This window comes from Oncorhynchus mykiss, chromosome 2 (genome assembly GCF_057628025.1).
Source record: "Oncorhynchus mykiss isolate SJ-2025 chromosome 2, ASM5762802v1, whole genome shotgun sequence".
Taxonomy (NCBI): domain Eukaryota; kingdom Metazoa; phylum Chordata; class Actinopteri; order Salmoniformes; family Salmonidae; genus Oncorhynchus; species Oncorhynchus mykiss.
Window position 1 is genome coordinate 94,105,634 of NC_143023.1, and position 135,733 is coordinate 94,241,366.

General features: G+C 43.8%; 7 protein-coding genes across 23 annotated transcripts in view; 2 read left to right on the forward strand and 5 right to left on the reverse strand.

The window, feature by feature from the left end:
- Positions 1 to 10,545: 10,545 nt before the first annotated feature.
- Positions 10,546 to 47,791, reverse strand: LOC110500006 (calcium-independent phospholipase A2-gamma). Of its 3 annotated transcripts, none has more exons than XM_090212900.1 (10): positions 47,662 to 47,791; positions 44,774 to 46,280; positions 41,405 to 41,554; positions 39,108 to 39,259; positions 38,764 to 38,858; positions 35,139 to 35,310; positions 34,844 to 34,901; positions 33,933 to 34,127; positions 15,948 to 16,143; positions 10,546 to 10,976 (listed from the first exon to the last, which is right to left on the reverse strand). In XM_090212900.1, exons 2-10 carry the CDS (start codon positions 46,229 to 46,231, stop codon positions 10,699 to 10,701), a joined length of 2,754 nt encoding a protein of 917 aa, XP_090069026.1. In that variant the 5' UTR covers positions 46,232 to 46,280; positions 47,662 to 47,791; the 3' UTR covers positions 10,546 to 10,698. The 3 variants fall into 3 exon arrangements, with proteins under 3 accessions (XP_090069026.1, XP_036815302.2, XP_036815307.2); XM_036959407.2 differs by lacking the exon at positions 47,662 to 47,791 and adding an exon at positions 46,717 to 47,146; XM_036959412.2 differs by lacking the exons at positions 41,405 to 41,554; positions 47,662 to 47,791 and adding an exon at positions 46,717 to 47,113.
- A 6,451-nt stretch (positions 47,792 to 54,242) lies between these two features.
- Positions 54,243 to 58,106, forward strand: LOC110500011 (dnaJ homolog subfamily B member 9). Of its 2 annotated transcripts, none has more exons than XM_021577124.3 (3): positions 54,243 to 54,375; positions 55,076 to 55,306; positions 56,012 to 58,106. In XM_021577124.3, exons 2-3 carry the CDS (start codon positions 55,090 to 55,092, stop codon positions 56,458 to 56,460), a joined length of 666 nt encoding a protein of 221 aa, XP_021432799.2. In that variant the 5' UTR covers positions 54,243 to 54,375; positions 55,076 to 55,089; the 3' UTR covers positions 56,461 to 58,106. The 2 variants fall into 2 exon arrangements, with proteins under 2 accessions (XP_021432799.2, XP_036815365.1); XM_036959470.2 differs by having other exon boundaries at positions 54,367 to 54,650.
- A 900-nt stretch (positions 58,107 to 59,006) lies between these two features.
- LOC110500027 (dynamin 1L) lies at positions 59,007 to 76,488 on the forward strand. 3 transcript variants are annotated; one of them, XM_036959421.2, is made up of 20 exons: positions 59,032 to 59,461; positions 60,588 to 60,732; positions 61,685 to 61,720; positions 62,714 to 62,760; positions 64,991 to 65,062; positions 65,604 to 65,690; positions 65,921 to 66,083; positions 67,179 to 67,299; positions 67,567 to 67,698; positions 67,904 to 68,110; positions 69,104 to 69,224; positions 69,495 to 69,650; positions 72,130 to 72,219; positions 72,364 to 72,456; positions 72,557 to 72,610; positions 73,320 to 73,391; positions 73,977 to 74,138; positions 74,336 to 74,445; positions 75,201 to 75,360; positions 75,963 to 76,488. In XM_036959421.2, the coding sequence occupies exons 1-20, from the start codon at positions 59,360 to 59,362 to the stop codon at positions 76,017 to 76,019; spliced, it is 2,187 nt and encodes a 728-aa protein (XP_036815316.1). In that variant the 5' UTR covers positions 59,032 to 59,359; the 3' UTR covers positions 76,020 to 76,488. The 3 variants fall into 3 exon arrangements, with proteins under 3 accessions (XP_036815331.1, XP_036815316.1, XP_036815325.1); XM_036959430.2 differs by lacking the exon at positions 73,320 to 73,391; XM_036959436.2 differs by lacking the exons at positions 61,685 to 61,720; positions 73,320 to 73,391 and having other exon boundaries at positions 59,007 to 59,461.
- Positions 76,489 to 76,998: 510 nt separating this feature from the next.
- Positions 76,999 to 84,615, reverse strand: LOC110500013 (troponin T, cardiac muscle). The gene is made up of 10 exons (XM_090212977.1): positions 84,397 to 84,615; positions 81,460 to 81,912; positions 80,945 to 81,002; positions 80,433 to 80,549; positions 80,248 to 80,325; positions 79,374 to 79,487; positions 79,093 to 79,205; positions 78,793 to 78,883; positions 77,952 to 77,989; positions 76,999 to 77,181 (listed from the first exon to the last, which is right to left on the reverse strand). Exons 2-10 carry the CDS (start codon positions 81,525 to 81,527, stop codon positions 77,142 to 77,144), a joined length of 717 nt encoding a protein of 238 aa, XP_090069103.1. The 5' UTR covers positions 81,528 to 81,912; positions 84,397 to 84,615; the 3' UTR covers positions 76,999 to 77,141.
- A 6,041-nt stretch (positions 84,616 to 90,656) lies between these two features.
- Positions 90,657 to 118,209, reverse strand: LOC110500043 (bisphosphoglycerate mutase). 12 transcript variants are annotated; one of them, XR_016489483.1, is made up of 8 exons: positions 118,037 to 118,209; positions 116,659 to 117,291; positions 115,802 to 115,954; positions 96,551 to 96,651; positions 95,129 to 95,215; positions 94,797 to 94,866; positions 92,965 to 93,001; positions 90,657 to 91,203 (listed from the first exon to the last, which is right to left on the reverse strand). XR_016489483.1 is itself a non-coding variant. In XM_090212957.1 (6 exons), the coding sequence occupies exons 2-6, from the start codon at positions 117,257 to 117,259 to the stop codon at positions 91,190 to 91,192; spliced, it is 906 nt and encodes a 301-aa protein (XP_090069083.1). In that variant the 5' UTR covers positions 117,260 to 117,291; positions 118,037 to 118,209; the 3' UTR covers positions 90,657 to 91,189. The 12 variants fall into 12 exon arrangements, 7 of the variants coding, with proteins under 7 accessions (XP_090069083.1, XP_090069079.1, XP_036815392.2 ...); XR_016489476.1 differs by having other exon boundaries at positions 116,659 to 117,286; positions 118,037 to 118,166; XR_016489480.1 differs by having other exon boundaries at positions 117,505 to 118,122.
- A 224-nt stretch (positions 118,210 to 118,433) lies between these two features.
- Positions 118,434 to 121,531, reverse strand: LOC110500065 (troponin I, slow skeletal muscle). The gene is made up of 5 exons (XM_021577212.3): positions 121,410 to 121,531; positions 121,091 to 121,222; positions 120,357 to 120,446; positions 119,831 to 120,001; positions 118,434 to 119,716 (listed from the first exon to the last, which is right to left on the reverse strand). Exons 2-5 carry the CDS (start codon positions 121,199 to 121,201, stop codon positions 119,633 to 119,635), a joined length of 456 nt encoding a protein of 151 aa, XP_021432887.2. The 5' UTR covers positions 121,202 to 121,222; positions 121,410 to 121,531; the 3' UTR covers positions 118,434 to 119,632.
- Positions 121,532 to 129,926: 8,395 nt separating this feature from the next.
- Positions 129,927 to 135,733, reverse strand: part of LOC110500060 (troponin I, cardiac muscle) — an 11,349-nt gene continuing 5,542 nt past the window's right edge. The window contains exons 3-8 of the mRNA XM_021577199.3: positions 134,568 to 134,622; positions 133,757 to 133,888; positions 133,511 to 133,600; positions 132,415 to 132,588; positions 132,130 to 132,213; positions 129,927 to 130,486 (exon numbers count right to left, since the gene is read on the reverse strand). Of these exons, the coding sequence (XP_021432874.1) occupies positions 132,133 to 132,213; positions 132,415 to 132,588; positions 133,511 to 133,600; positions 133,757 to 133,888; positions 134,568 to 134,622 (532 nt within the window). The 3' untranslated portion in view covers positions 129,927 to 130,486; positions 132,130 to 132,132. The remainder of the gene's footprint in view (positions 130,487 to 132,129; positions 132,214 to 132,414; positions 132,589 to 133,510; positions 133,601 to 133,756; positions 133,889 to 134,567; positions 134,623 to 135,733) is intronic.

The following is a 135,733-nucleotide window of genomic DNA, read 5'->3' on the forward strand; positions in this document are numbered from 1 at the left end:
AGACACCATCTGCTTCCTACTGCTCAGAGGAAGACACCATCTGCTTCCTACTGCTCAGAGAAAGACACCATCTGCTTCCTACTGCTCAGAGAAAGACACCATCTGCTTCCTACTGCTCAGAGAAAGACACCATCTGCTTCCTACTGCTCAGAGAAAGACACCATCTGCTTCCTACTGCTCAGAGAAAGACACCATCTGCTTCCTACTGCTCAGAGAAAGACACCATCTGCTTCCTACTGCTCAGAGAAAGACACCATCTGCTTCCTACTGCTCAGAGAAAGACACCATCTGCTTCCTACTGCTCAGAGAAATACACCATCTGCTTCCTACTGCTCAGAGAAAGACACCATCTGCTTCCTACTGCTCAGAGAAAGACTCCATCTGCTTCTACTGCTCAGAGAAAGACACCATCTGCTTCCTACTGCTCAGAGAAAGACACCATCTGCTTCCTACTGCTCAGAGAAAGACTCCATCTGCTTCTACTGCTCAGATAAATACACCATCTGCTTCCTACTGCTCAGAGAAAGACACCATCTGCTTCCTACTGCTCAGAGAAAGACACCATCTGCTTCCTACTGCTCAGAGAAAGACACCATCTGCTTCCTACTGCTCAGAGAAAGACACCATCTGCTTCCTACTGCTCAGAGAAAGACACCATCTGCTTCCTACTGCTCAGAGAAAGACACCATCTGCTTCCTACTGCTCAGAGAAAGACACCATCTGCTTCCTACTGCTCAGAGAAAGACACCATCTGCTTCCTACTGCTCAGAGAAAGACACCATCTGCTTCCTACTGCTCAGAGAAAGACACCATCTGCTTCCTACTGCTTAGAGAAAGACACCATCTGTTTCTTAAAAAAAAAAATCTAACTTTAAATCTTATCTTCTAACTTCTTAACCTGTTTTTAAACGTCAAATCCATATCAATCCGAATGCCTAAGTGTTTATATGCGGGAACACGTTTGGTTGGAGAACCATCTACTGAGTTAACATGTAGTTCATCTGAAACATTCTTACAAGAGTTTGAAAACAACATGTACAGTGCCTTGCGAAAGTATTCTGCCCCCTTGAACTTTGCGACCTTTTGCCACATTTTAGGCTTCAAACATAAAGATATAAAACTGTATTTTTTTGTGAAGAATCAACAACAAGTGGGACACAATCATGAAGTGGAACGACATTTATTGGATATTTCAAACTTTTTTAACAAATCAAAAACTGAAAAATTGGGCGTGCAAAATTATTCAGCCCCCTTAAGTTAATACTTTGTAGCGCCACCTTTTGCTGCGATTACAGCTGTAAGTCGCTTGGGGTATGTCTCTATCAGTTTTGCACATCGAGAGACTGACATTTTTTCCCATTCCTCCTTGCAAAACAGCTCGAGCTCAGTGAGGTTGGATGGAGAGCATTTGTGAACAGCAGTTTTCAGTTCTTTCCACAGATTCTCGATTGGATTCAGGTCTGGACTTTGACTTGGCCATTCTAACACCTGGATATGTTTATTTTTTAACCATTCCATTGTAGATTTTGCTTTATGTTTTGGATCATTGTCTTGTTGGAAGACAAATCTCCGTCCCAGTCTCAGGTCTTTTGCAGACTCCATCAGGTTTTCTTCCAGAATGGTCCTGTATTTGGCTCCATCCATCTTCCCATCAATTTTAACCATGTTCCCTGTCCCTGCTGAAGAAAAGCAGGCCCAAACCATGATGCTGCCACCACCATGTTTGACAGTGGGGATGGTGTGTTCAGCTGTGTTGCTTTTACGCCAAACATAACGTTTTGCATTGTTGCCAAAAAGTTCAATTTTGGTTTCATCTGACCAGAGCACCTTCTTCCACATGTTTGGTGTGTCTCCCAGGTGGCTTGTGGCAAACTTTAAACAACACTTTTTATGGATATCTTTAAGAAATGGCTTTCTTCTTGCCACTCTTCCATAAAGGCCAGATTTGTGCAATATACGACTGATTGTTGTCCTATGGACAGAGTCTCCCACCTCAGCTGTAGATCTCTGCAGTTCATCCAGAGTGATCATGGGCCTCTTGGCTGCATCTCTGATCAGTCTTCTCCTTGTATGAGCTGAAAGTTTAGAGGGACGGCCAGGTCTTGGTAGATTTGCAGTGGTCTGATACTCCTTCCATTTCAATATTATCGCTTGCACAGTGCTCCTTGGGATGTTTAAAGCTTGGGAAATCTTTTTGTATCCAAATCCGGCTTTAAACTTCTTCACAACAGTATTTCTCTCTGCGCTTTTAACGGACCTCTGAGACTATCACAGTGCAGGTGCATTTATACGGAGACTTGATTACACACAGGTGGATTGTATTTATCATCATTAGTCATTTAGGTCAACATTGGATCATTCAGAGATCCTCACTGAACTTCTGGAGAGAGTTTGCTGCACTGAAAGTAAAGGGGCTGAATAATTTTGCACGCCCAATTTTTCAGTTTTTGATTTGTTAAAAAAGTTTGAAATATCCAATAAATGTCGTTCCACTTCATGATTGTGTCCCACTTGTTGTTGATTCTTGACAAAAAAATACAGTTTTATATCTTTATGTTTGAAGCCTGAAATGTGGCAAAAGGTCGCAAAGTTCAAGGGGGCCGAATACTTTCGCAAGGCACTGTATTTCATTTAGCCCGTATTAAGCACAAGGGATTCCTGCATAGCTAAAACATCTGACTGTAGTTTAGGCACAGCCAGATCAACAGTCAGGGTAATAGCATACATAATAGTAGCATAGATTAAGTTTACAATTTTGTACAGATGGTGTTTATATAAACTCAGCAAAAAAAGATAATTCGTAAAAATCCAAATAACTTCACAGATCTTCATTGTAAAGGGTTTAAACACTGTTTTCCATGCTTGTTCAATGAACCATAAACAATTAATGAACATGCACCACTAACAGCTTACAGACGGTAGGCAATTAAGGTCACAGTTATGAAAATTTAGGACACTAAAGAGGCCTTTCTACTGACTCTGAAAAACACCAAAAGAAAGATGCCCAGGGTCCCTGCTCACCTGTGTGAACGTGCCTTAGGCATGCTGCAAGGAGGCATGAGGACAGCAGATGTGGCCAGGGCAATAAATTGCAATGTCCATACTGTGAGACGCCTAAGACAGCGCCTCAGGGAGACAGGACGGACAGCTGATCGTTCTCGCAGTGGCAGACCACATGTAACAGCACATAGCAGCACCCACTCGTAGCACGCACTCCAGCATATATTTCTCACTGGTCACCCCCAAAGCCAATTCCTCCTTTGGTCATCTTTCCTTCCAGTTCTCTGCTGCCAATGACTGGAACGAACTGCAAAAATCTCTGAAGCTGGAGACTCACATCTCCCTCACTAGCTTTAAGCAGCAGCTGTCAGAGCAGCTCGCAGATCACTGCACCTGTACACAGCCCATCTACTAAAGTTGTGGCTGTAATAGCGCTGTGCTCAGGACTAAACCCTGATTTGATTTACCTTCTAAATACAAAAAAAAAGAGCAAAGTTGTACATTTACCAAGGATTCAAGAATGTTAGCTAGACAAGAAAGCCTTGAAATGGGTGGATGAGGACTAAGATGACCCCTGTCCCCCTCTCTTATGGAGCGGCAGCGCAAGCACTGATTTTCAGCATTTTGGAATATTTCCTGATAACAATGTTAAATAAAAAATGTGGAGCGTTTTGACATGATTAACCACAATGAGAAAGGTGGGGGACACACACACCACCCTACTGCTTAAAGCCAGAACTGCAGTCACTTACACACAACTGTCTGACAGGTAACTCTCTTCTTTATGTTTATGACACGTCGTAAAAAAGATAAGCCTCGTCCAACCTATTTACTGTCGTCCGCTGTTTCAACATTGTCAAGCCGTACAATATACAGTGTACAAATTCCTATGGGACCAATGAGGGTGTATATAAATACGTACGTCTAGGTCTGTGTATGGGACTAGGGTATAGAGAGGCAAGGGCTGATATAGCCTAATGTATAATCGCCATCATCTAAACCTGTGTTTCCCAAACTCGGTCCTGGGGCCCCTCCTGGGTGCACGTCTTGGTTTTTGCGCAGGACCGAGTTTGGGAAACACGGATCGAAACAACTCATCCCCCCCATTCATCATCATCTATCTAAACAACTCATCCCCCCTATTCACCATGATCTATCTAAACAACTCATCCCCCCTATTCACCATGATCTATCTAAACAACTCATCCCCCCATTCACCATCATCTATCTAAACAACTCATCCCCCCTATTCACCATGATCTACCTAAATAACTCATCCCCCCCATTCACCATCATCTATCTAAACAACTCATCCCCCCCCATTCATCATCATCTATCTAAACAACTCATCCCCCCCCATTCACCATCATCTATCTAAACAACTCATCCCCCCCTATTCACCATGATCTATCTAAACAACTCATCCCCCCATTCACCATCATCTATCTAAACAACTCATCCCCCCCCTATTCACCATGATCTACCTAAATAACTCATCCCCCTCTATTCACCATCATCTATCTAAACAACTCATCCCCCCCCCCCCCCTATTCATCATAATCTATCTAAACAACTCATCCCCTATCCAATATTGACTTCAAAACAAATGAAAAACTATCGTGTGAGGATATTCATTGGGCTAAATCCCGGGCATAATTGAATAGCAGTGACACCCCAAGCGTAAACATCAACAGCACATAAGTGTTCAGATGGAAGGGAGGCAACAACACAACACATCTAAACCGCAAGATGTGTTCTCAAAATCTGCACAGTCAGAGTTTATTTGAGAGGCGTCATTGAAATGCAATCACAGGTAGCTAGCCCTAGAGGCTTGATACTATGCCCAAACGGTGCAAAGAAATCAAATCACTAATGCGATTATTGCGTTGAAACAAGTCCACCAGTCGATTCAGCTTACATCTCAGAGGAGGATGCATTCCCTCAGATCCGTGATTGCATTACTTACCTCTACGCTGAGCGCAAACAGCCTCTACAGTCGGCCTAACTATGTTTACACACAGGGGGGGCAAAGACCTGACCTGAGTGTACTTAAAACACACACACACACACACACACACACACACACACACACACACACACACACACACACACACACACACACACACACACACACACACACTCACACACACACACACACACACACACACTGTCATTACGAGCTGTGCCAGGCATCTAGGCTGCACCAATAGAAACATAATTACTAGATTGGACATGGACAGTAATTTCATTTACATGACGGCATCACCTGGCATTAACGTCTGGCATGTCTGTAAATATTATCTTAATGAGTGTGATCACGTCTAAACCCAATTACTGAGGGCTGTAACTACCATAGTGGCTTGTGTTTGTGGAGCAATCTAGCTGTAGCCTATGGGCCAGGTATGTAGCTGTTTCTCACTACATGGAACTATTACTGTTTATAAGACATTATGGTGTCATTTCCTGTAGCTGTTTCTCACTACATGGAACGATTACTGTTTATAAGACATTATGATGTCATTTCCTGTAGCTGTTTCTCACTACATGGAACTATTACTGTTTATAAGACATTATGGTGTCATTTCCTGTAGCTGTTTCTCACTATATGGAACGATTACTGTATATAAGACATTATGATGTCATTTCCTGTAGCTGTTTCTCACTATATGGAACTATTACTGTTTATAAGACATTATGGTGTCATTTCCTGTAGCTGTTTCTCACTATATGGAACTATTACTGTTTATAAGACATTATGGTGTCATTTCCTGTAGCTGTTTCTCACTATATGGAACTATTACTGTTTATAAGACATTATGGTGTCATTTCCTGTAGCTGTTTCTCACTATATGGAACTATTACTGTTTATAAGACATTATGGTGTCATTTCCTGTAGCTGTTTCTCACTATATGGAACTATTACTGTTTATAAGACATTATGGTGTCATTTCCTGTAGCTGTTTCTCACTACATGGAACGATTACTGTATATAAGACATTATGTCATTTCCTGTAGCCGTTTCTCACTATATGGAATGATTATTGTATATAAGACATTATGGTGGTGGGGCGGTTGTGGGGCCTTCCCTGTGCCTCCATGCATGTAAGCAGCAAGAATCGAGGACAGAGCGGTCTGTGGCCGCCCGGTGTTTATGCTCTAGGGATGGGGGGGCGGGGATGTGATCCATCACCGGGTAGCAGCTGTCTCGGTTACCCAGGTGCCTGAGCACAGCCTTGCACAGTCATCCCACCTTCTCCTTTGAGTCGCATATGTGGCACAGCTGGGTAGGGTAAACAGCTTCAAATTACCTTCAAACTCTCACTCACCAGCTGGTGTTTCCTCAGGTGCATCTGTAGTATGAATATATACACACAGTCTGAATCCTACATAAGATCAGTGGAAGCCCAGTAAATTTAACCACCAGGGTAAAAGTGCAATCAGCATGTATTTACATGGCAGTGAGAAAACATTAGGAACACCTGTCCTTTCCGTGACAGACTGACCAGGTACAAGCTATGATCCCATATTGATGTCACCTGTTAAATTCAGTTAAATCAGTGTAGATGAAGGGGAGGAGAGAAGTTAAAGAAGGATTTTTAAGCCTCGAGACAATTGAGTTTCAGTGTCAAGAACTGCAATGTTGCTGGGTTTTTCACGCTCAACAATTTCCCGTGTGTATCAAGAATGTTCTACCACCCAAAGGACATGCGGCCAACTTGACACAACTGAGGGGAGCATTGGAGTCCACATGGGCCAGCATCCCTGTGGAAATGCTTTGGACACCTTGTAGAGTCCACATGGGCCAGCATCCCTGTGGAAATGCTTTGGACACCTTGTAGAGTCCACATGGACCAGAATCCCTGTGGAAATGCTTTGGACACCTTGTAGAGTCCACATGGGCCAGCATCCCTGTGGAAATGCTTTGGACACCTTGTAAAGTTCATGACCCGACGAATCAAGGCCGTTCTGAGATCAAAAAAGGTGCAAGTCCATATTATGAAGGTGTTCCTCATGTTTTGTACACTCAGTTTATGTAAGTGGTGCCGTGTGCATGTGCTGTATCACCCAGGTAAAAAAACATGATTTAAAAAACATACAAGAAAACATCAAGGATGTACACTTCATGCTTTATCAACAAGTTGTCTGTTAATGGGGGGAAAAAAACATCAGTACTCAGATAATTATATAATATCCATAATAAAACGATGCAAGAAGTGTCAGAGTGTTTCAGTGATGCATTTTAATTACACAATATACATGTTCAACACACACTGCTTACATGGGATCAATAGGAGAACGGTATTTAAAACAAATCAAGTCAATATCTCTGTCCATCTTGGTCTTCATCACTCCGGAGGGACCGAAGACATCATCCTGACTACACAGTCATCAACCTGGGACCCTATTTAAAACATCTCAGAGTAGCATACTGCCCTACCAAGCAAAAAAGGCAGTAACTGCTCATAGCGTGGAACTGAGAAAAACAGCTTGAATTTACCTTGGTTTCACAGTAACTTTATGAAGTTACTGCTAACATGACCCCCCCATTTCCTCCAAAACACAGAGACAGGATACTTGTCCACATCATTAAGCACGTATTTAACATAGCAAAAATGACAAACTAATTTACTGCCTTCTTGCTTGGTAGGGAACTATAGACTACTGATCAGCGTTTGACTTTTTTGACCGTAATTAATTAGATTATCTGGAGAGAGGACCTGATCCTAGACCAGCACTCCTAATCTGAGATGCTTGATGAATACGGGACTCGGGTTTGACAGTTGAAATGAGTCTATGCTGTGTAAGATCTTTAAGCTATGTCATCATCGTTCACTTGCCACAGGCACTACTGTGACAGTTCCCGAGCAACAGTATCAGTGCAGTAAGCAGCAGCCGATAATAGAATACAGTCCCTCTGCTACACCGGCATGATTCAAACTAGCAGTAATAATAACACAACATGGTAGACTATAGCATAGCACAGGAGAACCAGCACTTCAGGGTAGCTAGGATGGAGATAACAGACCTGGGTTCAATTACTATTGGAAATCTTTCAAATACGGTGAGCATTTGCTTTAGCCTTCCTGGAGTGTGGGTGGGCGGGGCTTGCCATTTTGGGACTATCCTATTGGTTCTATTATGCCATGCAAGCTGAATCAAGCACAGCTTTAAAAAAATGCGTTATACAAAGGTTTTGTGTAATTTCAGCCAGTAGTTTTGAAAGTAGCGCTCGCGTGTACAACAACGGCACCCGTTTCGTAGAATATGTAACGAAAGCCAATTCGTAAAATATGTCCTGAATTCGTATGTGCTGAAGATCCCGATCAAGTGTTTTAAATAGTACTTGAACCCATGTCTGGAAAACAGCAAATTGGAGAAAGGAAAGTGTTCACAACCTGTTATTAGTGGATGCAGAACATCAGCATCGCTCATGCAAATAAATTAGAGAAGGATAAAAATTACTCTAAGCTAAAAAATAAAATCAGCATGGATTTAAAAGTAAATAATACAGAGGCAGAAGACTTCATTCAGGAGCATTTTAAATATTAATGCATTTCAAACTATAGCTACAATTTCACAATAGTAATACAGTAAAACAGTCAAGTCATTGTTCTGTAACGCATTCTTAAAATCAAACTAGTGAGGAGTGAACATTTAGCATCTTACAGCCATGGATCCTGATTAGGACTCTACTCTGTGATCTAAAGCAGCTGTATGTGTGAACTAACCAGGTCAGTGGCTAACATCTTCCTCTAAATACATTGGTACATTTTTTTGAACGATTTATACAGTATATGTCCAAAAAATCTGCACCCTGATGAATGTACCAATATCACCGTCACCATTAAAACAATCAAATGAAAGACCACTAGCTGCATTGGTGTTAAAAAGTACAAGAAACAGAAATGTCAAGTGACCAGCCATTATTCTATCTCTGAGGCATACATTCAAGTAAAACATTGATAACCAACCACTGAACATGACAAGATGGTTATCCCCCGCCCCCCCCCCCCCCCAAAAAAAAATGGTATATGTTTGTTTATGGTCCTAACCTTTAAAAATCAGTTATTGGTGGCAGATTCGGTTCAAGTCAAAGTTAAAACAAACTAAAAACGATTTAAATCCAAAATATATCCCAGATATATCTCTTATACAGTGTCAGGATATACATGGTTGTGATCTTTTTAGAAAGGTGAAAAAGTGCTTCATTGGAGAACAGTCAGTCCACAGTTATGTTCCAAATGGCACCTCATCTCCTACATAATGCACCACTTCTAACCAGAGCCTTATATAGATATATTAGTGGGCTATTGGTAAGTTATCTACTCTGGCTTACAGAGTATGATAATAAGCAACATTATGTTGGTGATGTTGCCAGACCTCCCTCTCTCCCCCTCCCCTCCAAGTGTTGCCAAACCTCCCTCTCTCCCCCTCCCCTCCAAGTGTTGCCAGACCTCCCTCTCTCCCCCTCCCCTCCAAGTGTTGCCAGACCTCTCCCCCCCTCCCCTAAGTGTTGCCAGACCTCTCCCCCCCTCCCCTAAGTGTTGACAGACCTCTCCCCCCTCCCCTAAGTGTTGCCAGACCCCCCCCTCCCCTAAGTGTTGACAGACCTCTCCCCCCTCCCCTAAGTGTTGCCAGACCTCTCCCCCCCTCCCCTAAGTGTTGCCAGACCCCTCTCTCTCCCCCTCCCCTCCAAGTGTTGCCAGACCCCTCTCTCCCCCTCCCCTCCAAGTGTTGCCAGACCCCTCTCTCTCCCCCTCCCCTCCAAGTGTTGCCAGACCCCTCTCTCTCACCCTCCCCTCCAAGTGTTGCCAGACCCCTCTCTCTCCCCCTCCACTCCAAGTGTTGCCAGACCTCTCTCTCCTCCTCCCCTCCAAGTGTTGCCAGACCCCTCTCTCTCACCCTCCCCTCCAAGTGTTGCCAGACCTCTCTCTCTCCCCCTCCCCCCCAAGTGTTGCCAGACCTCTCTCTCCCCCTCCACTCCAAGTGTTGCCAGACCCCTCTCTCTCCCCCTCCCCTCCAAGTGTTGCCAGACCCCTCTCTCTCACCCTCCCCTCCAAGTGTTGCCAGACCCCTCTCTCTCCCCCTCCACTCCAAGTGTTGCCAGACCTCTCTCTCCTCCTCCCCTCCAAGTGTTGCCAGACCCCTCTCTCTCACCCTCCCCTCCAAGTGTTGCCAGACCTCTCTCTCTCCCCCTCCCCCCCAAGTGTTGCCAGACCTCTCTCTCCCCCTCCACTCCAAGTGTTGCCAGACCCCTCTCTCTCCAAGTGCTGCCAGAGCATGCAAACAGTCACTGTCAAATGGGTGCAGTAACACGTAAATGGGTGCAGTAACACGCAAATGGGTGCAGTAACACGCAAATGGGTGCAGTAACACGCAAATGGGTGCAGTAACACGCAAATGGGTGCAGTAACACGCAAATGGGTGCAGTAACACGCAAATGGGTGCAGTAACACGTAAATAGGTGCAGTAACACGTAAATGGGTGCAGTAACACGTAAATGGGTGCAGTAACACGTAAATGGGTGCAGTAAAAACACAACAGTAAACGTATTCTACCAATTTAAAATACACCGTCTACAACCACAGAGACTAACATATACAGTCTATTACTCTATGAATGGATTCAGTGTTAGGAGAGAGTCCAGTTTTAGGTGAAGTTAGTGTTGTGTGGTGGTGGAGCCTGGGACCTACTCCCCTACAGCTTGGAGTTGAAGATGGGAATACCATCGTACATGTCACGTTTGAGCTTGGCCCACTCAGTCAGCCTCTGGACGGTGGTCTTGTCCCTGGTGAGTATCCGGGCAGCTTTCTGCAGCTTCTCCTGGTTCCGGTCCAGATAGCGCAGGCCCTCGGCCTGCAGCAGGTTCAGCTTCTCACCACGGCTCTCATCCAGGGCGATGTCCTCGTTTATATAAGGGTTGAAGCGGAAGTACGAGTCAGGTGGAAGGAGGGCATCGAGCATGATGTGGACTTCTGATTGGGAGAATAGGGAGGGGGTGTGAAGGTTACACAAAAACACGAACGGGTCAAAATGGCACAAATACATCATCGTTGAATAACTATTTCTTAAAAATATCTTCCTCCAAGGGACAAGGTTAAGTCAAGTCCCAAAAACGTAAAGATAAATTGTGGGCTACAATGGAGTATCCCAAAACACAGAGTATACACACATAAATAAACAGTCTGTAGTTTGAGAGAGAGTCATGAGGGCAGAAACAGTCTAGATGTACCTGAAGGGACTTGTCCAATAGGAAACAGCGGGTCAGAGACATGAAAGTGAGGTTGAGGTTAGTGTTAGTTCAGGAGCTAAAACACTGGTTCTATTAACACTATTGTCAAACTACACACCTGGAGACTAAATTCTCACTACTTGTCTCAATAAGAACCCATTAAGTCTGTGGTTATAGTTAACACTGCAGCAGCTGTTCCCGACAATGTTACCTCACTCACGTCTCTGTGGGAATATGAGTCTCAGTTCGGGAGACGTCTGCCATTATAGTACATAACGGATTGAGTTGGACTCTGTTCAACACACTTTTCAGATGACATATCTGGAGGCTGTGTGGTGGATTCTGGGTCCCAACCAATGCTCTATATAATATCATTATCACCATTGTTGGAGGGATTGTTTTTAGTGTTCTCATTACAAAAAAACACTCCACCCTAGAGATATAGATCAAATAAAACTGCATTCACTCTGTTGTATCAGTGGTGAAACAGATGAGTGCTGTGTCTCTCTGTGTTGTATCAGTGGTGAAACAGATGAGTACTGTGTCTGTGTTGTATCAGTGGTGAAACAGATGAGTGCTGTGTCTCTGTGTTGTATCAGTGGTGAAACAGATGAGTGCTGTGTCTCTCTGTGTTGTATCAGTGGTGAAACAGATGAGTACTGTGTCTGTGTTGTATCAGTGGTGAAACAGATGAGTGCTGTGTCTCTGTGTTGTATCAGTGGTGAAACAGATGAGTGCTGTGTCTCTGTGTTGTATCAGTGGTGAAACAGATGAGTGCTGTGTCTCACAGATGAGTACTGTGTCTCTGTGTTGTATCAGTGGTGAAACAGATGAGTACTGTGTCTCTGTGTTGTATCAGTGGTGAAACAGATGAGTGCTGTGTCTGTGTTGTATCAGCAGTGAAACAGATGAGTACTGTGTCTCTGTGTTGTATCAGTGGTGAAACAGATGAGTACTGTGTCTGTGTTGTATCAGTGGTGAAACAGATGAGTGCTGTGTCTCTCTGTGTTGTATCAGTGGTGAAACAGATGAGTACTGTGTCTGTGTGTTGTATCAGTGGTGAAACAGATGATGTGTGTTGTATCAGTGGTGAAACAGATGAGTGCTGTGTCTCTCTGGGTTGTATCAGTAGTGAAACAGATGAGTGCTGTGTCTCTCTGTGTTGTATCAGTAGTGAAACAGATGAGTGCTGTGTCTCTCTGGGTTGTATCAGTAGTGTAACAGATGAGTGCTGTGTCTGTGTTGTATCAGCAGTGAAACAGATGAGTACTGTGTCTCTCTGTGTTGTATCAGTGGTGAAACAGATGAGTGCTGTGTCTCTCTGGGTTGTATCAGTAGTGTAACAGAGGAGTGCTGTGTCTGTGTTGTATCAGCAGTGAAACAGATGAGTACTGTGTCTGTGTGTTGTATCAGTGGTGTAACAGATGAGTGCTGTGTCTCTCTGTGTTGTATCAGTGGTGAAACAGATGAGTGCTGTGTCTCTGTGTGTTGTATCAGTGGTGAAACAGATGAGTGCTGTGTCTCTCTGTTGTAGTAGTGAAACAGATGAGTGCTGTGTCTCTCTGTGTTGTATCAGTGGTGAAACAGATGAGTGCTGTGTCTCTCTGTGTTGTATCAGTGGTGAAACAGATGAGTGCTGTGTCTCTGTGTGTGGTATCAGTAGTGTAACAGATGAGTGCTGTGTCTCTCTGTGTTGTATCAGTGGTGAAACAGATGAGTGCTGTGTCTCTGTGTGTTGTATCAGTGGTGTAACAGATGAGTGCTGTGTCTCTGTGTTGTATCAGTGGTGAAACAGATGAGTGCTGTGTCTCACAGATGAGTGCTGTGTCTCTCTGTGTTGTATCAGTGGTGTAACAGATGAGTGCTGTCTCTCTGTGTTGTATCAGTGGTGAAACAGATGAGTGCTGTGTCTGTGTTGTATCAGCAGTGAAACAGATGAGTACTGTGTCTCTCTGTGTTGTATCAGTGGTGAAACAGATGAGTGCTGTGTCTCACAGATGAGTGCTGTGTCTCTCTGTGTTGTATCAGTAGTGTAACAGATGAGTGCTGTGTCTCTCTGTGTTGTATCAGCAGTGAAACAGATGAGTACTGTGTCTCTCTGTGTTGTATCAGTAGTGTAACAGATGAGTGCTGTGTCTCTCTGTGTTGTATCAGTAGTGTAACAGATGAGTGCTGTGTCTCTCTGTGTTGTATCAGCAGTGAAACAGATGAGTACTGTGTCTCTCTGTGTTGTATCAGTAGTGTAACAGATGAGTGCTGTGTCTCTCTGGGTTGTATCAGTAGTGTAACAGAGGAGTGCTGTGTCTGTGTTGTATCAGCAGTGAAACAGATGAGTACTGTGTCTGTGTGTTGTATCAGTGGTGAAACAGATGAGTGCTGTGTCTCTCTGTGTTGTATCAGTGGTGAAACAGATGAGTGCTGTGTCTCTGTGTGTTGTATCAGTGGTGAAACAGATGAGTGCTGTGTCTGTGTGTTGTATCAGTGGTGAAACAGATGAGTGCTGTGTCTCTCTGTGTTGTATCAGTGGTGAAACAGATGAGTGCTGTGTCTCTGTGTGTTGTATCAGTGGTGAAACAGATGAGTGCTGTGTCTCTCTGTGTTGTATCAGTGGTGAAACAGATGAGTGCTGTGTCTCTGTGTTGTATCAGTGGTGAAACAGATGAGTGCTGTGTATCTCTGTTGTAGTAGTGAAACAGATGAGTGCTGTGTCTCTCTGTGTTGTATCAGTGGTGAAACAGATGAGTGCTGTGTCTCTCTGTTGTAGTAGTGAAACAGATGAGTGCTGTGTCACTCTGTGTTGTATCAGTAGTGTAACAGATGAGTGCTGTGTCTCTCTGTGTTGTATCAGTGGTGAAACAGATGAGTGCTGTGTCTCTCTGTGTTGTATCAGTGGTGAAACAGATGAGTGCTGTGTCTCTGTGTGTTGTATCAGTGGTGAAACAGATGAGTGCTGTGTCTCTCTGTTGTAGTAGTGAAACAGATGAGTGCTGTGTCTCTCTGTGTTGTATCAGTGGTGAAACAGATGAGTGCTGTGTCTCTCTGTTGTAGTAGTGAAACAGATGAGTGCTGTGTCACTCTGTGTTGTATCAGTAGTGTAACAGATGAGTGCTGTGTCTCTCTGTGTTGTATCAGTGGTGAAACAGTTGAGTGCTGTGTCTCTGTGTGTTGTATCAGTGGTGAAACAGATGAGTGCTGTGTCTCTCTGTGTTGTATCAGTGGTGAAACAGATGAGTGCTGTGTCTCTGTGTGTTGTATCAGTGGTGAAACAGATGAGTGCTGTGTCTCTCTGTTGTAGTAGTGAAACAGATGAGTGCTGTGTCTCTCTGTGTTGTATCAGTGGTGAAACAGATGAGTGCTGTGTCTCTCTGTGTTGTATCAGTGGTGAAACAGATGAGTGCTGTGTCTCTCTGTGTTGTATCAGTGGTGAAACAGATGAGTACTGTGTCTCTGTGTTGTATCAGTGGTGAAACAGATGAGTGCTGTGTCTCTGTGTGTGGTATCAGTAGTGTAACAGATGAGTGCTGTCTCTCTGTGTTGTATCAGTGGTGAAACAGATGAGTGCTGTGTCTCTGTGTTGTATCAGTGGTGAAACAGATGAGTGCTGTGTCTCACAGATGAGTGCTGTGTCTCTCTGTGTTGTATCAGTGGTGTAACAGATGAGTGCTGTCTCTCTGTGTTGTATCAGTGGTGAAACAGATGAGTGCTGTGTCTCTCTGTGTTGTATCAGTGGTGAAACAGATGAGTGCTGTGTCTCTGTGTTGTATCAGTGGTGAAACAGATGAGTGCTGTGTCTCTCTGTGTTGTATCAGTGGTGAAACAGATGAGTGCTGTGTCTCTGTGTTGTATCAGTGGTGAAACAGATGAGTGCTGTGTCTCTGTGTGTGGTGCTCCTGTAGTTTGGGATGAATCTTTCCCTCTCTACACCCATCTCCCCTTTCAGAGGGGTTATTTATAACCAGCAGATTGACACGCTTAAAAGCCTGTTTTCCTCTTCAAAAACACTCTCCCCTATAGCACCACGACACTCACTGAGACCACCTCACCCCTCTCAGTGTGTAACAGTGTAGCTTTCAGGCTGTGTTGGTGTGTACAGAGATAAGGTGTGTACATAGATAAGGTGTGTACAGAGATAAGGTGTGTACAGAGATAAGGTGTGTACAGAGATAAGGTGTGTACAGAGATAAGGTGTGTACAGAGATAAGGTGTGTACACTTGATGTGAAGTAGACCTGAAGTCATGCAGGGGCTGTGTGGGCATGCCTGTTTTACTGGGCCCCCCCGAGTGGCGCAGTGGTCTAAAGGCACTGCATCTCATTGCAAGAGGTGTCACTACAGTCCCTGGTTCGAATCCAGGCTGTATCACATCCGGCCGTGATTGGGAGTCCCATGGCCCAGCGTCGTCCCGGGTTTGACCGTCAATGTAAATAAGAATTTGTTCTTAACTGACTTGCCTGGTTAAATAAAATACCTTCATCTCATCCTTACTAGGAAATGTGTTGAGATTAGAACATTATTGTTATTTTACAGCTGCTTGTTACTTTATTATTTTTCCTATTTTACATTTTTAAACTTAATTGTTGGTTAGGGGCTTGTAAGTCAGCATTTCACATTTCACATTTCACTGTTGTATTCGGTGCATGTGACTTATAGAATTTGTATTGCTGAAGTGATGCAGAGATGTATATCAGAGGGTACATGGACCCACCCAGACGTACCCTCTGTGTCGGTGGCAGAGCTGATGACGTTGGTGAGCTTGGTCTTGAGGCTGGTGTACGTGGTGTTGTTTTTGCCAGCTGTCTCCACGCGGCCCGTACCCAGTGACACCACACACTGGACCGGCGTATTGGGCCACAGGCATTTACACTCATGGATGGCCAACGCTGTGGGGTTGTTGATGAGGAGACCTCCATCCTGGAGACAGAGAGAGAACGAACTATTATGATCCTGCTATTGCTATGCCCATTTGGGGCTCCCGAGTGGCACAGTGGTCTAAGGCACTGCATCTCAGTGCTTGAGGCATCACTACAGACACCCTGGTTCGAATCCAGGCTGTATCACAACCGGCCGTGATTGGGAGTCCCATAGGGCGGCGCACAATTGGCCCAACGTCGTCTGGGTTTGGCCGCCATTGTAAATAAGAATTTGTTCTTAACTGACTTGACTAGTTAAATAAAAGTTAAAACATTTAAATAATAATAATAATACACAATATAGATTTTAAAAACAGTTATGTATCATTTAGTATTTAAAAGATTTCTTTGCTTGTTGCAGTTTGGAAAGTAGGAAAAGCCAAAACGTCAGCTGTTAAATCATTTATGAAAATCTGTGGAAAGAATGATGTAGTTTCACACGTACAGGACACAGACACGCGTACAGGACACAGACACGCGTACAGGACACAGACACGCGTACAGGACACAGACACACGTACAGGACACAGACACACGGCTGTATCTTTTCTCTTCCCTTCTGTCTGACTGGCTTTGATATCAAACAGCCACCCAGGAGCAATGGGAGTGTATGGTCTGAGGGGTGTTGAATATGCATGAGGCTGTGGGGCCTCGGGTTGGCTACAGGATCAAACACAGAGGGGCCAGCCCTCATTAGGGAGGCCAGGCTGGGGGGTGGGAGCTCTGGGGCCCGGAGTGTCTAGCTAGAAAGTCTCTGGGGGAAGATTTTAGTGTGTGTGCGCATGGGGAGGGGCAGTCAGACTGTCCGGGTGGGGGAGGGGCCCTCTCCCATCACTATATCCCTCCTGTACATGAGATATTTCTGAACTTCATTTTCAATAAATACCTAATCGTTTGCAAAAACATGTTTCACTGTAATTTTGGGGTATTGTGTATAGGTAGATGGGTGAGAAAATTATGTATTTAATACATTTTGAATTCAGGTTTAACAAGACAATGTGGAATAAATCCAAGGGATGTGAATACTTTTTGAAAGCAGTGCAAGTTTCAACTAGAAGATTAATAAGTGTATTCCTACGAAGAAGATCACTTAAACATTGTGAAAATAAGGCAAGCCTTCCTGGACTATAATACCAGTCAAAAGTTTGGACACACCTACTCATTCAAGGGTTATTTTCAACATTGTAGAATAATAGTGAAGACATCAAAACTATTAACACATATGGAATCATCTATTAAGCAAAAGTGTTAAATATATTTGAGGTTCTTCAAAGTAGCCACCCTTTGCCTTGATGACAGCTTTGAAAACTCTTGGCACTCTTTCAACCAGCTTCACCTGGAATGCTTTTCCAACATTCTTGGAGGAGCTCCCACATATGCTGAGCACCTGTTGGCTGCTTTTCCTTCACTCTGCGGTCCATGTCATCCCAAACCATCTCAATTGGGTTGAGGCCAGGTGATTGTGGAGGCCAGGTCATCTGATGCAGCACTCCATTCTCCTTCTTGGTCAAATAGCCCTTACACAGCCTGGCAGTGTACTGGGTCATTGTCCTGTTGAAAAACAAAAGATAGTGGGACTAAGTGCAAACCAGATGGGATGGCATATGGCTGCAGAATGCTGTGGTAGCCATGCTGGTTAAGTGTGCCTTGAATTCTAAATAAAATCCCTGACAGTGTCACCAGCAAAGCACCCCCACACCTCCGACTCCATGCTTCACGGTGGGAACCGCACGAGCAGAGATCCTCTGTTGACCCACACTACGTCTCACAAAGACAAGTGGTTGGAACCAAAAATAAATGATTATTTTTTAACATTTTGACTCATCAGACCAAAAGGACAGATTTCCACCAGTCTAATGTCCATTGCTTGTGTTTCTTGGCCCAAGCAAGTTTGTTATTATTATTGGGGTCCTTTAGTAGTGGTTTCTTTGAAGCAATTCAACCATGAAGGCCTGATTCAAACAGTCTCCTCTGAACAGTTGATGTTGAGATGTGTCTATTTCTTGAACTCCGAAGCATTTATTTGGGCTGCAATTTCTGAGGCTGGTAACTCTAATGAACTTATCCTCCGCAGCAGAGGTAACTCTGGGTCTTCCATTCCTGTGGCGGTCCTCATGAAAACCAGGGCTTGATGGTTTTTGCAACTGCACTTGAATAAGTTCTTTCACTTTCAAAGTTCTTGAAATGTTCTTCATTGACTGACCTTCATGTCTTAAAGTAATGATGGACTGTCGTTTCTCTTTGCTTATTTGAGCTATTCTTGCCATAATATAGACTTGGTCTTTTACCAAATAGGGCAATCTTCTGTATACCATCCCTACCTTGTCACAACAAAACTGATTGGCTCAAATGGATTAAGGAAAGAAATTCCAAAAATTAACTTAACATGTCACACCTGTTAATTGAAATGCATTCCGGGTGACTACCTCATGAAGCTGGTTGAGAGAATGCCAAGAGTGTGCAAAACTCAAAGCAAAGTGCGGCTACATTGTGTCACGGTCGTCCTCCTCTTCGTCTGAAGAGGAGAGGCGAGATGGATCAGAGGACCAATATGCGGCGTGGTAAGTGTCCATGGTAAATCTTTAATAACGAAAGACTGAACACTATACAAGAGAGTAACAAAAACAATAACCCAAATTCGACCGTGAAGCTACAAAATGAGACCTGTGCTAAAACAAGCCATCAACATAGACAATCACCCACAAACAAACAGTGCAACCCAGGCTACCTAAGTATGATTCTCAATCAGAGACAACTAATGACACCTGCCTCTGATTGAGAACCATACTAGGCCGAAAACATAGAACTGCCCCAAAACATAGAAAAACAAACATAGACTGCCCACCCAACTCACGCCCTGACCACACTACATAAATACAAAACAGAAATAAAGGTCAGAACGTGACAGTACCCCCCCCCAAAGGTGCGGACTCCGGCCGCAAAACCTTGACCTATAGGGGAGGGTCTGGGTGGGCGTCTGTCCGCGGTGGCGGCTCTGGCGCGGGACGCGGACCCCACCTCATCATTGTCTTAGTCCGCCTTATTGTCCGCCTCCGTGGCTTTCTCAGCATGACCACCCCTCTCAATGACCCCACTGGACAGAGGGACAGCTGCTCGGGACAGAGGGACAGCTGCTCGGGACAGAGAGACAGCTGCTCGGGACAGAGAGACAGCTGCTCGGGACAGAGAGACAGCTGCTCGGGACAGAGAGACAGCTGCTCGGGACAGAGAGACAGCTGCTCGGGACAGAGAGACAGCTGCTCGGGACAGAGAGACAGCTGCTCTGGGCAGAGGGGCTCCGGCAGCGGCGCCGGACAGGCGGGAGGCTCCGGCAGAGGCGCCGGACAGGCGGGAGGCTCCGGCAGCGGCGCCGGACAGGCGGGAGGCTCCGGCAGCGGCGCCGGACAGGCGGGAGGCTCCGGCAGCGGCGCCGGACAGGCGGGAGGCTCCGGCAGCGGCGCCGGACAGGCGGGAGGCTCCGGCAGCGGCGCCGGACAGGCGGGAGGCTCCGGCAGCGGCGCCGGACAGGCGGGAGGCTCCGGCAGCGGCGCCGGACAGGCGGGAGGCTCCGGCAGCGGCGCCGGACAGGCGGGAGGCTCCGGCAGCGGCGCCGGACAGGCGGGAGACTCCGGCAGCGGCGCCGGACAGGCGGGAGACTCCGGCAGCGGCGCCGGACAGGCGGGAGACTCCGGCAGCGGCGCCGGACAGGCGGGAGACTCCGGCAGCGGCGCCGGACAGGCGGGAGACTCCGGCAGCGGCGCCGGACAGGCGGGAGACTCCGGCAGCGGCGCCGGACAGGCGGGAGACTCCGGCAGCGGCGCCGGACAGGCGGGAGACTCCGGCAGCGGCGCCGGACAGGCGGGAGACTCCGGCAGCGGCGCCGGACAGGCGGGAGACTCCGGCAGCGGCGCCGGACAGGCGGGAGACTCCGGCAGCGGCGCCGGACAGGCGGGAGACTCCGGCAGCGGCGCCGGACAGGCGGGAGACTCCGGCAGCGGCGCCGGACAGGCGGGAGACTCCGGCAGCGGCGCCGGACAGGCGGGAGACTCCGGCAGCGGCGCCGGACAGGCGGGAGACTCCGGCAGCGGCGCCGGACAGGCGGGAGACTCCGGCAGCGGCGCCGGACAGGCGGGAGACTCCGGCAGCGGCGCCGGACAGGCGGGAGACTCCGGCAGCGGCGCCGGACAGGCGGGAGACTCCGGCAGCGGCGCCGGACAGGCGGGAGACTCCGGCAGCGGCGCCGGACAGGCGGGAGACTCCGGCAGCGGCGCCGGACAGGCGGGAGACTCCGGCAGCGGCGCCGGACAGGCGGGAGACTCCGGCAGCGGCGCCGGACAGGCGGGAGACTCCGGCAGCGGCGCCGGACAGGCGGGAGACTCCGGCAGCGGCGCCGGACAGGCGGGAGACTCCGGCAGCGGCGCCGGACAGGCGGGAGACTCCGGCAGCGGCGCCGGACAGGCGGGAGACTCCGGCAGCGGCGCCGGACAGGCGGGAGACTCCGGCAGCGGCGCCGGACAGGCGGGAGACTCCGGCAGCGGCGCCGGACAGGCGGGAGACTCCGGCAGCGGCGCCGGACAGGCGGGAGACTCCGGCAGCGGCGCCGGACAGGCGGGAGACTCCGGCAGGGAGGAGACAGAGAGACAGCCTGGTGCGTGGGGCTGCCACAGGTACCACCAGGCTGGGGAGCCCTTCAGGAGGCTTGGGGTTAGGAGGAGGCACCTGAAGGACCGGGCTGTGGGGGAGCACTGGAGCTCTGGTGCGCAACCTTGGCACCACCTCCCCAGGCTGGATAACCACTCTAGCCCGGACCGTCCAGAGTGCAGGCACAGGTTGAACCGGGCTGTGGGTAAGCACGGGAGATCTAGTGCTTACTACACGCACCTCTCCCTTCGGCTCCATTCCCACATTCGCCCGGCACGAGCGGAGCGCAGGCAGAGGACGCACTGCACCCTCCCAGCGCCCCGGAGACACAGCACGCAGAGCCGGCGCAGGATACCCTGGACCAAAACTGCGTACCGGCGACCAGACCCGCTGAGCAGGCACCATACGCCCTGGCTCGATGCCCGCACTCACATGACACTCTCGGGGGGCTGTCCTATAGCGCACCGGGCTATGGACACGTACTGGCGACACCGTGCGCTTAACCGCATAACACGGTGCCTGCCCAGTATCGCGCTGCTTATAATAAGCACGAGGGGTGAGCGCAGGTCTGCTACCTGGCTTAGCTCCACCCCTCGTGTGCCCCCCCCCAAAAAAAATTTGGGGCTGTCTCTCGTACCTGTCGCACTGCCGTGCTGCCTCCTCATATCGCCGCCGCTCAGCTTTCGCTGCCTCCAGCTCTGCTTTGGGGCGGCGATATTCCCCAGCCTGTGCCCAGGGTCCCTCTCCGTTCAGTATCTCCTCCCATGTCCAGGAGTCCCGTGATACCGGCCGCTGTTGTTGTTGCTGCTGCTGCTGCTGTCGTCGCTGTTTTCTACCACGCCGCTTGGTCCTTGGTTGGTGGGTGATTCTGTCACGGTCGTCCTCCTCTTCGTCTGAAGAGGAGAGGCGAGATGGATCAGAGGACCAATATGCGGCGTGGTAAGTGTCCATGGTAAATCTTTAATAACGAAAGACTGAACACTATACAAGAGAGTAACAAAAACAATAACCCAAATTCGACCGTGAAGCTACAAAATGAGACCTGTGCTAAAACAAGCCATCAACATAGACAATCACCCACAAACAAACAGTGCAACCCAGGCTACCTAAGTATGATTCTCAATCAGAGACAACTAATGACACCTGCCTCTGATTGAGAACCATACTAGGCCGAAAACATAGAACTGCCCCAAAACATAGAAAAACAAACATAGACTGCCCACCCAACTCACGCCCTGACCACACTACATAAATACAAAACAGAAATAAAGGTCAGAACGTGACACATTGAAGGATCTCAAATATAAAAAAATAAAAAAAATATATATATATATATATATATATATTTTTTTTTACACATGATTTCATAGTTTTGATGTCTTCACTATTATTCTACAATGTAGAACGTAGTAATAAAGAAAAACCCTTGAATGAGGAGGTGTGTCCAAACTTTTGACTGGTGCTGTATATGGAAACACTTCCATTAGGGTTGGTGGATGTGGGCTTGCAGATCGATGTGTGTGCACGCTAGATGTACTCTTAAATGGGAGGAAATCAGGCTGCAGACAGAAGCACTAGACAAAGTCCACTGACCAACCGGACAAAACAACTCAGTGCTTTTATCATCACGTGACCCACTGAGTAACTCCATTGTCTTTAATTATGGTAGTGGCTTAGATGTGCCATGGCAGCTTCTTTTCCTTGATAGCTGGAGTGCCCAGATTTCAAATAGCACCGAGCACAATGCCTTCCACTCATAACCAGTGTGACACACAGTCTCCCAGTCAGCCGAGAGTAGAATCATCCTGAATGCCACAACGTGTCTCAATGACTCGCCACCTGTTAGGGGCATTTATAGACAAGAGTCGGCTCATTGAAGCACAGGCTGCATCCCGAATGAAAGCATATTCACTACATAGTTCACTCCTTTTGACCAGGGCCCAATAGGCCCTAGTCAAAAGTAGTGCACTATGTAGGGAAGTCTGTTTTTAAACACTGAAGAAGAGACTCCATGGTATTATTATTATTATTATTATTATTATTATTATACTGGATCTGGGTAGAAGACTGTTTCCAAAGACTGGTTTTGTTCACTGTGGGTGGCAGGTAGACTGGCAGGTAGGAGCGTTGGGCCAGTAGCCAAAAGGTTGCTGGATTGAATCCCAGAGCTGACAAGGTAAAAAAATAAAATAATAATCTGTCATTCTGACCCGGAGCAAGGCAGTTAAACCCACTGTTCCCTGAAGACGTGGATGTCAATTACAGTGTCAGACTTCTGATGCCATTGTATGCTTTGCAGCGCTGCTTGGAGTCTTTTCAGCTGTACACTCACGGTTTTTCTTTCCCAACTGATGCCAGTGCCACACCGAAGCGCTGCTTGAGATCTTTAGGGGGGGACTTTTCATCTGAGAACCATACTGGTAGGTCTTATACACTTGGACTGTTGCCATGTTCTCACAGAAAGGGTTTCTTCAGACCCGGGTGTATAATTTGGACGGGAGGGTTAAAGTTAGAAACAATTATTTACTTAGGGGCCAAACTGTGGCAAATGAGCTGGGCACACAGAAAGAGGCAACAGAAGCTGCCTGTCAAACTCAGCATGACGCAGGTCAAGGGTCACTTCCCTTCAGAGGGATTTAGAGCTGTAATGCAAGTCTCATTTTAATACCTCTATTCCGTAGCCAATGTCTGTATAGAAAGCAGCTCTTCCCACAGGTCAAAATGTCCTCCTTTGGGTGAAGGGTACAGCCCCTCTCTATTGAGGTGATTTGACAGAGTGTAACCCCGGTGCCAAAGGCTAAACTGCAATTGAAATATTGGAGAAAGGTTCAGGACGGCAGCTTAGCACCCCTTCAAAGTAGAACCCCCAGAATCAAAGGCAGAACAAGACAGAAAGGTGAAGCATGATGCAGAACTGCAAGCCAAAACATACTTACACTACATGACCAAAAGTATGTGGACACCTGCTTGAACATCTCGTTCCAAAATCATGGGCATTAATATGCAGTTGGTCCCCTTTGCTGCTATAACAGCCTCCTCTCTTCTGGGAAGGCTTTCCACTAGATGTTGGAACATTGCTGCTATAAACAGCCCCCACTCTTCTGGGAAGGCGTTCCACTAGATGTTGGAACATTTCTGCTATAACAGCCTCCACTCTTCTGGGAAAGCTTTCCACTAGATGTTGGAACATTTCTGCAGGGACTTGCTTCCATTCAGACACTGATGTTGGGCGATTAGGCCTGGCTCACAGTCGGCGTTGAAATTCTTCCCAAATGTGTTTGATGGGGTTGAGGTCAGGTTTTGTGCAGGCCAGTCAAGTTCTTCCACACTGATCGAGACAAACCATTTCTGTATGGACCTCGCTTTGAGCATTGGGGCATTGTCATGCTAAAACAGGAAAAGGCCTTCCCCAAACTATTGCCACACATTTGGAAGCACATAATCATCTAGAATGTTATTGTATGGGGTAGCATTTAGATTTAGCGTCACTGGAACTAAGGGGTCCACACCAAACTTCACAGTGGACATTATGTAGTGGGGAAGGTAGCGTTCCCCTGGCTTCCGCCAAACCCAGACTAGTCAGTCGAACTGCCAGATGGTGAAGCGTGATTCATCACTTCAGAGAACGCGTTTCCACTGCTCCAGAGTCCAATGGCGGCAAGCTTTACACCACTCCAGCCGATGCTTGGCATTGCACATGTTGATCTTAGGCTTGTGTGCGGCTGCTTGGCCATGGAAACCCATTTCATTAAGTTCCCAACGAACTGTTAATGTGCTGATGTTGCTTCCAGAGGCAGCTTGGAACTCGGTAGTGAGTGTTTCACTGAGGACAGACACACTACAGCACTCTGCGGTCCTGTTCTGTGAGATTGTGTGGTCTACCACTTTGTGGCTGAGCCATTGTTGCTCCTAGACGTTTCCACTTCACAATAATAGCACTTACAGTTGATCGGGGCAGCTCTAGCAGGAAAGAAATATGACAAACTGACTTGTTGGAAAGATGGCATCCTATGACGGTGCTAATGTTTGTCTATGGAGATTGCATGGCTGTGTGCTCGATTTTATACACCGGTCAGCAACGGGTGTGACTGAAATAGCCGATTCCAATCATTTGAATTCAATAATAAACATGGTTTTGTATATACAGTGTAATATGTATGCTGGTCTGGTGTTAAAAGATAGAGCTGTCCTCATTCTCCTCCTGGGGAAACATTCCTCCCCTGGGGTTGTTCCCTCTCCTTCAGCCAGTAATGGTTGATACACAAATCAGACTTGTTTTAGTCAGGCCACAATATTCCTACTAGCTAATAAGGCACTGCCTGCACCTGTGGGAGCATGTTTCACTGCTAAAATATTGGCGAATTAAACAGAATTAGCGTGTAAAAGAAGAAGTAGCAGAAATACGTTCCATTAAGAACACGAGACGGGATGAAAGGATAACTAAAATAAAATAAATAGCTACAATTTAAGGGACGGTTAGTTCCTACTTCCAATTAATTCTGCTGCCATTACTGCCAAGACTTGTTGGCTTATCTGCATTGTTCCACTAAGCCATTTTTAGGGGGGTGTGATTTAGATAGAACCCCATTCCCATCTAGCGTTGTGATCAGTAAAAGTCATTTCACGCATCAGCGTTTGTCAGCTCCTATTAGCAACTTCCTCCTCACAATCTCTCTCCATCCCTCCCTCCCTCTCTCTCTCCATCCCTCCCTCTCTCTCTCTCCATCCCTCCCTCTCTCTCTCTCCATCCCTCCCTCTCTCTCGCTCCATCCCTCCCTCTCGCTCCATCCCTCCCTCTCTCTCCATCCCTCCCTCTCTCTCGCTCCATCCCTCCCTCCCTCTCGCTCCATCCCTCCCTCTCTCTCCATCCCTCCCTCTCTCTCTCTCCATCCCTCCCTCTCTCTCTCTCCCTATCCCTCCCTCTCTCTCCCTATCCCTCCCCCTCTCTCTCTATCCCTCCCCCTCTCTCTCTCTATCCCTCCCCCTCTATCCCTCCCCCTCCCCATCCCTCTCTCCCTCCCTCTCTCTCTATCCCTCTCTCTCTATCCCTCCCTCTCTCTCTATCCCTCTCTCTATCCCTATCCCTCCCCCTCTCTCTCTCCCTATCCCTCCCTCTCTCTCTCCCTATCCCTCCCCCTCTCTCTCTCCCCCTATCCCTATCTCTCTCCCCCTCTAACTATCCCTCCCCCTATCTCTCTCTCAGCTATGCGCCAATAGCCCGTTGGGTGAGGGCCAAGATGAGTGGTCACAACACATGGGAAACTCTGGTCCAAAGAGCCGGGTCCAGTACATGTGTTCCATGCTGCATACACTCTCTTTTCAGCTGTTCTGGTCATTAGGAGCTGCTCTTAGAACGTCTGGTTGCGTCCCATAGGGCACTCTATTCCCTATATAGTGCCCTACATTTGACAAGGCTTGGCCAAGGGGTCGAAGGGGCTTTAGGCCGAGCTGGAGCCCAGTGCTGCTGCCTGGATTTACCCATAAGGCCTTTGGCACTGAAGCTTAAACACGGTTTAATTAGGGAGAGGTTACATAAATCATTATGGACCATTTGATGGATGCTACCCAGTGTGTGTTACAATAGCAGCTCTGTTTTCAGGAGCAGATCCTTCAGCCTCCATGGTCATATTCAGCTAGGCCCTCACGGATATACTGAATAAGGTTCAGCATGAGTCTTCCTGTTCAACTCAGGATGTTAAGCTCAAAACAGGTATAAAATCATGTTTACTATGCAATCAAGTGAATGAATCTGTCTGTTCTATTGATTAATTGTCCAGATAAAACCAGCTCTTAGCTATGTAATCACGTGTATATTGAACAAGGTTTGCTAAATCAAGGGTGTTTGTTGAAGCAGATGCACAACCTTAAATAATATCTATCCATCTGATCTCAAGTGAATAAAATCGGTCTGTTCAATGAATCAATTGTCCAGATAACAACTAATCCTTAGTCCCTTTCACCAACGAGGATGAGACAGACATACAATGGTGTTAGTGTGATGTCACCATCATCATCATCATCATCTAGGAATGAGTGGCCAAGTCAAACCAAAAAGGTCTCCATGCCACATTATGTAATTACGCAGCCTGGTTCTCCTATTTGACCTTTGACCTGAGAGAACAGAAGGGTCAGAATGAGGTCCAAGTCGTCATCCCACGAAGAAAATGGAGAGGGATGAAGTATTCATCTGTGTGAGACAGACACGGAGTGACAAATATGCCCTCAGGTTAGGAAAAGCAATCGAGTCTCTCTCCCACCCACCCACCCACCCGCCCGAGAGCACTGAATTATCCTCTCCTCCTGCTGTGACCTGACATGTGACAGCATCCTCTTAGGCAATAGGTCATATTTGGCTACCTCATATTCATATGGCACATTTTCACAGTCCATCATAATAAATAAAACAAAGTGATTTCCCAAGTCCATTAATCAGAAATGTCCAAGGGGAGATCAGTGGAAATACAGATCTAAGTGACTGAACTCACATATGAATGCATTAATACGTGATTGACGGACAGCCCACTTTACAACAGCGGGCTTCAATGCAGAGATTTCTATGAGCAAATCTCATTTCAGCCACTCCAGAGAGATGGCTGGTGCAGAGGTAGTACTGTGAGGGATAAGGGGGTTAGGGATGCAGAGAGTGATGGAGGGAGGCAGTACTGTGAGGGATAAGGGTTTAGGGATACAGAGAGTGATGGAGGGAGGCAGTACTGTGAGGGATAAGAGTTTAAGGATAGAGAGAGTGATGGAGGGAGGCAGTACTGTGAGGGATAAGGGTTTAGGGATACAGAGAGTGATGGAGGGAGGCAGTACTGTGAGGGATAAGGGTTTAAGGATAGAGAGAGTGATGGAGGGAGGCAGTACTGTGAGGGATAAGGGGGTTAGGGATACAGAGAGTGATTGCGGGAGACAGTACTGTGAGGGATAAGGGGGTTAGGGATACAGAGCGTGATGGAGGGAGGCAGTACTGTGAGGGATAAGGGTTTAGGGATACAGAGAGTGATGGAGGGAGGCAGTACTATGAGGGATAAGGGGGTTAGGGATATAGAGAGTGATGGAGGGAGGCAGGTTCTCACACAGCAGCCAGTCGATGTAGATCAGTAGACTGGCCTAATGCCTAAAGAAGTGTGCTAGCACAACCAGGTGGGTGGCGTAGTGTGTGTGTATCAGTGGAGGCTGCTGAGGGGAGGACGGCTCATTATAACGGCTGGAAAGGAGCTAATGGAATGGCACCAACACACAGAACCCATGAGTTTGATGTATTTGATACAATTCCACTTACTCCGCTCCATCCATTACCACGAGCCTGTCCTCCCCAGTTACGGTACCACCCACCTCCTGCAGTGTGTCTGAGACAGAGGAGACAGATGGGGAGAGAGTGGAATGTGTGCCTGTAGTAACAGAGTGACTGTGTGTCTGTAGTAACAGAGTGACTGTGTGTCTGTAGTAACAGAGGGACTGTGTGCCTGTAGTAAGAGAGTGACTGTGTGCCTGTAGTAACAGAGTGACTGTGTGTCTGTAGTAACAGAGTGACTGTGTGTCTGTAGTAACAGAGTGACTGTGTGTCTGTAGTAACAGAGTGACTGTGTGTCTGTAGTAACAGAGTGACTGTGTGCCTGTGTGTCTGTAGTAACAGAGTGACTGTGTGCCTGTGTGTCTGTAGTAACATAGTGAATGTGTGTCTGTAGTAACAGAGTGAATGGGTGTCTGTTAACAGAGTGACTGTGTGTCTGTTAACAGAGTGACTGTGTGTCTGTAGTAACAGAGTGACTGTGTGTCTGTAGTAACAGAGTGACTGTGTGTCTGTAGTAACAGAGTTACTGTGTGCCTGTGTGTCTGTAGTAACAGAGTGACTGTGTGTCTGTAGTAACAGAGTGACTGTGTCTGTAGTAACAGAGTGACTATGTGTCTGTAGTAACAGAGTGACTGTGTGTCTGTAGTAACAGAGTGACTGTGTGTCTGTAGTAACAGAGTGACTGTGTGTCTGTAGTAACAGAGTGACTGTGTGTCTGTAGTAACAGTGTGACTGTGTCTGTAGTAACAGAGTGACTGTGTGTCTGTAGTAACAGAGTGACTGTGTGTCTGTAGTAACAGAGTGACTGTGTGTCTGTAGTAACAGAGTGACTGTGTGTCTGTAGTAACAGAGTGACTGTGTGTCTGTAGTAACAGAGTGACTGTGTGTCTGTAGTAACAGAGTGACTGTGTGTCTGTAGTAACAGAGTGACTGTGTGTCTGTAGTAACAGAGTGACTGTGTGTCTGTAGTAACAGAGTGAATGTGTGTCTGTAGTAACAGAGTGAATGTGTGTCTGTAGTAACAGAGTGAATGTGTGTCTGTAGTAACAGAGTGACTGTGTGTCTGTAGTAACAGAGTGACTGTGTGTCTGTAGTAACAGAGTGACTGTGTGTCTGTAGTAACAGAGTGACTGTGTCTGTAGTAACAGAGTGATTGTGTGTCTGTAGTAACAGAGTGACTGTGTGTCTGTAGTAACAGAGTGACTGTGTGTCTGTAGTAACAGAGTGAATGTGTGTCTGTAGTAACAGAGTGAATGTGTGTCTGTAGTAACAGAGTGAATGTGTGTCTGTAGTAACAGAGTGAATGTGTGTCTGTAGTAACAGAGTGACTGTGTGTCTGTAGTAACAGAGTGACTGTGTGTCTGTAGTAACAGAGTGAATGTGTGAATACCAGGGAGACGGTGTCTCCAAGGGAATAGAGGGGTACAGGAGTTGGACAGTAGCCTGGTGGAAAAGCTCCATGTTCCTCCAGGGTTTAACACAGGAGGAGAGCTGGCCCTGAGGAGGAGAGGAGCAGACAGAGGCCAAAGCACTTATTTATCCTCAATCCCTCCTCCACTCCTCCCCTATCCCTCCTCCCCTCCTCCCCTATCCCTCCTCCCCTCCTCCTCTATTCCTCCCCTATCCCTCCTCCCCTATCCCTCCTCCACTCCTCCCCTATCCCTCTCCACTCCTCCCCTATCCCTCCTCCACTCCAACCCTATCCCTCCTCCACTCCAACCCTATCCCTCCTCCACTCCAACCCTATCCCTCCTCCCCTATCCCTCCTCCCCTATCCCTCCTCCACTCCAACCCTATCCCTCCTCCCCTATCCCTCCTCCCCTATCCCTCCTCCACTCCAACCCTATCCCTCCTCCCCTATCCCTCCTCCCCTATCCCTCCTCCCTGCCTGCCTGCCTCATCTATGGAGGCAGTACTGCAGTACAAGGCTGATAATAGCATCTCTTCTGGCCAATGACAACACAGAAAGAAAAAAACTACCAGGTTTACTAGCAATACTAGATAATAGCCTACATCTTCATCAATATTTCAGTAGTTCACTGGTACTTGAAGCAGGTGAAACCACATACTCAAAATATCTCTATCTTAAAGGGTTTTAACTGGACGTTTTCTAGCGCTTCCCTTAAACGCTTCATTCTTAGTTCTCATCCTCTCCTTTCCCATCCATGTGAGTGACAGTGGATGTATAGGCTAGAAGTGTTCATTCTGCCAGGCCGGTGAAGAGTCTTTCTGTTTAGGACAGCACCATGTGGGAGAGGAGATTGCCACACAAAAATGCCCCATAAAAATGCCCCATTCCTGCCCACCGACAAGGGAGATGTCATGGCTGATCATTCTTCAGTTCTCCATGCATGGCCTTCCCTGGCTGGCATCCTGGTATCCTTTGTCAACTTCTGAAGTCTTCTAGTTCTGTGGTCTTTCGCGGGATAATGGCAGCTTCAATGTGGCATGGCTCCTCCTTTCTTCTCTTCCTCCACCGGAGAGGCATTCTCTCTATGGCTGTAGTGTGTTGTGATGTAATAGCGCCGTAGCCACTGTTGTTTACCACAGTTCTAAAATCAGAATCCTGTCAGTTAGAGCTTAAAATGTCCACCATTCCAGGGCTGCGGAATCTGGATAGAAATTACAGCGCATTCAAAACAATCACGAAACGGTTGCTTGAGAATTCTAGAATTTCCCGGCGTTCATTCAGCACATGGCTGTTTTATGGCACTTTCGACACAAGGCGGCGATTGTTTCGGGGTTGAGAGGTAACGGAAGGGCGACCTATGACTCCCTCACTGGGGAATTCTGACATCACACACACACAGACGCCATGTTGTGCAGACTCTTCGACTTCAGAAAAACATCCACTCGACCAAAAGAAGGGTATCGGACTGCTGGTGGGCTTCTAAATATTGCTTATTGGACTGGAGAAATTATGAAAGATGATGGAATTGAGAAAATGTCATGATTTAATCTTACTCCAATGTAAATACACAACCTAATAACTTCACAACCACATGTATAACGGCAATGTTGGCTAATGTAATTAATCAAATTCACAGCTTAAACAATTTAAACATGTTAGATTTCAGTTTTTCTTCACAGCAGAAGTAGTGGAACGGATAACAAGACCTTGTTGAAACCCAGGTGTCGTTTTTACATTTTAAGGTGTCCCACTTTCCCAGCGAGCGGTGAGAGCTTTCCTCAGTTAGAAAGCACCTAGCAGAGACTTGACAAACATCTATAATGGAGGTTGTCTGCTTGCTTCTCCATTTTAACGAGGCTGATGTAGCAGTCAGACAGTGTGGGATGAGGACTATGTATATGTAGTGTGTGTGTGTGTCTCTGGGAAAGATGAGACCAGGAAGTAGCGAGGTCATCAACCATTCTATTTCATATCCCAGCCAGAGAGTTCCCCACTCACCTAGAGAACTTACAGTAATTCCAATTAAGAGTGTGGAAGCACGGGATTCCACCTTTGATGTAAAATGTGTGTGTGTGTGTTTCCTAAGCCAAAATGGGAGGATATTGCCAGGATTACATTATGAGATGTCAAGCCCAGGCAGACATGAAACCCCACACGTCATTCACCTGGGGTTGAAGAGAGACATGATCTGATGTCTCTAGGAGCCAGCCAGATGGGCTTACTGATGAATAAGCCCCATCCAGCACTGTGTGTGTGGGCGGAAGAGGGGATATAATATTATTGATCAGTAAAATAGCTGAGAGGAGTCAGGATGTAGGTATTTGCTGTTGCAGTGCTCTTCTCCTGTCTAATGGCATCCGTCTTTAGATGCCTATTTAGAATGGATATTGACGTTAAGTATCTCAGGCAGGCTTGCGTCTCAAACACCACCCTATTTCCTATGCACTACACTAATAGGACTCCGGTCAAAAGTAGTGCACTATTTAGGGGATAGGGTACCAAACCCTTAGTTTGACCGACTCTTCCTGCTCTCCATCTAAATGGACCTGTCTGGAAACGAACAAACACTGACGGGAGAGGGGTGGAGCTCCTCCATTTTACCGCGCTGATGGTTTCCACATTAAACCAGAACTCCTGAAGTGTGTTGAGGAGATTGGGATGATCCAGGATAATGTGAAGTAGAAACACACTGGAGGAAGGACATAAAAACACCCCAGTCATTTAAATACAGGCTGCTGCTGTGAAGGACACATCCTGACGTATTCTACCATGAATAATCCTGTTACAACGCCTACATCAACCCCCGTCCATACTGACCGTGTTAGAGCCTTGGTCCTGTATGACTCAGTTGGTGTGGGGGTAGCAACACCAAGGTTCTGGTGCAAATCACATTCACTATAAAACATTTATGCAGAAAACTTGCTGTGCTGTAGGCCTATGTCACTTTGCATTAAGTGGTATACATTATTTAAGTGGTAATGCCCGAGAAGCAGGTTTGGAGGATATATTGGCACAGGTGTTAGGCCCGAAACAAAGTCGAGCGCCGGCAAACCGTGACAGTACATCCTCCAAACACCGGCTGAGGGCATTATGACTTTTATACAATGGTTACCATATTGAAATAATGACTTCCATATTTTCATTAAAAACATTATTTTGGGGCCTCCCGGGTAACGCAGTGGACCAAGGCACGATGCAGTGCTAGCTGTGCCACCAGAGACTCTGGGTTCGAGCCCAACAACACAGCTAACACAACCCCTTCAAACTGAAGCTGGTAAGACTGAGAACTAGCTGCACTTCGTTTCACCGGTTTTCTTTGTGTGTTTCCATAAAAATTATGCTGATTCATGGTTTCGACTGGCTGAGTAAAGCTGTCTGCCATGTCCTGACTCCCAACATGTTCATTACTCTGGGACAGCTGGAGATCCAATTTCAATACTGAAACAATGTTGCAAATGTCGGAGAGACAGACAGCAAGGTTTATACAAATCTCCGCTGTTGAAGACTGTTGGTCTAACAGAAATGTGAGATAATGTCTAGATGTTTTTTATAGTGGACAACAACTAGTCTAAGAGAAATGCCAGATAATGTCTAGATGTATTTTATAGTGGAGATCAAGTTCATGAATTGCTTGGCTGGGCTGATGAGACAGTGGATTGCTCAGTCAGATGGAACAGAGTAAATAGGCATTTTAACATCATAGATTTAGCTGATGGTAACTTGTAGAATAGACACCGGCTGGAATGTGGTTTACAACCAATCAGCATTCAGGATTAGAACCACCCCTTGTATAATATATTAACACTAAGTAGTAAACTACACAGGCCGTCAGAGAGCTAAGTGCTGGATCCCTCTAACAGGCCGTCAGAGAGCTAAGTGCTGGATCCCTCTAACAGGCCGTCAGAGAGCTAAGTGCTGGATCCCTCTAACAGGCCGTCAGAGAGCTAAGTGCTGGATCCCTCTAACAGGCCGTCAGAGAGCTAAGTGCTGGATCCCTCTAACAGGCCGTCAGAGAGCTAAGTGCTGGATCCCTCTAACAGGCCGTCAGAGAACTAAGTGCTGGATCCCTCTAACAGGCCGTCAGAGAGCTAAGTGCTGGATCCCTCTAACAGGCCGTCAGAGAGCTAAGTGCTGGATCCCTCTAACAGGCCGTCAGAGAGCTAAGTGCTGGATCCCTCTAACAGGCCGTCAGAGAGCTAAGTGCTGGATCCCTCTAACAGGCCGTCAGAGAGCTAAGTGCTGGATCCCTCTAACAGGCCGTCAGAGAGCTAAGTGCTGGATCCCTCTAACTGGAGAGGATTAGTGAAAAGGATGTGGAATAGGGAAGGCAGACAGGAGAGAGAGAGAAAGCGAGGCCAGGGAAGATATGGAGTATTGGTGGCAGCTGTAGTGTAGAGCATTGTGAGGGGCAAAGCATTAGGGTTTCTAAAACTCGTCTTACCTGGTGAAGGTCGTGTCCCAGGGCAAACTCCTGGAAGTACCCTGGGGCAGCGGAGGACGCTCTGACGGCCTGCCACAGCTTGTGTTCACAGCCCCCCAGGTAGTGGGAGCGCACCCCTGGCTGAAGGTTATAGTTCCTGAACACATAGGCCTTCAGAGGAGTGCCCCTGTTCACGATGGTACTCACTGCTGCCATCTGGTGGTAAGAGGATACATGAGATAAAAAATATTTTTTTAAAAATCGCACTTGGCCCCATTTGATAAACTGCTGGTGATTTAAAAGGTCAATGTACATAACCATGAATTGAAGAAGAGTGGCATTAATAGACTGTGTTGCTGTATCCACTTAATCCCCACAAGAGATACAGGAAGGATGTCATATACATTAAATATGACAATAACATTAAAAACAGAACACATGTGACATGTAGTGACAACATTTAGAGCCATAAAGATACCTTAGAACACAGTAATGCTCTGAGGAGCCATTTAAATAGAATCTATACAACTGTTAGTCGTTACACAATCACATGTTATAAAAGCCTAATAACACCACAGACAAGCACGTATTCTGACACATACAGTGTAATCCTTACCAAACACCTCATCATTATTTCACTGCCTAGCCTCAGCCTGGCTGTCGTACATGGAACTAGTGAATGTGTGGATTCTGTGTCAGCCTAGCCACCGGAGCTGCAGCAGTGGGTGTGTGTGTGTGTGTGTGTGTGTGTGTGTGGTAGAAATGGTTCCAGCCAGCCAGTGAGACGATGGCCAGAGGCTTTCTCATTGACCTCATTATTAAGAGACGGAGGGACTTCCTTTTCAATGCTCCTCCCTCAGCAACCGTGAGGGTGTGTCTGTGTGTGTTTGCCAGCTCCACACTGTTAGTCACGCCATGTTAGAAAAACTCACCTTTGGGCATTTGGGGTTTCTTGATGTTTCCACCATCAGATCAGAGCCCATTTTTTCTCTGTGGGAGAAAATGAAAGGAGAGCTTAGTCTGGGGCTGTGTCTGTGTCTGAACAAGTTACTAGCCTTAAAATCCTTGCTTCCTCTACTGGTTTCCTCCATTCCCCTCAAAGCTCATTGGAGGAAGTCAGAGGAAAGGACCTTTGTTCATCTCCACCAATGAGCTTTGAGAGGAATTGATCTGCTGTGCTGTTCTTAATTCATGAAGTTAATCTATTCCATTATATTAAATACTAACTTGAGAATGTTCTCCCAGGTCTCGGAGTCGTAGAAGGCGTGGCTCCAGCCCATCTTGACGGTTCCCACGATGACGTTCTGCTTGAAGACGTCAGAACCCAGCTTCCTGTAGAGCACCTCACACTCATTTAGAGGGATCTGGAACACACCCAGCATGAAGCCCAGGATGGAACCTGACAGAGCGAGAACAGGAGGATATTCAGCCACACACGGAGGATGAAGAATGTACACTTTAAAAATTATTATTTGTTTGTTTGTTAGTCCAATAACACCAACATATTTTCATATTGAGACCTGAGGATAGACATGGAAAAACCCTACCCCCCGTTATAGACTATAAAACAACCCCTACCTTTTTTGTGAAGAATCAACAACAAGTGGGACACAATCATGAAGTGGAACGACATTTATTGGATATTTCAAACTTTTTTAACAAATCAAAAACTGAAAAATTGGGCGTGCAAAATTATTCAGCCCCTTTACTTTCAGTGCAGCAAACTCTCTCCAGAAGTTCAGTGAGGATCTCTGAATGATCCAATGTTGACCTAAATGACTAATGATGATAAATACAATCCACCTGTGTGTAATCAAGTCTCTGTATAAATGCACCTGCACTGTGATAGTCTCAGAGGTCCGTTAAAAGCACAGAGAGCATCATGAAGAACAAGGAACACACCAGGCACACATCTCAAATGTGGTGGCTGATTTGTTAAAGTTTGAAATATCCAATAAATGTCGTTCCACTTCATGATTGTGTCCCACTTGTTGTTGATTCTTCACTAAAAAATACAGTTTTATATCTTTATGTTTGAAGCCTGAAATGTGGCAAAAGGTCGCAAAGTTCAAGGGGGCCGAATACTTTCGCAAGGCACTGTATATATACACATATGGGATACAATGTTCCCAGCTCTGCAGATTTTGTAGCGAGGAGGCAGAGTCATTAGATAATTTCTTTTGGTACTGTCCATATGTAGCTTGTTTTTGGTCACAGGTCCAGAAAGAAGAATTGCAACATTTACCTAGAACTAACACTGCAGATAGCAATACTGGGTGATTTGAAAAGTCAAGCGATCAATAATATAATAATTATGAGAATAGAAAGGTTCAGTACTTTTGCGAAGCATCACAGCACAGTTGAAAAATATATGGCTGCTAGAAATCCTAAATGGATGGTGTTGAGAATCCCTGAACAAGGTTTCAGAGCTGCTGTCTGACAAAGGGAGGCCACAACGTAAATCTCATTCTTCCAGTCGTCCCTGGACCAGGGGCAGACCTGGGTTCAAATAGTAATTAAAAATTATCTCAACTACAGCTGTGATGAACTGAGCTTACCAGGCTTAACTGTCCAACAGAATAGTCCCAAAACAGAAAACCACCCACATCTGGCAGCCCAGGCACACTAGAGGAAACACTCAAAGTATTTGAAAGAGTATTTTAAATAGTATCAGGGTCTGGGGCTTACGGAGCAAGAGATAGGATAGGAGGCTAAGTGCCTGTAGGATCATCCGTTATGGGTATCATTACCCAGGGATGATCCATCCACAGACACTGGCTGGGATTAAAATGGCCGCCAATGAACCAACCACAGTGACAAGCAGATCACTGCTAGCGTCCACAGGACCACAGCCATATAATGACACTAGCTATGACCATATAGTGATGTACATGACAAGACAGTCTCCTGCCCTGTAGACAAGACAGTCTCCTGCCCTGTAGAGACTTCCGCTAACAGCCAAACCACAAACCCCATCTCTCGCTGTTTCTCCAGTAGCATTTCCCACACCCATCACCAGTCACCTGACCCAGGCCGCATGCTAGCAGCGCCACAACACCAACCTATCTACTAACAGCAGCTCCATCCTAACCCAACACACAACCCAAATATGTACCTGCCTTCCTGCTGAACTCTCTCTGGGGCCCAAACCCTGCCTGGGGAGAGGATGTCCCCCACCCACCCCCCAGCATTGGGGCAGTTGCTGCCAGCCACTATCCAAGAAGACAGGTCCCTGTCCCAAAACTGGCATGGCAGGGTGAACCCAGGGTGTGCCAGCCAGCCATATCATCGTGCCCAGAGCGAGATGGGCAGCCAACTCCAAATGTGGTGGCTGTCCTTAATGTTAAAGTTATCCTTAATGTTAAAGTAATCCTTAATGTTAAAGTAATCCTTAAATGTTAAAGTATGCACATTACTTAGCTTATGAGGTGGAGGGGGATTACCTTGACTAACACACTGGCCAGCCGTCTCACACACACAGAAACACACAGACCTTCAGAGAGCCCAGGGCTAGGCTGGCTTCCAACGGGAAAGGATCAGGGACAATGGATACGGAGAGGGGGAGACAGACAGTCAGACAGAGACAGACAGACAGACAGACAGACAGAGAGCATGGCCGGGGAAGATAGAGGTTTGGTGGCAGCTGTAGGGTAGCGCTTTGTGAGAGGGAAAGCATTAGGCTTCCTAAAATGAGAGAAATGGTCAGGCCATGACGGACCTTGAGAGGAGGAGCAGGGGGTTATGGTAAATGGCACCACCATGTGGTGGTTGAGAGTACTACAATATTATATTGGGGCTCCCGAGTGGCGCAGAGGTCTAAGGCACTGCATCGGAATGCTTGAGGCGTCACTACAGACACCCTGGTTCGAATCCAGGCTGTATCACAACCGGACGTAATTGGGAGTCCCATAGGGCGGCGCACAATTGGTCCAGCGTAATCCGGGTTTGGCCGTCATTGTAATTAAGAATGTGTTCTTAACAGACTTGCCTAGTTAAATAAACTAGGCAAGGCAAACTGTTACATATATATATTTATAAATAGACATGACAACTGCCAGTAGATTATGTAGGTTTGATAAGGTATAGTCAAATCATTCAATAGCTGTTCTATTTTTTATGTAAGGTTTAATCTTCTTTTTCCGCTACTGGGAATAAATAAACAAGGAAAAAACTATACACAATTATGAAAAATGGTGTTTTCCTTCTCTGGCACTCAAAATACTCTAGTCATCTACCTTCCAGTATTATATAAACTGGAGACCATTAATCAAGTCTGAAATAAGAGAGGAGATCTGCTGAATTAAGAGCTTGCCCACGACAGTACAAAAGAAAATGACAACAAGACTAAAGATTTGACATCCATTTACCCCCCCCTAATGTTCCATAATGCCTGTGTCCTGGCATGCAGTGCAGGGTTGTGGACTGAGAGGACTGAGCAGAGCAGGAACCTGAGTCAGCCACGGGACTGAGCAGAGCAGGAACCTGAGTCAGCCACGGGACTGAGCAGAGCAGGAACCTGAGTCAGCCATGGGGACTGAGCAGAGCAGGAACCTGAGTCAGCCATGAGGACTGAGCAGAGCAGGAATCTGAGTCAGCCATGGGGACTGAGCAGAGCAGGAATCGGAGTCAGCCATGGGGACTGAGCAGAGCAGGAACCTGAGTCAGCCATGGGACTGTTTTTTGTGTGTTTTTTTTCAGCCATGGGACTGAGATGGGTTCAGTCCCAGTACAGAACTGACTGGGAGGAGCAGTGAGCACTGCTCTGTTTAGAATGATCCACCCTGCAAGATGCCCTCACAAACACACACTATTAGCCAGAGATAAAGTAGGTTAGGAGGACAATGCAACATACCTGTGCTGACACCACAGATGTAATCAAACAGTTGGTAGATGGGTTTTCCTGTCAGGGCTTCCAGTTTCTGCAGAGTCTGAAGGGCAATCAGTCCCCTGGACAGTAGAAAACACACACATCATGAAGAGCACTAATATAGATTGTCTACGGGATGTAAAAGTGAGTGGAGACGAAGTAATAACACTGATAATAACGCCAGTGCCACACACATTCAAATGGAGAACATTGGATAAACTTGAACGCGATGGCAAAACAGTCTTCCTAACGCTCTTACTAGGTCTCTTATGTTCCTTTTCCCCCCTCAAATGCTACCCTCTTTCCTTCACACACACACACTACTGTACCTGGTTCCCCCTCCGTCGATGGACAGGACCCTGATTCCTCGGCCCTTGACAGGGTTGGTGTATCCCACCAGCGTGAGGGCCTCCCTGACTGCTGCCTTCAGAGACGGGTCCTCAGCCTGGCGGAGACGCAGTAGGCACGGGATCGCCTTCTCCTGAGGGCCACACACACACACAGCAAGATATAACGATATATAGTTAATGTCACTGACACCCATACGGTCAGTTCTAGAACTAATGAAAGTGATTTTCAAATCAGTCAATTCAGGAACTACGCTGAAATTGCACATTCTTCTCAGATAAGCGTGGCAGAGAATTGGAATAAGTTTACTTCATGAATTTACTAAGTGAAAATGTTAAAAGTGTACCCCAAACCTGCCCCCAAGGAAGAAGGAACCATAGCTTGCCAGTCCCTGGTACTAAAAAAGGTCGGCAAACACAAATTTAGCAACAGAGTACAGAGAGTGGCATGCATACAGTAGGGTACGCATTTTAGTACATATGACCCCTGTGGAACAGACGTCATGCCTCCAGCATACACACACATTGACCTTAATACAAACAACACCTTAGAGGTCAGAGGAAATGGCATGCAACATCTGTGACCAGTGGATTGACATAACTATACTGTAACTGAACAGACTTTAAAAACACTCTTCTGTATCCTCACTTGATCACTGTTGACGAGGTTAACCAATGTTTCCTCAGGCCAGAAACAATGGTATTGGGTTAAGTTGTCCAATGGGACAGTCCCTACAGATACGGGTATGTGTAATGTAAATAACCTGCATGATGATAAGGGAACATACACCGAGTGTACAAAACATTAGGAACACCTGTTCTTTCCGTGACAGACTGACCAGGTAAAAGCTATGATCGCATATTGACGTCACCTGTTAAATTCAGTTCAATCAGTGTAGATGAAGGGGAGGAGACAGGTTAAAGATGAAGGGGAGGAGACAGGTTAAAGATGAAGGGGAAGAGACAGGTTAAAGATGATGGGGAAGAGACAGGTTAAAGATGAAGGGGAAGAGACAGGTTAAAGATGAAGGGGAGGAGACAGGTTAAAGGAGGATGTTTAAGTCTTGAGAGGTATTCTGTATGTGTGCCATTCAGAAGGTGAACGGACAAGACAAAATAACTAAGTGCCTTAGAGCAGGGTATGATAGTAGGTACCAGGCGCACCGGTTTGAGTGCGTCAAGAACTGCCACGCTGCCGGGTTTTTCAAGCTCAACAGCTTCCTGTGTGTATAAAGCATGTTCCACCACCCAAAGGACATCGAGTCAAGTTGACACAACTGAGGGAAACATTGGAGTCAACATGGGCCAGCATCCCTGTGGAAGGCTTTCTACACTAGAGAGTCCATGCCCGGAGGAATTGAGGCTGTTCTGAGGTCGAACTCAATATTAGGAAGGTGTTCCTAATGTTTTGTCACTGAGTGTATAGGCCCACATACAAACCTGGGGCGGCAGGGTGGCCTAGTGGTGAGAGCATTGGACTAGTAACCGGAAGGTTGCAAGTTCAAACCCCCGAGCTGACAAGGTACAAATCTGTCGTTCTGCCCCTGAACAAGGCAGTTAACCCACTGTTACTAGGCCGTCATTGTGTAGTTAAATAAATGTAAAAAATAAAATAAAAATATAGGAACACAGTTCTCTCAATTAATTAATTTTATACAAGCTAAGCTGTTGTCATAGCAAAAGTTGGAAAAGGAGAGCCGGACACTCTAGGAGCTCAGATTCAGTCATTTCAATAACCTAATAACCAATGTTTCATCAGCGTCGAAACGTTGGTTATTAGGTTATTTAATGAGTGCATCGGAGCTCCTAGAGTATGTTGCTCCTTTCCACGTGTTCTACTCTGCTAGCCAGCACCTCGCCTACACAGGTGTGTGTTTCTTTCGCCTCTAGCCATAGCAACAGTTGACATTTAGCAAGTCAGAGAGCTTAAGGACGTGCCCTGGTCAAACGTAGGACACTATATAGAGAATACGGTACCATTTGGACAGAACCCCAAAGAGTAAGACAAACAGAACAGCCGCCCCAGATATTCTCACCAGACAACATGATTATGTATGCAGAGAAACCCTGCTGTACTGCATACTGCTCTGAGGGGAAAGATTAAGGTGAAGAATTGATCAGGTGTGTGTGTGTGTGTGCGCGCATGTTTCCAAACTACTGATCAGCAGTAAATAATGCCATTTTTTCACCCTTCCATTAAATTCAAATCCACATTACTGAAACATTGACTTTATGACAACGCTGAAACGATGGGCCTTTACAGCAGTGAGCCAGCCCACCTTGACAGCCACCCCGCGGGTCTCTGGAAACTCCAGTAGATGAAAGCTGAGCTCCTCCACTCTGTTGATGTAGACCCTGACATCAGACGCTCGGTTTAACGCCTTGACCAGGGACCGGGTCCGGTTGTCCACGCTCACCCTAGCTATGATCTATAGGAACAGATCACACACACAGGTTAGACACTTTCTCAATCACCACAACAACAGTTAAGTCTGGCTTATCTAATACCTCATGTATTATTGACTGATTTAGCCATGATGTCAATAACTCAGACACAACCTACCTACATTTGCACTTGACATGTATTATGGGGTGTTTGCTCTAAAATGACCAGTCTATAGGCCTGAAACAGTTTATTTTGTAAGAAGAACCATAAACCATCTAAATGTCTAGAATGTTAAGAGGATTTCTTCTCCTACCACAGGAGGTCGCTGGAATTTTAAGAGGGGAGGACGGGCTCCTGGTAACGACTGGAGCAGAATAAGTAGGGAGGACGGGCTCCTGGTAACGACACAACAGTGGTAGGCTTGATTACCAACAACGACGAGACGGCCTACAGGGAGGAGGTGAGGGCCCTCGGAGTGTGGTGTCAGGAAAATAACCTCACACTCAACGTCAACAAAACTAAGGAGATGATTGTGGACTTCAGGAAACAGCAGAGGGAACACCCCCCTATCCACATCGATGGAACAGTAGTGGAGAGGGTAGCAAGTTTTAAGTTCCTCGGCATACACATCACAGACAAACTGAATTGGTCCACTCACACAGACAGCATCGTGAAGAAGGCGCAGCAGCGCCTCTTCAACCTCAGGAGGCTGAAGAGATTCGGCTTGTCACCAAAAGCACTCACAAACTTCTACAGATGCACAATCGAGAGCATCCTGGCGGGCTGTATCACCGCCTGGTACGGCAACTGCTCCGCCCACAACCGTAAGGCTTTCCAGAGGGTAGTGAGGTCTGCACAACGCATCACCGGGGGCAAACTACCTGCCCTCCAGGACACCTACACCACCCGATATCACAGGAAGGCCATAAAGATCATCAAGGACAACAACCACCCGAGCCACTGCCTGTTCACCCCGCTATCATCCAGAAGGCGAGGTCAGTACAGGTGCATCAAAGCTGGGACCGAGAGACTGAAAAACAGCTTCTATCTCAAGGCCATCAACTGTTAAGCAGCCACCACTAACATTGAGTGGCTGCTGCCAACACACTGACACGGACTCAACTCCAGCCACTTTAATAATGGAATTGATGGGAAATGATGTAAATATATCACTAGCCACTTTAAACAATGCTACCTTATATAATGTTACTTACCCTACATTATTCATCTCAAATGCATACGTATATACTGTACTCTATATCATCGACTGTATCCTTATGTAATACATGTATCACTAGCCACTTTAACTATGCCACTTTGTTTACATAGTCATCTCATATGTATATACTGTACTCGATACCATCTACTGTATCTTGCCTATGCTGCTCTGTACCATCACTCATTCATATATCCTTATGTACATATTCTTTATCCCCTTACACTGTGTATAAGACAGTAGTTTTGGAATTGTTAGTTAGATTACTTGTTGGTTATTACTGCATTGTCGGAACTAGAGGCACAAGCATTTCGCTACACTCGCATTAACATCTGCTAACCATGTGTATGTGACAAATACAATTTGATTTGATTTGATGATTTGATTTGACTGGAGCAGAATAAGTAGGGAGGACGGGCTCCTGGTAACGACTGGAGCAGAATAAGTAGGGAGGACGGGCTCATGGTAACGACTGGAGCAGAATAAGTAGGGAGGACGGGCTCATGGTAACGACTGGAGCAGAATAAGAGAGGAGGACGGGCTCATGGTACGACTGGAGCAGAATAAGAGAGGAGGACGGGCTCATGGTACGACTGGAGCAGAATAAGAGAGGACGGGCTCCTGGTAACGACTGGAGCAGAATAAGAGAGGAGGACGGGCTCATGGTAACGACTGGAGCAGAATAAGAGAGGAGGACGGGCTCCTGGTAACGACTGGAGTAGAATAAGAGAGGAGGACGGGCTCATGGTAACGACTGGAGCAGAATAAGAGAGGAGGACGGGCTCATGGTAACGACTGGAGCAGAATAAGAGAGGAGGACGGGCTCCTGGTAACGACTGGAGCAGAATAAGAGAGGAGGACGGGCTCATGGTACGACTGGAGTAGAATAAGTAGGGAGGACGGGCTCATGGTACGACTGGAGTAGAAAAAGTAGGGAGGACGGGCTCATGGTAACGACGGGCTCATGGTAACGACTGGAGTAGAATAAGAGAGGAGGACGGGCTCATGGTACGACTGGAGTAGAATAAGTAGGGAGGACGGGCTCATGGTACGACTGGAGTAGAATAAGTAGGGAGGACGGGCTCACGGTAACGACTGGAGCAGAATTAGAGAGGAGGACGGGCTCCTGGTAACGACTGGAGCAGAATAAGTAGGGAGGACGGGCTCATGGTAACGACTGGAGCAGAATAAGTAGGGAGGACGGGCTCCTGGTAACGACTGGAGCAGAATAAGTAGGGAGGACGGGCTCCTGGTAACGACTGGAGCAGAATAAGAGAGGAGGACGGGCTCCTGGTAACGACTGGAGCAGAATAAGAGAGGAGGACGGGCTCCTGGTAACGACTGGAGCAGAATAAGTGGTGGATCAAATACATTAAACACATGGTTTCCATGTGTTTGATGCCATTCCATTCGCTCTGTTCCAGACATTATTATGAGTCGTCCTCCCCTCAGCAGCCTCCATTGATGCCTACATGACATAGTTGTATATGGAGTGTATAGCCTGTGGTGGAACGTTGCCAGGACTCATATGTCCCACCAGTTGTGACTCCAACGTATGATGTGACAGTGGCACGATGTGCTAGATAGAGGGGTTCCTAGAATCCCTCTTCAAAAATAACCCTGTGAGCTTTCTGGAATCGACAACCTAGTAAACAGGTGTACTTTGCCTGTGTATGTTGTTGTATTGATATGAAAACAACAGGCCACGGTAGTGACAAAAAACTAGTTGTTGACAAACCGGTGCGCTTTGCACTTACTACCATACCCCGTTCAAAGGCACTTAATCTTTTGTCTCGCCCATTCACCCTCTGAATGGCACACACAGACAATCCATGTCTCAATTTTGTCAAGGCTTAAAAAAACCTTCTTTAACCTGCCTCCTCCCCTTCATCTACACTGATTGAAGTGGATTTAAAAAGTGACATCAATAAGGGATCCCAGCTTCACCTGGATTCACCTGGTCTGTCATGCTTCAACAGGTTACATTCCTTTTCAACATGATTCCTAACAGTCAGACCCTTGACAGACGCTATAATGTAGGCCTACCTTCTCTCTTTGGAGCAGCAGTCTCTTGGCCCTCTCCTCAGCAGCCTTCTGTTCCGTATTCACCGCCACCTCTCCTTGCCATGGCTTTGCCCCGGCCTCTTCTGCCTTCAGCCTCTTCTGCTCTACAGCAGCACTCTTGGGTTCAGCCGCTGCCCTGCTAAACCTGGGGACCAGGGGAGCAATGTAGCTCCCTACAAAGGCCTGTACAGTGTCACCAGAGTAGGATAGGTAACGGCCGATACCCTTTTTAGAAGATGGGGAACTTACGGGTGCAGCAGACCCTGGGGACGTTTTGTCTGACAACGGCAGGAGGTCAGTGGAACCACGGTCTGTGTTATGCTCTTTCTCCTCATCAGACTTTGTTATGCTGCTGAAGTACGAGTTCACGTGGTGGGACAGGTAGTTGTAGGTCTCATCCAGGTTAACTGAGAAGGAGCTGGGATGGAAGAGTTGTGTTGTGGTCTGTTGGGAGACTGTGGTGGTGGCTCTCTCAGGTGCACTACTATGTGTTGGTAGTGGTGATCTGACCTGCTCCAGCCTTTTGGTGGTCCCGTTGGTGGTCCCGTTGGTGGCCACAGTGGTTGGGACAATGGATGCTGTGGCTGCACGCTGCACCCTCCTCTGTCTGACTTCCTGGAAACTGGGGCCTGAGACGGCAGCATTTGCCCTGGCAATGTTGGGGCGAGGGGTGGCAATGGGAGGGGCGCTGGCGGTAATGCCAGGAGTAGGGCCAGGTGTAAGATATGGAGTAGGTGTAAGTGTTGGAGATAGAGTAGGTGTGGGTGTAGAAGCAGTGGCTGTAGTAGGTGGAGGACTAGGGGCAGACACCGAGACAGGGATTGGAGAAGGTGCATTAGCATTAACAGTGGTGTTAGCGGAGGTATAGGCAGGAACTGGGGCTGGGGTTAGAGCTGGGTCTGGGGTTAGAGCTGGGGCTGGGGTTAGAGCTGGGTACCCTACAGTACCATGACCCTGTGGTGTTAGCCCCATCTCCGGGCTGGCTTCCAACACTTTGCCAGCCTCAATGGCTTTCTGTTTGGGTTTGGCTTTGAGCCGGGCTATCTTGGAGAGGAGCTCAGTGTGTGACCCGCTCACCGCCTTGGAGACGGAGTCCAGGGTGCTCCTGAAGCGCGACATGGTGTGGCTGAGACCAGTGGACCAGCGTGAGGTGGATGTATTTAAGTAGTAGACGCTGGTGTGGAGGCCAAGCCTGTGTCTTATCTGACTAGCTCTGGAGAGCCATATCTTATTGCGAATTCTACTTTTTGTGCTGTGGGTATACTTCCAGGTGAGAAAGCCAACTTTGTGGCTCAGGCCTGCTCGGACATCAAACCTACAAAGAGGATGTTGCTGAGAAGACAATGGAAGTGATGCTGCTCGTTGACCTTGTGTATGCCAGAAGTTCGCTGCTCTGCTTACTTTGAACACACAAGAATCTGGAACACATCTCAGAGACATCCCTCTTGGTCTTGGAAGGCAGCTTTCATTTGTTTATTCCTTCATGAAGCTGGTGAACAATAAAAAAAAATAAGCATGACTAAAGAGGTACTGTGTAGTTTAAAACATATTGGAGATGTATGTACCTATCTGGTAAGGCCAGCTCTGGGATAGGCGGCTGTTATCCGGACGGCTTACTAGTGGCGCTAGCCTGTCGATTGCATAACTGCAAATGCACCCAATGACCAATGTGTGCTAGCTAGCCGCAGCTAATATACGTTATACCACCATGTTGTAGATGTGTTATCCCATTGGATTACAATCATATCTATAGCACTTTTTTGATTCATGCTGGGGAAGTAGGCAATCTATGCATGAACATTAGCTAGTTTACAACAACAGCTACTTAGCTAGAATTGCTAGCTACCGGTATTCCAGAAACAGCCACTAAACGGGTAACGTTAGCTATCTAAATGTAACAGTCTAGCCAGGTTATGATAACATACCAGTTTCTTGATGACGGTTGGTGGAAATCTGAAGAATTCATTGACTCTCGTAACAGCGAAATCAAACGAACATGTAAACACGGTTCACAACAAGCTTCTCGGTATGTGTTGGGGTCATTCGACTCGACAGTTTTAATCCACGGACAACAACAAAAAAACAGAGGAAAACAATGATCACGCGGTCTTTGAACTGACCTACAATTGGCTATTTATCACCTGCCACTATCAGCCCACTGAGGGGAATTGGATTAATGGCCCGGGTGAACCGGGTTAGTTGTTTGCATTAGATTTTGCCTAACGGGCGTGAGCTAGGAGTCTATTATACTGACAAGATAGTCTCGTCTAGTGACTGCGCTAACAAATGGGTGGATTCGATTATGCTGAGCCGCGGGACACCGGTCTATGGCTCGTGACGTGACCGTGCAAAAGCGGAGAGGGAGGAGCGCCCTTCTCAAATCAAACAGTAATCTGCGCTGCTCGGTCGTGTTGCCATCACGGCAGCATTGTGCATCATCCGGAAACCTACATCTATTTTTTTAAATAGATATACACTACCCGTAAAAAGTTTTAGAACACCTACTCATTCAAGGGTTTCTTTATTTTTCCTATTTTCTACATTGCAGAATAATAGTGTACACATCAACAGTATGAAAAAACACAGAGAATTATGTAGTAACCAAAAAAAGTGTTAAACAAATCTAAATATGTTTTATATTTGAGATTCTTCAAATAGCCACACTTTGCCTTGATGACAGCTATGCATCAAAGTAGACATCAAGCAAGACTCTTGCATGTCATCTCTATCTGACAAATTTGCTAACAGGTATTGTGTCAATTTAGAACTTGCACAAGACAGTTCACAGAATTGTCAATTGAAAGAAATGTAACCAATTTAATAATTACAAAATGTAGCTAACATTAGATCGTTAATCCAGTGATTCTTACCTTTGCCTCGATTCGGCAATTTCGTCCACATCGTCATGGAATTTTTAGTTCTTTATAATAACCACATTAGCAGCTAATTAGCCTTTCATTTTGGGGAGGGGGGGGGGGGGGTAAATACAGGTGAATTAATATATTTATAAAAGTTATCTTGTCCTAGAGAGATTTACACGGATAACAAAATGTGACCCAAGGGTAAACCTACACGAAATAAAGCCCTTATTTTAAGCGTTTCAAAAATCCCCTAAGGGCAAAATGAATGATGGAAAAACGATTGGAACCATTTCCTTGTTTCACCGCTAGGTTTTATGGGTATTATGACTCATACTGCGGTACTCTATGAACGTAGAAAACAAGGTCTGACGTTAACACAGGTTTAGGAGATCTTATACTGTATGTTTTGTTCTATGAGATAATAGCAGTCAGTTAACATGACCTTTATGAGTTATGAAGCCTTTATGTGATTTGTGTTTTTTTTTATTAAATAATTTCTTAAAATTCACAAAAAGTGACATTAGCTGATGAAGATGATCTAATAGAACAATATGTATAAGGTCTCCTAAGCCTGTTTACCACAGACCTTATTGTCAGTGTTTATCCAAAAACTCTAGAAAAACACCATTCTTTTTCCTCATAGTCTTTCTCTAACGAACAATGGCGGAGTTAGTGCCTACAAAAAGACACCATTACCATTTCTCTCTATTATAGCCTCTGCCCAGTCCCTATCAACCGGACATCCGTTTTTGGGGGGAAATGGAAAGAGAACCTGTGATGGGACCTCCGCTTTTGGATGTTAACAAGGCGGCCATCTTAACTTCTCCTCCACATTTACTGGACTGGTTGAACAGTGCAGACGAGAACCTCCCCAGACAGTTTTTTTTTCTTCTCGTCAAGACCAGTTTGTAGGGAATCTAGTTTCAGGCATTTATTTTACGCCTGCTACATTAGGTTAGTGCAATTATTGTGTCTGTGACAGCATTGGCAGCGCCATTGAGGCTATCTCCATTTTAAAGTAGTCGATTTTCTTCTTCTTCTTCATTTGGCTGATTGCTTCCAACTCATAGGAATCCCCACCCAGTTGACTACTTTAAAATTGTGGAAGCCCTCAATGGCAATGTCCATGCTAAACTAGTTTTTATCAAAGTTGCCGAAATGCCAAATGCATCCACATATATCAGTGCATTCGTAACAACCTACCTAACCATTACGTAACTTCTACTTAATCAAATAAGCCTCACGTAGCAAATTAGCAATTACATTTTTTGTTGACCAAATTCGACACTCATTGACCTCCATACAAAAAAATATTCACTTTGCAGGCTTATTTTCAACAACAGATTTTGGGGCAGTGCAAAACCTCTCGCTTTGCCTCTACCTCTCTGGCCAGGTGCCCCTTCTGGCCAGGTTCTGGCCAACGGCGTTGGCTCAAAAAGTTGGCTCAAATAAAAATGTAGATTAAGCACGAGGATCTGTGTTTTCACATGCAAACACTTTATCTGCCTTCCCAATGAAACTAGTTAGAAAATTCAAACATATATTTTATGGAAAATAGATGTTGTATGTTTCTGAACGATACACCATGCTGCGTTGTTGACAATATGACAGAGCAACGCAGATTACCGTTCAAACAGATGAACTGGTGGAGGGGATAGAAGAAGAAGAAGAAGAAGAAGAATAAGAAGAAGAAGAAGAAGAAGAAGAAGAAGAAGAAGAAGAAGAAGAAGGGTTATTTGTCTTCAGCTCCGTGTGATTATTTTTAATGGTGAGCATGGAGAGGCCATAGATCGCCATACTAGTAAATTTGGCTAAGGAACAGAAGTTGGGTATTGAAGACAATACAGGGGATGAAGGCGCGACAAGAGCGTGGTGAACAGATATATATTGTTATGGACAGCGAGAAAGAAGGAGAAGAGCTGATGCAGAGGGAATATGTGTATTGAGGAAGAATGGCGCCTGAAGCAGAAGAGTTACAGGGTGTGTTGAAGGAAATAGTCCCGTCCTCCCAGGCCATTGGACCGGTGTAGGGTCAAAGTTGTGGGATGGGATAGTGGTATATAGGTGTATTAGTGGTATATCGGTGGAGGGTTAGTTGGTGGTTCAATTTTATCCTTTGCCCCTTCCTTTTTATTTTTGTATCAAAACATGTAAAGTGATCGACAGCACATTCCTGCACAGTAGATGGCAGCATACACAAACAAACTGTGCGAACGCCATGACACCAAAAAAGAAGAAGAAGAGGACAAATCACTAATCATGTCTGGAATTACAAACTGAGAATTGGCAAACAAACTGGCAGCACCAACCCTGCTACAGGAGCCACACCAAGGCCTCCTGTGCACACACAGAATGGTGCATTGGCAGCCACTCTGATCCCCTGCAGCAGCTCCACTCCTTTGGAGGGTGCTTCATCAGTGTGGACTGAGCTCTGCCAACACTGCTCTCCCAGGTCCCCCCAGCCACTGAATCCTGCGACTTGAGGGAGGTCTTTGTCAGTCTGCTCTGCTCTCACATGGTTGGCCAGGGACCTTGGCAAAGTCTCAGCTCACTCAACAAATAGCTGCAGATGACTCTGTGCCTCTTAGCTCCAGTGGTGGAAAAAGAACCCAATTGTCATACTTGGTAAAAGTATAGATACCTTCATAGAAAGTTACAAGTAAAGGTGAAAGTCAGCCAGTAAAATACTGCTTGAGTAAAAGTGTTAAAGTATTTGGTTTTACATAAATAGCAAGAAATGAAATGGTTAAAATATACTTAAGTATCAAAAGTAAAAGTATAAATAATTTAAAATTCCTTATCTTAAGCAAAGCAGACGGCATCATTTTCTTGTTTTTAAAATGTATGGATAGCCAGGGGCATACTCCAACACTCAGACATTATTTACAAAAGATGCATGTGTTTAGTGAGTCCACCAGGCCAGAGGCAGTAGGGATGACCAGGTGTTCTCTTGATAAGTGCTTGAATTTAACACATTCAAAATGTAAGGAGTACTGTTGGTTGTCAGGGTAACAAGTACAATATTTTCTTTAGGAATGTAGTGAAGTAAAAATCAAAGTTGTTAAAAATATAAATAGTAAAGTACAGATACCCCAAAAAACTACTTAAGTAGTACTTAAGAACAAATTCTTATTTACAATGACGACCTACACCGGCCAAACCCAGACGACGCTGGGCCAATTGTGCGCCGCCCTATGGGACTCCCAATCAATGACTGCCCTTAACCAACACAAAAACATCCTATGGCGTTCTGCATTAGCATCGAACAGCCCCCGTGATATGCAGCTGTTCAGGGAAGCTAGAAACCATTATACACAGGCAGTTAGAAAAGCCAAGGCTAGCTTTTTCAAGCAGAAATTTGCTTCTTGCAACACTAACTCAAAAAAGTTCTGGGACACTGTAAAGTCCATGGAGAATAAGAACATCTCCTCCCAGCTGCCCACTGCACTGAAGATAGGAAACACTGTCACCACTGATAAATCCACCATAATTGAAAATTTCAATAAGCATTTTTCTACGGCTGGCCATGCTTTCCACCTGGCTACTCCTACCCCTGTCAACAGCACTGCACCCCCAACAGCAACTCGCCCAAGCCTTCCCCATTTCTCCTTCTCCCAAATCCATTCAGCTGATGTTCTGAAAGAGCTGCAAAATCTGGACCCCTACAAATCAGCCGGGCTAGACAATCTGGACCCTTTCTTTCTAAAATTATCTGCCGAAATTGTTGCCACCCCTATTACTAGCCTGTTCAACCTCTCTTTCGTGTCGTCTGAGATTCCCAAAGATTGGAAAGCAGCTGCGGTCATCCCCCTCTTCAAAGGGGGGGACACTCTTGACCCAAACTGCTACAGACCTATATCTATCCTACCATGCCTTTCTAAGGTCTTCGAAAGCCAAGTCAACAAACAGATTACCGACCATTTCGAATCTCACCATACCTTCTCTGCTATGCAATCTGGTTTCAGAGCTGGTCATGGGTGCACCTCAGCCACGCTCAAGGTCCTAAACGATATCTTAACCGCCATCGATAAGAAACATTACTGTGCAGCTGTATTCATTGATCTGGCCAAGGCTTTCGACTCTGTCAATCACCACATCCTCATCGGCAGACTCAACAGCCTTGGTTTCTCAAATGATTGCCTCGTCTGGTTCACCAACTACTTCAATCAATCAATCAATCAAATTTATTTTATATAGCCCTTCGTACATCAGCTGATATCTCAAAGTGCTGTACAGAAACCCAGCCTAAAACCCCAAACAGCAAGCAATGCAGGTGAAGAAGCACGGTGGCTAGGAAAAACTCCCTAGAAAGGCCAAAACCTAGGAAGAAACCTAGAGAGGAACCAGGCTATGTGGGGTGGCCAGTCCTCTTCTGGCTGTGCCGGGTGGAGATTATAACAAAACATGGTCAAGATGTTCAAATGTTCATAAATGACCAGCATGGTCGAATAATAATAAGGCAGAATAGTTGAAACTGGAGCAGCAGCACAGTCAGGTGGACTGGGGACAGCAAGGAGTCATCATGTCAGGTATTCCTGGGGCATGGTCCTAGGGCTCAGGTCCTCCGAGAGAGAGAAAGAAAGAGAGAATTAGAGAGAGCATATGTGGGATGGCCAGTCCTCTTCTGGCTGTGCCGGGTGGAGATTATAACAGAACATGGCCAAGATGTTCAAATGTTCATCTCTGTATGTAATGTACTTCTCTGATAGAGTTCAGTGTGTCAAATCGGAGGGTCTGTTGTCCGGACCTCTGGCAGTCTCTATGGGGGTGCCACAGGGTTCAATTCTTGGACCGACTCTCTTCTCTGTATACATCAATGAGGTCGCTCTTGCTGCTGGTGAGTCTCTGATCCACCTCTACGCAGACGACACCATTCTGTATACTTCCGGCCCTTCTTTGGACACTGTGTTAACAACCCTCCAGGCAAGCTTCAATGCCATACAACTCTCCTTCCGTGGCCTCCAATTGCTCTTAAATACAAGTAAAACTAAATGCATGCTCTTCAACCGATCGCTACCTGCACCTACCCGCCTGTCCAACATCACTACTCTGGACGGCTCTTAGGTGTCTGGTTAGACTGTAAACTCTCCTTCCAGACCCATATCAAACATCTCCAATCCAAAGTTAAATCTAGAATTGGCTTCCTATTTCGCAACAAAGCATCCTTCACTCATGCTGCCAAACATACCCTTGTAAAACTGACCATCCTACCAATCCTCGACTTTGGCGATGTCATTTACAAAATAGCCTCCAATACCCTACTCAACAAATTGGATGCAGTCTATCACAGTGCAATCCGTTTTGTCACCAAAGCCCCATATACTACCCACCATTGCGACCTGTACGCTCTCGTTGGCTGGCCCTCGCTTCATACTCGTCGCCAAACCCACTGGCTCCATGTCATCTACAAGACCCTGCTAGGTAAAGTCCCCCCTTATCTCAGCTCACTGGTCACCATAGCATCTCCCACCTGTAGCACACGCTCCAGCAGGTATATCTCTCTAGTCACCCCCAAAAAACAATTCTTTCTTTGGCCGCCTCTCTTTCCAGTTCTCTGCTGCCAATGACTGGAACGAACTACAAAAATCTCTGAAACTGGAAACACTTATCTCCCTCACTAGCTTTAAGCACCAACTGTCAGAGCAGCTCACAGATTACTGCACCTGTACATAGCCCACCTATAATTTAGCCCAAACAACTACCTCTTTCCCAACTGTATTTAATTTATTTATTTATTTTGCTCCTTTGCACCCCATTATTTTTATTTCTACTTTGCACATTCTTCCATTGCAAAACTACCATTCCAGTGTTTTACTTGCTATATTGTATTTACCTTGCCACCATGGCCTTTTTTGCCTTTACCTCCCTTCTCACCTCATTTGCTCACATTGTATATAGACTTATTTATACTGTATTATTGACTGTATGTTTGTTTTACTCCATGTGTAACTCTGTGTCGTTGTATCTGTCGAACTGCTTTGCTTTATCTTGGCCAGGTCGCAATTGTAAATGAGAACTTGTTCTCAACTTGCCTACCTGGTTAAATAAAGGTAAAATAAAATAAATAAATAAAATCACGGCTGGTTGTGATACAGCCTGGATTCGAACCAGGGTGTCTGTAGTGACACCTCAAGCAGACCGCTGCGTCACTCAGGAGCCACTTGATGCCTCTAGGGCAATTCAGAAGGCTGATTGAGGACCTTATTACTGATGAAGGTGGTTGTTCTTTATGACCATGTTTCTCTTTCTACTTGCATTTTGTATTTATATTGATGAGTGTATTTTCTGTAATTTATGTAGTTCGGGGCTCATCTGTAAAAGAGACCGTGGTCTCATAATGGCTCCCTGATAAAATAAAGGTTAAATTAATCAGTGTTTTATATCTGTGGTCATGTCGTCTTCAACAGAGGAAAATGGGGATACCATTTACAGCGTCCATTTACACCAGTACATTCATAACAACCTAAGCGTTACGAAACTAAAATTCGATCTAGGCCTCACGTTGGCAAATTAGCAATTTATTCCATTAAAAAAAACGCTTCTACATGTTTCTTTTCCCGCGGAAAGTGAAGAAGTAAGGGCGGAGTCAGAAATCATTGGGTAGGGTGCTGCCCAATCACATTGCGATTCGTGTTGTTTTCGTTCAGTGTAACGGAGCGTCAAAATAGAGCGACGCGATAACCGCTAGCCAACTGAAGTTATCCTTCGCAGTTCAGCAAAAAGGTAAGCAAAGCTGTATTGTCGCAGCTATGTGTCCTCGCATAAACTTCATTATTAGTGTTATTGAATTATTGGTTGTTTAGATTCACTGGGCAGTCAGGCTTGCTAGCGATAAATGCTTAACTAGCCATCTAGCTAAAAATGTCTAACCACCAATATATAAACTAGCTAAATAACAAGCTAATTTAATTTAACATCTTCAGCAATGTAATTATTGACTGTATGTTTGTTGTGCCAGCGTCATTGGGATTAATATTGGTAACATCGTGTACGTTCAGGTAAACTGCTTTTTTTTCTTAGGGAGTTCATACTTCACTCAATCAGGCTCAATTTGTCTGGCTGGCTCCATCAATATTGCTTAACGTTGGTCAAGATGACCGTGACTCACAGTGTGAGCTATGCAGATGATCAGTTTAAATTTTAATAGCTGTATCACTGCTCTCAACTCAAGGCACTGTTTAACTAAAGCTGCTATACAAGATTATGTGGGAACAGGGTGATCTTTGTGTTGGAGATGATATTAATACCAGTAGACATTAAGGCCTTTTCTGCTCACTCTTTTGCATAAATCACAACTGGTTTCAATGCGTTGAAGTTTTGAACATGTATGTATGCTGTAGTGTAGCTTATCTCAACCATAGACGTATAGGCCAAGCTCTGGGATCTCAACTGTTCCTCTACTCTCCCCATATCTACTTTACAGACGCCACCAGCACCATGGCAACTGCACAGTCAGCGTTAACATTTGCAGTGTGTATCCTGATGATAACAGAGTTGATACTTGCCAAGAAGGACTACTATGACATACTGGGTGTGCGGAAAGATGCCAACGAGCGTCAGATAAAGAAGGCTTTTCACAAGCTGGCAATGAAGTATCATCCAGACAAGAACAAGAGCCCAGATGCTGAGACAAAGTTCAGAGGAATTGCTGAGGGTAAGTGTAATAGGAAACTCAAGGTGAACAAAAGAGAATTAATTCAAAAGTAATTCCGGTTTATTACAAGTTGCAACAGTGAGTTTCCTCCAGAGCAGAAGTAGAGAAAATGTCTAACTGGCCTTCTCAGCGTAGGCCCTTGTATCCTAATCAGAGAGCACAACATATTCTGTAAACACCAGCCCGAGAGGCTTGTAGGAAGTCAAAACAAACAGGCAGTGACTTGGTCAGCTGCTACAGAATCACACGGTGTTCACAGAATGTCATCAATACAGCCGTGAATAATCAGTGTCCTCGATTCTTTTACCTCCAGTCTGGAGTCAATCACTATCAACAGACATGAGAATAATCCATAACAACATTCAGCTTCTAGTCTAGTGACCATCAACCTGCACCTTGAGTGTAACACTGGAAATGATGTGTACAAAAGAAACTCCAAATATACTAAACATTGTGTTGATCACTCTAAACTAAATATCAACTTTGGTCATCTTAAATATTCCTATTATTCTTTACTCTTGCTTGTCTTTTATTTATGTAAAAATTTCCATCTTCTCACATTCCTTCCAGTGTGTTCTTTCTTTATTGTGCTGTAGCCAAATGACATTATTGTTGTGCAAAACTAGTGTTTTTATTTGACACTGTACTGCTAATAGAATCATTGCTATGATCTGAAAACTGTTCTTGCACTTCTGTCATCTATAGCATATGAAACATTATCAGATGAGAAGAGGAGACAAGAGTATGACCAGTTTGGTCACGGCACATTCTATAATGACATAACCAAAGACCGAAACGGTCCAAACGTCCACCAGCCCTTCAACTTCAACGACATGTTCAAGGACTTTGATATTTACAACCAGAACCGGCACTCCCATCACCAAAGGCACTTCGAGGATCACTTCCGGGCCCACCAGGAGGCCCACCACAGCAGACGCAAGAGACACTTCCAGGGTGTCTTTGGAGCAGCAGGTGGTGGTGGCGGCTTTGATGACATGTTTGACGACATGGAGAAGATGTTTACTTTTGACACGGACACTACTAAGCGGACGGAGAGCACATTTCAGGGTACTACAACGAAGCAACACTGCAGAACAGTGACACAGCGCAGGGGGAACATGGTCACCACGTACACTGACTGCACTGGCTCCTGAGGACAGAGGTCTTGTCGGTATCCACATCCTCTGGGTCGTGTTCATCAGGCACGAAATGGAAGAAAGCAGCCTGAAATGGGGAGGTACTATCTGAACTTGTCCAATAAGCAAGGCTTGTTTTCCATTGCATAACATTTTGAAATGTTTCTCTACGTTGTGCTCTAATGAACATGACCCTTGGCACAGCTTGCACATAGGCCCCTGTGGCGGGAGCAAGCTGTTTTTGTTGCTGCTGTGACCTAAGTGCTGGTCATTGCTATTTTGTTGAGTCACAGTAGCTAATGAAAACACTTTAGCACACTCAGTTTGTAATTTTTAACAATTTAATTACAGCAATGAAAAGCTTTTGAAGCATATTTCTCACACTATGGTTAGGAATGTAAATGTTGTAGAGAAATATTTTTTGGGTTGTGTTAAGTCTAATCTGGATCCAGATTCTCGTTAGCTACTTAGAATTATATATGTCATTCTATATACTGTATATTTCGACCCCCCCCCCCCCCCCCCCTTAATATTTACATAGGATTTTTAAGGAGAAGCTTTTCAGCTATTCATTATATAGTCCCTTGCAAACCTAAAAATGCAATTGAACGTAGTATCAGTATTGTTGCCTTAAGCAACTTCAATTGTTCGAGAGAGATTTATTTTGTTTGTTTTTTTCATGGGAGAATGTTTTCACTTGAGCTTTGTTATTGTAATTCGTCAGCCAAATAGTTTCAGTAACTACTACCACTGCTGAACCTATACATTTTCTCTGTGCATGTAGTATTTTGTATAGCCTACGGCTCCATTGTGTGAATCCAGCAGCCTTTTGGTTGGAACAAAACAGTGTGGATAATGAACCGTGACAGGTTTGCTTTTGTTTGATAAATGGAGAACAACGTCTGCAAAAATGTTCCATCAGAACATGTACTGAAACTGTATGGCAGCATTTTGATGCTGCCTGAAGTTCCCTTTTTTTTTGTGTGTTAAGGGATGCTCGCCACTTTAAGTTGAAATTAGGAAAGAAATATTCAGATCGACAAGAACTTGTATTGGCAAAGATCATAACATGTAAACTACTTTTTGTTGATGTAGCTAGCTGCATTATGATTTTCACTCCAGAGGAACTTTAACATCTCATCTGCTGTCTGCATGGACCACTTTAATTTATAAGCTAACATTGGTGTAAATAAAATCCAGTGTTGCTCATCCAACACCTCATAACCACCCCGTTACCTCATGTTTCACTAGTCTATAGACTAGAAATATCTGTTCTCCTGGGCTTGTATTCAGAAATGTTCTCTGAGTAGGTGTGCTTATCTAGGATCAGTTTTGCCTTTTTTAGATCAACGTGAATAACATTTACATGGTAAGGCGGAACTGATCCTGGATCGACAGCAACCCTATTCCGAGACGCTTAATGAATATGTGCCCAAGTTTATGTCATGTGCAATATTTTAAAGCCAGCTCCTTTTGTAATGCGTATGTTTCGCCACTGTTACTATTTGGCTTTGTCATTGTGATATGTTGATGTATGACCCATATAGCACTTTAGTTATTGTAATCCAATGGATAAAATGTGTGTTACCTTGACTGAAAATAGGGTATAGTCCTTTGAAAATGGAGGGGGGAAAAGGCTTCAGGAAATTAAAGATGAGAACAAACGATGTGTATTTTTATTCTGTGAAATTGTACCAATCGTTGGCAGGTTTGCACACTCTCGAGTATAATTTTCTCTGCAACAATTTTTTTTGGGGGGGTAGTGCGATGATATGGTGTGTGGACCTACTAGGGAAACCATGCAGTTTATTAGGCTACAGATGAAATAAGGGCGGTGATGAGCTTGATGCTGCTTTACAATAAATATCGAACGTCCTATTCTGGTGACATGTTGATCGACGCTTGACTGACGTTTGACAAAAAAAATATTCTCGCTCTCATCCATCATTTTATTGTAGAGAAGCCTTCCTCGCACTGTATCTGCGAGCAGTTTGCTCGAGCTCACGTGCCAAGACTAGAGTAGGTACATTTGCTATTTAACGCAACCGTTTTCGTGACAACTAATCGGTAGTTTAAAATTCGATGGAAACATTGAACGTTACATTTTTATTCGGAACATATAAACGTAAAAAGAAAAAAATACATGTGTGCACTACGTCACCACGCATTTGTTTTTATGCGCAACTGGTCCGTTTGGAGGAAACACCACTCAAAGATGTTTAACTAACCTAAGATAGATCACAGCGTTTTAAATTAATCATAGTGGGCATGCATTTCCGTTAGGGAACGCCTACTCTAAGGTGCGCGTGTGCATTAGCTCAATTCTCCCTTGCACTCCTTCTAAACAACGCAATTTTTGTAAACTTTGGCAAAGAACAAAGTATACAAAAATCAGTCCACTCTGTTCGTAACATATTATAGTTTTAAAAACCGAAAACTTTTTTGAGATCAAACGTTCCATTGTGGAAATTGTCGGCCAAAATCTATATTTTTCTACCGCCGGCCGCTGCTCTTCCTCTCACCACCATATTTGGTAGTGAGTGGAAACGCCAACCGGATGCTTCACATTTATTCATCCGGTTAAATCTCAGTCTCGTTCTATCTGTGCGCCACTGAAAATCTGTCGCCAATTGGATGGAAACCAAGCGCCAGTAACATTGGTGCATCATGACGTCAACGCTTGTAAATGTAGTTTATTTTTGTGCTTGTTTATTTTATTTAAATTGACTGTAACTTTGATCGTTTCTCTATGTAAAAACTCAAAGTCCCATAATGCAACGCTGAATTTATTTTTTTTGCGCAGTTTTCGGGGCAGTATACATTGTGACCGTGTGAGGGACATTGGATGACTTTGTGCCTGGGTTGCTTTGTAGTTAGTCCATTTATTTGACAGGTACAGTCTTTTTTTCCCAGAGCTATGGAGGCCCTTATCCCGGTCATAAACAAATTACAAGATGTGTTTAATACGGTTGGCGCGGACATTATCCAACTGCCGCAGATTGCTGTTGTTGGAACGCAGGTAAGAGTCAGCCAGCTAGCGGACTGTAGCCATCTGGCGTTAGCATGCTCTTACCACAGAGTTTCATTCACTCTTACGACGTTAGCTAGCTACTGTTACTGTTGACTATCACATAGATCCACTCATGGAATATAGAAATGTAGCTTCGTGTGCTGTGTTTTCCAGGAAAGGTTATCTGGCGTTAGTTACTTAGCTGTAGCTAACCACTATCGCGTTAATTAACTTGTTAGCTAGCTAGTTAGCACTATTGTGAGCCGGTAACTAGAGCGAATTTGACAGGCAGTGCAACATGGCCAACTACCCCTGTAACATACTGATATGTTCAGCAGCAGGTGTCACAAGCCGTGACCAAAGCAAACAACTAACTATACAGCTGATTTTGATACGCAGTCACTTCATTAAACTGACACGCTACAGTGTTTATGATTTTTTTACACTCACTTGTATCCATTCTTCTCCTTGCCTTGGAAGACTATTTTCAATCAATGTGAACATAATTGAAGTCTTCCAAGACATCCTCTTTGTTTGTATTTCTAGAATGACCTTGCATCTGCTTAGATGAACAGAGATGTTATACTTCAAATAGGCTATACCTGTACAAAATAGGCTGCACCTGTATGTACCCTTCCCTCCACACAGCTGTTGTAGGTGTTACATAACATGTTTACAGTAGCAGCCATCCCCTCCCAGGTACACATAATTACACTGATTTGCTAAGAGGATGTCACTGTCTCAGCCCTTTGGCAACCTCTGAACTGACGGTGCCATGGCGACAAGAAGGCAGCCATAGGATGTTTCCCCAATTATCTGGCCTCCAGAGTGTTTCTGCGTTGTTTTGTTACTGCTTTTCAAAGGACATATTCACTCGGAGGGGTTTGTTAGAACTGACAGTGATTTCAGGGATGTTTCTATTTTCCACATGACTGAGTGCAAACTAAAATAGGTCAACTTCAGCCAGGCGCAGCTGAGGTGAGATCAGGCAGGTTAAAATCAATGTTGTTGTGGAAAGATTTAACTCTCATTGCGTCAGTTCTTTTGTTTTGTAAGTGATGCTGACTTGTGTTGTTTACTATCTCACGTGTTACTTTTTGTGTTGTTACTGATTGTGCTGTGCTTGTGTCTCCAGAGCAGTGGGAAGAGTTCAGTGCTAGAGGCTCTGGTGGGGAGAGACCTTCTTCCCCGTGGTACTGGCGTTGTCACCCGTCGGCCCCTCATCCTCCAGCTGGTCCATGTGGACCCAGAGGACCGCAGGAAGACCAGCGAGGAGAATGGTACTGTGAAACACGACACCATCACTGCTCTAGGGTTGTACTATTCTGGGAGGCTTCTCATCAACGTTCCCAGGTTTTTCAGAAACCGTGGTTGGAGTATTCCATCTCTGCTTAGGCTATTATCTTCTGATTCAGGAAGGAAACCTTCCAACCAGGGTTTCTGATAAATCTGTGAACTTTGACAAAGTGACATTCTGCTGGTGGCTGCTCTGTGTCTCTTGGCAGTTAACTGGGGATGGTGTTGTGGTTTTCATCCTTCCTGTCCCTCATGTCTACATTCATCAGATTACTATTTAAACAAATTTAGTTGTTTGTGTCTGTGTTTGTGACATGCTGTGTTTTGCCGCTCTGTGTGCCTGTGTGTTTCTGACTCTGATTGGCCATTCTTTTTTTAGAAGTGTGGTAGCGTTTCTTAGGCCAGGACATGCTCGTATGAATGACTGCACCAGCAAGTCACGTCACAGTGCATTATTCAGTTGGACTGTGAGAAGTGCCATGTCACCTCAGCGGATATAGAAGTCTGTATTCACAGCAATGGACAAGCTAGCGAGTTCTAGCCGTAAATTAGGCACTTATGATTCAACAGGGTTTCCCTTATCTATCAAAGTTCTACAGGGACCTGAATGTTCTTACACAGCCACCAAGTCACAACAGCGTGCAATGTCATGATACTCCATCAACAATGACATCCAAGACATTTGAACGCAAAACCAGCTTATGAGATATGCCACTATTAGGTTTTCCCCAATAGAATGACAAATGTAGTAAACCTTGTGTGGTTTATGAGACATTCTGCCCTATAGGCGGAGTGCTTGAGTCTGCCCTGCTGCAGGGAATAGTCACATGAAGGATGATGTAAACCCCTGCACTGCTGCAGATGGCCATGATGCAGGAGCTGCATCTAGAACTACTAACCCCTCTCTCCTGTTGTCTGATCTCTTCTGAACCACAGACCCCAATGCTTGGAGAAACATGCGCCTTTACAAAGGTCTACTTTTCCTTGTTCCCTTATTGCCTGTTGTCTGTGTTCAATCAGCAGCTTCTTACTCTAGTCTAGGCCTTCCCCTTTCTGTTAGCCCCCTCTCCCATCCTACCTTTTTAGCCTGTTGGTTTTGAGCTGACAAACCCTGTGGCTCAGCTTGATTCAGCAATCAAGCCCAGGAAGGTCAAACTCTGATTCAGACAAAACATTTTATTTTCTGTATAAGGAAAGGACATCATAACCTATTTTGGAGTCCATGGTCACAGTGTGATAACTTATTTGGTGGTAACTAGGGTCCTTAAGTGCAAATAAAATGTTCTGTTTCAATTCACGCAAATTTTAAACATGCTGAAAAACAAACACTTCTTAATGTTAAAATGAACTCAAATAGCTGCTTATAGTTAACTAACAGCTGAGCCACCATCTTTATTTTATTTCATAGTTTGGTAGGTCATTATTTCAGTTTTATTATTCCAACTAAAACATCTATTAGTTTAAATAATAACATTGTTGTTATATGGAAGGTGTTTGGAAGCTAGGTAGTAGTAATGCCTATTCCTGTGCTTCCCATAATGCACCAACCATGCTTCTCTGGCTTTTCTCACAGCAGGCATATTTTCTTTGCTTTTGTCGGCAACCCCATTTCTCACTGTGTTGTTTGTTCAGATCTCTGTACGTATCCCTCTGGGTTATTGGTCTGCACAACGTATTCCCATCCCAGCTGAACAAACAAATAAATAGGTCTACATCCTGCCTTGAGACACCAGTCAACATGACAGTTTATTTACAACACAATGGGCTGCTTTCCAAGACGCAGATGAAGCCTAGACCTTGAAGAATCGGGTACAATGTAGCATCCCCGGTGATGTAAATTAGTCCTAAACTTAATCTGTGTCTGGGAAACTGTCCCTAAGAGTAGGCTGCTAGACCCACTCCAAATTACACCTGCCAGACAGACTGGGAAATGGGACTGAGACTGCCTTGTTGTCATTCCCACAGGTGTCGACGGAGAGGAATGGGGCAAATTTCTACACACCAAAAACAAGGTAGGCTATGTCTCAGTACTAACAATGCCTCCGAGCTAGTCTCTGTTGGTTCGAAGCAAGCAGGTTGTTGACCAAGCAAAACACTCCCTCATCTTTACCTGCTTTTTTCGCAAATGCTCTTGTTAAATCACCTGTTTGGCGAAGTAGGCTGTGATTCAATGATAAATTAACAGGCACCACATTGATTATATGCAACGCGGGACAAGCTAGATAAACTAGTAATATCATCAACCATGTGTAGTTAACTAGTAATTATCTTAAGATTTGATTGTTTTTTTTTATAAGATAAGTTTAATGCCAGCTAGCACCTTACCATGGATCCTTGCTGCACTCGCATAACAGGTCCACGCAGTCTCCACGTGGAGTGCAATGTAATTGGCCATCATCGGTGTCCAAAAATGCAGATTACTGGTTGTAATGGAAACTTGAAATCGGCCCTGGTAATCGGTCGACCTCTACGATAAACCCCTTGGTTACCTGGGTGTAGGATACACCCTCTACTATAAACCCCTTGGTTATCTGGGTGTAGGATACACCCTCTACTATAAACCCCTTGGTTACCTGGGTGTAGGATACACCCTCTACTATAAACCCCTTGGTTATCTGGGTGTAGGATACACCCTCTACTATAAACCCCTTGGTTACCTGGGTGTAGGATACACCCTCTACTATAAACCCCTTGGTTATCTGGGTGTAGGATACACCCTCTACTATAAACCCCTTGGTTACCTGGGTGTAGGATACACCCTCTACTATAAACCCCTTGGTTACCTGGGTGTAGGATACACCCTCTACTATAAACCCCTTGGTTACCTGGGTGTAGGATACACCCTCTACTATAAACCCCTTGGTTACCTGGGTGTAGGATACACCTCTGTCACCCCCCCCCCCCCCCCCCCCCCCTCTCGCTCTCTGTCACCCCCTCTCGCTCTCTGTCACCCCCCCCCCCCCCCTCTCGCTCTCTCTGTCACCTCTCGCTCTCTCTGTCACACACACCCTCTTCTCTCTCGCTCTCTCTGTCACCCCCCCCCCTCTCGCTCTCTGTCACACCCCCCCTCTCTGTCACACCCCCCCTCTCGCTCTCTCTGTCACACCCCCCCTCTCGCTCTCTCTGTCACCCCCCCTCTCGCTGTCTCTGTCACACACACCCTCTTCTCTCTCGCTCTCTCTGTCACCCCCCCCCTCTCGCTCTCTGTCACACCCCCCCTCTCTGTCACACCCCCCCTCTCGCTCTCTCTGTCACACCCCCCCTCTCGCTCTCTCTGTCACCCCCCCTCTCGCTCTCTCTGTCACACCCCCCCTCTCGCTCTCTCTGTCACCCCCCCCCCCCCCCTCTCGCTCTCTCTGTCACCTCTCGCTCTCTCTGTCACACACACCCTCTTCTCTCTCGCTCTCTCTGTCACCCCCCCCCCTCTCGCTCTCTCTGTCACACCCCCCCCCTCTCTGTCACACCCCCCCTCTCGCTCTCTCTGTCACACCCCCCCTCGCTCTCTCTGTCACCCCCCCCCTCTCGCTGTCTCTGTCACACACACCCTCTTCTCTCTCGCTCTCTCTCTCACACCCCCCCTCTCTCTGTCTCTGTCACAGGCTAGAAAGACACAGGAGGATGTACAGTATGTCTTGAGGACAGAGACCCAGAATGGTCTTACACCAGAGGGAATAGGGCTGAATATACACCAGAGGGAATAGGGCTGAATATACACCAGAGGGAATAGGGCTGAATATACACCAGAGGGAATAGGGCTGAATATACACCAGAGGGAATAGGGCTGAATATACACCAGAGGGAATAGGGCTGAATATACACCAGAGGGAATAGGGCTGAATATACACCAGAGGGAATAGGGCTGAATATACACCAGAGGGAATAGGGCTGAATATACACCAGAGGGAATAGGGCTGAATATACACCAGAGGGAAGGGAATGTGTATATAAAGTAGAGACGTGTGCAGCGAACTGCTCTGGTGCTCTAGATGTCTCCTTCATGGTCAGGAACAGAGAAGGCCTTGTGACGTGCTGTAAATGGATGCTGTGGGTGATACAGGATTTTTTTTCCCCTTCATGCTTATATTTGTAATATCAAATTATATTTAGATTTTTGCAGTATCCTTTTGATGTTGTGACCAGATCATAGTGAATCATATTTACATTGATGTCATGTGCAGCTATATAAACCCTAATGTATTAATGTGTTGTTCCAAATTAAGGTTCAATTGGTTTTGTTTTTAGATCTACACAGACTTTGATGAAATCCGGCTCGAGATCGAAGCTGAAACGGAAAGAGTTTCTGGCAATAACAAGGTATGGCAATAACGAGGTATGGCATTAACGAGGTATGACACCGAGGCATACCCCACAATACATGTCACCAGAGGTCTCTTCACAGTCCCCAAGTCCAGAACAGACTATGGGAGGCGAACAGTACGACATAGAGCCATGACTACATGGAACTCTATTCCACATCAGGTAACTGATGCCATCAGTACAATCAGATTATTATTTTTTTAAATACACCTTATGGAACAACAGGGACTGTGAAGAGACACACAAAGGTACAGACACATGCATCAGGACACATTGTGATATTGTTGTATGGTGCTATTGAACATGCTGTGGATATGTGGTGCTATAGACATGTTATATGATGGATGGACTGTTTTTATCTTTAGTTCGTTCAGTATAAACATAGTTCACTGTTTTTATATGTGATGTGGATGTTTTGGTGTGTTTGGACCCCAGGAAGAGTAGCTGCTGCCTTGGCAACAAGATGGTCCCAAACAATGTCAAACACATGTTATCATTACCAACTGCTGAACGGACATTTCTGTTTGTCTTCTTCCAGGGAATCACGGATGAACCCATACACCTGAAGATCTTCTCCCCTCACGTAGTCAACCTCACACTGGTGGATCTGCCAGGTATCACAAAGGTACACACAAAGAAATGTTTTTATTTCAAATCAAAATGCTCAAAACGTACCTCGTCTGCTGAGCTAAAGCCAAGGCATTATCTCTGGGAGCTAATTCATGTCTTCGGAGCTCAGGCGAGGTTATTCATGTTGCCAGCATGGTTCACTGAACATTGAAGGAGACAGAACCCCAAGTGTGGTTTGAAATATGAAATGGGCAGGCTACGTTGACAGTGTGTATGTCTGCCCAGGTGCCGGTGGGAGACCAGCCCAAAGACATCGAGGTGCAGATCAAAGACTTGATCGTGAAGCACATCTCTAACCCCAACTCCATCATCTTGGCTGTGACTGCTGCCAACACAGACATGGCCACATCAGAGGCCCTCAAAGTGGCCCGCGAGGTCGACCCAGACGGTAAACACCTTTCTACCGCTCGCAATTTCTTCTCTTTTGTGTGTGGCTGACTGTCTGTCTCTCGCTCTTTGTCTCTGTTCCGTACGCTCTCTCTCCTGCTCTCTCTGTTAATCTCAGTTGGCTGTCTCCTACAGTGGTTTCTCAAAGTCCTTTAATCCTTTTGTCAGACTGCCTACTATAAACCCCTTGGTTACCTGGGTGTAGGATACACCCTCTACTATAAACCCCTTGGTTACCTGGGTGTAGGATACACCGCCTACTATAAACCCCTTGGTTACCTGGGTGTAGGATACACCGCCTACTATAAACCCCTTGGTTACCTGGTTCTAGGATACACCGCCTACTATAAACCCCTTGGTTACCTGGGTGTAGGATACACCCTCTACAATAAACCCCTTGGTTACCTGGGTGTAGGATACACCCTCTACAATAAACCCCTTGGTTACCTGGGTGTAGGATACACGCCTACTATAAACCCCTTGGTTACCTACTCTAAACCCCTTGGTTACCTGCGTGCAGGATACACCGCCGACTATAAACCCCTTGGTTACCTACTCTAAACCCCTTGGTTACCTGCGTGCAGGATACACCGCCGACTATAAACCCCTTGGTTACCTACTCTAAACCCCTTGGTTACCTGGGTGTAGGATACACCGCCGACTATAAACCCTTTGGTTACCTGGGTGTAGGATACACCGCCTACTATAAACCCCTTGGTTACCTACTCTAAACCCCTTGGTTACCTGCGTGCAGGATACACCGCCTACTATAAACCTCTTGGTTACCTGGGTGTAGGATACACCACCGACTATAAACCCCTTGGTTACCTGGGTGTAGGATACACCCTCTACTATAAACCCCTTGGTTACCTGGGTGTAGGATACACCCTCTACTATAAACCCCTTGGTTACCTGGGTGTAGGATACACCGCCTACTATAAACGCCTTGGTTACCTGGGTGTAGGATACACCCTCTACTATAAACCCCTTGGTTACCTGTTTTTTACCTGTTTTTTACTCCAGGCAGGGAGGGCCTGATCCTAGATCATCACTCCTATTCTGATTATTCTATGAATATGGGTTCTACTGTGTGTAGGCAGGAGGACGTTGGCTGTGGTGACCAAACTGGACCTAATGGATGCTGGGACAGATGCCATGGACGTACTGATGGGTCGGGTCATCCCTGTCAAACTGGGCCTCATAGGAGTGGTCAACAGGTCTGCACCTTTACACAATACACTTCAGTCTCTAACATGTTGAATAGAGCGAGACTTCAGCCTTCTTGAAAATCCTGTATATATTTTAAAGGGAGAGGATTGCCTCCTCGTGCATCAAAGGGTTCTCGAAGCCAACAGTCCCTCAAGATCAAAATGGAAAGAGGGCCAGCATTCCTTTTGACGTTTTCTTTACAATGTTCTTTAACACTACAATGTCATAAAAATAAACCCTCACACAGTTTTATTACCTTCATTCCTTTTCCCAAGGAGTCAGCTTGACATCAACAATAAGAAGACCGTGGCAGACGCCATCCGTGATGAATATGCCTTCCTACAGAAAAAGTACCCCTCCCTCGCCAGCAGAAATGGAACCAAATACTTAGCCAGAACGTTGAACAGGTATGAAAATAGAAATGTATTCAGCAAACAAGTCTTCAACAGAAGACAACTTTTGAGGTGTGAAAACATTTTACCAACTTCTGATTTTGAAGTGTAATGTCCCTCTAAGCAACTAGCAAAGTTCCTTTCGTTGTGGACGGCTATCATGCTGTCTGTAGCCCTTTCCTTATTTCTAACTTCACGCTCTTCTCCTCCTCGTTGCCAGGTTGTTGATGCATCACATTAGAGACTGTCTCCCGGAGCTGAAGACTCGTATCAATGTGCTGGCGGCCCAGTACCAGTCCCTGCTGAGTAGCTACGGTGAACCTGTAGAGGACCAGAGCTCTACTCTGCTGCAGCTCATCACCAAGTTCGCCGCAGAGTACTGCCACACTATCGAGGGCACCGCTAAGTACATAGAGACAACAGAACTGTGAGCAACTTATATTTCCCCCCCCCCCCCCCCCCCCACCCCCAAAGGTGTGAATTCCTACTCTTTAGTATTTTGTTAATTTATTTGAAGAGAAAATTAGGAAGGATGGAATGAACCTCTTTCAAACATCCTAGCACCTCTACTAATTGCCAGAAGGTGGCACCAGTACAAATTGAGCATCACAATCAAACAATTTAACTAGGCAAGTCAGTTAAGAACAAATTGTTTTTTTAAATGACGTCCTTCCCCGGCCAAACCCAGACGACGCTTCGGCCAATTGTGCACCCTATGCGACTCCCAATCACGGCCGGATGTGATACAGCCTAGATTCGAACCAGGGACTGTAGTGACGCCTCTTGCACTGAGATGCAGTGCCATAGAGCGCTGTGCCACTCGGGAGCCCATACTCCTGTGTAGGAGGTAGATTAGCTAGCCTACTACTTTGATCTTTCAGTTACAAAGCGAGAGCTTGGGACTTCAACTAAAAGAGGATTCTGAGATAATTGGCTTTAAAGTTCCGAAACCTAATTTGGTTTTAATGATGTCAGCAAATGTGTGTGTGTGTGTGTGTGTATATATATATATATATATATATATATATATATATATATATATATATATATATATATATATATATATATATATATATATATATATATATATATATATATATATATATATATATATATATATATATATATATATATATATTTATTTATTTTTTTACATTTATTTTTATTTATTTATTTATTTTTATTTTTATTGATTTATTTATTTATTTTTATTTATTTATTTTTATTTATTTATTTATTTATTTTTATTTATTTTTATTTATTTTTATTTATTTTTATTTATTTATATTTATTTATTTATATTTATTTATTTATATTTATTTATTTATTATTTTTAGGGTACTATATAGTAAGAACAAGGCTGTAAACTCAATTTTGACAAATGCCGATAGAACCTTCTGACGTTGTTTTTCTCTTCCAGGTGTGGAGGAGCACGAATCTGTTATATTTTCCATGAGACCTTTGGTCGGACGCTGGAGTCCGTCGACCCACTGGGAGGTCTGACCACCATAGACGTGCTAACAGCTATTAGGAACGCTACAGTGAGTTGTAGGCTACTGGTTACATACAGCCTCACATTTGTTGGGATCCATGTTCATTTCAAGTGCAATGATGCAATGTTCAGTGTTTTGACGATCAGTTTGACACATCTGTTTAAGGGGTAAACTTGTTATTTTAGCTTGAGTTCAAAGCAGAAAAAGACACCTTTACCTTCTCTCAAGAAAATAAACAATTAAATATTATTCTGTGAGTTCAACTTCGAGTTGTGTGTTAGCCAGAGACTGCTAGGTAATGTCTCTCTCTCTCTGTAGGGCCCGCGGCCAGCCCTGTTTGTGCCTGAGGTGTCATTTGAGCTGCTGGTGAAGAGACAGGTGAAGAGACTGGAGGAGCCCAGCCTGCGCTGTGTGGAGCTGGTTCACGAAGAGATGCAGAGGATCATCCAACACTGCAGCAACTACAGCACACAGGTAGAGGGACACACACACACACACACACACGTAAGTTTGTTTTAGCAAGATGTTGGCCGACAGACACAGTCGCCTTGTTCCTAGATCCTAGCCAACTTTGCAGTATTTCATTTTTTTATTGTTATTTCTTACATTATTTGTTCAATGTTTCTTGTATTATTATATACAGCCGGAAATAACTTTCGGATATTAGATCGGTGGTCACTTACCAGAAATTCCACTTCCCTGACGTGGATCCTTGGTTTTGAACTTCCCGAGGCAGTTTTGATCATCCCGGGGGCTGTACCAATCCGCCCACGTCGGAGAAGAGATAGGAGTGGGGCCCTAGTCAGACTCAGGCGGCGTGCATTCCGTCCTCCGCTTCCCAGTATAGCACTCGCCAACTTTCAGTCCCTGGACTAAGCGTGTTAACCTCTCTGCGATATGTGGGACACCAGCGTCCCACCTGGCCAAAATCCAGGGAAAATGCAGAGCGCCAAATTCAAATAAATTACTATAAAAATCAAACTTTCATTAAATCACACATATAAGATAGCAAATTAAAGCTGCACTTGTTGTGAATCCAGCCAACATGTCAGATTTCAAAAAGGCTTTTCAGCGAAAGCAAACGATGCTATTATCTGAGGATAGCACCTTCGTAAACAAAGAGAGAAAAGCATATTTCAACCCTGCAGGCGTGACACACAACACAGAAATTAAAATATAATTCATGCCTTACCTTTGAAGATCTTCTTCTGTTGGCACTCCAATATGTCCCATAAACATCACAAATGGTCCTTTTGTTCGATTAATTCCGTCGATATATATCCAAAATGTCCATTCATGTAGGTCCCTTAGAAATCTGGATTCCAAATGAAAACCCATTGAAAAGGGAAGTGACCTCAAAAAAAACAAGAATCTGAATGGTTTGTCCTCGGGGTTTCACCTGCTACATAAGTTCTGTTATACACACAGACATGATTCAAAACGTTTTAGAAAATTCAAAGTGTTTTCTATCCAAATAATATGTATATCTTATCTTCTGGGGGGGTGTACCTTAAACTGGCCTGTGTGTAGGTAAACTCAGCAAAAAAAGAATGTCCTCACTGTCAACTTTGTTTATTTTCAGCAAACTTAACGTGTAAATATTTGTATGAACATAAGATTCATCAACTGAGACATAAACTGAACAAGTTCCACAGACATGTGACTAACAGAAATGGAATAATGTGTCCCTGAACAAAGGGGGGGTCAACATCAAAAGTAGCAGTCAGTATCTGGTGTGGCCACCAGCTGCATTATGTACTGTAGTGCATCTCCTCCTCATAGACTGCACCAGATTTGCCAGCTGTGAGATGTTACCCCATTCTTCCACCAAAGCACCTGCAAGTTCCCGGACATTTCTGGGGGGAATGGCTAGGGAATGGCCCTAGCCCTCACCCTCCGACGATAAACGCAAATCTGACCATCACCCCTGATGAGACAAAACCGCGAATCGTCAGTGAAGAGCACTTTTGCTGGTCCTGTCTGGTCCAGCGACATTGTTGCCGGTGATTTCTGGTGAGGACCTGCCTTACAACAAGCCTACAAGCCCTCAGTCCAGCCTCTCTCAGCTTATTGCGGACAGTGTGAGCACTGATGGAGGGATTGTGCGTTCCTGGTGTTACTCGGGCAGTTGTTGCCATCCTGTACTTGTCCCGCAGGTGTGATGTTTGGATGTTCCGATCCTGTGCATGTGTTGTTACACGTGGTCTGCCACTGTGAGGACGATCAGCTGTCCGTCCTGTCTCCCAGCAGCGCTGTCTTAGGTGTCTCACACTACGGACATTGCAATTTATTGCCCTGGCCACATTTGCAGTCCTCATGCCTCCTTGCAGCATGATGTACGGCAAGTTCACGCAGATGAGCAGTTGACCCTGGGCATCTTTCTTTTGGTGTTTTTCAGTCAGTAGAAAGGCCTCTTTAGTGTCCTAAGTTTTCATAATTGTGACCTTAATTGCCTACCGTCTGTAAGCTGTTAGTGTCTTAACGACCGTTCCACAGGTGCATGTTCATTAATTGTTTATGGTTTATTGAACAAGCATGGGAAACAGTGTTTAAACCCTTTACAATGTGAAGTTAATTGGATTTTTACCAATTATCTTTGAAAGACAGGGTCCTGAAAAGGGGTGTTTCTTTTTTTAAATGTATGTATGTGTAACTTCTGAGTGGTTCTAGTGTGGACACCTAATTCCAGGGTTTTTATGTATTTGTACTGTTTTCTATGTTGTAGAATAATAGTGAAGACATCAAAACTATGAAATAACATGAAATAACACAAAATCATGAAGTAAACAAATCAAAATATATTTGAGAATTTAAAGTAGCCAACCTTTGCCTTGATGACAGCTTTGCACACTTGGCATTCTCTCAACCAGCTTCATGAGGTAGTCACCTGGAATGCATTTCAATGAACAGGTGTGCCTTGTTAATTTGTTGAATTTGTGTTTATTCTCTCTAGGAGCTGTTGAGATTTCCTAAGCTCCATGATGCCATAGTAGAAGTGGTCACATCCCTCCTCAGGAAAAGGTTACCAGTCACCAATGAGATGGTGAGTGTTTTTGCTTACACTTTAGAATCATTTGCATGAATAAGACATTATAAATGTTTGTAAATGCTCTCTGATTCACTACAATAACCCATAAACCCCATAGATTTAAGTCTACCAAATCACATTTCCTGTCTTTCTTTTCAGGTTCATAACCTGGTGGCCATCGAGTTGGCCTATATTAACACCAAACACCCTGACTTTGCTGATGCCTGTGGCCTCATGAACAACAACATAGAGGTATGAAACATTGTTCAGAGTTGGAAATTGCTTCTTTAAATTGTATTCTACAGTATATGAAGTGTTTTACCTAATGATATCATGTGGTTGTGTGTCATAGGAACAGAGACGTAACAGAATGAGAGAGCTACCCTCATCTGTTCCTCGGGATAAGGTAACAGACCGTCATGTGGTTAAGATTGATTGCTACAAAAAGTACAGTTTTCTCACTGTTTCTTTACGGCTCCCAGTCTACCCTTTAGAGCAGCGCTAGAAGCCATATGTCTTTACGGCTCCCAGTCTACCCTTTAGAGCAGCGCTAGAAGCCATATGTCTTTATGGCTCCCAGTCTACCCTTTAGAGCAGCGCTAGAAGCCATATGTCTTTATGGCTCCCAGTCTACCCTTTAGAGCAGCGCTAGAAGCCATATGTCTTTATGGCTCCCAGTCTACCCTTTAGAGCAGCGCTAGAAGCCATATGTCTTTATGGCTCCCAGTCTACCCTTTAGAGCAGCGCTAAAAGCCATATGTCTTTATGGCTCCCAGTCTACCCTTTAGAGCAGCGCTAGAAGCCATATGTCTTTATGGCTCCCAGTCTACCCTTTAGAGCAGCGCTAGAAGCCATATGTCTTTATGGCTCCCAGTCTACCCTTTGGAGCAGCGCTAGAAGCCATATGTCTTTATGGCTCCCAGTCTAACCTTTGGAGCAGCGCTAGAAGCCATATGTCTTTATGGCTCCCAGTCTAACCTTTGGAGCAGCGCTAGAAGCCATATGTCTGTTCCTGTCTCTTGTCTGTCCGCTACTTTTTATTCTCTCTAGTCTTCTGTCCACTCCTTCGTCTTTCACACTCTGCTCTCTGTCTCTCTCGCTTGCACTCTCTCTAGTCCTTTAAGGGCCCAGGTGTTCAGTCTCTCTCCCCCACTGATCTTCCTCCCCCAGAAGGAGAAAGACCCCAGGTGTGTCCCTGTGTCACTCAATGCCTGCCTGCATCCTACCTCAACCAGGGTTGGGCTTCATTTCAATTCAGTTAATTAAGGAAGTTTAAGTCAAATTCGCAGTCGACAATTCAGAACTAATTCAAATGGAATTGCCCTTGACCCCAAGCCACTCTCATTCTCCCTTGACCCCAAGCCTATAGGCTGAAGGCCCTAATTGTGTATGGTGCAATTCTGTGTTCCCCTTCTCTATTCCCCTTCCACCCCTCTGAGGGTGAACTACATTTCCCATCTGACACCTCCTCCCGGCATGAGTGCTTCTGTACAGAGGAAGGGTCCCTGGAGGGAAGTCTTCGTACAATATGTGACTCTGCCACTGTCAGAACGCTATTTGTTCCAGAAAGTCAGTATATGTACAGACATGACTGTGTAGATGTTCCATCATTCCTGATGTAATAGCCTGGCGAGAGGCATGCTTTTTGGGAATGCATGGTCACACGTGTATGATTGTGGCTCTAATTGAAAAGTTCTCTCTTTATAAAAGAGATTTTAATCTCAAGGAGACTGACCTCTAACCGTTCTGTCTGTCTATTTCCTGGTCCCTAGACTGCAGGCGGTGGTTCCCAGGGAGACCAGGAGGTGGGGACAGGGAACTGGAGGGGCATGTTGAAGAAGGGAGAGGAGGGGGTCGGCGGGGACAAGTCCATGCTCCAGACCTCTAACCCTGGCAGCCCTCAGAGGGGCCACGCCGTCAACCTGCTGGATGTGGTGGGTAGTAATGTTTTGTCTGCTTTGCCACATAATAATAAAAAAACATCTAACGAGGAGTAAAACGTATTCGAAAAGAATGATCTCTAGGCTTTGAGAGAAGATGTTAATGCTAAGCAACCACATTACTTTTTAAGTTGTCAGTGATTGGTCTGTTTTTGTCCTTGTATTTCCCCCCCCCACCCCTCACCCCCCAGCCTGTTCCCGTTTCCAGGAAGCTGTCGGCCAGAGAGCAGAGGGACTGTGAGGTCATCGAGAGGCTTATCAAGTCCTATTTCCTCATCGTCAGGAAAAACATCCAGGACAGGTATGGTGCCCGCTGTGCTTCTACTTCCTGTTGTTAGACTCCCTCTCCTGTGAATTCTAGAAATAATATGCTGAAATGGTTTTCCTGTTTTATTTGTCGTTCTACTTCACTCAATCTGAATCTGTCCTCTTCCTTTTCACCTGCTTCGAATAAATGTATAAAGTCATCATTTCTGCCCCTCACACTCCTTGTCTAATCCACCCTTTCTATACACTGAGTGTCAAAACATTAGGAACACCTTCCTAATATTGACTTGCACCCCTTTTGATCTCAGAACAGCCTTAATTCGTTGGGTCATGAACTCTACAAGGTGTTGAAAGCGTTCCCACAGGGATGCTGGCCCATGTTGACTCCAATGCTTCCAACAGATGTGTCAAGTTGGCAGGATGTCCTTTGGGTGGTGGACCTTTCTTGATACACACAGGAAACTGTGTGAAAAACCTCACCAGCATTGCAGTTCTTGACACACTCAGACCGGTGCACCTGGCACCTACTACCATACGGCTTTCAATGGCACTTAAATATTTTGTCTCGTCCATTCACCCTCTGAATGGCACGCATATACAATCCATGTCTCGAGACTTAAAAAACAATTTTAACCTGCCCCCCCCCCCATCGACACTGATGTATTTAACAGGTGACATCGATAAGGGATCATAGCTTTCACCGCGTCAGTCTATCATAGAAAGAGCAGGTGTTCCTAATGTTTAGTGCACTCAGTGTACTTCTCTCTCCCTCTGCACTTCCTCCTGCAGCGTGCCCAAGGCGGTGATGCACTTCCTGGTGAACCATGTAAAGGACAGTCTGCAGAGTGAGCTGGTGGGGCAGCTGTATAAGGCTGGTCTGCTGGATGACCTGCTCACTGAGTCAGAAGACATGGCCCAGAGACGCAACGAAGCTGCAGACATGCTCAAGGTACAGTTGTGTGTGTGTGGAACGTGCTCACTGAGTCTGAAGACATGCTCAATGTACGTGTGTGTGTGTGTGTGTGTGTGTGTGTGTGGAACGTGCTCACTGAGTCTGAAGACATGCTCAATGTACAGGTGTGTGTGTGTATAGAACCTGCTCACTGAGTCTGAAGACATGCTCAGTGTGTGTGTGGTATGTGTGTATAGAACCTGCTCACTGAGTCTGAAGACATGCTCAATGTACAGGTGTGTGTGTGTGTGTGTGTGTATAGAACCTGCTCACTGAGTCTGAAGACATGCCCTGTGTGTGTGTGTGTGTGGTATGTGTGTGTAGAACCTGCTCACTGAGTCTGAAGACATGCTCAAAGTACAGGCCTGGGATTAGTTGCAGAACTATGGGAGTTTGAAATATGACAGATGTGTTTTTGGGGCAGTAACTCCCAGCACCACAAATGAGAAGCTTAGCAGTGTGTTTTAACCCTTTTCAAACGTGATCTAACTGCTGCTTGAATGTAGCAGCTGTTGTGACTAACTGTGACGTCTCCGGGGGTGTTTAGTTTCTGTATGAATTTGCTCACCTAAACAGTCTTTTCCACTCTGTGTCCGCAGGCCTTGCAGAAAGCCAGTCAGGTGATCGCTGAGATCAGAGAAACACACATGTGGTGAGGGCCTCTACCTCCGTCCTCTCCCCCCCCCCCCCCCACATGGACCATAAGCACTGAACCCTGTTCTGGACTGCAGAGACGGCCAACTTGGAAATACACTGGTGTCAATTTGTGTTTATTGAGTATCATCAATTCTCCATCCTCTTGAAGTTGTCACTTCCACACTCCCCTGTCATGGTTTTAAAAGCAATGGATGGGTGTAAAGCCTTGGCTGAAGGGAGTTTCATCCAAACCCATGACCGGGAGTGTAATACCACACACTTCTGGTAATGAGTGGAGAATGGGGATGCACATTTGAAAATAGTTGTAGATTGTATTATATGGACTTGACCTATTAACAGTATCAGTCTTCACCTGCACCACATCGCACACCAAAATGACCTTTCATATGTACGTATAGTATTATATTGATGAACGTGTGAGGTCTACCTACTGAATAATGTGGAGTTACATTAAAGATGTTTCCTCTAGTTTCTGGCTTGCTGGTATGTATGTACGTATGCTGAGACTTGTAAATATTGTCTGTCTTCATCATGTTTGCTGATCTATTGTCTCACGTGTCTATGCTACTGCTGAAAATGTCCTTTACATGGTAACAATCTCTCATTTGTGTCGCTGATATTTACAAAGAGCCGAGAAATGCCACTCTGACGTAGAGTAAGCGTTATTTGTTGGTTGAAAAAGCACCATGATGCAACCGTACACTTCCATGTTCTCTGGGATTTCAACGTCTCTTCACCATCTTGTGTGTTATTTTGACTCAACCGTACGTCTGTCGCTAAATGTGTTTTAAGATATCTAGTGTATATTGATGAGGTAATTTGTCCTACTATATTGATTATGGATAATGATCATTTGTTGTCATACCCACAATACCATGTGGTAAACTATTGGTAGCAAAGGCAGGGCTGAATTGTGTGGCAACGTCTAACTTGAAGTGGCAGGTTTATTCTGTATATTCTCAAAAAGTGGTACCAGGGTTGAATGAGCCATTTTATTGACTTGTGATCCAGTCTGCTGTTATACCAGACGGAACAATGAACATCACGTATACAGACACATTATCATCATGGGCCGATCTCCAGTCATGGCTGTCTGCCCTCGACCATGGCGGCTGCTCCTTTTACCTCACACGGCCCATCTTCTTGCCTCGACCTTTGGCGCTGAGGGGTCAGGACAAGGTTAAGAAATCTCAATCACTTGGCAGCCAGGTCGTAAGCCCAGTAGTGAACGTCCCTGTTGCAGCACTTCACTGCACTCTGAGTCTAACGCTACACCCAGAAGTGTGCACTTGTTCTCACTCCCCCTCATGCAAGGGGGAGTCAGAGACTCTGGTGGAAAAAGTGGTCCACTTCTGGGTCAAGGGTGAATATGTTTAATGGTTTGTCAGTCCATCAGTTACACGGGATTTGACTTCTTTTGGCTTGATGTTTATCATTAAATAGTTTGATTGTGCCGTAATTTCAGACCAGACCATGTTGGCAATTTACATCGTCACCACTTACAATGTCTTCAATCTATCGTGCAGTGATCATGCTATACGCAATGCACACACACACAGATGGACATAGGCTGTGTAAGTGATGGTCATGGCTGTTTCTTTGGTTTCAATCTATGTGTGTTCCACTGGTCATTAAATGACCATCCCTGCTTGAGAGTTTGAAAGGAATGATGGGAAATGGAGTTGTTGATGGAATGGCAACCAGTGACTCAGCCCAATTAAAATGAAAACCACAATGCTGGGTCTTGTTCATTAGGCACAACATGGAAGAAACTGTTCTAAACTGTACTCTGTACTCGTCCAATAAGAGATGCTTGTCTGTTTATTAGTCTACGTGTTTTCATTTTCTTTTAATTTTGTACCCTAATAAACACGACTCAGAATTTCTTTGTCCTTCAAAGTCCAAAATCCTGAACCTTTTGTGTTACTTACCTCTGGTGGTCCTGGACCCGGGTGAGAAGCTGATTAATCTGTAAGGACACAAGACATGCTGTAAGCTTTGACAACACCTTTTAGTTACTGTGGTGGAAACCTGTACAGGTGGAGTCCATCGGAGAGAAACCCAGGAACGTGATGATACTATAGACCACATAATTCACTTTTAGTTTAACTTGTTGTTCACCTTTCATGTACCCACCAGGATTGGGGTTAATTCAGGAAGTCATTTGAAATTCCAAGTGTCTTCAATGATTTTCAATTAGGAAAATATGCATTTGGAATTTCGTTTACTTTCTGAATTGAAATGGAATTGACCCCAACCCTGGGACCTCTCATTGCCATCCGAAAGCAGACAAGACTATATCACAGTATTCCTCAGATCCCAGGGAGGTTGAGACGATAAATGAACCCAGAAACCTGCCGATGACCCTGTATACAGAATTCACCTGTAGGTCACCTCTGATGTAGGCACTGCCTGGGCCCTCCCACATTGCCAACCGAAAGAAGAAGAGACTGCATCTCAAGGTGAGAGAATACACTGAGACGGGACTACACGACCTGAGACGATAGTCAATACTAAAGATAAGACCACCCAGATCCCATCCAATTTATGAAAATCTTGCTGCTGTTGAGAAATACTGGAAAATATTTCATTTAATTTCAAATATTTCATTGAGGGTGACTGTTGTGTACTTGTTTCTGTGTTAGGTCAAGGTGACTCCATCATACTTCTGTTTATTGAGTTTGTTGTGTGTTGTCTAGGTAACTTACATCATACTTCTGTTTCATACTTCTGTTTCTTGAGTTTGTCATGTTTGTTGTCTAGGTAACTTACATCATACTTCTGTTTCTTGAGTTTCTCACTGAGGTCAAACTTCTCTGCCTCCAACTCCATCATTCGCTGCCACATCTCACTGGCCTTCTCCCTGTTGGTGCAACAGTGGATCAGAACACTTTCTTGCCCCAAAGAACCCTTGTCTCACTGAAGAATGTTCATCATTCGAACCGTTCACATAGTCATGTGTTCAGTCATAAACTAAAAAACATCAGACATAAACCATCATAAATAATTATGATAACACGGTCAGCTTTTCTGAGGACTGGCAAATTCTGAATATTAACGATGACGTCATACTTAAGTTTGTCCTCATTCAGATGGTCGATGCTGAGAGGTTTCCTTCGGTCAGCAAGAATCTTCTTCTTCTTCTCTCTCTCTGTCTGCTTCTTGGCTCCTTTGCGGTTTTCACTCTGAGAATTGAAACACCAAATACCAAATACCATTGTTCTCAAAGATATTTTGTTCATTGCCTCACATTACTTGATGTTTCTGTTACACTATTATCAATATCTATATGATAAAGAATACGGGTGTTGTTTAAAAAATATATGTTTTTGAAGATACAATTATCCACTGACCTTCTGCTGGATTCCTCCATACTGGTGGGTCATGTTGGTGAGAGCCTTCTTCTTCTTGATGTCATCATCCTGCTTCCTACGCTGATCCTCTGCCTCCTTCCTGTCCTTCTCCTCCTGCATACGGAGCATTAGGGAAGAAAGACACGGAGCATTAGGGAAGAAAGACACACACGGAGCATTAGGGAAGAAAGACACACACGGAGCATTAGGGAAGAAAGACACGGAGCATTAGGGAAGAAAGACATGGAGCATTAGGGAAGAAAGACACACACGGAGCATTAGGGAAGAAAGACACACACGAAGCATTAGGGAAAAAAGACACACACGGAGCATTAGGGAAAAAAGACACACACGGAGCATTAGGGAAGAAAGACACACACGGAGCATTAGGGAAGAAAGACACACACGGAGCATTAGGGAAGAAAGACACACAGAGCATTAGGGAAGAAAGACACACGGAGCATTAGGGAAAAAAGACACACACGGAGCATTAGGGAAGAAAGACACGGAGCATTAGGGAAGAAAGACACGGAGCATTAGGGAAGAAAGACACGGAGCATTAGGGAAGAAAGACACGGAGCATTAGGGAAGAAAGACACGGAGCATTAGGGAAGAAAGACACGGAGCATTAGGGAAGAAAGACACGGAGCATTAGGGAAGATAGACATGGAGCATTAGGGAATAAATATCTATCAAGATCTATCATAGAAATTACATCCACAATCTGTTTCCCCGTTAGCCATTAGAAGTCATATTGTATTAGTCATATGTGATCCTGTGTGGGTCAGTTGATAAGAGTATGCAACACACAGGTTGTGGGTTCAGTTCCAGCATAGAACAGACATTAGCTAGGTGTCATGGGGAGAAGACTCACTGCAACCCTGGCCTGCCTCTCCTTCTCCCTCTCTGCACGAACCCTCTGCTGCTCTGCCCTCTCTGCGCGACGTTTCTCCTGCACACACGCGCACACTCAGTGACCAAGTTATTAGGTGTCACATTGCAATGTTTCTAGGAACAGTAAAAGAACATTCACTCCAGATTCTAAAATGGCCGACTCACAATCCTGTTGACGAGACTGATGAGCTCCTCTTCTTCCTTCTTCCTCTGGATAAAGTGAGACTCGATCAAAGACTGGAGCTCAGACAGGTCCTTGTCCTGACGCTTCCTGTGGATGTCCTGACCACCACACAGAAGAATCAGATGAAGTAATAAGAATAGTTTGTTTTGGTAAGACAACATACATGTAATACACCCTGAAAAGAGTCATTTCCTTAGTTAGACGTCATCTTTGGACTTTCTGTACCTCTCATTTGCTTCATCTTAACAGGATACAGTTGGAGGCAAGTCTGTCACAAATGGTTAGTTAGTTTTCTTATCATGATGTGTTTGTCAGCGGAGGCTGCTGAGGGGAGGACGGCTCATAATAATGGAGGGAACGGAGCGAATGGAATGGCATCAAACACGCATTTGATGTATTTGATACCATTCCACTCCAGCCATTACCACGAGCCTGTCCTCCCCATTTAAGGTGCCACCAACCACCTGTGGTGTGTTTATGTGATTCAACTTACATCAAAATCCACTTTCTCGCCATCAGGCATCTTTGGTGCAGTGATATTTGGCACAAACCTATGGAAATGAAAATTGCGTATCTAATGTGTGTATATATATAATCTCAATTTGAGAATTCCAGTAAATGTCGTGATCTTTCAAGATCACTTATGATTTAACATATCATCTGTCAGGGGAAAATAAAAATAGGGCCACCCAGAAACACTTGGAGGAGTGTCCTCCAGGCAGAAATGACCAAGAATGGCCTCAACTGGTGTGACCTGGAAAAACTTGCCCTGTACCGAGTGAGATGGAGGATATTCGTCAACGGCCTATGATCCTTATAAGAGCCAAGGTCAGCAGGAATCCGTAGCGGTGACACGGCCACTTCTGTTTTGCGATATTACAACAACAAAGAAGCTGCCTATGTCGGCTCAATCGGAAAACGACCTTGATATTTCTATTGTGGAATCTGTAACGTTTCAGCTTCATAGACTGTGATTCAGGCCTCTTTTCAGTCTATCTAAAAACTTACTTTGGTTTGGGCTTGGCTCCATCTGTAATAAAGGACAGTGACTCTCTTAGTTTGATCATATCATACATAGAAGGATGTCATGTTAATCAAGATAGAATAGTCCTTTAAAGCTGTACGGGATGGGGTCATAAAAGTATTATTGTGTAATAAAATATACAGTGCATTGGCATATACACAAGCAGTAAATCTTTCAAATAGAAAAAAATGACAAAACATTTTTCATATCGCCACTATGAGTAAAATCTCCATTTATCGACAGACTTTCAGACAGAGCAATCTTACCTTCTTCTTCCCTTCACGAAAGAAGTGGCATGAAAACAAAATAAATATTTAATTATTTTGATATAGTGGAAGGTTTTGAAACAGGAAATATATGTAGTAATAATAATACATATGATACTCACTGCACTTCCTCCACTTCTTCTGTGTCTGACATTTTGTCTTATTTGAACCCTAAAATACAGGAGAAAACCTTTACTTGAGTACATGATATGGCTATGAGAGTAAGCCATACGGGATAAAAACACATTGTCGACTAGGCTACTATCATCACCTCCCAGCATGAAATATTTCTTGCACAGCACTAAATCTCTATCACACAGTACTAAATCTCTCACACAGTACTAAATGTCTCTCACACAGTACTAAATGTCTCTCACACAGTACTAAATGTCTCTCACACAGTACTAAATCTCTCTCACACAGTACTAAATCTCTATCACACAGTACTAAATGTCTCTCACACAGTACTAAATGTCTCTCACACAGTACTAAATCTCTCTCACACAGTACTAAATCTCTCTCACACAGCACTAAATCTCTCTCACACAGCACTAAATCTCTCTCACACAGCACTAAATCTTTATCACACACACAGTACTAAATCTTTATCACACACACAGTACTAAATCTTTCTCACAGAGTACTAAATCTTTATCACACAGTACCAAATCTTTATCACACAGCACTAAATCTCTCACACAGCACTAAATCTCTCACACACAGCACTAAATCTCTCACACACAGCACTAAATCTTTCTCACACAGTACTAAATCTTTCTCACACAGTGCTAAATCTTTCTCACACAGTACTAAATCTTTCTCACACAGTACTAAATCTTTCTTACACAGTACTAAATCTCTCTCACACAGTGCTAAATCTTTCTCACACAGTACTAAATCTTTCTCACACAGTACTAAATCTTTCTTACACAGTACTAAATCTCTCTCACACAGTACTACATCTTTATCACACAGCACTCAGTCAATCTCCCTCTCACAGCACTCTTGACATCAGCACTCTTCTCTTGACATCTGAGGTATTGGCTCTGGCTTGTTGATTGGCTCAGAGGACATTGTCGGTCTGATCAGTGACTTAGCCCGTCTTAGAAGAACACCCTCTATATATGCCTGAACTGTTTATTGATTAATGAGGGCTTGATCCAAACAAAATGTCACTCATCCATACTCCCTACTATAGATACAAAGGGTCTACAGCAGGTCATGATCTCTTTTGATCAGTGGAAAAGGAGACAACTGAGTCTAAACTGGGAATGGTGGCCAAGGCCACTGTCTGCTTTGGGCACGAACAGGACTGTCAGTCATGTGCTTTAGGACAGGTGGGCAGTGCCAAACCCTTCACCACTCATGAAATTGATCCTCATGTCTGGTAATGTCTAACGGCTTGCCAGAACCCTGTCAGTGGCTTTAGAAATGTCTGTAATTCTTCAAATTGTGTTAAATTATAAGCAATAAGCCTAACCCTCTTGGCATATTCTCGCTCAATGTGTTGTGATTAGCCAATGATGCTATCTGAATGTGTTCCAGTTTTCTGTTGCTTTTGGTTGGATGTTTTTAGATGTTTGTTGTCCAAGGTAGTGAGTTAATTGGTATTTGTTGGGTCTTATTACATTCTATTTGTTGGATTCTGTTGTATATTAAAAGTCTAAATATTGGTCATAATAAAAATGTAGGTATTTAAAAAAAAATAATACATACAAGAGGGCTTTATAACACATATCATAACACAACACATACACAACACATTCATAACACATATCACATTCATAACACATTCATAACTCATACATAACACATTCATAACTCATACATAACACATTCATAACTCATACATAACACATACATAACACATTCATAACACATTCATAACTCATACATAACACATTCATAACTCATACATAACACATTCATAACTCATACATAACACATTCATAACTCATACATAACTCATACATAACTCATACAAAACACATTCATAACTCATACATAACACATTCATAACTCATTCATAACTCATACATAACACATTCATAACTCATACATAACACATTAACTCATACATAACACATACATAACACATTCATAACACATTCATAACTCATACATAACACATTCATAACTCATACATAACACATTCATAACTCATACATAACTCATACATAACTCATACATAACACATTCATAACTCATACATAACTCATACAAAACAAATACATAAGCAGTAGAATTGTTGAACGTGTTATGAAGTTCTTATGTACGTACACTTCAAATAAAGAATTAACAGAATGGGTGAAGCCCCCCCCCCCCCTTCCCCTTCCCCTAGGCTCAATTGTAGAGAGAGTAAATTGTCTGCAACTTTTATGACCATTCAGAGGATATTGTTATTATCATTTTACTATTCCCTTTAACATTGCTTCATTGTCTTTCTAAACGGTATTCACAATTCAGTTCATTAAGTCAATAGTTAATAACCATCCCATTTAGCCTATAATATATTGCAGCAGAAAACCAATCATCTTCAAGCAAAGAACCATCAAAAGTGAATTTGATTTCAAGACAATGTAACGGTATGTCTGTGATGAATACCAAAGCAGTTATGTATAGAGAGGTATGTTAGTATGAAGTAATATCCCTTACCTGAGCCCAAGGCAGAGATAGAGGGAGAAGAGGGATATGAATACAGAGGCTGCACTTCTTTGGGGTTCAGAATCCAAACAGGTTTAGGTTTGGCCATCAAGTCTACATAGCGTGTTCCCTTCCTGCTCATGTGACTACACTGCCCTATGGTTGTCCAGCTATTGTTAGCACCTTAGACAATTGAACCCCAACATATCAGAAGGCATTAGTCATACACACACGCAAGCACTTTACACACAAGGTTTTGTTGAAGTTCTTACCCTTACACTCCCCTCCATGAAAATCGGCACAGGTCTGTCAACTTTTCATCCATCCAAATATATATATTTTTTTAAATCTCGTGAAAGATAAAACATCAAAACAAATCACAAGACATTCTCAACATTATTATATGTTTTTGTTGCTGTAGCAGGGACAATGAACAAGCTTCAAACAATACGGTCCTTTAAATTATAGGAGTTACTTACAGTACTCTCCATTTTCTCCAGGACCATTCAGAGACAGATACTACCTCATATTCAGAATGCCACAGTGAAACATCAGTGAGTATAGCACTGTATGTTAAAACCTGCTGAAACTCTAGGGGCAGTATTTCATTGAAAAACGTTCCCATTTAAACAAGATGTTTTGTCACGAAAAGATGCTCGACTATGCATATTATTGACAGCTTTGGAAAGAAAACACTCTGACGTTTCCAAAACTGCAAAGATATTATCTGTGAGTGCCACAGAACTGATGCTACAGGCGAAACCAAGATGAAACTTCAAACAGGAAGTGAGCAAAATTTGAGCCGCTGTTTTCCATTGTCTCCTTATATGGCTGTGAATGCATAAGGAATGAGCCTACACTTTCTGTCGTTTCCCCAAGGTGTTTGCAGCATTGTGACGTATTTGTAGGCATATCATTGGAAGATTGACCATAAGAGACCACATTTACCAGGTGTCCGCCTGGTGTCTTGCGTCGAAATTGGTGCGTAATCTCCAGGTGCAAGTATTCTTCCATGTGATTCAGAGGAGAAAGCAGACTTCCACGAACAATATATCATCGAAGAGATATGTGAAAAACACCTTGAGGATTGATTCTAAACAACGTTTGCCATGTTTCAGTCGATATTATGGAGTTATTTTGGAAAAAAGTTTGGCGTTTTGATGACTGAATTTTCGGGGTTTTTTGGTAGCCAAACGCAATGAACAAAACGGAGCGATTTCTCCTACACGAAGAATATTTTTGGAAAAACTGAACATTTGCTATCTAACTGAGAGTCTCCTCATTGAAAACATCTGAAGTTCTTCAAAGGTAAATTATTTTATTTGAATGCGTTTCGTGTTTTTGTGAAAATGCTGCCCGCTGAATGCTACGCTAAATGCTACGCTAGCTATCAATACTCTTACACAAATGCTTGTTTTGCTATGGTTGAAAAGCATATTTTGAAAATCTGAGATGAGTGTTGTTAACAAAAGGCTAAGCTTGAGAGCTAGCATATTAATTTCATTTCATTTGCGATTTTCATGAATAGTTAACGTTGCGTTATGGTAATGGGCTTGAGGCTGTATTTACGATCCCGGATCCGGGATGGCTAGTATCAAGAGGTAATTAGAAGCCTAGAACAGGATTCTTTTGTGGAATAAATCAGTAAAGTATGCTGTATTTTAGACAGATGGGTCTTTTACTTTTTCTCTCAACTTGCAAAATGCTGCAAATATCATCTAATGTTAATTTTCAATGATGTTTCAAAATGATGCAAATATAATTTGAAAACATTAACCTTTAAAATACAATGAATTATTAGCAATTATTACAACAACATCATAAATAGGACATTCTCAAAAAAGGCATACATTTTTTGCTTTAGTCACACTTTTCCCGTAACGTCCTTAATTCCACTAGCCTTGTTATACACTAAGCCCTTTACATCCTCATGGATAAAAACAGAAGTCAAGCCCATCTTGAGAGGACGTGAAAATGGTGCCAAAAGAGATGGCTGCTGTTTTACAATCCCGTAACCAATTGTGCTACTGTGTATATTCTTTTGCATTATTTGTAACTTATTTGGTACATAATATTTCTGCCACCGTGTCTTATGACCGAAAAGAGCTTCTAGATATCAGGACAGCGATTACTCACCCTGTACTGGAGGAATACTTTTTCGAGCGTCTGAAGGATTTACTTCAGATGCCCGACAAGGCCCTCATCCCCGTCATTCGCAGGAGAAAGAGACAGAGGTATCGAGGACGAAGGACCGAGGGCCTTGTTAGGATCCGACGCCGAGAGGGTAATCTTTGGTAAGACAAGTGGTGGCGGTCTATGTATATTTGTAAACAAAAGCTGGTGCACGAAATCTAAGGAAGTCTCAAGGTTTTGCTCGCCTGAGGTAGAGTATCTCATGATAAGCTGTAGACCACACTATTTACCAAGAGAGTTTTCATCTGTATTTTTCGTAGCTGTCTATATACCACCACAAACCGATGCTGACACTAAGACCGCACTCAATGAGATGTATATGGCCATAAGCAAACAGGAAAACGCTCAACCAGAGGCGGCGCTCCTAGTGGCCGTGGACTAATGCAGGGAAACTCAAATCTGTTTTACCTCATTTCTATCAGCGTGTTCAATGTGCACGTGGGAAAAAATGTGCAATGTGAGAAAAAAACTCCAGACCACCTTTACTCCACACACAGAGATGCATACAAAGATCTCCCTCACTCTCCGTTTGGCAAATCTGATCATCATTTTATCCTCCTGTTTCCAGCTCACAAGCAAAAACTAAGGCAGGAAGCAGCAGTGACTCGGTCTAGCACGGACTGGAATATGTTCCGGGATTCTACTGACGGCATTGAGTAGTACACCACATCAGTCACTGGTTTCATCAATAAGTGCATCTGACGTTGTCCCCACCGTGACCGTACGCACAAACCCCAACCAGAAGCCATGGATTGCAGGCAACATCTGCACTGAGCTAAAGGGTAGAGCTGCCGCTTTCAAGGAGCAGGACTCTAACCTGGAAGCTTATAAGAAATCCCGCTATGCCCTCCAACGAACCATCAAACAGTCAAAGGATCCAGATTGAATCGTACTACACTGGCTCCGATGCTCGTCGGATGTGGCAGGGACTTGCAAACTATTACAGACTACAAAGGGAAGCACAGCCGCGAGCAGCCCAGTGACACGAGCCTACAAGACAAATTAAATTACTTCTATGCAAGTAATACTGAAACATGCATGAGAGCATCAGATGTTCCGGACGACTGTGTGATCACGCTCTCCGCAGCCGATGTAACACCTTTAAACAGTTCAACATTCACAAGGCTGCAGGGCCAGACGGATCACCAGGACGTGTACTCCTGGTAAACCAACTGGCAAGTGTCTTCACTGACATTTTCAACCTATCCCTGACTGAGTCTGTAATGCCAACATGTTTCAAGCAGACCACCATAGTCCCTGTGCCCAAGAACACTAAGTAACCTGCTTAAATGACTTCCGACCCATAGCACTCATGTCTGTAGCCATGAAGTGCTTTGAAAGGCTGTTCATGGCTCACATCAACACTCTGATGTGAGCCACTCTGACCTCCTCCCTATAGGCTGTCTCGTCATTGTGATTTACTCTCTGATTTAACTTGCTGCAGTCCTACGCATAATTTCTGCAAGTATTGGCAACCAGTTCTTATTGTGATAGTAAGTTGTAGTTCATGGTTTATGTCACCTGCAGAGCAGAGCTATTCGAAATAAACCCAGGAAATAAATAAATGTCCTCTCACTGTCAACTGCGTTTATTTTCAGTAAACTTAACATGTGTAAATATTTGTATGAAAATAAGATTCATCAACTGAGACACAAACTGAACAAGTTCCACAGACATGGAATAATGTGTCCCTGAACAAAGCTGGCCGCAAGCTGTATTAAGTACTGCAGTGCATCTCCTCCTCATGGACTGAACCAGATCTGGACTGGACCAGATTTGCCCGTTTTTGCTGTGAGATGGTACCCCACTTCCACCAAGGAACCTGCCAGTTCCAGGACATTTCTGGGAGGAATGGCCCTAGCCCTCACCCTCCGATCCAACAGGTCCCAGACGTGCTCAATGGGATTGAGATCAGGGCTCTTCACTGGTCATGGCAGAACACTGACATCCCTGTCTTGCAGGAAATCTTGCACAGAACGAGCAGTATGGCTGGTGGCATTGTCATGCTGGAGGGTCATGTCAGGATGAGCCTGCAGGAAGGATACCACATGAGGGAGGAGGATGTCTTCCCTGTAACGCACAGAGTTAAGTTTGCCTGCAATGACAACAAGCTCAGTCTGATGATGCTGTGACACACCACCCCAGACCATGACGGACCCTCCACCTCCAAATCGATCCCTCTCTAGAGTACAGGCCTCGATGTAACGCTCATTCCTTCGACGAAAAACATGAATCAGACCATCACCCCTGGTGAGACAAAACCGCTACTCATCAGTGAAGAGCACTTTTTTCCAGTCCTGTCTGGTCCAGCGACGGTGGGTATGTGCCCATAGGCGACGTTGTTGCCGTTGATGTCTGGTGAGGACCTGCCTTACAACAGGCCTACAAGCCCTCAAGTCCAGCCTCTCTCAGCCTATTGCGGACAGTCTGAGCCCCTGATGGAGAGATTGTGCATTCCTGGTGTAACTCGGGAAGTTGTTGTTGCCATCCTGTACCTGTCCCGCAGGTGTGATGTTTTGGATCCTGTGCAGGTGTTGTTACACGTGGTCTGCCACTGCGAGGACGATTAGCTGTCCGTCCTGTCTCTCTGTAGCGCTGTTTTCGGCGTCTCACAGTACGGACATTGCAATTTATTGCCCTGGCCAGATCTGCAGTCCTCATGCCTCCTTGCAGCATGCCTAAGGCATGCTCACGCAGATGGATGAGCAGGGACCCTGGGCATCTTTCTTTTGGTGTTTTCAGAGTCAGTAGAAAGGCCTCTTTAGTGTCCTAAGTTTTCATAACTGTGACCTTAATTGCCTACTGTCTGTAAGCTGTTAGTGTCTTAACGACCGTTCCACAGGTGCATGTTCATTAATTGTTCATTGAACAAGCATGGGAAACGGTGTTTAAACCCTTTACAATGAAGATTTGTGAAGTTATTTTGATTTTTACGAATTATCTTTGAAACACAGGGTCCTGAAAAGGGACGTTTCTTTTTTTGCTGAGTTTATATGGTGTCCATATTAGGACAGACTTTTTATGACTAGGTGGCAGTACGAATATGGACACCGTACTCGTAAAATAAGTCTAGTAGGATCATCAGCCCAGATCCAGCTTAGCGGGAGCAAGACAACACCAAAGTATCAGTCAATTGAAAGTATATTAGGGAGGATAAAACAGTGGTGATAAAATAATACACATTTTTGTCATTTCCCCAAATTTAGTACAAAATGTGAAGACATCTAAAAGATATCTGTGATAGTGTTCACTGCTAATTCATAACTATAACCTCCATACATAGGCCTACTGTATGTGAATGTGAATATGACAAAAACACTGAGTTTACAAAACATTAGGAACGTATGCTCTTTACATGACATACACTGACCAGGTGAATCCAGGTGAACGCTATGATCCCTTATTGATGTCACTTGTTTAATCCACTTCAATCTGTGTAGATGAAAGGGAGGAGGCAGGTTAAAGGAGGATTTTTAAGCCTTGAGACAATTGAGACATGGATTGTCTGTGTGTGCCATTCAGAGGGTGAATGGGCAAGACAAACGATTTAAGTGCATTTGAACGGGGTATGGTAGTAAGTGCCAGGCGAACCAGTTTGAGTCAAGAACTGCAACGCTGCTGGGTTTTTCCCGCTCAAACAGTTTCCTGTGTATATCAAGAATGTTCCACCACCCAAAGGACATCCGGGCAACTTGACACAACAGTGGGATGCATTGAGTCTACATGGGCCAGCATCCCTGTGGAATGCTTTCGACACCTTGTAGATCCAATGCCCCGACAAACTGAGGTACACTCAGTGTATGTCAGACGAGGCTGGTGGGAGGAGCTATAGGACAGGCTCGTTGTAATGGCTGGAATGGAATAAATGGAAAGGTATTAAACACATGGATTATGCAACTGGAAGCTTTCACTTCTCTATGGCTACTTGGACAGTTACATTACCTATTTAAATTATTACTGTATCTCTTTAGAAGACACAGGGTAACATTTAAACAACTTTTAGAATTATTTTGAAGGTTTCATATCTATTATTTGAATTTATTTTCTTTATCAAAGAAATTAAGTCAAGCCCAAACGGGTGTGGTTAAAATATCTTTCATGACAAACAGATGTTTATTTCCTACAAATGTGGTTGATCAAATTTCATTTTCACAGCATTGATTCTATTAGGACGTACAAGGGATTGTGCAAAAGCCGTTTCATCAAGAATCTAAAATAATATAAAGGGTTTTAAATACAGTACTAATATGTATTTTGAGATGGTATTCAAATTTTGGCGCATGTCTCCCATTGACATCAATGAAGGATTTACACAAAAGTAAGAGTTAAACGTGAGGATCTCAACTCTGAATACCAACCAAAATGAATAACCTGTACTCCTTCCCCCTAAAACCTAACGTGAACCCTGTGTGGTTGTTATGGAGATATTTTGTGTGTGGTTGTTATGAAGATATTTTGTGTGTGGTTGTTATGGAGATATTTTGTGTGTGGTTGTTATGGAGATATTTTGTGTGTGGTTGTTATGGAGATATTTTGTGTTATGAATACACATAGTAGAGTCTTGCATTTCGTCAGTTGGAGCTTCTTCCTGAGGGGTTTTCCTCTTATATTGTTAACATCCAACACCTGCTGAGAGACAAGAAGGAAAATATCATTTAGTCCTGAGGAAATGTCTCCAACAACAAGTGGCCCAAAGCCTCAAACGTCTTATAAAATGGAAAAACTGTGCAGAAAGTGGCAAAATGTTGCAAGAAAACTGAAAAACAACCAGAACAGCCAAAATATAGCAGTAAGGTAATTCTAGTACTAAGTGAGTCATAGTTAATCAAATCTAACCACTCCTTCAGACAATGGCATAGCGTATCAAACTTTATTAGGTGTTAATAGAGACACTGATTGATAAACGAGTCATCTAATGTAAGAGCTGTTAATCAGATTGTGTGTGTATGTACAAGCATGCGTTTGTGTATGTGAGCGTTGCTTTGCGCGTGAATGCGTGTGTAGCTGTGTGTCAGACCCAGTACACCTCTGTTGACACATACTCTGAGGTCTCTGCAGTGACACTAGAGGGATTGATAGCTGTACCGTTGTCATTTGCCCTTCAATTCATTACCATGGGGCTATTTCAGCTGAAGAATTGCGAAGGTTTCAAGGGTGGGGGCGCTATTTAGGGTGACACTCAAAAGGACTGCGACAGCTTTTCCATTCCCCCAAGTCTGACTCAGTGGTAGCATCCTGAGAGGACATCCCTAGTTGGGCTTGGACTGGGCTGAGGGTGTTCCTGATAATACAGTGTATACTGTATTGGGGAACTAGAAAAAGTACCACCGTCGGGTGAAAGATACATGGGCAGAAAGGCCTACTGTAATAAACATATCAACTTGATGCCCATACAGTAGGTGCCAAGTCTTTCTGCTCTGGGTCAGTACAACTGCATCAGTAAATCCTATGTTATTAGTCTCACTCAACAGCCATCGACCTACTGAGAGAACAAGCCTTTAAAACATTAAGGTTGAGTGTATAAGCCCGGTGACTTTGCTGCTTAACCGGCTGGTAATCCTCCACAGCACATAGGCGTAATGCAACAGTAATGGGACAAAACATGCAGCTGCTCTGTGGCATGCACGGCATCAAGCCGACGCTCGGCACGGTATTCCGCGGCTCCTGGTGGCGTGGGGTGAACTACATAGGAATGGGTCTGCGTCCCAAATGGCACATTATGTAGAGCACTACTTTTGACCAGGGCCCATAGACCCTATTCCCTATGTAGTGCACTACTTTTGACCAGGACCCATAGACCCTATTCCCTATGTAGTGCACTACTTTTGACCAGGGTCCATAGACCCTATTCCCTATGTAGTTCACTACTTTTGACCAGGGTCTATAGACCATATTCCCTATGTAGTGCACTACTTTTGACCAGCGTCTATAGTAGTGCAGTATTCAGTGAATAGGAAGCCATTTGGGAAGCAGGACAGTGACATGGAAGCCATCTAAGGAGCGTGAAAGGTTCTTTCTACAGGGAAACAAGGTCAGAGGGAACAGCCTCTTTAAATATAGAACAGCAATGCAGTGAGGCAGGGACCTTTTGAAGGAGCCCAAGATGACTAGCAGATTTGATTTACGGTGGCCAGCGGAACACAAAGAGGACGATGGTTGTAGGAGTTGTGGACACCTGGTTTCCATGGGAGGGGGTCGTAAATCAATTTGAGGTGTGTGTGTGTGTGTGTGTGTGTGCTCACGCGTGCGTGTATCCGTCCTTCAGAAGAGACACTTTTCTTAGTCTCACCACCTTTTCATGTGTGACGATGTCAACCACAACAGGTTCGGAAAAGCCCCGTTTCAAAACACACACAGACAGACACCATGGTGAGAGAACTTGCTTACCATTTGTGACAGATTTGCTCTTGACTCCAACTGTCTCCTGTGAAAACAAATGAGACTGTATTTCAGGATGTGTGCTGTCTTGTTACTAAACCATGTGACCTTTGCCAGGGTGACTTTATTTCAGGATGTATCCTGTGTTACCATGGGCCAATCATTATTACTTTTTAACATTTCTTTGAGGAGCTCAGATTCACAAATCTGAACAAAAAAATGTAAAAGCAACATGCAACAATTTCAAAGATTTTACTGAGTTCAAGTTCATATCAGGAAATCTGTCCCCCCCCCCCCCCCCCCCAGAAAAAGATGACAACGTGGACCAGAAAACCAGTCAGTATCTGGTGTGACCACTATTTGCCTCATGCAGCAAGACACATCTCCTTCGCATAGAGTTGATCAGGCTGTTGATTTTGGCCTGTGGAATGTTGTCCCCACTCCTCTTCAATGGCTGTGCAAGTTGTTGGATTTTGGCGGGAACTGGAACACGCTGTCGTACACGTTGATCCAGAGCATCCCAAACATGCTCAGTGGGTGACATGTCTGGGGAGTATGCAGACCATGGAAGAACTGGGACATTTAAAGAGTCCAGGAATTGTGTAAATAATGTATTGTGTTCTTTTGGAGTCACTTTTATTAGTTACACAGGGTCAAAAGACCTTTGACTCTCTAACTTTCTCACTCATCATTATTCACGATTCATTCAGGATTATCTGTGATCATGGTAGCATCCACATTAATGTTGAAGTGTTTAGAAACATATTCTATTCTTAACAAATATATTACTTGTTAAACAAAATCTCTTTCTCAGAGCAATTGTATTAGAATAAAATACTACTATTTCCCAATTTCTTTGAGCAGACAATATAGCTCAGTATTTGAATTCATTTATTTTATTCAGTCGTTGTTGCTCATCTTTATCAAGGGTGTCAATAATTTTGGACCCCTCTGTATGTCCTGACTGGCACAGATGTATTTTGCCTTAGCACCAAACTGCTGAGCAATGCAATCCATATGTCCCTTCACATAACATCTACAGCATTTCTCTAAATAGGGATTTAAATATCAATGGTGAAAAGCCACACCAGAAGACTACAGTTCCCAAAATGCCATTCTTCTAGTCAAAGCCACTATGGAAACTAAGGATGGCAACATTCTGTACAAACAGATATAGTACATGTGAAAAGGCGATATGGTGATTGATTTGATAGGACATAGTGGGAATCCAACCCACATGAGTCAGACCTGTTTCTGTTCTGATTGTTTTCTTCCTATAGAGGTGCACCTGACCCGTTCTGTGTCATGGGGTTGGTGTTTGACGGAGAAAACGTAGGTGAATAATTACAGCAAGTTACAACAACTCAGTAGCCTGCTGTTTTGACATCTTCCATGGTCATTGTTTGGTATGACAAAAAAACAGATCTGGGATCAGACTAGACTGAGTGCCTGGTGGTATAATCTGTAAAACTTTACTTATGCTCAATACCAATTACCTCTTCCGCTCATCGAGATTTAAAGGTGCAGTCAACTAAGAGGACTGCTTCAAATGGGGAGGGATCACAGGACCCTGTTATTGTACCAGACACCCGAAGAAGCATTTGATATATTTGTCACTCTGTAGATAGCTACTGCAGTACTGTGGTCCAATCTCTAATTTACCCCTAAATCCAACACACAATTATTGGACAGGTGTTCGCAATAATTATGGAATAATTCCACCTAGCTTGGTGAAGCTATCACAACATTGTTAACACCCATCAAATCCTCTCAGGTCTCCATAAGTGTCTGGGGCTAGGGGTTGATTTGGGACAGGACCATCGTCTGGTCTACTAGCTCACCTTAGAAGGGGAGGAGCCCTTTGTTTCCCCATAGGCTGCGCTTGTTGCCGACAATCACGGGTTTCAAGTCCTGCAACAGAGCGCAGAGCGTGCCATGGGGAAGGAGACATAGTGAGGCTGTAGTGCATTTAATCTGAACTAAAGCCTGGATGGAACTACGCTGGATGCTAGCAAGTGCATCAATGTTTGGTGAATGATCATGAGTAAATTATTAATAATCTATTGGCTAACTGGAGGTTCGTGTTTCTATTAATGGTGCATTCAAGAATGTACTTTTTAAAGATATTAAATGCATCTCGCTGATGTAAAGAACGCTTTAGACCATACAATACCTGTCCCACAGTTTAAATGAAGCAGAAGACAGAACAGAAAAGTCCAGCAGGAAGGAAAGTTGAAGTGGAAGACCAAGAGGAGGAAAACTGCAGAACCAGTAAAGTAGAAGAGAAGAAAATTTTTTGCTAAGCAACAGTAACTGATAGATCTATAGAAATGTCCTCAAAAGAAATAGCCCACCTCAAAGGCTAAATACAAATCTAACCTAAAGATGTTATATTACGTAGAGAAGAGTGCTATAGAACTTCTCTCCATGAGAGGGAAGCCTTGTAGTGTTCATGTAAAAACAACTTGGCTCGTACAAGTTCTTGTGGCTGGTAGGAATGGGACTAAAGATATCCCCTCATAAATTTGAGGTTGGAACAATGTGCCTTGTCGATCAACAGTAGGTCTGTATGTGGGAACATAGGTTCACAAACGGTCCCGAGTGTCTCTAAAAGAACAGGAAAGATTAGCCTGCTAGCTCGTTAGAAAGAATAGGACACATTCACTGTCATCACACTATTTCAAATGACCTTCATATCACTGGACATGGCTAGGATATGTGTACAGAAATTATCTAGTTTAACTCTCTAGTTTTGGTCTAAATTCGAAATTAAAACAAATCAACTGTTTTGAGAAAGAAAAAGTTGGCTGTTATGAAAATGGTCGTCAACTGAAAACATTTGAGGGACTTGACCTTTTGTTCTAGTCTTAAACAGAACTCCAGAGGGAGACTTGACCTTTTGTTCTTGTCTTAAACAGAACTCCAGAGGGAGCCGCTCTCTGATTGGTCAAATATGGACAGCGTCACAATGTCACCAAGATCTACAACGTCCCCTTGAGACGCTGTTTACACACTTATATATGCCATGATGTACTCTACCAGCGGTAAGATAACCTTGAACCAATAAGAGCCAAGCAAGGTGAAATATTGCCTCAGAGTGGCTGGTGGGGTGAGGGCAGAACCAGGAAGTTATGTTGGCTTGATGCCACCTGCCACAGAGCTATCATTCTTCTACTGCTCGCTTGGTCTTCTTCTGAACTGGAGGAAACACGTTTGACATGATGTGTATACAAATCCTATTTCAACTGGTTTACACTAGTGTAGTAGACAGGTCTGTGTACCTGTAGCTACCACTACCAGATCTCACAGTCTCATGTCAGAATAAGACGTTCATCCATGTTTCTCAAAATGTATAAGTGTTTAAGTTTAAGTTTAGGCACTAACTCTGAATATGTAAGGTTAAGTTTAGACATTAACTCTGAATATGTAAGGTTAAATTTGGGTATTAACTCTGAATATGTAAGGTTAAGTTTAGGTATTAACTCTGAATATATAAGGTTAAGTCTGTCTGTCTGTCCTCACTCTCTCTTTCTCTCTCCATCACTCCACCCCCCCACCGCCCCTTTCTCTGTCTCTGTCTCCTCTAGTCCCTTACCTTATTCATAGCTTTGGGGCATTCTGTGGCCCCCACAACGTTGCCTTTCTCCCACATGGTCTTGATGTTGCGGATGCTGGGGGTCTGACATCCTGGTTGGTCTGTGGATAGGAAAGTAGACATTTTATCAGGAGTTTATTTAACTTTTATTTAACCAGACGAGACAGCTAACAATACATTCTCATTTAGGAGGATGCCACATTTAATAAAAACGAGGGAATGGGAGCCAAAAAGGTATTGAACATCTTGCCTGATAGCATCTTTATTCCATGTCCACAATGTGTCCACAACCATATAGGATAGGATAAAGTTAAAAACTGGGTGGTTCAAGGCCTGAATGCTGATTGGCTGAAAGCCATGCCATATCAGACCGTATACCACGGGTATGACAAAACATTTATTTTTACTGCTCTAACTATGATGGCAACCATTTTCTAATAAGGAACTTTGTGTCAATAAAACACAGCTTTTTTATTTAAATGTTTTACCTTCATTTAACTAGGCAAGTCAGTTAAGAACAAACACGGACAACGCTGGGCCAATAATCACAGCCGGTTGTGATACAGCCTGGTTTCGAACTGTCTATAGTGACGCCTCTAACACTGAGATGCAGTGCCTTAGACTGCTGTGCCACTCGGGAGCGCCACTGTTAGCAACACAGTACAGGTACAATCACCTAACACGTTTAACTTTTCCCAGTCTCTCTACTTTATTTGATTTTGACCTGTGAAGCGCTGTGTGCCCACTGCTTACATAATCATTTTGGGGATGCTATACACAGGAGGCTGCTGAAGGGAGGACAGCTCATAATAATGGCTGGAACGGCCCCAGTGGAATGTGTTTGATGTACTGTACTTGATACCATTCCAGCCATTCCGCTCCAGCCATTCCGCTCCAGCCATTCCGCTCCACCATTCCGCTCCAGCCATTCCGCTCCAGCCATTCCGCTCCAGCCATTCCACTCCAGCCATTCCGCTCCAGCCATTCCGCTCCAGCCATTACCTCGAGCTTGTCCTCTCCATTTAAGGTGCCACCAACCTCCTGTGATGCCATATTTGACATTCAATAACATGAAGTGTAGACCTAATGACAGTGTGATGGAATACAGTATCCTCTATTTATACAGTGTGTTCCAGTGTGTTACCTGTCTGGGAGACAATAGGCGTGTGTGATGTCTTACAGCTGTAGGAGGAAGAACACAGGAAGCAGCCTCGCTCGCTCATCGGAGACCAAGTCTCTAATATGAACCCGATGTGGGCAGATCTCATCTACAAGGACAGCGACCGCTCCGTCTTTTCTGGCATGACCGGCAGAATTGAGAGAGAGGGTATGAAGATGTCTGGCGAGGACATGCTGCAGGTGAAGCAGGAGGACCTCAGCAAGCTGGTGAGAGTAACCCACATTCGACATAAGGTACAGGGACAACATCGACTGGCCTCAGTTTGTTAACCACATTCTGAAAAACACCAGCGAGTTCCAGCGCTCCTGGAAGGTGTCTGCCGAACCCCAGGTGCTGGTCGAATGGTGGTTCATGCTCGGACACATAGACAGCATGATGCTGGTCAAGAAGAGGACCGGGCCAGAGCACGTCTTTGTGGTGGAGAACAAGGGCACTGTGGGAACGATGGTAGGCCGCGCTTACAAGAAGGGAGCCGATGGAGAGGCCTTGGTGGACCCGAATAGCGCATACAGTCTTCAGGTGCAGGGTTACCTGATGATGTTGCCAAAACTCCTCACGCCAAAAATCCTCCCTCCTCCTGCCTTGGACTGGAAGCTCAACGATAAGGCCTTTCTGATTTTCAGGGACTACACCGTTTCTTCCGTGGAGTACCACGTCTACACGATCTCCCATTGCAAAAAACTGCAGACCGATCTGGAGGAGCTGAACCGCTACGTGATAGGCTTCGTGTTCAAGATAGTGCTGCTGGCTCTGGAGAGGGCTTATCATTTGTAGCAATCGTTCGAATCAATTGGTCTGTAAAATGGTCGAATGTAAAATTTGCTCGACCTATCCTTTCAAAACTTGTGCTTTTTATTACAATAAATAATAAAGACGACCAGTTTTATTCATATCACTGCACATCCACAACAGTCTAGTCTTGACAACAGTCTTAATGACAACAGGCTTAATCTCAATTCAATGCTCTTATATTCTTACGCAGAGCAATCTTTAAGAGACATGGCGCTTAAGTAGACCGTATTAATTTAGACAGATATGCAGTTTTTTTTTGTTTTACATGCAATTTTTCAGTGGGTCAGTGGGTCTCTATACTCTATACTCTGCAACCTCGGTGATACGATTCGTTTGCACGGTCTGCAGGTGCATCACATCATGGGGGGGTCATGGGTTAGTCGTCCTTTTCGGAGCGGGTCGACGAGAAGCAGCCCCCCCACTCGAAGGTGAAGGCCGTCTCGAGGGATGTCACTGGAGGACTTCTCGAGGGACCCCGCTGGAGGACTTCGGGACTCAAGGAAGGGCTCTTCTTCGAGCAGTCGTGTAACTTCTTGTAGAGATCGACTCACTCCATCTCTTCGAAGACGACCATCGAGACTGAGACGATCAAATCGACCACGTTCCAAGGGACTCCGCTTGATGTACCTAGGATCGTCGGAAAGGACTGGCCTGTTCAAATGTCCAGTTCCTTCTCGGTGAGACGATCCATAACACTGTTCAGTTCAGATCGAGAGTAGTCCGTCTCAATGGGTTTCGGGTGAGGACTCCGACCGCCGCACTTCCACGCTCTCGAGGAATCCTCCTTGTGAGAGAGGGCTGCGTGCTCAGTGTGCAGTCTCTCGTACAGCCGGGTGTTGACGCGGCTTAAGACTCTCATCACGATGTTCACTGCCAAGTCGCCGCACCGCCATCGGATCAAACTCACCACATCACAGGGTTTAGAGTATTCCAGGTGGCTCGCCGAAGGACGGCTCACGGCAGGGAGCTCGGGGACCAGGGGATCTTGTCCTCGGGCCAGTTCATGTTTAAATCTATCAAACTCTGAGAACGTGAGGTCGTCCAGGTACCCTGCTAGTGCGGAGTCATCGATGCGTTTCGACATCTCAGCAGGAGGGGAGGGATCTTGTGAGGCCAATGCTGGTGAGGACAAGGAGTCGTGGAGTCTGTTATGACAGAGTCCGGTATGAACGAGGTGGGGGCCGGCTCAGAGGTCGAAAGGTGTACCTGGCAGTTCCAACTTGGTCGTCTCCAAGGGGAGAGATGGTAAAACGGAGTCTGGTGAGGACAGTTTGCACCAAATGAGTCCCGGAGTCTGAGAGTCCCTAAACTGACAAAGAGGCCGAAGGTATCTCATGTACGAGCCCGTCGGAGTTTGTACAAACCGTGTAATCTGTTGGAGTTTGGTACGACAAGGACTCCTTTTTTGGTTCCAATCTCAGATTCCTCCGTTTCCCGAGGGAGAGTCTAAACTATGTGTGCCGACCGAGTAAACCGTGTATGTGGACCGAGTTCTGGGCTCGAGTCTGACAATGCAGCCCCCAGCTTGACCCTATAAACACACACAGAGACTTCTGGGCATTTAGGAACGAATACTCCAGAGACATTGAAGTTCAACATTCTCCAGAGACAGACCAGATCAGAGACACACCCCGACCGCAGTTATCATCCAGGCCGACCCAGACATAAGTAGCCAAGACAGGGCCGACTTTGTGGACACGTTTCACCGAGCACTCAGTTTTAGAGTGACCTACCTATGGCCGACGATTTATTGGGCAAGGGACTGCTAACTAGTGAGAGTTACCATGAAGTCGCAAAGAGAGAGCTGAGGGATACGGCTGGGATGTCTCGTCTGTTGGAAGAAACTACACTCCACCAACATGTCTACACCCTACACTTGACTCACAAACCTCACCTGATGAGAGAACTCACCCAACACTGTGATTCTTACGAAGATACGGTGAGCCTGAATCGAATTCCATGGTTATTAAACTCAATTCCCAGACCGGTTTGCGTTTGAATTTAGCTAATTCTGTGTTATTTTTTTACAGGACCTATCAAGAAAGAGCTCATCGATTCCCACGTCGAGTATGTGGAGATGTTGGCCAATTTGGGGGGTCGACAATATTTCCAAGTTGCTGTACTCTTCAGGTGTGTATCACAAGTAAGAACGGAATATTCTGACACTTCGCTTTCAGCCCGAAAGTGACAAGGCACACCCACTTTTGATCTCCATGCACCTAAAAGGAGAGGATATACTGCTGAAAAATGTGCAGTCTGCACGGTCAAGCTCACAACGAAGTCCTCCCGCGGATCGTCAAGCTGATCAATACCAAATTATGGCCTGCTCCCTCAGTTGTTAGCTGGGCACAAAATTGTATAGGAATGTCTCAACAATCCCATTCTTTTTTTTCAGGACAATCTATTTGATAAAATGCTTTCAAATAAGAGCATCCACAAGTTTATGTGACTTATGGTTATTTTTTTTTAGAGGGAGATCTATTTTCTAAATATTCATACATTAATTTTCCAGGAATGTTGGACCCTGCGTGGCCATAATTCATATATTCCATTCAGTGTTCTGTTCCCAAAATAAAGAAAAGTATATCTCAAAACACGTGGTTCTTATTATATTTGTTGGGTAGTAAATCCGAGGTTTATTTTTTGTTACAGGTAATCCAAGTAACCATACAGGTACAGGTACCAGGTACATTTACCAAAGGCATCCCGTCGAAAAAGGACACCTGAAGCTTTCTTTCCATCAGGACCTGAACCCCGCCGCTCGGCAGAGCTTTGTTAGAAACTTATCGAAACATATACCTTGATCTACCTAAGGTGGTAACATTTATCCTATTGATCTGAGAAAGTGTACCTTTCTTAAGCACAGTACAAAATCGTTTTGGGATGTTATACTTTGTGCGATAATAATAACATTTTAAATTCGGAAGAGAACTACATTGACCTAGTGTCCCCCAGAGATGTTGTTTTTATTATCAGAGAGATGTTAACCACACAGAACATACCAATATCTGAGATTATACAAAAGATACAATAAATAATGACACTTAGAAACACGAATTCAGGTTCATTACATCAGATCCGTCAGCTCGTCTCCCTCGTCGGCAGTACGTTTGAATTTCAACCTGCCGGAGAATCCCTCAACGCACGGCTCACCGTCTCTACCAGACAGTTTCACAGTAACATCTTCGCCGGTGACAATCTCCAAGACGTCATAAGGGGACTGCTCCAAGGCGGTGTCCGTGACACTCCACTCCGAGGAAGAGTCGTCCGTGGTCTTTGTAGAAACACCGTAAACTCATCGAGGTGAAGTTTGACGTTTAGTGTCTCGCCGTCCTCGTACGATCGCAGCGTCGCGGTGGCGGAGGTCTGGTGTGGTTCGGGAGAATCGATAGCCACCTCAGGCCTAGGCACCTTGACGACCACTTCCATCTCGGCCAGCTCCTTCTCCAGTGAGATCGATCGACATCGGCGCCGAGGTGACCAACAGAGATTGCGATCCGTTTATGGATAGGCAGCTGTCCAGGTTGTGTTTCTCCATTGCGTTTTTCCACACCCTCACCTCAGTGTCCCAACGACCATAATCGGCGGCGGTGGTGTTGAAAAAGCTGTTCTTGCTCCAACCGTCCACTAGCTTTGACCAAGAGATGATGCGTCCGTCGGCTGTATGCACTGAGAAATCCAAAGCTTGTTGTATCGACACCCCCTTGTCCAGGATAACATCTCCATTCTCTGTTTCCTCGAGGAGTCTGGCAGTCTCTATTGGGGTGCCACAGGGTTCAATTCTTGGACCGACTCTCTTCTCTGTATACATCAATGATGTCGCTCTTGCTGCTGGTGAGTCTCTGATCCACCTCTACGCAGACGACACTATTCTGTATACTTCTGGCCCTTCTTTGGACACGGTGTTAACAACCCTCCAGGCAAGCTTCAATGCCATACAACTCTCCTTCCGTGGCCTCCAATTGCTCTTAAATACAAGTAAAACGAAATGCATGCTCTTCAACTGGCTTCAATTTGCTTCCTATTTCGCAACAAAGCATCCTTCACTCATGCTGCCAAACATACCCTTGTAAAACTGACCATCCTACCAATCCTCGACTTCGGCGATGTCATTAACAAAATAGCCTCCAATACCCTACTCAACAAATTGGATGCAGTCTATCACAGTGCCATCCGTTTTGTCACCAAAGCCCCATATACTACCCACCATTGCGACCTGTACGCTCTCGTTGGCTGGCCCTCGCTTCATACTCGTCGCCAAACCCACTGGCTCCATGTCATCTACAAGACCCTGCTAGGTAAAGTCCCCCCTTATCTCAGCTCGCTGGTCACCATAGCATCACCCACCTGTAGCACGCGCTCCAGCAGGTATATCTCTCTGGTCACCCCCAAAACCAATTCATTCTTTGGCCGCCTCTCCTTCCAGTTCTCTGCTGCCAATGACTGGAACGAACTACAAAAATCTCTGAAACTGGAAACACATATCTCCCTCACTAGCTTTAAGCACCAGCTGTCAGAGCAGCTCACAGATTACTGCACCTGTACATAGCCCATCTATAATTTAGCCCGAACAACTACCTCTCCCCCTACAGTATTTATTTATTTTGCTCCTTTGCACCCCATTATTTCTCTCTATTTTGCACATTCTTGCACTGCAACTCTACCATTCCAGTGTTTTACTTGCTATATTGTATTTACCTTATCTCACCTCATTTGCTCACATTGTATATAGACTTATTTTTCTACTGTATTATTGACTACCAACACTTATCTCCCTCACTAGCTTTAAGCACCAGCTGTCAGAGCAGCTCACAGATTACTGCACCTATACATAGCCCACCTATAATTTAGCCCAAACAACTACCTCTTTGCCTACTGTATTTATTTTATTTTACTTATTTTGCTCCTTTGCACCCCATTATTTTTATTTCTACTTTGCACATTCTTCCACTGCAAATCTACCATTCCAGTGTTTTACTTGCTATATTGTGTTTACTTTGCCACCATGGCCTTTTTTTGCCTTTACCTCCATTATCTCACCTCATTTGCTCACATCGTATATAGACTTGTTTCTACTGTATTATTGACTGTATGTTTGTTTTACTCCATGTGTAACTCTGTGTAGTTGTGTGTGTCGAGCTGCTTTGCTTTATCTTGGCCAGGTCGCAGTTGTAAATGAGAACTTGTTCTCAACTTGCCTACCTGGTTAAATAAAGGTGTTCTCAACTGGCCTACCTGGTTAAATAAAGGTGTTCTCAACTAGCCTACCTGGTTAAATAAAGGTGAAATAAAAATAAATAAAGTAGCAACTCTTAGGCTTAGTCCATGTGCAGCCCTCCCTCCTCTCTCAGAATATCAAGTCCACAGTCTGGTTTATATACCTCTGCTCTCTCTCCTACTGCACAAATCATTCCTGCTTGCTCTTTCAGCAGCTATAACTATCATCCTCCCTCCCTCTAGCCTCTCATCCTCCCTCCCTCTAGCCTCTCATCCTCCCTCCCTCTAGCCTCTCATCCTCCCTCCCTCTAGCCTCTCATCCTCCCTCCCTCTAGCCTCTCATCCTCCCTCCCTCTAGCCTCTCATCCTCCCTCCCTCTAGCCTCTCATCCTCCCTCCCTCTAGCCTCTCATCCTCCCTCCCTCTAGCCTCTCATCCTCCCTCCCTCTAGCCTCTCATCCTCCCTCCCTCTAGCCTCTCATCCTCCCTCCCTCTAGCCTCTCATCCTCCCTCCCTCTAGCCTCTCATCCTCCCTCCCTCTAGCCTCTCATCCTCCCTCCCTCTAGCCTCTCATCCTCCCTCCCTCTAGCCTCTCATCCTCCCTCCCTCTAGCCTCTCATCCTCCCTCCCTCTAGCCTCTCATCCTCCCTCCCTCTAGCCTCTCATCCTCCCTCCCTCTAGCCTCTCATCCTCCCTCCCTCTAGCCTCTCATCCTCCCTCCCTCTAGCCTCTCATCCTCCCTCCCTCTAGCCTCTCATCCTCCCTCCCTCTAGCCTCTCATCCTCCCTCCCTCTAGCCTCTCATCCTCCCTCCCTCTAGCCTCTCATCCTCCCTCCCTCTAGCCTCTCATCCTCCCTCCCTCTAGCCTCTCATCCTCCCTCCCTCTTCCCTCACAGCCTCCCTCCCTCTAGCCTCTCATCCTCCCTCCCTCTAGCCTCTCATCCTCCCTCTTCCCTCACAGCCTCCCTCCCTCTAGCCTCTCATCCTCCCTCCCCCTTCCCTCCCTGTCTCTCTCCCCCCCTCTCATCCTCCCTCCCCCTCTACCTCTCTCCCTCTTCCTTCTCTCCCCCCTCTCCCTCTCTCCCTCTCTCCCTCTTCCTTCTCTCCCTCTCTCCCTCTTCCTTCTCTCCCTCTCCCCCCTCTCCCCTCTCCCTCTCTCCCTCTTCCTTCTCTCTCCCTCTTCCCTCTCTCCCTCTCCCCCCTCTCCCTCTCTCCCTCTTCCTTCTCTCCCTCTCCCCCCTCTCCCTCTCTCCCTCTCTCCCTCTTCCTTCTCTCCCTCTCTCCCTCTTCCTTCTCTCCCTCTCCCCCCTCTCCCCTCTCCCTCTCTCCCTCTTCCTTCTCTCTCCCTCTTCCTTCTCTCCCTCTCCCCCCTCTCCCTCTGTGCTGCAGAGGACATTGTCTATGGCACTCCGTGTTGAACGTTTTCTAAGGTGTGTATGTATTGTTCTCATTATGGGAGAAAGGAGGAAAAGAGCATCAGAAATTCCCAACATATTGTAAATGTAAATAACAAAAGAGATTTAAGAGCTAATGTTACCCTGGGTATCTCTACCAAAGCATATATACTATCCTATCTATAAAACACTGTGTTAGTTAGTCATAATACATCTCCCATCTGTATTTAGGGCTGTACAGACAGGCAGACCAGGAGGGATTTAGTGAAGTGCAGTCCATTACGTAACATTATAAGTCATACGAAACCCTTGCCAACTCACTAATGCCAAGAACGACAGGCGGAAACAGCTCCTCTGAACTGAGATGTCAAATATGCCAGAGCAGCCCAATTTCTTAAAAGATATGTCACAATAATAACTCAACATTATTTGATGTAAGAAATGTATGATTTTCCGTTCGCATGTCACTGACTGACTTATTATTTGAAGGTTGTCCTGTTCAGAGAGAGTCTGCTTCCACTGAGAAGAGACGTGATGGGCAGATACAATAACAGAATAGTCGTTGAGGAATAAACAGATGCTGAAAGAAGTGAATTATGGGATGGGGTGTATGTTCATAACTCCTGCCAATGAAATGCTCTTTTGATATGATCCTGAGACTGACTGGGTATGTCATTGACAGCTACTGTAAATTCAGAGCTCACCGCCAACTACGTCCAGAGTGAGACGAACAGGGTGAACAGAACAGTCGCAGAGTAAGGTAACACAATATGTCATTTCCGAAGACTGAAAATGCAGGTTTTTTTCTTCAGTCTCAGAGAGTAGGGGAAGGAGAAAGAAATCAGAGACCAGAAACAGTTCAAATTCCAGACATTTTGGCTAATAAAAATTAAAATTAAAATTTTGGCTAATAAAAATATATCAAAACTCCTCGTTTTTGTTTGAAGCTACAGTTTCCTGTGCATTTTTTGAAACATTTAAGATATGAGAGGCTACTATCAATTTAAATTAGGCCTTGGTTGTACTACACGTCTCCCAGTCCATTAAATAATAATGATAATGTGATAATACTTCATGTTATTTCTGGAAAGATTCCACAATACTCAATAAGTTGGAATAGTGAAGTGTGTGTATTTGGCTGCTTTGTGCAAGTTCTCCCGTTCGGAGACTGTTAACATGGCAGTCACAAAACAAAGCCAGCAGAGCGAGCAAGCCTTTTTTCACTGTGGGACCTTCCTTTCCCGGTCGTTCCACTAAAGTGTGGTCTGGGTAGTGTTCAGTAGGGAGAAAATGTTTTGAAACAGAGTGAAACGGGGGTACAAACTGAACATGTCCAAGTAGAGCACAGAGCTCTGGAAAGTATCATGCTGAAATTTCATTGGAAACTATTTATGTATATCCATGAATAAAGTTCTGCAGTTTGAGTACATTTAAGAACAATTCATTCAGACAGAACAACTCAAACAGACAGATCCACATGAATGTTTATGTACCCAAACAATTTGTAAGATTCTAGTACTGAATACAGAAATAGTCGCAGCTGAATCTGAGAAGGGAGCAACATCTACTGAGAATGACTGGGATTCCCAATGAAACCACATTCTCTGGGATACAGCGGTCTTAAAGAGAAGGGAGCAGCATCTACTGAGAATGACTGGGATTCCTAATGAAACCACATTCTCTGGGATACAGCTGTCTTAAAGAGAAGGAATATAATATCTATTGTTTACAGGAAACTCATTCAACAATTTTAGATGAAGTTGTGTGGGGAAAGGACTGGGTGTGAAATGTACTTCTCAAATGGGTAAAGAAACTCAAAAGGGGTGATGATTTTAATTAACAGTCATTTTGATCTGAATGTGCAAATTGTCCAAACAGATCCTCAAGGTAGATGGATGATTTTAAATATGTTATTGGACATAAACAGATATGGCTCATTAACCTTTACGGACCAAATAATAATGATCCACGTTTCTTAGAAAATATATATAATAAATTATCAACCCTACAAGCAATACAAGATTATATTATTATGGTGGGAGATATGCACTTAAGGAAATCACGAATGTCATGGACACTGTTGGATATATGGAGGCTTAAATATCCAGACCTTTAGGTCAAAAGAGTCCAAATTAATTAACAAAGGAAATTGAAGGACTAACAGTACAGATAGATAGCAATAAAAACTGTACCATAGAGGCACAGAATAAGTCAGAGGAAAAAAAAATGGAGGAACTTATTCAAGAAATATCAAGTGTAATATATTATTTTTTTTAAAAAGCAAACTGGATGGAATATGGGGGCGAAATGCACCAAGTTATGTTTTTATCTTCAACATAGAAATGCTACCTAAAATAATTTACTGAAACTTCGTCCATGATTCAACAAATTATATTTTGAAAGAGGAAGCAAAGTACTTTAAGCATATGGTTTCGTTTCAGTCTCCGCCATCTCCTCTAACCAAAGATCATTTTATGGATTTTTTTCTATTTAATAATGTCAAATTAACATCTGTACAGAAAGACTCATGTGAAGCCAAATTACTGAGGAGGACCTTCTTAAATGCAATTAAAGACTAAGTCCAGGAAAACTCCAGGGCTCAAGAGGACCGTTATTAGCATGTTTTAACCACTCCTATATAAATGGTAGATTATCTGACACTCAACAAGAAGGTCTGATTTAATTATTACTGAAACTGGATACAAGTGGTATATATAAAGATCCAGTCCGTTAAAAAAATTGGCGGCCTCTTACACTTCAGTGTTGTAATGCAAAAATTATAACTAAATGTATAGCGCATATAATTAAAAAGTCAAGGGCTGACCCACCACCAGGTAGGCTGACTAACAGTAGTCAGAGTCGCGGCAGACACGGGCTGACCCACCACCAGGTAGGCTGACTAACAGTAGTCAGAGTCGCGGCAGACACGGGCTGACCCACCACCAGGTAGGCTGACTAACAGTAGTCAGAGTCGCGGCAGTCACGGGCTGACCCACCACCAGGTAGGCTGACTAACATTGTGTGTGAACCCTGCTCATTATGTGTGAACCCTGACTATTGTGTGTGAACCCTGCTCATTATGTGCGAACCCTGCTCATTATGTGCGAACCCTGCTCATTTTGTGCGAACCCTGCTCATTATGTGCAAACCCTGACCATTGTGTGTGAACCCTGCTCATTATGTGCGAACCCTGACCATTGTGTGTGAACCCTGCTCATTATGTGCGAACCCTGACCATTGTGTGTGAACCCTGCTCATTATGTGCGAACCCTGACCATTGTGTGTGAACCCTGCTCATTATGTGCGAACCCTGCTCATTATGTGCGAACCCTGACTATTGTGTGTGAACCGTGACCATTGTGTGTGAACCCTGCTCATTATGTGCGAACCCTGCTCATTATGTGCAAACCCTGACCATTGTGTGTGAACCCTGCTCATTATGTGCGAACCCTGCTCATTATGTGTGAACCCTGCTCATTATGTGTGAACCCTGCTCATTATGTGCGAACCCTGCTCATTATGTGCGAACCCTGCTCATTATGTGTGAACCCTGCTCATTATGTGCGAACCCTGCTCATTATGTGCAAACCCTGACCATTGTGTGTGAACCCTGCTCATTTTGTGCGAACCCTGCTCATTATGTGCGAACCCTGCTCATTATGTGCGAACCCTGACCATTGTGTGTGAACCCTGCTCATTATGTGCGATCCCTGCTCATTATGTGCGAACCTTGCTCATTATGTGCGAACCCTGCTCATTATGTGCGAACCCTGACCATTATGTGTGAACTCTGCTCATTATGTGCGAACCCTGACCATTGTGTGTGAACCCTGCTCATTATGTGTGAACCCTGCTCATTATGTGTGAACCCTGACCATTGTGTGTGAACCCTGCTCATTATGTGCGAACCCTGCTCATTATGTGCGAACCCTGCTCATTATGTGTGAACCCTGCTCATTATGTGCGAACCCTGACCATTGTGTGTGAACCCTGCTCATTATGTGCGAACCCTGACCATTATGTGCGAACCCTGCTCATTATGTGTGAACCCTGCTCATTATGTGCGAACCCTGCTCATTATGTGCGAACCCTGCTCATTATGTGCGAACCCTGCTCATTATGTGCGAACCCTGCTCATTATGTGCGAACCCTGACCATTGTGTGTGAACCCTGCTCATTATGTGCGAACCCTGACCATTGTATGCAAACCCGGCCCAAATGTAGCCTACACGTTGTGTGCTCTTGTAGGAAAGCAGTAACTCCCCATTGCCGACCTATACTTATCTATTACTGGGCGAATAACTTGCTAACTAGCAAAGATTATCAACAAATGTGCACATGCGTGACTCTGCGCTCTGATCTGAAAAGCGCCTTCACTCCCAGGTGATTGAAAGACCACTCGTGGGCTACCCCAGCCAATAGAATTCTACTCCGTTGTGCTCTGGCTCTGCCTACAACATAATCACAGACTCAATCTTGTAAAATTAGATTTGTTTTGTTTTGTTGCATTGAAAAGGGACTGATATAATGTTGATTTGATCACAGAAAAAACGTTGATGTATATAGTCCAAACTAGTAAGGGAACTCAGTGAAGATCAATCTATCTCTTGCGTCTCTGCGCTGCATGATATTTATTTTGAGCGGCAGTCTTTGAAGAGGTGCGCGGCCGCGAACACGCGTAGCGTAGAGGGACACTGGACAAAACTCTTTCAATCAACATAATGTTTTTACAGCTTTTAGTAGGGACGAGGGAGGGTGTCAGCATCTCATCCTGAACTAAACATGCAATTAAATTCTAATTTCTAAGCTGCCTTTCTGACAGTGACACAATGAGAGAGAGCAGTCTCAATACTGGTGCACACTGAGGATAGAAGCACCTGAGTTCAGAGTTTCACAGGGATTTCACAGTGGTGAAACACACCTGAGACCTGATACCTGAAGACTTACAATAGGCAGAGTTGCAAAGAAAAAGCCATATCTCAGACTGGTCAATAAAAAGAAAAGATTAAGATGGGCAAAAGAACACACATTGGACAGAGGAACTCTGCCTAGAAAGCCAGCATCCCGGAGTCGCCTCTTCACTGTTGATGTTGAGACTGGTGTTTTGAGGGTACTATTTAATGAACCTGCCAGTTGAGGACTTGTGAGGTGTCTGTTTCTTAAACTAAACAATTTGATGTTATTTGAATAGACAAAAAATAGCTTTTCTTTCAAAAACAAGGACTTTTCTAACTGACCCCAAACTTTTGAACAGTAGTGTACACTGCTGCCATCTAGTGGCTAATATCAAATTTGTGCCTAAACTGGAATAATACATTGTGGCCTTTCTCTTGCATTTCAAAGGTGATTTAAAAAAATAAAAATAAAAATGTCTTTGTATTATCTTTTACCAGATCTAATGTGTTATATTCTCCTACATTAAATTCACATTTCCACAAACCTCAAAGTGTTTCCTGTCAAATGGTATCAAGAATATGCATATCCTTGCTTCAGGTCCTGAGCTACAGGCAGTTAGATTTGGGGATGTCATTTTAGGTGAAAATTGGAAAAAAAGGGTCCGATCCCAAACACAAAGACACAGGTTTAAACACTAAGACACAGGTTTAAACAACAAGACACAGGTTTAAACACCAAGACACAGGTTTAAACACTAAGACACAGGTTTAAACACTAAGACACAGGTTTAAACAACAAGACACAGGTTTAAACAACAAGACACAGGTTTAAACAACAAGACACAGGTTTAAATACCAAGACACAGGTTTAAACACTAAGACACAGGTTTAAACAACAAGACACAGGTTTAAACAACAAGACACAGGTTTAAACAACAAGACACAGGTTTAAACACTAAGACACAGGTTTAAACAACAAGACACAGGTTTAAACAACAAGACACAGGTTTAAACAACAAGACACAGGTTTAAATACCAAGACACAGGTTTAAACAATAAGACACAGGTTTGAACAACAAGACACAGGTTTAAACAACAAGACACAGGTTTAAACAACAAGACACAGGTTTAAACAACAAGACACAGGTTTAAATACCAAGACACAGGTTTCAACAATAATACTATTTCCCTATAAGTATAAGGACACAAAAACACAGACCTAGACAGGTCTATCGACAGGTCTATCGACAGGTGACCTAGACAGGTCAATCTACAGGTGACCTAGACAGGTCTATCGACAGGTGACCTAGACAGGTCTATCTACAGTAGACCTAGACAGGTCAATCTACAGGTGACCTAGACAGGTCTATCGACAGGTCTATCTACAGGTGACCTAGACAGGTCTATCGACAGGTCTATCTACAGTAGACCTAGACAGGTCAATCTACAGTAGACCTAGACAGGTCTATCGACAGGTCTATCTACAGTAGACCTAGACAGGTCAATCTACAGGTGACCTAGACAGGCCTATCGACAGGTCTATCTACAGTAGACCTAGACAGGTCTATCGACAGGTCTATCTACAGTAGACCTAGACAGGTCTATCGACAGGTCTATCTACAGGTGACCTAGACAGGTCAATCTACAGGTCAATCTACAGTAGACCTAGACAGGTCAATCTACAGGTGACCTAGACAGGCCAATCGACAGGTCTATCTACAGTAGACCTAGACAGGTCAATCTACAGGTCTATCTACAGTAGACCTAGACAGGTCTATCGACAGGTCTATCTACAGTAGACCTAGACAGGTCAATCTACAGGTCAATCTACAGGTGACCTAGACAGGTCTATCGACAGGTCTATCTACAGTAGACCTAGACAGGTCAATCTACAGTAGACCTAGACATGTCTATCGACAGGTCTATCTACCTGTTAACCTTATCGCCACAATTAAACTTTAGCATGAAAATAAATGAACAAGAAACATAATATTGGAACTTTCTCTGGGCTCAACTACTTGTAAAGAAAGTTGGCACTATCCCATTAGCCTTGGAGCTATAGCTGCCCATATCCTGTAGCAGGCTTGGTGACGGATGGTAAATGTACAAAAATATGTCAGAGCAATGAAAACAATCCTATAATTCTGGCTGATTCCACACCTGCAAAAACAAGAGAGGGGATCTGTGATGCTGTCCAGGTGGAAAGTCTGATTCTCCCTTTAAACAGTTGAAGGTAGATGAGAGACCATACAGCTCAAAGCGTATTGGGTATGACATCAGGGCTTTAAATAAAGATGTGGGTAGGCTAATAACTAGTTTATTACTATCAGGTCCATAACCAGGGTCGGAGTATTAGTGAGGCTAATAACTAGTTTATTCCTATCACGTCCGTAACCAGGGTCGGAGTATTAGTGAAGCTAATAACTAGTTCATTACTATCAGGTCCGTAACCAGGGTCGGAGTATTAGTGAGGCTAATAACTAGTTCATTACTATCAGGTCCCTAACCAGGGTAGGAGTATTAGTGAGGCTAATAACTAGTTAATTACTATCAGGTCCATAACCAGGGTCGGAGTATTAGTGAGGCTAATAACTAGTTCATTACTATCAGGTCCGTAACCAGGGTCGGAGTATTAGTGAGGCTAATAACTAGTTCATTACTATCAGGTCCCTAACCAGGGTAGGAGTATTAGTGAGGCTAATAACTAGTTTATTCCTATCAGGTCCCTAACCAGGGTAGGAGTATTAGTGAGGCTAATAACTAGTTCATTACTATCAGGTTCGGAGTATCAGTGAGGCTAATAACTAGTTCATTACTATCAGGTCCGTAACCAGGGTCGGAGTATTAGTGAGGCTAATAACTAGTTTATTCCTATCAGGTCCGTAACCAGGGTCGGAGTATTAGTGAGGCTAATAACTAGTTCATTACTATCAGGTCCGGAGTATCAGTGAGGCTAATAACTAGTTTATTCCTATCAGGTCCATAACCAGGGTCGGAGTATTAGTGAGGCTAATAACTAGTTCATTACTATCAGGTTCGGAGTATCAGTGAGGCTAATAACTAGTTCATTACTATCAGGTCCGTAACCAGGGTCGGAGTATTAGTGAGGCTAATAACTAGTTTATTCCTATCAGGGCCGTAATCATGATTAAAGGACAGTATAGAAGTCTACATCCCTCCCAAAGCGCTACGAACTATACAGACCTGGGTTCAAATAGCATTTGAAATCTTGCTTTAGCCTTTGAGTGCAAAGTGGGTGGGTTTTTCCATTTTTGGGACTTTTCTATTGGTTCCATTACAACAGGCAGCTCAACCAAGTGTCTTTGCCCAGAGTGATGGTTTCTGGCATAGTCCCTTCATCCACTCCTCCCCTTCATCCACTCCTCCCCTTCATCCACTCCTGGGCACATAACTAAAACCGTGCAGAAACGCAGGGCAGCTCCTGCCTGTAACCGTCCGAAGTTCTCCTGACAATGAGATTAATTTGTCTGGGCTATGCTCATTTCAGATCACGTGACCATCATGATTTATTAGAAAAAAACTGTAGCTCCTCCAACTGGTAGGATACGGACATTTATCATAATACACTACTGTACACTTAAGTTCCACATGACCATACAGTCACATCCTTGCCATTATTACCACACAAAAAAAAAGCAATCTGAGACAGTCATACTGTTACTGAATGGGGCATGTTTTCAGTTCCTTTATTTCATTTCCACCATGCAAACCATCAAATGTCAAAATGTTCAAACCGAGTCCAATACTTCCTATCGTCACCATTTAGGATGACTGTGGGTATAACACATTACAGAACTACAGTATTTTCTAGTATCAACATAAAATTTACACATTTACAGTTTTAGGGCTCAACTAAATGATAGTCAGCATTTCCTTAAATGACCCAAGATCGTGGTTATGACAGATGGATAGAGGATAATAAAAATAAATTTAAAAAAAAAGACAGTTTCAAACAACACAAGAGGCACACACATACATGCATGTCTCTCCTGTGTAAAAAAAAAGAAAAAAAAAAGCACCTCAATAAATGCCCCCTAAAACCATGCACAAACAGATGCAACACACAGTGCAACACTCATAAGGAGTGAATCATTTTTCCCTACATTAACAGTGCATAAAAATGGTGTAACAATCACAACAAGTGGTTGTTTGGTCATCAATTCACAGTCATTTTTGTTATCGTCAACCTCTAAAATGTAATATATTAAGTTCCACAAGAAAATATGATTTAAAGTGGGAAAAGGGGGGGATTTGTCTAAGCATGTGCATCAGGCAATTAAAAAAATATAAAACAAGCCACTATATTAATAATTGTACCCTCATGAGGTACAATCATTAGTAGCACTGTACTACATTGTAAATACAGTGGTGTTCAGTGTAGAGCATAACCTAAACTATGTTCAGTATGCTCTTAAGTTAACACTTGACTCAAATGTTTGTTTGTCGTCACTGAATGAAATAAAGTCACAAACAAAAAAATGACATTGATAAGTTGGGTAGAGAGGAAAAGGTACAATGGGGATATTTCCCTTTGAACAGTCAAAACAGCAAATCATGAATCTGACTTTATTACAGCATGTCAATGTAGGTATTTTATGAATAAGCCCTACAGTTATTTCATATGAAAGTCTCTCAAACTAGCATGTAGCCTATAAGAAGACATCACAGGAAGTCGGTGGCACCTTAATTGGGGAGAATGGGTTCGTGGTAATGGCTGGAGTGGAATGGTATAAAATACACCAGACACAAGGTTTCCATGTGTTTGATGCCATCCCATTAGCTCCGATCCAGCCATTGTTATGAGCCATCCTCCCCTCAGCAGCCTCCACTGGAAGACGCGCTCGTATCAAGTTTGCCCCGTTGGTTTCAACAACATTTACAGCAATTCTATACTAAAAAAAAAGCTTCACACAATCGCCGCTCTGTCTTGGAAAGAATAGCCAGGCTGTCGGTCTCACTGAGGTAATATTTGTTATAAAGGTGCTTTTAAAAAGAGTTTTGATGAATAAATTAACCTGTACTTGTTAGTGCCGACTCATCACCTGCTGGATTCTGTCAGTCATAATTCCCCTGTAAAAACTAGCTACATCGCATTGCAAAAGTCCTACAGAAAATATTCATTGGCAATGAAGGCACGTGCGACAGATCTTTCAAAAAATGGTTTTGTTGGGGACACATCTTAGTATTTCCTCAATTCTAAAGAGCCTCAATACAAGGGTCAAATCAAATCAGCCTATTATTTGGTAAATTATAACTTTGAGAGGGTTATATCTTGGCAAACAGAAGTTAAATCTAGTAAGCACAGCACTTAACAGAAGGACAAACTATCTTGTTTCGTTTCCACATTGTACCAAATAGGATCCAGTCCATAACACAATTATGCAGTCAGTTGACTACAATTCAGAATGACTAGAATCCAGTTGACTACAATTCAGAATGACTAGAATCCAGTTGACTACAATTCAGAATGACTAGAATCCAGTTGACTACAATTCAGAATGACTAGAATCCAGTTGACTACAATTCAGAATGACTAGAATCCAGTTGACTACAATTCAGAATGACTAGAATCCAGTTGACTACAATTCAGAATGACTAGAATCCAGTTGACTATGTTCTACAATCCAGAATGACTAGAATCCTGTTGACTATGTTCTACAATCTAGAATGACTATAATCCAGTTGACTATGTTCTACAATCCAGAATGACTAGAATCCTGTTGACTATGCTCAGGCTGTTTGTTTGACCTTACCCTGGTCCTCCACCTTCCTGATGGCTGCCTGGATGGCTTTCTGGTCTCCCAGGAGCTGCATGGGTTTGGTGGGCCGGAAGTTCTCATCCAGCTCAATCAGAATGGGTGTCCCAGTGGGTAACGTCACATTGACGATATCAGCATCTGATATACCTGTTGATATAATACTGAATGTTGTGTTGTTCTGCTTCTGTAAACCACAGTAAAACAACCATACTATCGCCATAAACATAATAAAACCGTTAGCACAGCTTTCGCCCATGCTGTTATGTAAAGCGCTAGCAACATGACCAATTAAAACCAAAATACACATAACTTTGTTTACGTCTAGATCTTTACACATTTTTTTTGTCCAGCTACATAACGAAGATAATTTCTAACATAACAGCCTATAAAGTACCTGGCTGGCCAACTACGACAAACGTGATCTCTAGAAGCCTGTGGGGAAGAGAAAAGGTCAATGTGGATCTACTGGCAGTAGCCTGATGTACAAAAAGGCCACTAGGTTTATGTTACAAGTTCAACCGCGTGACATTTCTGGAACTAATATATACAGTATATTCCTCTCATCCAAATGGGAGTGAATGATAGTTACAAACTAGGTCTAAAACATGGAGGCCCTAGTAAACTCCAATACAAGGGCCTTTGTGGATTCAAACATTCAAATGCAAGTGAAAGTGGCCATGCAGCTCATACTAAAATCGGCATGAACAAAAGAGAACAATAGCAGTGCAGCAAAAGTCAATGGTAATAATGGGACTGCAACTGATGCAGTCCAGCCGAGCAGGGTTGGCACACAGACACACACACACACACACACACACACACACAGACACACGAGGAGCCACCAGGCATACCTTCCAGGTGTTTCAGCAGGGCCCTGCAGCTATTCCCGTGCCCAGAGATGAGCACCAATTTCCCCCGTTTGATCTCCGGCACAATGGTGCCGTCCCAGTATGGCTGGAGCCTCTCTAAGACATCCTTCAGGCTCTCTGACTTCGGAAGAAACTCTATAGACACGTCACAGGTAGAATACCGGCGGTCATTGTAGATCTCCAGGAAGTAAGGGTGTGATTCGTCGATAGGGGGAGGCGTGAGGTCATAGCTCCTCCTCCACTGTTTCACCTGCTCCTCACCGTGGTTTAGGGCCATCTCAGCTCTATTCAGCCCGATCAGAGCACCATAATGGCGCTCGTTGAGTCTCCACGTCCTGACCACGGGGACCCACTCCTGCCCCATGGCTTCCAACAACAGCCAGGCTGTGTGGATGGATCGGCTGAGCAGGGAGGTAAATACCACATCCAGCTGGTAGCCTGCTTCCTTCAGGAGGTGACCGCACGCCAAAGCCTCCTTGACCCCGTCCTCACTCAGCCTCTGGTCCACCCAGCTGCAGAAGCGGTTCTCTTTGGTCCAGGCTCCTTCTCCATGCCTCATCACAAAGACTTTGTACTTGGACATCCGGAAGGACTGTCTGGCAGCAGCAGCCTGTACTGTACACAAACAATGGGTTTACAGTGATTAGATGAGGGTGATGCTGGACTACTGCAGTAACATGTAGTACTGTACTGTGGGGCGGCAGGGTAGCCGCCCCACAGGGCAGGGTAGCCTAGTGGTTAGAGCGTTGGACTAGTAACCGCAAGTCTTAACTGACTTGCCTAGTTAAATAAAGGTAAAATAAAATTAAACTGTGGCCAGACACTTACCACATAAATGGAAAAACATCATTCAACAAGTCTCTTGATGAGTTTCATCTGCCTAAATATCCAACAATATTTCAGTGGTGTTGTATATTATTAGCTATACACAACTCCACTCACTAGAGACTAATATTTTACTGTTACTATGGAACTGCTGTTACTAAGCTTAATGTCAGAAGTAGTCGCCATGTCATTTATTCTGGGGGTGGGTCTAGTGGGGTCAGCAAATGTCCGGCATTTCGAGTGGTTAAAAGGCTACATGCCAACACAACGGGTTATTGTTTAACTCCAAATTAAAACAGGGTAATTCAGTAACTAAACATGGAAATGTGGCTATTGCACATTCCCTAATTAATACATTTTACATCATAACAGTCAAATGGTAAAATAAATTAAAAGAGCTTGCCTTAGGCACTTGTCATCTCATTGGTAGGCTGCTAACGGGCATGCGTTTACGCGCGAGACTGCAAGACGGCAAGCTACAAAACATACATGTACCGGAACATGCATCATAATAATAGCATGAATACGATCTTACCCTGCGAGTTACAAGTCCGTCCCAATAGTCGTGACTGTTGACAGAAATTTGGACAACCATCGAGAGCATTTAAGAAGTCAGCGATTGAAAGCTTGTGGTCCAACCGAAACGGAAAAGCTCAGGTTAGGGCGGGATTTGTGTCATGTGTGCTGCCCATAGGTGGAGAGAGAGATGAGAGAAAAGGCCCTCTAGAACGGTCGTCATGGGAGAGAAGGCGTGGCATGACCGATTCTACTAGCTACATTGTAACATTCACTGAACGTGGCTAGACAGTAAAACTACAGTATGAACTATGATTGATCCACAATGCAAATTACACGCACGCGCACACACACACACACACGATCACCTTTGTGGAATAAACTGTGTGCAGCTGACGGTTGACCATACACGTGACAATGATAACACAAGTAATTTATTGTCAGTAACTCAATCACATTTGGATAACGTCAAACATCCAACATGTTGCATGTCAATACCATATAATATACACTACTGTTCAACAGTTTGGGGTCACTTTAGAAATGTCCTTGTTTTTTCCATTAAAATAACATCAAATTAATCAGAAATACAGTGTAGACATTGTTCATGTTGTAAATGACTATCGCAGCTGGAAACTGCAGATTTTTTAAAATGGAATATCTACATAGGCGTACAGAGGCCCATTATCAGCAACCATCACTCCTGTGTTCCAATGTCACGTTGTGTTAGCTAATCCAAGTTTATCATTTTACAAGGCTAATTGATCATTAGGAAACCCTTTTGCAATTATATTAGCACAACTGAAAACTGTTATCCTGATTAAAGAAGCAATAAAACGGGCCTACTTAAGACTAGTTGAGTATCTGGAGCATTAGCATTTTGGGGTTTGATTACAGGCTCAAAATGGCCAGAAACAAAGAACTTTCTTCTGAAACTCGTCAGTCAATTCTTGTTCTGAGGAATGAAGGCTATTCCATGCGAGAAATTGCCAAGGAACTGAAGATCTCGTACAATGCTGTGTACTACTCCCTTCACAGAACTGCGCAAACTATCTCTAACCAGAATAGAAAGAGGAGTGGGAGGCCCCGGTGCACAAATGAAACAAGAGAACAAGTGCATTAGAGTGTCTAGTTTGAGAAACAGACGCCTCACAAGTCCTCAACTGGCATCTTCAATAAATAGTACCCGCAAAACACCAGTCTCAACGTCAACAGTGAAGAGGAAACCCCGATATGCTGGCCTTCTACAACATTAACCATGTCTACACTGTATTCCTGATCAATTCGATGTTATTTTAACGGACAAAAAAATGTGCTTTTCTTTCAAAAACCAGGACATTTCTACGTGACCCCAAATTTTTAAACGATAGTGTATATAATAACCACATTCCATAACATATTCCATAAAGATAAAACATTATTTTCCATTGAGTGACTATAATTATCATATGATATAAATGTGATTTGCGTGCACACACAAAACATATGTACACATAACAACGCAAGAGACTCTGTAGCTATGTAAAACCATGCAAACTAACTCGGTTCCTTGACTGTCATAATGTAAGTTAAACACTGAGAAGTCATAATGATGTCATCGTTCCACCCGTGGCTATTAGGAAGCAGCGAACATCTTCTTTCTGCCCTCCATGCCAGACATGGCATCCACATTCTTACGCCAATCAGTCACTTCCTCTTTCTGTGGGGATGACAGAAGTATTGCACACACAGTTGTATTGCAGGTGCAAAAAAAATAAGTAACGAAAAGAAAGCATTGGGACAGGCTGTACTGTGCATTGAATGTCCTTCTTACCTTCTCCTCTTCCTTCTTGACAGTCTTGAGGTTGGCCTTGAAGTCGACAGACTCTTTGATCTTGGCTCCCAGCAGGGCCCCCATCATGGCTTCAGCTGATACTCTCACCCTCTTCAGCTGAGGTCGCTTCTTGCCCTTCAGTTCAATGATCTTCATGGTCAGATTTTCAATCTATATAACAAGGTGTCAAAAAAAATAAAAGTCTCCATTTCTAAATAAAAGTCCCACATACCAACACAAATATTCACTCTGTGATAAAATGTCACTCCGTGGTAAGAGTACCCGGCTCAAAGCCACAAGAGGGTAGACAATATTTCAAACGTTGCTGTCTGTACATTGATTTGATTGAAATGTTATTGTAAAAAATAAATGCTTATGTTGCCTTTATGTTTTTTAAACAAAGGTTTAGTAAACACTATTCTTCTTAATAAGATATCCCATACTTGGATAGAGGAGGCATTGAAAGATCAAACATTGAAGTGAACTGTTTGTAATATTGGAATTTGAGAATCTGTGGATCGGGTACCTCTGCGTCACTTTTGGAGACTTTCATTGCGATGTCGTACCGCTCTTCATCAACAACATCAATTTTCTGGTGCAGTTCTTTACAAAGAGTCTGTGAAGAGAAAGCAGATTGATATCTGAATATACCGTACTCATAGCCATAGAACCTGAATATTTCAGAATATACCGAATGTACTTAACTCAGACTGAATATACCTAAATATACAAACAAACTCACATTCATAGTACTCTTCCTGAATATAACTAACTATACTGTGGTCATACTCATAGTAACCTACAGATGTGGTCATTTTGATCACTCTGTTGTCCCAGAGAATTTTCCTGAGCCACAGGATTTACACAAATTCACTGAAAATCTGCAGTTCTCCTTCTCGCTCGCTTGTTCAAATGCTAAAGCACCAGACCAAATACATGTCATACTACTTACTGTAGGAGGTCCTATCAAAACGCATTTCCTGTTAGAAAGTATAATTTTTTTTTGAGAATAATAAAATCTTCCTGGAGCAGGATTATTTTACTCCTGCGATGAAACTGATCAAATTAAGATCTGACACCTGTACCTAAACCTGAACATTCCTAAATATACTTATACCATAGTACTGTATCTAAATGAACATTAATATACACATTGTACTGTACCTGAATATACATGACTATACTCATAGTACTGTACCTGAATATACATGACTATATGCATAGTAATGTATCTAAATAATATTCCTATATTAATAGTACCTGCAGGTCCTGTACAGACAGCCCAGAGAGGTTGAGTGCTGGGACTCGTTCACTCAGTGTGCTTTCTCTGTCAATCACCTTCTGCTCCTTTTCAGCCATCAACATAGCCATGGCCTTCTTCACCAGCTTGGTCTGGGATACAACACCATATCATTACTTTATACTATTATGTATTAGCAGTGTACTTGTAGCACAACTGCTATTGTGTTTTATATATCTATGTATGCGTTAGCCACAAATCACAACTCACACACATTATGGAGAAGTATTGTTTAGTTGTGACTGTGACAGTAACAGGGAAGTAAGACACAAAAGCTACCTTCAAGAAGAGTCTGCGAGATGCAGAGATCTTCGACTTTGGTTTTGGCTGAAATGAGGACAGAGAAAATGTCTTAAGCTCATTGCTAAACAAAGAATAAACAATAATATTCACGATCAATATTTTAATGTTAAATTATTAATTGGCTTTTATGGACAGTACCCTTAAAATGTTTGTCTTTGTATTGCTGCTGCCTCAAATTAGCTGATGTAACAAGGGCTTTATATAACACATATGATTGATTTGATAAAAATTCCTGAAATCCAGAATATAAAATAGCCTGATCTTCATGCTATGCTGCAACTGCACCTTCTAGGCCAGCACAGTGAAGCATAAATTGTTGTGATAATAGACCTGTATCCCTTCTTTCTGTTCTTTCCAAAACACTTGAGTGTGCTGTCTCTGACCATCTATCTCTTTTTCTCACTCAGAACGATCTTCTTGACCCTAACCAGTCACGTAGGCTCTCCGCTCTGCCAAAACTGACTCTCTCCCCTCTGTTCCCATCCTCCTAGATCTATCTGCTGCCTTCAACATCCGTGAACCATCAGATCCTCCTCTCCACCCTCTCAGGGTTGGCCGTCTCAGGCTCTGCACACTCCTGGATTGCATCCTACCTGGCATGTCGCTCCTTTATGTATTTGTTTTCAGCTGTTGGCGGTAGGGGCACTTGATTCAGCAGGCCTAGCGCTGGGAAGTGTTCCCGTTTTGAACCATTTAATGTGTCTGAAGGTAGAACTCTGCACACCCAGCAGGCCCAGAGATCAAATCAAGTGCACTTACAGGTCTATCGCTGGCCAATCAGATAGCTCACATCATAAAAAACATGACTAAAGAGACTCAATGAATACAGCAAAGAGTTGCTGTTTTTTTCAACACTTTTATAAGCCATAAAACGTTAGTTCTCCCTACTTCCACTCACACTACAACCAGCACTGCAGCTGTAACGAATGCGTATAGAAAAGTGTTCCCATAAGCTTGCATTGTTATTATTAGCGGCTTTTAATATCAAGAAATATTTAACTTTCTGGTAAAAAGAGTAACCAAATGAATTGGTGCATGAGGCAGAAATGATTCAGTGCGACTTAAGTTTCATTATCAGCTGGAAGACTGTTTCCTTTCCTCAGCGAACAGAGCTCTCTCCCTCCCCTCACTGACCATCAGATGCAGGTCATCAGTACAGTAAAAAGCAAAGAAGCTCACTCAGCTGTGACTCACAAGTAATGCAACAAATAGTCTATTACAAGCGTGATAATATACCTAAATGTTTTTAATTTCAAAATGGTCTGAGAAGAACAAAATTGGCAGGGCAATTCAAGCATAGTGATAATGTATTGGGCCTACAGCTTACTGTACATACTGTACCTCATTGCTACAGAACTGTTTTTAATTGGTTAATAGGCCTAGGTTTTTTAAGTCATGTTAAAAAATGGAGTGGTAGATCTCGGCTTGCGTTTTTACTCAGAAAGTGATCTTGGTGACCACTGCTCTACAACATCCGAAGAGTACGAGCTTTCCTCATACAGGAAGCAGTGCAGATTCTAATCCAGGCCCTTGTCATTTCCCGCCTAGACTACTGCAACTCTCTGTTGGCTGGGTTCCTCGCTTGTGCCATCAAACCCCTGTAACTTATCCAGAACACAGCAGCCCACCTGGTGTTCAACCCTCCTAAGTTCTCCTGTGTCACCCCGCTCCTCCACACACTACACTGGCTTCCAGTCGAAGCTTGCATCATCTTCAAGACTCTCTTTCTTGCCTACGGAGCAGCAAGGAGAACTGCCCCTCCTTACCTTAAGGCTATGTTCAAACCCTACACCCCCCCCTCCCCCCACCACTCCGCCCCACCTCCAAAAAAAAGGGACTTTTCTTCTCCTACTAGCACTGACTGCTGTTGAGGGAAAATGTGCTTGAAACGATTGTGATATGTTGTTGTCTCACCTAGCTGTCTTAAGATGAATGCACTAATTGTAAGTCGCTCTGGATAAGAGTGTCTGCTAAATTACTAAAATGTAAATGTTAATTACACCTGTCAAGATGATCATTGTGTAAGGGCCGTGTTCATTTCTGCACATTTGTTCTGGTTTGAGTATGAAAATTCACTTACCGGCCTGGACCAACATCAATCAATTGGAGAGAAAGAAACCAAAACCCCAAAAGAAGAAGATTGTTACATTTATGTTCTTTGCATATTGTTTACTGCAGTGCCTACAAAATGTCTACACCCTCCTTTGAGTTCTTCACATTTTATCGTTACAAAGTGGGCTTAAAATTGATTTAATTGTCAATTGTTTTAAATGAGCTAAACAATTTTTTTTAACAATCTAAAATACTCTCGAATGTCAAAGTGTAAGAAAAAAATTCTAACATTTATTAAATATGAATGAAAAATAAAAACACTAATAAAGTATTCACCCCCGAGTCAATGCATGTTAGAAACACCTGAGGTAGCGATTACAGCTACAAGTCTTCTTGTCTCATAAGACCATTACACACCTCTATTGTGTAATATTTTCCCATTTAGTGTTTTAAAAATTCTTCAAGCTCTGTCAAGGTGTTGGGATCATGTCTACACAGCAATGTTCAGGTCTTGCCATAGCTTTCAAAGCAGATTTAAATTCAAAACGGGGCTTCTCAGGAAAATGCGCTGCCTTCTTGGTAAGCAACTCCGGTGTAGATTTGGCTTTTGTTTGTTATTGTCCTGCTGAAAAGGGAATTCCTCTCCCAGACTGAAGCAGATTTTCCTCTAGGATTTTGCCTGTGCTTAGCTACATCCTATTTCTTTTCATCATGAAAAACTCCCCAGTATTTGCCAATGTCAAGCATACCCATACCATGACGCAGCCACCACCACGCTTGAGAATAAGAAGACAGTTACTCAGTGATGTGTTGTGTTGGATTTGCCCAAACATAAGGCATTGCATTTATGCCAAAAAGTGTATTCCTTTGCCATGTTTTTTTTCTTCAATATTACTTTAGTGTCTTATTGCATATTTCTATTCTTCTTTTCACTCTGTGATTTAGGTCGTTATTGTGGAGTCACTAAAATGCTGTTGATCTATCCTCATTTTTCTCCAATTACAGCCATTGCACTCTGTAACTGATTAAAAATGTCCAATTGCCTCATGGTGACATCTCTAAGCAGTTTCCTTCCTGTCCTGCAGCTCAGTTCAGAAGGATGACTGTATCTTTGAGTTGTCTGGGTGGTTTAATACATAATCCTAATTATTAACTTGACCATGCTTAAAGATATATACAATGTCTTATTTGTTATTGTTACCCATCTACCAATCACTGCCTTTATTTCTGAGGTTTTCGAAAAGCTCCCTGGTCTTTGTAGTTGAATCTGGGCTTGAAATTCAATACTTGACTGCGGGACCTTACATATGTTGTATGTATGGGGGACAGAGGAAGGGTTAGTCATTATGTCACCCCCTATTACTTCATACAGAGGGAGTCCATGTAACTTATTATATGATTTGTTAAGCCACATTTGACTTCTGAACTAATTTAGGCTTGCCTAAACAAACGTTTGAATACTTACGCAACGACTATATTTTGTATTAATTTGTCAAAAACAATTATAATTTTACTTTCACTTCAAATATTTTGTGTGGATCAATTACAAAAAAATACAATTAAATCTATTTCAATCCCACTTTGTAATACAACAAAATGTGGATCAAGTTCAAGGGGATGTACACTTCCTAAAGTCACTGTATATGTTGACAGCAATGCAATTAAATATGAGACGTCGATACTTACGCTTCAGACATGGTTGCGGTTCTCTGTGTCTCCTACATATTTCACAATGTAAAAAAGTTCAACAGTTACAACAGACTCAAAGACGTTTTCAAAACTACATCATATTACAGACAGACAGCTTATTTTATTACGGACAGTTTTCAGCACGCCAAACTATAGCTAAACTATTTTAGATAAAACATACATAAAACAATACATTTAGTTCATTTTGATAATATTCCAATCTATTCTAGCAGATTATCAAATAAAAACAATCTTATTTCTTTAACGACAGCAAATGACTGTAATATAACATCGTACAACATACAACTATAATACATGACCTTGCAGAAATAAAATAATGGTTGAAAGTCAGTACTGTTAACACACAATAAATCTGTCAGAGTAGTATTTTGTCTTTATTTTATTCAGTGTTTAATTTAGGATTTAGAAACATATCTGACTAGTGTTTAGTATTTGGGGTATTATCAAAGAATGCTAGTATGCAGATTTATAACTTGATTAAGAAAGGTCTTCTCCCAAGAGATCTCCTTTTTAGTATTGCAGACTTTAGACTGCATGAATTGTACACACAAATGGAGATGGAGTTATGAGCACAAATAGCTAAACTGGTTAGCGATCTTCTTTAATATCTCACAAAAATCACATATATCAAACATACATAACAGAAAACAATTCTCTGGTTGTTTGCCAATTCATAAAATTACCATGAAATTTACCATGAAAACAAAAAATGCAATAAAGTTCTGGTCTTACCCGATTGCAATAGAAATTGTTGGCAAACTAAAACAATCCTGACATAAATCACATGTACAAACTTCAACTTCAACTTGACATCTCTTTGTTGGGGTATCTACTCACACTGACAGCAAGCTACTGTCAAAAACAGACACAAAATAAAATTCTTTACCACAATCAGATTTTACACGTTCCTCCTTTGAGGCGTTATGTTAATACTGGAAACGTACCTTTCAGGTGAAGAAAAGCTACTGTAACGTTACTAGTTGTCTTTGTGAGGCTGGAGGGATGAAAAGTGGGTTACTATATAGATTCTGGACCTCATGTGAGTGGCTCACCAAAATAGACCTTCTGTCCTCACCATTCTTATTATGTGTGACCTTCCACACATAGTAACTTGATTTGAGTTTTGGTGGTGATACTTTATATTCTACTACATGTTATTTGAGAGTGTAAATAAATCTATGTAAGTGATACATTATATTTGGTGAACACAACCAAGAGCACTTCAGAGAATTTGATTCGTGTCACATAACTAACTGTACAATGCCATGTCGCTTGGAAATGAATAATGATCACACTGTACCCGGACGGTTTATTATAAGAATTAAAAGATAGATGTACACTATCGGTCAAAAGTTAGAAGTTTAGAACACCTACTCATTCAAGGGTTTTTCTTTATTTTTACTATTTCTACATTGTAGAATAATAGCGAAGACATCCAAACTATGAAATAACACACGTGGAATCATGTAGTAACCAAAAAATTGTTAAACAAACCAAAATATATTTTATATTGGAGATTCTTCAAATAGCCACCTTTTGCCTTGTTGACAGCTTTGCACTCTCTTGGCATTCTCTCAACCAGCATCACCTGGAATGCTTTTCCAACAGTTCCCACATATGCTGAGCACTTGTTGGCTGCTTTTCCTTCACTTTGCGGTCCGACTCATCGTAAACCATCTCAATTTGGTTAAGGTCGGGGGATTGTGGAGGTCAGGTCATCTGATGCAGCACTTCATCACTCTCCTTCTTGGTAAATAGCCCTTACACAGCCTGGAGGTGTGTTGGGTCATTGTCCTCTTGAAAAACAAATGATAGTCCCACTAAGCCCAAACCAGATGGGATGGCGTATCACTGCAAAATGCTGTGGTAGCCATGCTGGTTAAGTGTGCCTTGAATTCTAAATCAATCACAGACATTGTCCCCAGCAAAGCACCCCCACACTATAACACCTCCTCCTCCATGCTTTACGGTGGGAAATACACATGCAGAGATAATCTGTTCACCCGCACTGCGTCTCACAAAGACACGGCAGTTAGAACCATAAATCTCTCATTTGGACTCCAGACCAAGGACAAATTTCCACCGGTCTAATGTCCATTGTTTGTGTTTCTTAGCCCAAGCAAGTTTCTTCTTATTACTGGTGTCCTTTAGTATTGGTTTCTTTGCAGCAATTTGACCATGAAGGCCTGATTCTCCTCTGAACAGTTGATGTTGAGATGTGTCTGTTACTTGAATTATGTGAAGCATTTATTTGGGCTGCAATTTCTGAGGCTGGTAACTCTAATGAACTTATTCTCTGCAGCGGAGGAAACTTTGGGTCTTCCATTCCTGTGGCGGTCCTCATGAGAGCCAGTTTCATCATAGCACTTGATGGTTTTTACGACTGCACTTGAAGAAACTTTAAAAGTTATTGAAATTTTCCGAATTGACTGACCTTCATGTCTTAAAGTAATGATGGACTGGCATTTGTCTTTGCTTATTTGAGCTGTTCTTGACATAATATGGACTTGGTCTATTACCAAGTAGGGCTTTCTTCTGTATACCACCGCTACCTTGTTACAACACAACTGATTGGCTCAAACGCATTAAGAAGGAAAGAAATTCCACAAATGAACTTTTAAGAAGGCACACCTGTTAATTAGAATGCCAAGAGTGTACAAAGCTGTCATCAAGACAAAGGGTGGCTATTTGAAGAGTCTCAAATCTGAAATATATTTTCATTTGTTTAACACTTTTTTGGTTACTTCATGATTCCATATACAGTGCCTTGCGAAAGTATTCGGCCCCCTTGAACTTTGCGACCTTTTGCCACATTTCAGGCTTCAAACATAAAGATATAAAACTGTATTTTTTTGTGAAGAATCAACAACAAGTGGGACACAATCATGAAGTGGAACGACATTTATTGGATATTTCAAACTTTTTTAACAAATCAAAAACTGAAAAATTGGCCGTGCAAAATTATTCAGCCCCCTTAAGTTAATACTTTGTAGCGCCACCTTTTGCTGCGATTACAGCTGTAAGTCGCTTGGGGTATGTCTCTATCAGTTTTGCACATCGAGAGACTGACATTTTTTTCCATTCCTCCTTGCAAAACAGCTCGAGCTCAGTGAGGTTGGATGGAGAGCATTTGTGAACAGCACTTTTCAGTTCTTTCCACAGATTCTCGATTGGATTCAGGTCTGGACTTTGACTTGGCCATTCTAACACCTGGATATGTTTATTTTTGAACCATTCCATTGTAGATTTTGCTTTATGTTTTGGATCATTGTCTTGTTGGAAGACAAATCTCCGTCCCAGTCTCAGGTCTTTTGCAGACTCCATCAGGTTTTTCCAGAATGGTCCTGTATTTGGCTCCATCCAACTTCCCATCAATTTTAACCATCTTCCCTGTCCCTGCTGAAGAAAAGCAGGCCCAAACCATGATGCTGCCACCACCATGTTTGACAGTGGGGATGGTGTGTTCAGCTGTGTTGCTTTTACGCCAAACATAACGTTTTGCATTGTTGCCAAAAAGTTCAATTTTGGTTTCATCTGACCAGAGCACCTTCTTACACATGTTTGGTGTGTCTCCCAGGTGGCTTGTGGCAAACTTTAAACGACACTTTTTATGGATATCTTTAAGAAATGGCTTTCTTCTTGCCACTCTTCCATAAAGGCCAGATTTGTGCAATATACGACTGATTGTTGTCCTATGGACAGAGTCTCCCACCTCAGCTGTAGATCTCTGCAGTTCATCCAGAGTGATCATGGGCCTCTTGGCTGCATCTGTGATCAGTCTTCTCCTTGTATGAGCTGAACGTTTAGAGGGACGACCAGGTCTTGGTAGATTTGCAGTGGTCTGATACTCCTTCCATTTCAATATTATCGCTTGCACAGTGCTCCTTGGGATGTTTAAAGCTTGGGAAATCTTTTTGTATCCAAATCCGGCTTTAAACTTCTTCACAACAGTATCTCGGACCTGCCTGGTGTGTTCCTTGTTCTTCATGATGCTCTCTGCGCTTTTAACGGACCTCTGAGACTATCACAGTGCAGGTGCATTTATACGGAGACTTGTTTACACACAGGTGGATTGTATTTATCATCATTAGTCATTTAGGTCAACATTGGATCATTCAGAGATCCTCACTGAACTTCTGGAGAGAGTTTGCTGCACTGAAAGTAAAGGGGCTGAATAATTTTGCACGCCCAATTTTTCAGTTTTTGATTTGTTAAAAAAGTGTAAAATATCAAATAAATGTCGTTCCACTTCATGATTGTGTCCCACTTGTTGTTGATTCTTCACAAAAAAAATACAGTTTTATATCTTTATGTTTGAAGCCTGAAATGTGGCAAAAGGTCGCAAAGTTCAAGGGGGCCGAATACTTTCGCAAGGCACTGTATGTTATTTCATAGTTTTGATGTCTTCACTATTATTCTACAATGTAGAAAAAAAGAAATAGTCCAAATAAAGAAAAACCCTTGAATGAGTAGGTGTTCTAAAACCTTTTACCGGTAGTGTACCTCTGTCAAAAATATTATATTTTGCACAAATTGGCAATAAATGTACAATATACACCCCAAGCCAATGGATATCCAGAGTATCTATTTCCTAAATACAGAGAGTATATTAAGAGTATTGTCCTGTCTTCCGCTGTTTGACTAGCTCTCTGAAATAAAAGAAAATGGTTGAATCCCAATCCCTACCACAGCAATGCATAATGCCCCCATAATAATTTCACAAGCAGATGATTTACAATTGAGTTAAAAGTTTATTTAATTGGTATCAGTTTTGAAACAAGTAACTCTTGATGTATATGTATATAGACATTCAATAGTACATTTGTACAGTAGACAACCAATAATAGAGAAAAATAGCAACTTGGTGGGTGGAAGCAACGTTCTCCGACCTCAAGCTAACACTGCCATCATCAGGCAGTTGAGGATAATATCGTTCGTCAAACAAGAAACTACACTTGGAATACTACAAATAAAAAAGGATTGGCTTGTAACTTCTACATAAACGCATTGAAAATAAGGAAATGCATTTGCTCAAACACACTAATATTAAGTTTATTGTACACACACTGTTTTCCCTTCAACATTCTCATACAGTCATTTAAATCAAAACCTTTATTTCACGTACAAAAAAGAACAAATGTTTGTCTGTATTTATTTTTCTTCTCCATGTGTTCCCTCAGTTATCTCCTACAGTTATTCTTCATACCTTCAGTTGCCCTCTCTGTCGCATCGTCTTTTATCTTCAATCATCAAAGCCATCGTTGGAGGATAACGTGATAATTATCACTGATCTGCAAAACATGATGTCTTATGTAAGTATTCACACTCCTTGACTTCATACAAATTGTTTTGTGTTACAGCCTGAATGTAAAATGGATTAAAGTGAGATTTTATGTTATTTTATGGAATTATAAGTCCCCATAATGGCAAAGTGGAATTATGTTTTTAGAATCGTTTTGAAATTAATTTATTAAAAAGGAAAATCTAAAATGTCTTGAATAAATAACACCTTTTTTTATGGCAAGCCTAAATAAAATCAGGAGTACAAATGTGTTTAACAAGTCACATAATAGGTCGCATGGACTCTGTGTGCAGTATAGTGTTTAACATGATTTTTGAATGACTACCTCATCTCTGTACTATGTACACACATACAGATAACTGTAAGGTCCCTCAGTTGAGCAGTGAATTTCAAACAAATTCAACCACAAAGACCATGGAGATTGTCCAACGCCTCACAAAGAAGGGCACCTATTGATACTTTAGATTAAAAAAATAAATAAATGTAAATGCAGATATTGAATATCTCTTTGAGCATGGTAAAGTTATGAATTACCCTATGGATGGTGTATCAATATACCCAGTCATTACAAAGATACAGGCTTCCTTCCTAACTTAGTTGCCTGAGGGGAAGGAAACCGCTTAGGGATTTCACCATAAGACCAATGGTGATTTTAAAACAGTTACAGAGTTTAATGGCTGTGATTGGAGAACACTGAGGATGGGTCAACTGCATTGTAGTTACTCCACAAAACTAACCTCATTGACAGAGGGAAAAGAAGGAAGCCTGTACAGAACACAAAAATTCCCAAAATATGCATCCTGTTTGCAACAAGGCACTAAGGTAAAACTGAGACATTTAACTAAGGTAAAATTAAGAAATGTACTTTATTGTCCTGAATACAAAGCGTCATGTTTGGGACAAATTCAAATCAACACATCATTGAGTACCATTCTTCATATTTTCCAATCATGGTGGTGGCTGCATCATGTTATGAGTATGTTTGTCATCGGCAAGGACTAGGGATTTGTTTTGGGGGGATAAAAATAAACGTAATAAGCTAAGCACAGGAAAGATTCTAGAGTTAAATCTTGTTCAGTCTGCTTTCCAACAGACACTGAGAGATGGATTCACCTTTCAGCAGGACAATAACCTAAAACACAAAGCCAAATACACACGGAGTTGCTTTACAAGACGACACTGAATGTTCCTGAGTGGCCTAGTTACAGTTTTGACTTAAAAATGTCTGTCTAGCAATGATCAATAACCAACTTGACTGAGCTTGAAGAATTTTAAAAGGAAGAATCTGCAAATATTGTACAATCCAGGTGTGCAAAGCTTAGAGACTAACCCAGAAAGACTGACATCTGTAAACGCTGCCAAAGGTGATTCTAACATGAATTCACTCAGGGGTGGGATTACGGATGTAAATGAGATAATTCGGTATTTCGTTTTCAAGAAATTTGCACAAATGTCTAAAAACACGTTTTGACTTTGTCATTAGGGGGTATTGTGCGTAGATGGGCCAGAAACATGTCGAATCCATTTTAAATTCAGGCTGTAACACAACAAAAGGGGTATAAATGCATTCTGAAGGCTCTGCAGGTTGAATGCTGGAATTGATCTTCTCAGTACAGACAATGTTTTGTGTACCTTTCAAGCGTCAAACATCTTCTTTCTGCCCTCCATGCCAGACATGGCATCCACATTTTGACGCCAGTCGGTGACCTCTTCTTTCTGTGAGGAACAGAAATGTATTATCTACACTAAATCATTCATTGAAAACAAACTACTTTGAGAATAAACAACAAGTTCATAATTTGTCCGAGAGATGAAGAGGTTCTCAGATTTCAACCGCCTGTAAGAGTAGCTGAATAACATATAAAAGCAAGTAGACATCTTGCACGTGAAGTACGAACGGGCATGCACCAGTCTTACCTTCTCCTCTGGTTTCTTGACTGTCTTGAGGTTGGACTTGAAGTCGATGGTCTCCTTATGCTTGGAGCCAAGCAGAACACTGAGCATGGCTTCAGCTGAGATCTTCACCCTCTTCAGGTTTGGCTTCTTGAATTTGCTCTGCAGCTCAATGATCTTTAGTCCTAAATTATGGATCTGGCAGAGCACAAAGAACAAAGGACATTTTTACATTTTAGACATTTAGTAGATGCTCTTATCCAGAGTGACTTATAGGTAGTGCGTTCATCCTGAAGGAAAAATCCTTAGTCCACTGTTGATACAGTCCCAAAATGTGTGGCATGTCATCAGTCAAGTTTTCAAGATGTGTCACTTACCATATCATCATGATTATGTGACAAGTGACACTTTGCTTCTTGAAAGTCCAATATCTTGACAACTTGACTGCTGACATGCAAAACATTTTGGGATTGTATCAACAGTGGACTGATGAAAAAATGTTTGAGTTTATTTTTCTCGTAGAGTAGCTGAGAGAAGCAGCCACGTATCACAGTCACAGTAAGCAGGATTTGAGCTACTTTCGAGGTACAACCCTTTTCGACGACCCTTTTCGACCCTTTTAACGACCCTTTTCGCACATTAACTGTGACAATTGACATCGTCTACGTCCCAAACGGTACCCTATTCCCTTTATAGCGTACTACTTTGGACCAGGGCCCATATTTCTATCAGTCCAATTTGCACACTTAGTCCTCCCAGTTGTACAGTAACTAGTATGTACTGTGGCTGACCTTCGCTCTAAATGTATGTATCCACCGGGAGGCTGTGTTTTAACAGTGTCATCTTCAAATGTACAGTCCAAGCATTCAAAAAAGGTGCATGTTGGACTGATAGAAGTAGAAGGGATTTAAATGTTAGGGGAATAATGCAATCCTTTTATGATATCACAGGAGCAATTCTTTACCTTACATACAATAATCTATAAAACATTTCAACTATCTTTTGTCATTTCAATCTGGAATGATTTGTTTTCTACAAATTATTTTGGGGGTATCCTACCTCCTTGTCATTTCCCTCTGGAATGATTTGTTTTCTACAAGTTATTTTGGGGGTATCCTACCTCCTTGTCATTTTTGGTAACTTTGAGTCCCACGTCATATCGCTCCTCATCTACCACATCGATCTTGTGGTGCAGATCTCTGCACAAATCCTGCCGAGAAAACAAAAGACAGCTCATTTATCATATTTTATTTTGTTACACTTTCTGTCAGGAATTTCAACTGCGTCATGCATTATAACGCATTATGCCCGGCTTATATGGCATTATAAATGCACTCAAAACAGTTTTTTTATACAATGTGTATACCTGGAGCTCCTCCACAGACAAGCCAGACAGTTTGAGAGGAGGGACTCTCTCAGCCAGAGCTTCATCTCTTTCTCTCTTCTTCTCCTCCACCTCAACCTCTAGCATCTGGCCAGCTACAATCAGCAATCTGATCTATAGGAGGATAAAGCTACAATCAGCAATCTGATCTATAGGAGGATAAAGCTACAATCAGCAATCTGATCTATAGGAGAATAAAGCTACAATCAGCAAACTGATCTATAGGAGAATAAAGCTACAATCAGCAATCTGATCTACAGGAGAATAAAGCTACAATCAGCAATCTGATCTACGGGAGAATAAAGCTACAGTCAGCAATCTGATCTACAGGAGAATAAAGCTACAGTCAGCAATCTGATCTACAGGAGAATAAAGCTACAATCAGCAATCTGATCTATAGGAGAATAAAGCTACAGTCAGCAATCTGATCTACAGGAGAATAAAGCCACAATCAGCAATCTGGTAACTACTGATCTTTAGGAAGGAGCATAAAGCTAGAGTCAGCAATCTGATAACTACTGATCTTTAGGAAGGAGCATAAAGCTAGAGTCAGCAATCTGGTCTACAGGAGAATAAAGCTACAGTCAGCAATCTGATCTACAGGAGAATAAAGCTAGAGTCAGCAATCTGATCTATAGGAGCATTAACATCCAAAATATGTTAAAAAGGGTCACAAGAGGTCAGGGTTCATGAGCTACACATTATTGCATGCATTATGTTTATATAACATTCATGTCGCAAATGTAAGACGACTTGTGTGTTTCTTGTGTTGACAATGGAATGCAACGCTCACCTTCAAACCCAACCGTCGGGCTGAGGAGATCTTGGACTTTTCTTTTGGTTTTGGTCTGTGTCATTAGGAGAGGGGGGGGGGGGGGGAGAGATAACATTTCAATGTGCTAACCTGTCATTTATATATGGTTCATTATTAAAATACACACCAAGGTTATTATACTTCTGTGTTTTTATATACATTTTTATTTCTATTAGTTTTAATATTTTTATTACAAATTCAGATCCACTTTACCATTTATAAAACATTTATATTACATTTTTATATGATTTAGTTTTAGTTTTACTGTTAGGGACAGAAAGTAACCTATGTGTGAGAGGAGCCATGTATGTTTGTGTGGTTTGTTTTTGGGGATGTCACTTTTTGCCACACATAAAATGATGGGTCAAGTTATCGGTTAGGTTAGGTTTAAAGGTGGATCCCGCAGTAGTCGAAAGCAGCGCCACGGTCGCCCCACTACAATTTTATTGTTTTTGTTGCCGAGCTGAGGAGCAGTGTTGCCAACTTAACGACAATGTCGCTATATTTAGCGAGTATTCAGACCCCTCTAGCGACACATTTTCAAAAAAGCGACTAGCGACAAATCTAGCAACTTTTTCTGATGTTATTGGAGACTTTTGGAGACTCTGACGTGAAAGCATGTATCCTTCTTACTCTTCTCAACGAGCAGCGGGTGCTGCCGTGGGCCCCACCCCATCCCAAAGCACTCACAGGCGGCCCAGTCCTCGCGCAGCAGTCCCTCCCAGCTGCAGTCAGAGCAGGAGATGTTCACCCCTCCTCGTCCAGACTGCAAATGAATCGCACATGCGGGAAGCCGCCGCTGGCTGATCTCGCCCTGGCTTACATTTTTTTTTTTTTATAATAATTGAAACCTGAACTAGGGCCAGACTAGTTACCATCATTTTCTCACATTGCCATTGGCAGATGTTTCTATTGTCTCTTTTTGGTCCATTTAGATTGTTAATGTAGATTGTATACAAAAAAAAAAAAATGTTTTACTCTGTAGGCTCCTAAGTGGACCATAAGGTTAAAAACAAAAACAAATTAAGAAAACTAAACTAAAAAACAAAAAAATAAAAAATAAAATAAAAAATAAAAAACTAAGTAACTCTGCCAGAGTCTCTTTTGGGTCACTTTAGCCGGTCCCAAGCCCGAATAAAGGAGGA

Excerpts from the sequence above, each read along its gene's own strand:
- LOC110500027 (XM_036959421.2), top strand. The coding sequence starts at position 59,360 with ATGGAGGCCCTTATCCCGGTCATAAACAAATTACAAGATGTGTTTAAT. Across the intron at positions 65,691-65,920 it reads ATCTGCCAGGTATCACAAAG|GTGCCGGTGGGAGACCAGCC; the intron begins GTACACACAAAG and ends ATGTCTGCCCAG. Across the intron at positions 68,111-69,103 it reads TACATAGAGACAACAGAACT|GTGTGGAGGAGCACGAATCT; the intron begins GTGAGCAACTTA and ends TTTCTCTTCCAG.
- LOC110500013 (XM_090212977.1), bottom strand. The coding sequence starts at position 81,527 with ATGTATGATATGATCAAACTAAGAGAGTCACTGTCCTTTATTACAGAT. Across the intron at positions 77,990-78,792 it reads TCAAGAAACAGAAGTATGAT|ATTAATCAGCTTCTCACCCG; the intron begins GTAAGTTACCTA and ends GTGTCCTTACAG. Across the intron at positions 77,182-77,951 it reads CGGGTCCAGGACCACCAGAG|CGCCAAAGGTCGAGGCAAGA; the intron begins GTAAGTAACACA and ends CTGACCCCTCAG.
- LOC110500043 (XM_036959491.2), bottom strand. The coding sequence starts at position 118,105 with ATGCTCTCGATGGTTGTCCAAATTTCTGTCAACAGTCACGACTATTGG. Across the intron at positions 115,955-116,658 it reads CCTGCTGAAACACCTGGAAG|GTATATCAGATGCTGATATC; the intron begins GTATGCCTGGTG and ends TTATATCAACAG. Across the intron at positions 96,652-115,801 it reads CAGGAAGGTGGAGGACCAGG|ACCAACCAGGATGTCAGACC; the intron begins GTAAGGTCAAAC and ends TCCTATCCACAG.
- LOC110500006 (XM_090212900.1), bottom strand. The coding sequence starts at position 46,231 with ATGTCTCTGAGATGTGTTCCAGATTCTTGTGTGTTCAAAGTAAGCAGA. Across the intron at positions 16,144-33,932 it reads TGGGACACGACCTTCACCAG|GATGGAGGTCTCCTCATCAA; the intron begins GTAAGACGAGTT and ends CTCTGTCTCCAG. Across the intron at positions 10,977-15,947 it reads CTCTGCCACCGACACAGAGG|AAGTCCACATCATGCTCGAT; the intron begins GTACGTCTGGGT and ends TCTCCCAATCAG.
- LOC110500065 (XM_021577212.3), bottom strand. The coding sequence starts at position 121,201 with ATGGCTATGTTGATGGCTGAAAAGGAGCAGAAGGTGATTGACAGAGAA. Across the intron at positions 120,447-121,090 it reads TGTCTGTACAGGACCTGCAG|ACTCTTTGTAAAGAACTGCA; the intron begins GTACTATTAATA and ends TTCTCTTCACAG. Across the intron at positions 119,717-119,830 it reads TCAAGAAGGAAGAGGAGAAG|AAAGAGGAAGTGACTGATTG; the intron begins GTAAGAAGGACA and ends TCATCCCCACAG.
- LOC110500011 (XM_021577124.3), top strand. The coding sequence starts at position 55,090 with ATGGCAACTGCACAGTCAGCGTTAACATTTGCAGTGTGTATCCTGATG. Across the intron at positions 55,307-56,011 it reads GTTCAGAGGAATTGCTGAGG|CATATGAAACATTATCAGAT; the intron begins GTAAGTGTAATA and ends TGTCATCTATAG.